The sequence below is a fragment of the Oncorhynchus gorbuscha genome, linkage group LG14 (assembly GCF_021184085.1).
Source record: "Oncorhynchus gorbuscha isolate QuinsamMale2020 ecotype Even-year linkage group LG14, OgorEven_v1.0, whole genome shotgun sequence".
Lineage (NCBI taxonomy): Eukaryota > Metazoa > Chordata > Actinopteri > Salmoniformes > Salmonidae > Oncorhynchus > Oncorhynchus gorbuscha.
In genome coordinates, this window is record NC_060186.1 from 70,138,052 (window position 1) to 70,282,230 (window position 144,179).

At 43.4% G+C, this 144,179-nt stretch overlaps 3 protein-coding genes across 4 annotated transcripts; all 3 read left to right on the forward strand.

Moving 5' to 3' along the window:
- The first annotated feature begins 7,111 nt into the window (after nucleotides 1–7,111).
- On the forward strand, nucleotides 7,112–11,038 carry LOC123995815 (fos-related antigen 2-like). Its single transcript, XM_046299498.1, has 4 exons — nucleotides 7,112–7,701; nucleotides 8,004–8,231; nucleotides 8,944–9,051; nucleotides 9,174–11,038. Exons 1-4 carry the CDS (start codon nucleotides 7,588–7,590, stop codon nucleotides 9,726–9,728), a joined length of 1,005 nt encoding a protein of 334 aa, XP_046155454.1. The 5' UTR covers nucleotides 7,112–7,587; the 3' UTR covers nucleotides 9,729–11,038.
- Nucleotides 11,039–45,170: 34,132 nt separating this feature from the next.
- LOC123995821 (uncharacterized protein C14orf132-like) lies at nucleotides 45,171–82,612 on the forward strand. Of its 2 annotated transcripts, none has more exons than XM_046299503.1 (2): nucleotides 45,171–45,232; nucleotides 80,206–82,612. In XM_046299503.1, exon 2 carries the CDS (start codon nucleotides 80,212–80,214, stop codon nucleotides 80,425–80,427), a length of 216 nt encoding a protein of 71 aa, XP_046155459.1. In that variant the 5' UTR covers nucleotides 45,171–45,232; nucleotides 80,206–80,211; the 3' UTR covers nucleotides 80,428–82,612. The 2 variants fall into 2 exon arrangements, with proteins under 2 accessions (XP_046155459.1, XP_046155458.1); XM_046299502.1 differs by lacking the exon at nucleotides 45,171–45,232 and adding an exon at nucleotides 45,241–45,502.
- Nucleotides 82,613–117,856: 35,244 nt separating this feature from the next.
- si:dkey-63b1.1 (B2 bradykinin receptor) lies at nucleotides 117,857–119,825 on the forward strand. Its single transcript, XM_046299193.1, has 2 exons — nucleotides 117,857–117,942; nucleotides 118,743–119,825. The coding sequence occupies exon 2, from the start codon at nucleotides 118,824–118,826 to the stop codon at nucleotides 119,823–119,825; it is 1,002 nt and encodes a 333-aa protein (XP_046155149.1). The 5' UTR covers nucleotides 117,857–117,942; nucleotides 118,743–118,823.
- The last annotated feature ends 24,354 nt before the right edge of the window (nucleotides 119,826–144,179 follow it).

Sequence of the window (144,179 nt, forward strand, 5' to 3'; positions counted from 1 at the left end):
GATGCAGTGAAATATATGTGAAATAATCTAAAAAAATATTGGAAAAATGACTTGTGTCATGCACAAAGTAGATGTCCTAACCAACTTGCCAAAACTATGGTTTGTTAACAAGAAATGTGTGGAGTGGTTAAAAAACAAGTTTTAATGACTCCAAACTAAGTGTATGTAAACTTCCGACTTCAACTGTATATTACATTTGTGTTGTTCGGTTCCACTGGACCCGAGGGTAATAAAAGTGTGGAAAAGTGTGTGTATAGGTGAAAACAAGTAAAAATGAAACAAAAAGGTTTGCTGTGTGGCCTTCACTCTGTCTTCCTCCTCACCGGGCCTGCTGTTACAACATAGCACCAAGAACCTGTCTGTCTCCCTGCCTGTCTCCCGCTTTTCTCACATTCTTTACCTTTTGTAGTGTGTGAAACTACACAACGTCTACAGGAACCTGCACAAAGTTATTACAAGACATTATTTCGATACATTAGTTTCGATACATAGTAACATATTCAGTATTTTCCCACACTACTCCAGGCAGGTGCATATTGGGGGAGGGACACAACAAAATAAATAACGTTGCAATCAATCAGTATGGCAAGATAATCAAAATAATCTCTGTTCAGAGATTATTTTGCCATACTGATTGATTGTGGTAAGAAAGAGAGAGAAGTTGGTGTGGAAAGAGCATCTTCCACTTTGGAAGATGAAGAATTTTCCAAATAGGAAGAACATGTAAATTCAGAGTCTGACAGTGAGTTTGAAGAAGAGGATGAGATTGACACTCAGCCAGCCCCAAGGCCCAGCCCATCAGCAACCAGCTCATCAGCAGCCTGCAGGAGGAGAAATATGGATGTCAAAAAATTGAATGGTCTTCTTTCCCAAGAAATTAGCCACCCCACATGGCTGCCAATGTAATAAGGATGTAACCAGGGCCGACTCATGTGCGGGTCATAAAGTCTTCATTTCAAACCCCAGACATCATCCAGAAAATGATTCTGCACTGGGTTGCCTGTGATGCTGCTTCATCATATGTCTGGAACTTGCAAGTGTATACAGGGAAGCCAGATGCAGGAGCCCATGTGAAGAACCAAGGGTGCGGGTTGTCCTGGATGTGACACAGGGACTCCGTGGCCACAACATCACATGCAATAACCTTTTTACCTCGCACAGGCTGTGACAGGAGCTCCTCAAGAAGAAGCTGACGATGGTGGGAACAGTACAAAAAAACAAGCCAGAGCTCCGACCTCAGCTGTTGAAAGGAGGACCAAGGCACTCTTCATATAATTGATTAAAATGCCTTTATTAGTATGGCATGTTCAATAGAAACAACGTTTTTCTATTTTTTTTTTTTTTAAACCAACGTGTTTCGGATGCATGGCCTTCGTCAGGGAGTACAAAAAAAGGAATACAAGGTCCTCTTTTTAACAGCTTTTCAATTAGCCCTAATTGGAAGAAGGGGTGGTTACACAATTGATTGGACACAGTCAGTAAGCAATACTATACACATTAAAAGGTGAAATACTGTAGCAATGTTATCATAAAAATACAACTCCAAACTAGAAGTATCAGAACACTAAAAGGTAGTTCTAACCTTAAATATGACTGGGAGAGGTGTCAAGAATAAGAAAGCTATATATTCCATAGTGCACTAGAACACAGCAAAACATGAACAACAGTCTAACCATAGCTGAGGGCAACGCGTTCAAAATCTGGATAGCGTTGAACCTAGATTGGAAAGAGGGAAGCTCCAGAGGAGACAGATCTTTCTCGAAGAGCTGGGCAAGTCATTGGTAAGACCTCAAATCAACATATTTCAAGGACCCCAGCTTCTGCAGCCATCATGAGGAAGATTCAGGAGGAGGATGCTGGTGGCCCATCCGCCCGACCCACAGAACCAACAACTCCAATATCGGAAGTAAGTGTGAGTGATGTTGATGCACGTGGGTGTGTCTGACTCTCCTACCTTGGCCTGCTGTAACTATATATGTGAGTGAGTTGTTAGTAAAATTCCCAAACTAAATGTTTTCGTCATTCCAGATTGCAGCCGGTAGCAACAAGAACAAGCTCTGCGGTGTGGACCCAAGAAGAACAGGAAGACATAGTACACATGAATCAAGTGCAAGAAATATATTTGCAACTCACACACTGTAAAACTATATCCCTCATGTGGTGTGTAGACCGGCCTTAATTTGTGTTCAATGGAGCTCATTTATCATTTCCATAAAATAATGTAGGTAAAATGTGTCCTTCCAATTTGTTCATTCAAAGCAATAAACATCAATAGAGATGAAAACCTTGTTAAATTTATATTTGTTCAAGACAAAATTGATAAATGTGATCTAGCAGAGGAAAATGGCAAATATTAGCCATGTATGTTGTCTATATTGTAACAGCGTTCGTCTGTTGAAGAAAGAGAGTCGGACCGAAATGCAGCGTGTAGGTTATTCATGACTTTAATGAAGGAATCGTGGTACATGAAATAACTGAATCTAAATACAAAAACAACAGAACGGAACGTGAAACTAATTACAGCCTATCTGGTGACTACAACACAGAGACAGGTACAAACACCCACAAAATACAAAGCAAACTCAGGCTACCTAAATACGGTTCCCAATCAGAGACAACGAGAATCACTTGACTCCAATTGAGAACCGCCTCAGGCAGCCAAGCCTAACTAGACACACCCCTAATCATACACAATCCCAATGCTAATAAAACCCCAATACGAACCCAACACATAAACCCATGTCACACCCTGGCCTGACCAAAATATATAACGAGAAACACAAAATACAATGACCAAGGCGTGACATATATTGCTTGTAATTGATATAAGTCGACATCTAATTATGAAGTATTTTTACGTAAATTGTTATGGCTGTATTGTTTTAAAAACCCAATAATGTTGTGGGTCCATCAGACATTGGGTGAATAACAAAAACATGAACATAACACAAGGATTTAAACCATCTGTCTGAAATGGTCTCTTTTCCAACTGTAAAATGATAAATATTCACACGCAACACCATGGGCAAGAAAGGATGAATACATTGGCCATTCTATCAATCTAGCATGACTTCTGACGCATTCAAAACAACTGGAAACTCAGAACTGGGAAATCTCTGACTTAGGTGTGTTCAAGACAACTGGGAACTGAGCTCCGACTGGGAAAATATGTTTTGAACGGTAACTTGGAATTTCAAGTCGGGAACTCTGGCCTCCTAGAGCTCAGACTTTCCGACCTGAAGATGACTGACATTATGATTCGACCTCGTTTTTTCCCAAGTTCCAAGTTGTCTGGGACAGCACCATAAATCCAGAGAATGACAGAATTTGATGACAAAGTTTGCCCACAAGAAGGACCGCCGCGCCACCTTCCTGTTCAAGTGAGCACAGCACAAAAATGGTAAGTCAAAAAATTGGCATAATGTATTGTATGCTACTGCATAAATGATGTAATAGGCCAGGGATATACAGTGCATTCAGAAAGTATTCAGAACCCTTGACTTTTTCCACATTTTGTTACGTTACAACCTTATTCTAAAATGTAATTGTTTTTTTCCTCATCAATCTCCACACAATATTATACAATGAGAAAGCAAAAACAGTACATTTTTCATTTTGGGAAATGTATTGAAAATAAAAACTGAAATATCACATTTACATAAGCATTCAGTCCTTTTACTCAGTACTTTGTTGAAGCACCTTTACCAGCAGTTACAGTCTCGAGTCTTCTTGGGAATGACGCTACAAGCTTGGAACAACTGTTTTTGGGGAGTTTCTTCCATTCTTCTCTACAGACCCTCTCAAGCTCTGTCAGGTTGGATGAGGAGTGTTAATCAATTTTAGAATAAGGCTGTAATGTAACAGAATGTCAAGGGGGAAAGTCAAGGGGTCTGAATACTTTGCGAATGGACTATATAAAGGGCAACTGAAATAATTGTTAAGGGGAATTCAAGTTTAAATCTCATGGATATAATAATTTGTATATGTCCCAGGAGGCTTTGCAGTGCTACATTCCCAACTCCAAATGTTAGTTTTGATTGAAAACAAACATCTTACCTGTTAATGGGTCCAGCTTCAGTCAGTTGATTCTAGCCATCCTTTATGCTTGTTCTAGTCGAGCAGGTTAGTCTCCTATTCAGAGGACCCCCACTTTTGTTAGTGTCTTATTGGTCAAGGTCACACCAAATACTTAGCACTACATCTCATTCAACCTATCAGCAGCCTTGATTCCCGGGACTTCAGTTTCAGTTGGTCTATGACCCCAACATGCTGTGTGGTCAGAAACGTGCTTTCCCAATCTTAATGAGCAAGCACTTCCACAGTTTTCCCTCCTGCTGAACTTTTCCTCTCGTTGACTGAATCCCTGTATGTCTGATGTTTAATTGTGCATGCATCTAAACGACCACATAGTTAATGTCAGTTATTACTGCACATGATTCTCAGATATCTGAACCATGAGTGGTCAAATGTGTATGTGATGTGTGAGTGTGGACATCTTCCATTAAACTCCCCTTAACTTGGACATCTGCCTCATCCTTGTTCTGACCGGACATTCTGTAGTGGTTGCTACCAGCCATAAGCCAGTACCTAAGGTTTCTTATTATATTATATTCATGGTCCTTTGATTCGCTACAACCGTACACTTTTTTTCCTGCTGTGAATACGCATATGGAATTTAAATGTGCTTTCCTAATCACCAAATAATTGTAAATAAAATAATTTAACTACATAATGTAAAAACATATGTCAAATTGATGTTGAATATAAGAGCCAGATGCTCTCTTAATTCTACCTGGATGAGTTTCAGTGGTCTGGTGTGCAGGCTTCGAACTTGTAGCTGATGAGAGTCAAAGTGGTTTAATTCCACCTTCTGGGCAACACTGAAAATATGTCTGCTTTCCTCTGAGAAAAAATCAAATAATTGGCAAGATGGTTATGGAAAACAGCCGAAGTGGAATGAATTTCCAACAATAACAGAACTGTAGTAAAATGCACTTCAATCTAAAAAGCAATTATCACATTCCCTTTTCAAAGCAAAAAACCCAGTCTTCACAGAAGTTTTACTACAAACACTATTAGACACAGTCAAGATTTCATTTATGTAACAACAGCAGATGTGAGATGCATCAATACAAGTTATGTAACCTACCTCAGTTACCTCACACTGTATGCACATGATGTGGGTTCAGCTATGCCTATCTCTCACAGTTCAACCATATATACAGTCCATTCGGAAAGTATTCAGACCCCTTGACATTTTCCACATGTTATTCTAAAATGTATTAAATACTTTTTTCCCCCTCATCAATCTACACACAATACCCCAGGCTTTTAGACATTTTTGCAAATGTATTAAAAGTAAAAAACAGAAACACCTTATTTACATAGGTATTCAGACCCTTTGCTATAACACGAAATTGAGCTCAGGTGCATTCTGTTTTCATTAATCATCCTTGAGATGTTTCAAACAGTTGATTGGAGTCCATCTGTGGTAAATTCAATTGATTGGACATGATTTGGAAAGGCACACACCTGTCTATGTGAGTTCCCGCAGTTGACAGTGCATGTCAGAGCAAAAACCAATCCATGAGGTCAAAGCAATTGTCTGTAGAGCTCTGAGACAGGATCGTGTTGAGGCACAGATCTGGGGAATGATACCAAAAAATGTCTGCATTATTGAAGATCCCCAAGAACACAGTGGCCTCCATCATTCTGAAATGGAAGAAGTTTATAACCACCAAGACTTCATAGAGCTGTCCGCCCGGCCAAGATGAGCAATCGGGGGAGAAGGGTATTGGTCAGGGACGCGAACAAGAACCCAATGGTCACTGACAGAGCTCCAGCGTTCCTTTGTGGAGATGGGAGAATCTTCCAGAAGGACAACCATCTCTGCAGCACTTCACCAATCAGGCCTTTATGGTAGAGTGGCCAGACAGAAGCCACTCAGTAACATTTCAGTTTTTTATTTTTAATACATTTTCCAAAATTTTTTTTTTTTGCTGTTTTTTCTCTCATTATGTGGAGATTGATGAGGACAAAAAAAAACATTTAAATCAATTTTAGAATAAGGCTGTAATGGAACAAAATATGGAAAACGTCAAGGGGTCTGAATACTTTCCAAATGCATTGTATAAATGCAGATGCCAAGTTGGCAGCGAGGGATTTAGGTCTCCACTGATGAAAACATATGTTGTGGCCTATGAATAATGTGAGACACGATGTGCTGTGGACAAGACTCTTGGAACACCATGTTCTCCTTAAATATTTACAGGAACAGCAGCCAGGGTTTAAGACCCTCCATGGATATACCCTGTGCCCTGCCATTGTCCGCTCTGAAAAGAGGAGCATATTAATCACACATAAAGCCCAGAGTTGAGCAGAGGGTCTGGTGAGCTCAGAATGAATGCATACACACACCATCCCAATAGGTGTAATTGTGGTCAGAAAGAGAAAGGCTAAACACCACACACACACACACACACACACACACACACACACACACACACACACACACACACACACACACACACACACACACACACACACACACACACACACACACACACACACACACACACACACACACACACACACACACACACACACACACACACACACACACACACAGGGGAAATCACTCTTCTCCTTTACATAGAAATTCTGACTTTTCTATAGTTTTTATATTCCATTTTTTTTCAACACTCTTCTATCAATCAATATTTAATTAGGTTTCTTATCTACTGTTCCTCTGGACAACACAATGCAGACCATCTCAGTCTGTTGTGAGGGGAGGCTAAATGCCGAAGGGAGAGAACAAAAGACTGCAGTAAATTAAAGCTCATCACACTTTACATAATGAGGGAGATGGACATATAAAAGAAGTCTGCCTTGAGGTCCAGCTGAAAAAGTCCTAGAGAGAATAAATAAAATATGTGTGCTTCAATACAGTAGTTATATGGCAATAACTACATCCAACCTCTGCTTACATCCGCTTGCTTCTGTCCAGATCTTTTACTCTGATTTCACAATTCATTCGCGGTTTCCTGTTTCCTGAGCGACATGTTGTTTTATCTGAAGCCCGAAGAAGCTAAGCCTACATCTCTCATCTCTGCAGCGCCGGACGGAAACACTCTTGTATGTGACGTCAATTAAACCGTGGTAGCTACCCACACACTTCAGCTCTGACGGCAATTGTCCTTTTTTTGGATGCCTGCGTCAGCAAGACCTTTTTAAAAATCACCACATGGCATACATGGAATCAGTTGACCATATTTGCAATTTCCATGATGTGTTAAAGAGTTTTTCAGACATTGTATTATCACCGAGATACCGGATCTAGAATTTATCCCATTTGGCTATAAATAAGTTTCAGTCTTCACAGTCGCAGCTACCTCCGTCTCCGCGTGCGCCTGGATGATGACGTGCTCGTCCAGGCAGAACGATAGATTTCAACAGCATCACTTCATAAAATATAGTCTTTCTATTGACAAATTAACTATTTAATTGGTACTAGTAAACGGCGACTAAATAATTAGAGTTTTGTCCACTGCATTCTGAGTGTTTGTTGGCTCGCGGAACACACGGACCATGCATCTGAACCACTCCGCGGACCACGAGACCACTCTCCGTGGCGGGAAAAGGAGTCAGCTCGAGCTCTCCTCCGACGCCATCAATAGTTGGGCATCCTCAAAATCCCAACAGGTATTCGTATGCCTATTCTACATAAATGTAAATTACACGTTTGCTTCAAATAGCCTACTTTATGAAAAAAATACCCTATATAGGCTATATTAATTGGTTGGTTAATTATGATAAAATGGAAATGAAGTGTAGGCAAGGTAAATAGGTTGAGGCAACAATTTCATTATTGAGTAGTACTACTTGGAAACAAGCTAAGACTGAAGCAGCCATAGCCTACCACCTTATAATGCAAAAGCTCATGTAGCCTACTGTGTTTCAATTGTTATTTTTCTCTCCTTCGCGATTATCCTGTCAAAATACAGCTACCCAGCAGTTCCTTCATCCCCACCATCAATGCCATCACGTCCAGTCAGGAGCTGCAGTGGATGATCCAGCCAGCCATTCTAGCCTCCAAGCCTGGCCACTGCCTACCCTCTCACCCCTACCAGCCCCTGGACATCAGCAGTAGCCTGGGGCCTGGGAGCCATGCAAGGCTCGGGGTAATACGGACAGTGGGCAACACGCATGGAAGGAGCAGGCGTAGTGATCAGGTAACAGTAAGCAAAGACACTGTACAGGAAGGCCGAGAGGCTTTGACTAAGGGATATGGATATGTTGTTAATATTGTGGATATAATAATGATAAAATACTGTTATTGCAATATACAGTTTTTCACAGTAGATCAAAATATCATTGTATTCATACTGCAATATATTTTATTTCTGTAAGTAGCCTATAGCAGTGGTTCCCAACTCAGTACAGCTTTAAACTTTTTTTGGACGTTATAATATTAGAATGTACATGGTGCAATTTCTATATTGGGTAGTACATCATCAGTTCCTCTTGTCATGTCAGTCATTGTGAACTTTAGTAAGCCATTTGTCAGAAATGACCAGATCAACTAGTGCATGTCAGCAAATGTTTTTTTATTTAGGTTTTTAACCCATATATATTGTTGTACATTTTTTTTCACTGAAATATCACATGCATACACATTAGGCATGGCAAAATGTGTAGATTTGCAGGAAATAAGCTTACAACCAGCAAAATTCTCTCCACCAACAAGGAGTGTGAACAGTTTGTGTAATGAACAGTGCTTGTGCCTATAGAAATAAATGCTGGAAGGGGGGCCCCGAATTAAAAGGTTTGGGAACCACTGGTCTATAGTATCTCTCATGTTAGAGTTGACCGTTTTTATTCAAATGAATGACATATCCAGCCGAATGCTGTTTCTCACTGTTTCTCACTGTTTTCCATCAACAGTTGAACTCAGCTGAAGAGGAGAGGAGAAGGTTGAGGAGAGAAAGGAACAAGCTGGCTGCTGCCAAGTGTCGAAACCACAGGAAGGAGCTGACCGACCAACTGCAAGGAGTGAGTCCAAACAGAGAGAATGACCAGTCAGTCAATACTGTAGCTCTACCTACCTACGGTTTTGTAAGTATAGATGGGTGTTGATGGTTATGAACTATGAACTCTGTTGTCTGTCCTATAAGGAGACTGATGAACTGGAGAGAGAGCAGGCCTGCTTGAAGACCCAGGTTGAGAGGCTCCAGGAGGAGAGAGAGAAGCTGGAGCGCATGCTAGTGTCACATGCCCCAGTGTGTCTACTGGGCTGTGATGGCCATCCCCAGGCCCAGCCACTGCCCCCTCCTGCCCCGACCATGTACCCCACAGCCACCTCCCCCCTGGCCAAACCCCTGAGCCCCCCTCCCGTGATAAAGCAGGAACCTCAGGAGGAGATGCTGTTCTCCTTTCACCACCATGAACACTGCACCATCAAACCCACCTATCGCCATGTAGAAGATTACTGTCCCAGTGTCGACAGCTTCACCATCCCATCCATGGTGAGCTGCAGCCCAGCCCGTTTGGTGGATCTATCCTGTCCCATGCTGTCTCACCATCACCCCAGCCTGAGTGGGCAGGATAGGTCATTCCGGGAAGAGAACCTGCCCAACAACTTGCTCTCCAAGCCTCTCCCTGGTAGTGACATGAGTCTTGAGGATGGACTACTGGGACCACGATTCTCCCCCAACTTGTTGACTCTGTAGGGCAATGATTTACAGTAAAGTGGACAAATATAATGTACAGCACTATACTGTACTTTAATCACTATGGCGTGTTCAGATGCTATTCTTTGAAATACTTGACCAGCAACTGATTTGGTCTGCCTGGTACAATGGAACTAATGGAATTGTCCCAAAAGTACAAACTCCATGCTAAGGCCTAGATTCAATCAGATCGAGTGTTAAACTGTGATAGCAGACACACGAATAACGAATGTTTTTGCTGTCAGAGGTGGAACTGCGTTGGAGCCATGAAATCGGTGAGTAGCTGCTCTTGCAATCATTGTCAAGAATCCACATCTGTCCCCACTCGCTTTGGAAGTTCAGAGCGAGAAAGTGTAGCCTATATATAAATAATTACGCTCAAATTGAAAAATAATTAAACTATATAAAGAGGATTTCTATCAACCTAATTGATGTGTAGATTCCATCTCACATTCCAGTGTTCCATCTTGGAACAAGGCAGCATGGGATTTCTGTTAATGTGACTCTGTGAAGCCAATGGCAATATCCGCTTTAGGTATAATGTCTGGAGCCACTTGTGGATTTGACAGCACTAACAGCAGTTCCACCTCTGACACCACCAAAACAACCGCAATGCTGATGTCACTAAAGCGGTTCTGATTGAATAGAGCACTTTCTCAAGCACAGACTAGGCTATAGTATACTGTGAAGTATCTAAAGGTTTTTGACATGTGTATTTTACTGAGCTCTGGAGAGGATTCTTCCCTTGTAAGAGGAAGATAAAGGTTTAACTGGATATTCTTTGTTAATCAGAAATTAACATCACAATTCCTTTACAAGTTTGGCTCTTGTCAATACTTCAATCATATCCATTTTCAAACTGAAAATCGGTTGACTGGTAGTTTGGTTTGTTAGACGCTAGATGGTGCTGCAAGACATTGCCTTGGCACAACTGTAAAGCACTACTGTAAATCACAATGGCAAATATTTATTAACCACTAGTTCTGTTTAGTATTTAATTATTTAATTGCTGTGCCATTTATTAAAGCCAATCTGTATGTAGAAGCCATTTTATGATTTTAAGTTGGAATAATGGGTTGTCATGACAACACTGACACATTTTCTACAGTCAAATGTGATATGAACACAATGCAAACATTACTTACCATACATCTGAGGTAGAAGTGTCAAAGCAATATTGTCATCCACAATTATTTGCTATAATGTTGACCTTTATATTTATCTCATATTGTGTGTTATTCATTCTTGACGGTTTTCATTAGGTTTCAATGTATTATTCGAGGCAGTACAATAAATTAATAGGAAGAGTATTTGTTGTATAGTTTGCTGTGAGAAACATATTTTAAAATATGAATTGCTGGCAGTATGATCATAATATCTAAGACCTCTCTGTAAGAATACAGACTCTGGGGACAAAACGTTATCTACAGTTGAAGTCGGAAGTTTACTTACACCTCAGCCAAATACAGCCAAGTAACAATTCCCTGTTTTAGGTCAGTTGGGATCATTTTAAGAATGTGAAATTTCAGAATAATAGTAGAGAGAATTTTTTATTTCAGCTATTATTTATTTCGTTACATTCCCAGTGAGTCAAACGTTTACATACACTCAATTAGTATTTGATAGTATTGCCTTTAAATTCTTTAACTTGGGTCAAACATTTCAGGTAGCCTTCCACAAGCTTTCCACAATACGTTGGGTGAATTTTTGCCCATTCCGCCTGACAGAGCTGGTGTAACTGAGTCAGGTTTCTAGGCCTCCTTGCTCGCACACACTTTTTCAGTTCTGCACAAATTTTCTGTAGGATTGAGGTCAGGGCTTTGTGATGGCCACTCCAATACCTTGACTTTGTTGTCCAAGTTTTAACTTCCTGACTGATGTCTTGAGATGTTGCTTCAATATATCCACATAATTTTCTTGCCTCATGAAGCCATCTATTTTGTGAAGTGCACCAGTCCCTCCTGCAGCAAATCACCCCCACAAAATGATGCTGCCACCCCCGTGCTTCACAGTTGGGATGGTGTTCTTCAGCTTTCAAGCCTCCTCCTTTTTCCTCCAAACATGACAAGGGTCATTATGACATTACAGTTGAACTTTTGTTTCATCAGACCAGAAGACATTTCTCCAAAAAGTATGGTCTTTGTCCCAATGTCCAGTTGCAAACCGTAGTCTGGCTTTTTTATGGCTGTTTTGGAGCAGTGGCTTGTTCCTTGCTGAGCAACCTTTCAGGTTATGTTGATATAGTGCTCGTTTACTGTGGATATAGATACTTGTGTACCTGTTTCCTCCAGCATCTTCACAAGGTCATTTGATGTTCTGGGATTGATTTGCACTTTTCGCACCAAAGTAGGTTCATATCTAGGAGACAGAACACGTCTTCTTCCTGAGCGGTATGACGGCTGAGTGGTCCCATGGTGTTTATACTTGCGTGCTATTGTTTGTACAGATGAACGTGGTACCTTCAGTCATTTGGAAATTGCTCCCAAGGATGAACTAGACTTGTGGTCTACAATTTTGTTTCTGAGGTCTTGGCTGATTTCGTTAGATTTTCCCATGATGTCAAGTAAAGAGGCACTGAGTTTGAAGGTAGGCCTTGAAATACATCCACAGGTACACCTCCAATTGACTCAAATGATGTCAGTTAGCCTATCAAAAGCTTCTAAAGTCTGTCAGGACCCGGTTACGAACCCGGGTCTCCGGAGTGAGAAACAGTCACTTAACCAACTGAGCCACGAATAGTCGGCAGAGCCCAAGGGATGAGGCAGACACAGCAGTACTTGAGATGGTGTATTTAATGAAGTAAAAAGTGAAGTTCTTCAGGAAAACATGTAAGTCCACAACCTCAAAAGGAATTCCACAAGAACAAAGGTAATCCTCCAAGACAAAAAGGTAAATTCACAAGGTGGAAGGTAAAGCACAAAAAGCCTCAAAAGATACTCAAAAACAAACAAACAAGAACAAAAAAAACAGAATTGCACAAGAGAGTCCACCGGGATCAACAAGAGAGTCCACCGGGATCAACAAGAGTTCACAGAGTACTAGGGCTGGGTGCTAACATACAAACACAGAGCACAGAACTGAGGAAAACAAAGGGTTTAAATACAATCAGGGGAAACGAGGCACAGGTGCAAATAATAATGGGGATCAAGGGAAAACAAAAGGTCAAAAGGCACAATGGGGGCATCTAGTGACCAAAAACCGGAACAACCCTGGCCAAATCCTGACAAAAGTCATGACGTAATTTTCTGGAATTTTCCAAGCAAGCTGTTTAAAGTCACAGTCAACTTAGTGTATGTAAACTTCTGACCCGCTAGAATTGTGATACAGTGAATTATAAGTGAAGTAATCTGTCTGTAAACCATTGTTGGAAAAATGACTTGTGTCATGCACAAAGTAGATGTCCTAGCGGACTTGCCAAAACTAAAATTTGTTAACAAGAAATTTGTGGAGTGGTTGAAAAACAAGTTTTTCAAGTGTATGTAAACTTCCGACTTCAACTGTACATATGATGCAATTGTAACAGCTACATGGAGCATTTTTTAAGCTTTATAATACATTCAACTTGGAAGATGTATGCCACAAATGTACAACTAAACCAGAGGACCAAAAGGCAAAAATAATGTTCATTGTTTGCTTATGAACGTGTTACTTGAATGGTAACATTGAAATCATACAATCAAATCTATATTCCAATCATATGCCATGCGTCTTACTCCGCTGCTACTTTCAGCTGAGGGAAATTAGCAGTTGTCAGTTCTTGGAAGAATTCTGATTGAACTTTAACCTTCAGTATTGTTGACCTCTAGTCCTGTGTACTGATGCAAATCAGTACGTATCACGGTCTATAGACGATCATGCACTCTTCCCCTCTTCTTAATGACATGATATTCATCAAATACTTCCAGTTGATCTTGCATTTCCCAGAAACATTATAGAAATCTATTCTCTGCTTCTAGCTTTTTTTCTCTCCTTCCTTGTAAAGGTACTACAGTGTACTACTGTTATTGTTGCAAAACACTTATGAATTGCTGAGCAATCTGTAGATCTCCTGAGCTGGTTACTAAGCAACATATATATATTATCCTTTTTTTGATGAGTTGGGAATGCCTTGATTCTCCATATGGAGTCAACTTACCATTGGAAGAGTAAGGTCAGTCTCTAGGTCCTGGAGCAATAGACTTTAGGTCCTGGAGCAATTGAAAGAACGCTGCAGTGCCAGAGGACCTTGGAGCCCAAACAACACCCCTGTGGAAGGATTTCTACAGTGCCAGAGGTCCTTGGAGCCCAAACAACACCCCTGTGGAAGGATTTCTACAGTGCCAGAGGTCCTTGGAGCCCAAACAACACCCCTGTGGAAGGATTTCTACAGTGCCAGAGGTCCTTGGAGCCCAAACAACACCCCTGTGGAAGGATTTCTTCCTCTGCCCCAAACTCCTCTTTAGCTGAGGGAAGGGAGTTGTGGTTGCATGCTGACAGAAGTGCTAATGCTAGGACAATTGGACTACACCTTATTCTCTCTTCATATCAGCAGCAAACAAGAGAAGAAAAACGTTGTCATATGACCAACAGGAAGGAAGGCTGGATACTGTGGACTAGAGATCCCTTCACTATTCATCAGCATATCATACTAATCTCAGTGTGTTGTCGAGGTGTGTGTTAATTAAAGGAGAAGACCCCATGAAGACTAGTGGACCTCAGGAAGACCCATGTAGACTCCCGTGGACCCCAAGGAAGACTAGCAGACCTCCGGAAGACCATGTAGACTAATATTGACCCCAAAAAAGACTAGCAGACCTCAGGAAGACCTGTGTAGACTCCTGTGGACCCCAAGGAAGACTAGTGGACCTCAGGAAGACCCCTATAGAATCCTGTGGACTCCAAGGAAGTCTAGTGGACCCCAGGAAGACCCCTATAGAATCCTGTGGACCCCAAGGAAGTCTAGTGGACCCCAGGAAATCTGCAGTGGTCTAAATGTTCCATGCTGTAACGTTTAGGAAGGGAAATAAAGAGAAAAAGCCTAATGAAGCCTGGGAAGTATGCACCTGCATTGTTTTTCTCCTCCATTCACACTTAATTTATCTACTTCTTTCCTCTGGTAACTCCTCCTTTCCTTACCATTCCTAATCTTCTCACCTGTCCTTTAATCGCTTTCCCATCCATCACCTGTGCTCTCATCACCTCCCTTTTAATCCTCCTCTCCTCACCTTCACTCTCATCCTCATTTCATCTACTCACTGAAGGATGAGAGGGGCCTTTGGGTCTGTTGTGGCATCCTTCAGACGCAGACCGCTAGAACACAAACATTTTTCTGATTCTGCATAAGGTCAGTACTGTCGTGACTCTTGTCTCTTAGTGTTAGCGGTATAGTCACGGAACCTTTGCAGAGTTGCAAAAAAAAGCCATCTCTCAGTCTGGCCAATAAAAATAAAAGATTAAGATGGGCAAAAAAGAACTCAGTCACTGGACACAGGAACTCTGCCTAGAAGGCCAGCATCCCGGAGTCGCCTCGTCGCTGATGACATTGAGACTGGTGTTTTGCGGGTACTATTTAATGAAGCTGCCAATTGAGGACTTGTGAGGCATCTGTTTCTCAAACTAGACACTAATGTACTTGTCCTCTTGTTCAGTTGTGCACCAGGGCCTCCCACTCCTCTTTCTCTTTTTTAATCCAGTCAGATAAACACTCCAAACAGCCTACCCGACCACTCGGGGCATCTGCATGGTCCTAAAGCACACAGGTTCCTGGTTTTGTATCACATTCCAATGATAAAACTTGGGGGTGGGGGAAAAATTCAATTTCAGGATGTGTCCCGCCAGTGGAAATTGCGACCCTGTGTTTTACTGTATACCATCTTCTCACGTCAGATAGCGCTGTGTGACGTGTTAGGAATGACGCCGTCTGACGGAAGACAATGACCATGACTAATTGACACAGGGTGCCAAAACATGGACTATAGTCTTGACAGAAAAGGTGGACATGGGGATGATGAACTGGAGAACATGAAAACAACTATTTCATATGGATTCAGGGGATGTTCTATACCTTACATTTACCATGGCATTGTTGAATACTCGTTTCTCATTGGATTGAAGGGCATTATAGATACTCTACGTCTTTCATTATTTTCCATAGAATGCAACGCCTCTTGTTTATTATACCTTACATAATGCATGTGATCATTTTCATCACTGCTTGTCATTTGCAGTTGCACAATTGTTACCACAGCAAATTATGTTACCGGTTTACAATGGCTATTATATAGTATTTACTACAGTTAAGTTATATTTACTCTTCTTGTCTCTAACTTGTATAAAATATTATACAGGTATATTCCTCTTACAGACCTCTCCTAGCTAGGAGCATGAGCATGATGAGGGAACTGTCTTGTTCGAGGTGAGAAAAGACTCCCTGAGTCAGTCATTGTACCCTGCTCCAGGCTGGATGGATGCTCATCCTGTTGATTAGGACCCAAAGAGGCTGCTCTATTGAGTGAATATCCTTTCCGTCTGGAGCTCCAGTACACCACACAGCCACAATGAGGATTTAAACACCTCTCACAGGGTATTTATGGGGATGAACACCACAAAGTGCTCGTCTCCCACTCTCCCATCCTAAATGCTCCACGGTACGCTCCATAGCCAATGAGGTCATAGGGTGAAACTAACCAATTTTTGTTTCTGTTATTAGGAGGAAGAGTGAAATCTCATTCTGCTGCATTCAGATTAGCTCATCAGTAGCCATGTGATGTGCCGAGCTGAACTAAGCTATGCCAAGTTACAGTAAGTTGAAAATAAAATAACAAAACTAGCGCTGTGTGGTTCGGGTCGGCACAATAGTGTGGAAAATATGGTATAAGTTTTCCATAGCTGAGGGGCCACAGAGTGACATGGGCCCCAGACTTTCCGGAACTTACTCTGTGATGAAATAGGTTTGGTTTCAGGTTGAAAACGGCACTATTTTAAGTACTCATTGCCTTTCATTAATGGTTCTCTATTGTTGTATATTCTCTAGAAAATATTTAAAGAAAAATCCCGTGGGTATGTAAACGGTGATAAAACATTGATAAAACATCTATCTGTGAGTACACAGCCCACCATTCTCTACTGCAGCATCAATATTCAACAATGCCTTAGAACAATCACATTTCAAGACGAAAGCTTCTCTTTTATTATAGATACATTGATGTCCCCTTCCTCAATAGTTATTTTGGTGAGCTTCCATTCAGTAATGAAAAGAGAATGCATTTCCTACTGTGTGTGTCTGGTGTCCTGTGGTGATGATGTCAGCATGTCAACCAGGACTAGTATGAATTCCCACCACAAATAAGTCAACCTATAAAGGAAGTCTTTAAAGGAAGTCTTTATGAAATAGATAGAGGGAATATGCCTGCATGGAGTGTAGGCCTGTATCACTAAAGTCAAAATGCATTAATAAGTATATAGAACGTGTAGGGGGTGTACACAGGAACGGAACGATAGAGAGAGGAGAGAGAGGGAGGGGGAGGGAGAGGGATAGAAAAAGGGAACGAACCTAATAAGACCAGCAGGGGGAAACGAACAGAAGGGAAAGCATAATGACAAGACAATATAAGACAAAACATGACAAACACTGTCATCTCAGATTTTTAAAATATGCTTTTCAACCATAACTACACAAGCATTTGTGTAAGAGTATTGATAGCTAGCATAGCATTAAGCCTAGCATTCAGCAGGCAACATTTTCACAAAAACAAGAAAAGCATTCAAATAAAATAATTTACCTTTGAAGAACTTTGGATGTTTTCAATGAGGAGACTCTCAGTTAGATAGCAAATGTTCAGTTTTTCCCAAAATATTATTTGTGTTGGAGAAATCGTTCCGTTTTGTTCATCACGTTTGGCTAAGAAAAAAAAACGAAAATTCAGTCATTACAATGCCAAACTTTTTTCCAAATTAACTCCATAATATCGACAGAAACATGGCAAACGTTGTTTAGAATCAATCCTCAAGGTGTTTTTCCCATATCTATTAGATGATAAGTCATTCGTGGAAGTTGGGTTTCTCCTCTGAAGCAAATGGAAAAATACATGCAGCTGGAGATTAGGCAATAATTGCAACGGAGGACACCAAGCGAGCACCTGGTAAATGTAGTCTCTTATGGTCAATCTTCCAATGATATGCCTACAAATACGTCACAATGCTGCAGACACCTTGAGGAAACGACAGAAAGTGTAGGCTCATTCCTTGCGCAATCACAGCCATATAAGGAGACAGTAGAACACAGCGCCTTCAAAATCTGGGGCATTTCCTGTTTGAAATTTCATCTTGGTTTCGCCTGTAGCATCAGTTCTGTGGCACTCAGAAAAAATATCTTTGCAGTTTTGGAAACGTCAGAGTGTTTTCTTTCCAAGTTTGTCAATTATATGCATAGTCGAGCATCTTTTCTTGACAAAATATCTTGTTTAAAACGGGAATGTTTTTTATCCAAAAATTAAAAGAGCGCCCCCTATATCGAAGAAGTTAAGTAAATGTGATATTTCCATTTTGTATTTTTTTTAATAAATTTGCGAACACAGTGACTAGGGTTCTGATTTCAATGATGGACTCTTTTGTCATAGAGGAACCTATGTTGATAAGGGGAAGAAAAAACATTCCAGGGACCCTCATTGAAACAACTTTGATTCAGCCAGTGTGTGCCCAGTGGCTTGTCACCGTTTTTGCCTAGGGTCGGGATAACGATATTAGACTATACTGAAGTTTATTATGTCTGATTATGTGATTTTAAGGTCATGAGTATGTTGTCATTATTTCAATAGATATGTTCTTGCTCATAGGAATGATAAGATTGGGCTAAAGAGATATTGTGAGATATGGTGCTTGAATGTCCCTGATCTAGAATTCCCTGCCAACTCTTGCGGTTGTCCCATACACATCCCTTGTCTACTTCCCCTCTATACCCTCATCTCAGTGATCAGCAGACAGAAAAAAAACTGAGTTGCTACTCTGCCCACCAGCTCCATGTTTCACAACATTGTCAAAGCTGGTATCTGTCAATCAATAGGTTAATTTTATATGGTCTGGCAATATGTTTTTATGCTCTTTTGTGGATGTTTAGTATGCCGTAGGTGGGTTAATGTGTAAAATATATGCCATAACGAGTTGTGTTGGGTGGTTCCTGGAGTGATTATGCAGGACGGTTAAAAAAGATGTGACATCATGCACGGTAGAGTTAATGAGGCCGTGAAGTGAAGTGAAGTAAGTGGGACGCACCCTGTCCACCTCCTTATCGGATGGCAGTCTGATGAGCCTTGGGGGTCATCGCTCATACAGTTACAGACTGCACTGGATTAATCTGACTGTCATGACAATCTGTGGACTTTCTGGTGGGGAGGGAGGGAGGGAGGGAGGGAGGGAGGGAGGGAGGGAGGGAGGGAGGGAGGGAGGGAGGGAGGGAGAGAAAATGTCAATAGAGTATTCAGCCAATGGAAAGTGTTTTCAGCAGTTCACCTGGTTATCAGTCTGAATATACTGTAATAGAGGAAGGTAGGATAAAGTAATCATTATTTTGTAATCTCAGATTCAGTCTTCATCTTGGGTGACCTTTACTGTATTCCATGCAGTGGCACATTCTATAGGTCACAGATGACATATAGTGTACTTACTATTTGCAGTCATATTGTCAGTGTGTTTTTATAATAATCCTTATGATATCCTAAGGGCAAAAACCTGCTTTGTTGTAGCTCTGTGTAAACTAATATGGCAGTTACTAAGAGAACACTAAATATCCGTACGAATACAGATATTTTCACAGATATAAAGACACATATTACCACAGACGTAAATAAAGACATTAAAATGTTATTCTCTACTCTTAGAAAAAAGGGCGTCCCCATAGGAGAACCACTTTTTTGTTCCAGTTAGAACCCTTTTTTGGTTCCATGTAGAGTCCGTTCTACAGAGGGTTATACATGGAACCCAAAGGGGTTCCTCAAATGGTTCTATGGGGACAGTCGAAGAACCATTTTTGGAACCACTTTTTTTTCCAAGTGTATGGTTATGCAGTCAATCAGCAAACACACTGTACGTGGCTGATGATATAAATAAGGAATATGGTGAAACCCAAAAGGTTCATGTTTGTACCCTTTTATAGCCAACTGTAGTTAGCAGAGTGCATCTGGCCACTGGGCAGGAAATGTAGGTTAGCTCAGGCTTGCATCACATATCCCCCTCGGTAGTGGATGTGACATGCTGTGTTCCTGAGATGGAAACACTAGAAATATAGATGTGTCTGCTGGGAAAGCCTCAGCACATATTTAGTGACTTGTTTCCCTACAAGCAAGAATGCAATAAAGTAGCCTCAAGCCATGCTGTATTATGCTGTAGCCAAGACTACTGTCATTGTCATGCCATGTAATGTAAGAGCTACATGGAACATATGTAACGAGGCTAGCAATACACATGTACTGTCTTCTACACACAGAATGACCTAGAGTAGTAAGTGGACTTTTACTGTCCTTTGTAGGCGTACAACAATCTAATTTCATTTCTTTCTATGGAGCCAACCCAGCAAACCGAAAACATTCCCAGAACATTAGTTAAGTTCTAGTTAGGGTTTAATCTAAAATTAGGGTTATAACATCCTTGATAACAAAATGTTTTCAATTAAATATCCTTGTAATATTCAACAACCATCTTTAATAACTACCACAGAAAATTCAAAAGTTCTCATTAGGTTCCCAGGTAATGAAATAACACAATATACCAGTAATGTTTTCCCAGCAAACCAAAATTGCTTCTGTGAATGTACCCGAGAACATTCATTAAGTTGCAACAAATGTTCTCATTAATGTTAGGGCTGTGATAAGATATTACATTTTGTAAACCAGTTATTGCCATGCAAAAGACTGCCGGTCTCATGGGAATGTACCGTTAACTTCTCTAGGGTAGGGGGCAGCATTGGGAATTTTGGATGAAAACCATGCCCAAATTAAACTGCCTTCTACTCGGGCCCAGAAGATAGGATATGCATATACTCATTATATTTGGATAGGAAACACTCCAAAGTTTCTAAAACTGATCAAATAATGTATGTGAGTATAACAGAACAAAACCTGAGAAAAATCCATTCAGGAAGTAGGACTTTTTTTGTTTCTTGTAGTTTTCTATTCAATGCCATTACAGTATCCATTGACTTAGGACTCAAATTACAGTTCCTATGCCTTCCACTAGATGTCAACAGTCTTTATAAAATGTTTCAGGCTTGTATTCTGAAAAATGAGTGAGTAAGAGCAGTGTGAATGAGTGGACCCTGCCGTGTCACAGAGCTTTTTCATGCGCGCGACCAGAGAGTGCCTTTCTTGTTTACCTTTTATATTGACGACGTTATTGTCCGGTTGAAATATTATAAATAATTTAGGCAAAACCTACCTGAGGATTGAATATAAACATTGTTTGACATGTTTCTATGAACTTTACGGATACAATTTGGATTTTTTTTGTCTGTCTGTTGTGACTGTGATTGAGCCTGTGGATTACTGAAGAAAACGCGAACAAAACCGAGGTTTTTGGATATAAAAGAGACTTTATCGAACAAAAGGAACATTTATTGAATAAATTAATGTCTTCTGAGTGCAAACATATGAAGATCATCAAAGGTAAGGGATTATAATTTTATCTCTATTTCTGACTTGTGTAACTCTTCTACTTGGCTGGTTACTGTTTGTAATGATTTGTCTGCTGGGCTATGTTCTCAAATGATTATAAGCTATACTTTCACCATAAAGCATTTTTTAAATCTGACACTGTGGTTGGATTCACAAGAAGTTCATCTTTAAACCTGTATGTTTAATAGTTGTATCTTTTCTGAATTTTTATAATGAGTATTTCTGTATTTGAATTGGGCGCTCTGCAATCTCACTGGATGTTGGCTAGGTGGGACTCTAGCGTCCCACATACCCTAGAGAGGTTAATTAACATAAACATGTTTAGTATCTCCAGGTCCACGCATACAAGCCACTGATCATGCCTTTAGGGCACCGATAGTGCCCTAAACATCGATAGTAACAGATTTCATTAAACCTCTCTCTCTCTCTCTCTCTCTCTCTCTCTCTCTCTCTCTCTCTCTCTCTCTCTCTCTCTCTCTCTCTCTCTCTCTCTCTCTCTCTCTCTCTCTCTCTCTCTCTCTCTCTCTCTCTCTCTCTCTCTCTCTCTCTCTCTCTCTCTCTCTCTCTCTCTCTCTCTCTCTCTCTCTCTCTCTCTCTCTCTCTCTCTCTCTCTCTCTCTCTCTCTCTCTCTCAACAACACAATCATTATTTAATTCCATTTTTTTTCTGGCTTGGGCTCATATATAGGCCTATGCACATGCATAAGCTCTAATGGGTGTTTTGAAGGTAAAGGGGGATAACTTGTCAGTTGTACAACTGAATGCCTTCAACAGAAATGTGTCTTCCGCATTTAACCCAACCCCTCTGAATCAGAGAGGTGTGGGGGGCTGCCATAATCGACTTCCACGTCTTCGGCGCCTAGAAAACAGCGTGTTAACTGCCTTGATCAGGGGCAGAATTACAGATTTTTACCTGGTCAGCTTGGGTACACAATACATTTTGGCTGTTCTTTAAAGGTTCCCAGAATGTTTCATTAGGTTGTGGGAACAGTGTGGGTACATTACAAGAGACACATTCCCAGTAGCCATGGCAGTATGATCAATCAGGAATTCCATGCTTCCTTTTTAGCCTTCTTAGACATAACTAACCCAGGGATATATTGGTAACTGGGTTATTCACCATCACTATACCCATTCATCCTCTTTACATGCTGCATACTTCTGGGACAATATTTACAAGGTATCCAAGACTCTGAGTGCTGATCTAGGATCACTTTTGATTTTCAGATCATGAACAATAAGCCAGGGGGGACCATATGAAGCGGAGGTAGGAGTTATATCGGGTGCGTTTTTAAAGTTGAATAGTCAATTTTTACACAATGATTGAGAGTTTACAGTTAGTGTAAATTCTGCATTTGTGACTGGATAAAAAACTATTCTAAAGAAACATGGTTAAAGAGTATGTGTGAACCTGCAATCTTCAGTCAGATAATTAACTCTGCGCGACCAGGGAATAGCTTTTGGCATTGTGTTTTCTTTCCAGTCAAATATGGACAATCAGGAAACATACGACAATTTCTGAGTTATTAAAATGTTTCAATCCTCTTCATACTGTACCACTACATTATATTAATTTATTTCTACATCACGTGTTGAAAGTCTTATATGTGATTTTAGTTGGATAAACTTTCCTTTATTAAATAACTTGTATTCTTGTGTATTCATAGACTTCTTAAAAACAGACTCAGAACCTTCAAACTAAATAAGAAAACAATTGGACCTTTTCTCAATTTCAAAATCACATTTCATAAGACTTTCAACACATGATAAAATAGTGTTACAAGTACAAAAAAATGCCAAAGCTATTCTGCCTATTTGGCCCTGTCCGGGGTTATCGTCGGACAGGGGCACAGTGTCTCCCGACCCCTCCTGTCTCAGCCTCCAGTATTTATGCTGCAATAGTTTGTGTCGGGGGGCTAGGGTCAGTCTGTTATATCTGGAGTATTTCTCCTGTCTCTGTGTGAATTTAAGTATGCTACCTCTAATTCTCTCTCTCTCTCTTTTCTCTCTCTTCTCTCAGAGGACCTGAGCCCTAGGAACATGCCTCAGGACTACCTGGCCTGATGACTCCTTGCTGTCCCCAGTCCACCTGGTCATGCTGCTGCTCCAGTTTCAACTGTTCTGCCTGAGGCTATGGAACCCTGACCTGTTCACAGGATGTGCTACCTTGTCCCAGACCTGCTGTTTTAGACTCTCTCTCTAGCGCACCTGCTGTCTCTAACTCTGATTGATCGGCTATGAAAAGCCAACTGACCTTTACTCCTAAGGTGCTGTCCTGTTGCACCCTCTACAACCACTGTGATTATTATTATCTGACCCTGCTGGTCATCTATGAACATTTGAACATCTTGGCCATGTTCTGTTATAATCTCCACCCAGCACAGCCAGAAGAGGACTGGCCACTCCTCAGAGCCTGGTTCCTCTCTAGGTTTCTTCCTAGGTGCTGGTCTTCCTAGGGAGTTTTTCCTAGCCACGTGCTTCTCCATCTGCATTGCTTGCCGTTTTGGGGTTTTAGGCTGGGTCCTTGTACAGCACTTTGTGACATCAGCTGATGTAAAAAGGGCTTTATAAATACATGTAATTGATTGATTGGTGGTACAGAGAATGATTTAGCTAGGGAACCAAACATTGCAGGTTCAAACCCCACATGAGCAGATTGTCAACATAATGGAGTTTAAAAAACATTTTACATTGACATTTTAGTCATTTAGCAGCCGTTCTTATCAAAGCTCCCGGGGGGCGCAGTGGTCTAAGACACTGTATCTCAGTGCAAGAGGTTTCACTGCAGTACCTTGTGATGCAGCCTGGATTCAAACCATCTGGCCGTGAATGGGAGTCCCAAAGGGCAGTGCACAATTGGCCCAGCATTGTCCGGGTTTGGCCGGGTAGGCCGTCATGGTAAATAAGAATTTGTTCTTAACTAGCTTGCCTAGTTAATTTAAATAAAGGTTCAATTTAAAATACATTTAAAAAAGAGCGATTAGAGTTAAATGCCTTGCTCAAGGGCACATATGATTATGTTTATATGATTAAATGTTGTTCAAATGAATTAAATGAAAATGCCCTGTGTCTCTATATCACGTACAATACAGTTCACAAAATGCAAATTGCCATTACATCTGGATTACATCTAGAGAGAAACATAATGGGGATGTATTCCAATCGGCTTTCTTATGCATTAAGTCATTTTTGGTCAAACTTAAGTATCAAATCTTTTAAATGTGGACCTCCAGAAAAAGGTACAAGGTATATTGCGTCAACATCAATGGAATATTATGCTAAAACTATAACAAATATGCTATGGATTCATAAAAACAGACATTTCATTATTGCAACATTAAGGGAATGTCTTTAACTTTAATTAAACATTGTTTGAATGTCATCACAGCGGAGTATATTTTGTGTTGGGAAACAATCTCTTCTAATGTACCAACGCTGTCCCACAACCTAATTAAATGTTCTGGGAACCTTTTAAAATTTCAGAAAGGATGTTCTGTCAACATTCTTGCAACATTAAATTAATGTTGTGTGCTTTTTTTTAAATCTATTTTTAGGGATTTTCTTAAAATTGCATTGTTGGTTAAGGGCTTGTAAGAAAGCATTTCAGTGTAAAGTCTACACCTGTTGTATTCGGTGCATGTGACAAATAACATTAGATTTCATTTCTTTTGAGTTCCAAGCAATCAAAAAATGTCTGTTTCTGTGAATGTTCCCAGAACTGTGAATGTTCCCAGAACATCTTTTAGGTAGCGGCACATGTTCTCATAACACACACATTTTCCAGTCGTGGTGATGATTGTAGAATGTTTGTATAAAACATTCACCTGATTTTGCAAGAACATTTCTAGAACACATTTAATATTTTCTTGAAATGTTCCCAGTGGACTGATTAACTAGCTTTTGTTTTAGTTAGAGTGTGCCACGCGAGAGTTCATGTATGCTGAGTGCTGTGTTGAGTTTCCGAATGCTAGATTAGGCAACAATAAACAATGGGACATTGTGTGTGTACAGTATGCACGGCTTCAGCTGTACGACCCACTCCTCACTGCGCTTGATGTTCTTGTTAGTCAGTTTAATAAGCTTGTCCAGGCTCAGCCTCCGGGACATGACTGTAATACCACGCACACCCAGGTCACCTTAAAGAACTAGTTATAATGAAGTACCACAGATCTACAGTAATACCAAAGACAGTACAGTATGAAGAAAACTGCTTCTCCAATAGAAATCCCTGATCACACTTGCAGGCGATGTCATGGCGACATTGTCTAGCTAAGCTCATGCATAGAAACATGGCATCAGGTCTAACGGTCGTCTTGCACTGAACTGCACATGTGCAGGCCGTCAAATCAAAGGCATGCCTTCAATATAAACCTTTTTTTTAATGAAAATGTTTGTTTGTCACTTTTACGAGGTTGGAGTAATAACATGTTCATATACTTAAGACATTGGCTCGAATCTAGGTTGCGCCATTAGATTTTAAAAAAAATATATATATATATATATGTGTACAATTAAGGAATCATTTTTCACTTCTCTTATTGACTTATCAAACCCCGGCCTGGTGTGTTTGGTCTGTTTCACAAGCGTTCAAGGAAGTCTCGAGACATTGCTCCTCTGGGCTTAGAAACTCTGTGGAATTAACTTTAATGTAGTCCTACTGTGCTATAGAAGATGGCGTGGGATAAGGCCATTGATTATCGGGTCCTTCGACATTGATGTAGAGACAGTGATGTAAAGTGGTTTTTAATTGAGCTAACCCTCGTGTCTGAGAATTTTTCATTATATTATGTACATTCATTTTGATCACTCTATCGGAGTGAACCTGGACTAGAAGAGAACCTGGACTAGAACCTGGACTAGAAGTGAACCTGGACTAGAAGTGAACCTGGATCTGCGAGGACCACCCTATAATCTTTGGTTAAATGTATGGTACACTATATAACGTTGAATGAAAAATGTATCTGCTTTGCTTCATAACAAAGAAACATCAGAAACATCAGAGACAAATAAAACCCCAGTAGGTAATTACTTGACATCAACTGCACACGGTTTCTGGAATGAGAGGAGAGGAAGGATATCAGAAGTGAAAGGTGGTCACACCATCGGTTCCCATCCGTGTAGGGAGCAGGATTGGTCCTGACAGGGGATGCCACAGACCCTTACACCTCCACCTCTCTAGCCACACTGAGCCATATGCACCACGAGCCTGTTCAGATTATTATTCATGAGATGTCCATATTATTTAATAGTTTTTTAAAATAAGAAGTGAAACATTTTTTGTATATATATATGTATATATATATATATATATATATATATATATATACACACGTGTATATATATATATACACGTGTATATATATATATACACAAAAAATGTTTCACTTCTTATTTAGCAGTAGCAGACAGCAGTAAAAGAGGACTCAGTAAAACACTTGCTGTTAGGAAACTATCAAATTATAGTACTTTTGTTTTTAGGTCTGTGCCGGTCCAGTTTTGTTTTGGTCGGTTTGTTTTTATTTTATACATTACTTGAAAAAAGACAGGCGATGAAGACTCTAAAAAGGACCAGAAGGCAAAGAAGAAGGAGAAGAAAGATGAGGATCAACACAGTGATCAGTGAACACAGTATATATATATATACATATATATATATATATATATATATATATATATATATATATATATATTTATATATATATATATATAATATATATAATATATATATATATACATACATACACATACATACACATACATACACATACATACATATACATACACATACATACACATACATACATACATACATACACATACACATACATACACATACATACACATACATACACATACATACACATACATACATACACACATACACACATACATATATATTATATATAATATATATATATATATACATATATAAATATATATATATATATTATATATAATATATATATATATACATATATAAATATATATATTATATATATATATTATAAACAGTAGAAAGCATCTGAAAACTAAATGTGTATTGTATTTCAGTTGCCATGCCAAAAGAATAAGTGACCACACTAAATATCAAACGGCCAAAAAACAATCTATTTCTAGAGATGTTCTGATATATTTTACTTGCTGCATCAAAATGAGAAAGTGAAGACAATGAAAGTATCAGACTAATTGATTTACTCTTAATACATAAGGCTCCATCATTGAATGTCTGGAGGACTTGGCATAAATTAATTTCCTCTCGGTTACACACATCATTGCTCTATCTATCTGCGCTGGTCCAATCATGGCATTCATGTGTGTCTCTTATGCAATATGATATAACACCTCGACATGCATTATCAATGGTTAGCTTCATTTACTGTACATAGAGGGAGAGGTTGTCCTTCATCAAGGTGAATGGGGAAACATGGGGTGATACTGTATTGGTCTTTAGATTGGGAGGAGGGTTCGTCTTTGGAGTCAGTATTTATTGTGCATTGAAGGGGGTCCTCTCCAAAGAGTAATCCATAACAATGCACTGAATATCAACCATGGCGCCGGCAGTGTGTAACAAAGAGGGGAGACAGAGAGCTGGTTTCAAGCGCAGGGCGCAAGCAAGTGTTTATTACAAAGGACCACGGGAGGAGGTAGTTGTAAGTCGCTCTGGATAAGAGCGTCTGCTAAATGACTTAAATGTAATGTAAATGTAGCTGGGTCCAGGGGCAGGCAGAAGGTCATACACAGGAGGAAGCAGGTAGCTGGGTCCAGGGGCAGGCAGAAGGTCATGCACAGGGGGTCCAAAAGGGCAACAGTACAGGCAGGGAAAAGGCTAAGAACGTAGTCCGGGAGATCAGGCAATAGGTACATAACAGGAAATCCGATAGACTAAAGTGGGGGAAGGGAATAGGCAAAAGGCATCGTTAGTGAGGCAGGCAAAAACTATAATACAAGGGAAGAGTAAATTACAGGAAGAAACAACCCTCTGAAAGATGTGTGTCACAAAACAAACAATACCACACAGTGAAGGGGTGCAAAGAACTGAACTAAATAGTGTGTGATAAAGACATACAAGTGTGTGAACAGGTGATTAGAATTAAGGTGATTGGGATCTGGAGAGTGAGCTGCATTCAGGGGATCTATGTGTTTGAGAGTGTGAGCTGGAAAGTGGGCTGGAAAGTGAACTGCGTTCAAGGGATCTACATGTTTGAGGTTGTGAGTTTGAAGCAGACGTTACAGAGATGGTTGCCTTGCTTCGCATTCTTGGGAAACTATACAGTATTTCGTTTTTTTATGTATTCATATATACATTTTTACCTCAGCAAATCTTAAGTCTTATTACATAAACATGGGAAGAACTATTGGATGTAAGCGCAACGTCAACTTACCAACATTACCACCAGGAATATGACTTTCCCGAAGAAGATCCTCTGTTTGGACCACCACCCAGGACAATGGATCTGATCCCAGTAGCCGACCCAAAACAACGAAGCCGCATAAGGGGCAGAAGGAGCGGTATTCTGGTTAGGCGCCATAGACGTGCACATCGCTCACCGCTCCCGAGTATACTACTCGCCAATGTCAAGTCTCCTGACAAGGTAGACAAAATTAGAGCAAGGGTTGTCTTCCAGAGAGACATGAGAGATTGTAACATTCTCTGTTTCACGGAAACATGGCTCTCCCGGATATTTTGTCGGAATCGGTTCAGCCACCGGGCTTCTCCATGCATCACGCCGACAGAGATAAACACCTCTCTGGGAAGAAGAAGGGCGGGGGTTTATGGTTTATGATTAACGACTCATGTTGTAATCATAACAACACACAGGAACTCAAGTCCTTCTGCTCACCTGACCTAGAAGTCCTTCCAATTCCTTACAACCATTTTACCTACCAAGAGAATTCTCGTCAGTTATAGTCACAGCTGTGTACATTCCCCCTCAAGCGAACACCAAGACGGCCCTCAAGGAACTTCACTGGACTCTATGTAAACTGGAAACCACATAGGCTGCATTTATTGTAGCTGGGGATTTTAACAAAGCAAATAAGAGAACATGGCTACCTAAATTATATCAGCAAATTGATTACACAACTCGCAGGGCTAATAGTCTCGATCACTGCTACTCTAACTTCCGCGATGCATACAAAGCCCTCACCCTCCCTCCCTTCGGCAAATCCGACCACGATGCCATCTTGCTCGTTTTGTCTTACAGGCAGAAACTCAAACAGGATAAACCAGTGACGAGAACCATTCAATGCTGGTCTGACCAATCGGAGGCCACGCTTCAAGATTGTTTTGATCACACGGACTGGAATATGTTCCGTTCAGCCTCAGAGATCAACATTGACCTATACGCTGACTCGGTACGTGCGTCTATTAAGAAGTGTATTTGAGATGTTGTACCCACTGTGACTATTAAAACCTACCCAACCAGGAACCGTGGATAGATGGTGTTATTCACGCAAAACTGAAAGCGCGATCCACCGCATTTAACCATGGAAAGAGGTCTGGAAATATGGCTGAATTTAAACAGTGTAGTTATTCCGTACGCAAGGCAATCAAACAAGCGAAATGCTGGTACAAGGACATGGTAGAGTCGCATTTCAATGGCTCAGACACGAGACGTATGTGGCAGGGTCTACAGGAAATCACAGACTACAAAACCAAAAACAGCCACGTCACGGACAACGACATCACGCCTCCAGACAAACTAAACACCTTCTTTGCCCACTTTGAGGATATTACTGTGCCACAGTCGCGGCTCAGTAAACAAAGACTGCGTCCCCCCCTCTCCTTCTTCGTGGCTGACGTGAGTAAATCATTTAAACTTGTTAACCCTCGCAAGGCTGCTGGCCCAGATGGCATCCCTAGCCATGTGCTCAAAGCATGCGCAGTCCAGCTGGCTGGTGTGTTTACGGACATATTCAATCGCTCCCTATCACAGTCTGTTGTCCCCACATGTTTCAAGATGGATACCATTATTCCTGTACCCAAGAAGGCAAAGACAACTGAACTAAATGACTACCGCCCCCCATAGCACTTACTTCTGTCATCACGAAGTGCTTTGAGAGGCTAGTCAAAGATCATATTACTGCCACCTTAACGGCCACCCTAGACCCAATTAAGTTTGCACACCACCCCAACAGGTCCACAGATGATGCAATCACCATCACATGCACCATCCCATCTGGACAAAAATAATACCTATGTCAGAACGCTGTTCATTGACTACAGCTCAGCATTCAACATGACAGTACCCTCCAAGCTCATCATCAAGCTGGAGGCCCTGGGTCTCAACCCCACCCTGTGCAACTGGGTTCTGGCGGGCCGCCCAAAGGTGGTGAAGGTAGGAAACAACATCTCCACTTCGCGCCCCACAAGGGTGTGTGCTCAGCCCTCTCCTGTACTCCCTGTTCACCCACGACTGCATAGCCATGCACGCCTCCGACTCAATCATCAAGTTTGCAGATGACTCAACAGTAGTGGGCTTGATCACCAACAACAACGATACAGCCTACCAGGAGGAGGGGAGGACACTCGGAGTGTGGTGACAGGAAATCAACCTCTCACTCAACGTCAACAAAACAAAGGAGATGATGGTGGACTTCAGAAAACAGCAGAGGGAGCACCCCCTAACCACATCAAAGGGACATCAGTGGAGAAGGTGGAAATTTTAAGTTCCTCGTCGTACACATCACAGACAAACTGAAATGATCCACCCACACAGACAGTGTGGTAAAGAAGGCGCAACAGCACCTCTTCAACCTCTGGAGGATGAAGAAATTTGGCTTGTCACCCAAAACCCTGACAAACTTTTACAGATGCACAATCGAGAGCATCCTTTCGGACTGTATCACAGCCTGGTACTGTCCTCAACAGCACGGCTCTCCAGAGGGTAGTGTGGTCTGCACATCACATCCCCGGAGGCAAACTACCTGCCATCCATGACACCTACAATACCCGATGTCACAGGAAGGCCAAAAAGATCATCAAGGGCAATAACCACCTGAGCCACTGCCTGTTCACACCGCTATCATCCAAAAGGTGAGGTCAGTACAGGTGCATCAAAGCTGGGACCGAGAGATTGAAAAACAGCTTCTATCTCAAGGCCAACAGACTGCTAAACAGCCATCATCTAACTCAAGAGAGGATGCTGCCACCATTTAGACCAATCACTGGACACTAATAAATGGATCACTAGTCACTTTAAACAATTACACTTTAAATAATGCCACTTTAAAATGTTTACATATCTTACATTACTCATATCACATGTATATAGTGTATTTTATACCATCTATTGCATCTTGCCTATGCCACTCGGCCATCGCTCATCCATATACTTATATGTACATATTCTCGTTCACCCCTTTGCATTTGTGTGTATTAGGTAGTTGTTGGGTAATTTTTAGATGACTTGTTAGATATTACTGCACTGCCAGAACTAGAAGCACTCGCATTAACATCCGCTAACCATGTGTGTGTGACCAATACAATTTGATTTATTATTCTGGGTTTCCTTTTTCACATCTCCATTTTGTTTAGCTTCATCATACCAACTACAATAAATCTATGCCATTTTGTTTAGCTTCATCATACCAACTACAATAAATCTATGCCATTTTGTTTAGCTTCATCATAATAACTACAATAAATCTACACCATTTTGTTTAGCTTCATCATACTAACTACAATAAATCTATGACACCCTGTCTCCTCTATGACTACAATTTATAGCATGGAATGTGTATACACACAAATAAAGTGTAAAAAAAAGGTTTCTGGAGTTATTGATTGTGGCGTTGCACAAAAAGCTTTCTTCTTCCTTCAACTAAAGGTCACGTCTGTGAAGCTATCCAATGAGGCTGTTCCTGCCGGTCAGGAAACTAGACCCATCATGCAGAAATAACTCTTGTGGAAATGCTGGAGGTTACTCTGGCCTGTCTCGATCTACAGCTGACTGAAGGTGCAGACATTGGAGTCGCTGCTCTGTTCCACCTGTAAGAAAAGTATTTTGACCTCTATGGAGATTGACTTTTAAAAGAATGTTGTAGTACAGGGACCATCAATTCAGTTGGTTTAAGCGTGCAACCCTCGACTCTTGTCATATCTATCTTAATGGAAAGGAAGATACTGTGCCACAGAAATCCAACTGTAACTTCTTTCCTCTGAGGACAAAGTTGACGTCACACACATGATCCTGGTCTCTGCTATGAATAAAGCTTTCTGTTGTGGGAACCTCTGCTGTGTCTAACATACCATCATGGTGTGGAGTCTGTATTGCTAGAGGCAGTCTCCACACATCCAAAGGGTGTGGGTATTTATTTATGTGTGTGTGGGGGGGGTTCTGGGCCAGCAGCTGAGTTCACAAAGTATAGGTCAGCCACACACATGACAGTGGACCAACCGGAGCAGAAAATCTGAACCCGTGGAGTCCCTCAAAACACACACACAAAACCAGGTATTCCCCCACACTGGCACTGAGCGGTCACCTCTGAACGGTCACCGGAAAAGAAACACATTCTTACTTAGAGTGCCAGTCACCTCCCTGAGACGACCACAGAAATGGGTCTCACTCGGCAAATGGGTTCAGGGAGAGCAGCCAGGGCTGTCTGAAACTGTCTGGAACAAACAGGTGGACAAGACATCAGGACACATCTAATTTACATGTACCATGAGGAGCTCTGATCTCAAACCTCGCCACGAGTTATGGTGTCTGTCACAGGAGATCGCCATGTCCTTGGAGACCACGTCCACAGGTATAAGACCTACCATGTATAGCTGCACATAAAGGAGGGCCCACTTGAATCTGACTATAGTCTCAAGGCTTGAGACAGCGGCTTTCAAAATGATATACTATAGAGTTACCAAGGGATTCCATTTGAATCTGGATGGAACAAACCAACGACGCACAACCCAAGCTGTAAATCAAACGCCATTCTATGGTAATCTCATTCCCAAAGAAAGAACTAGAGTGGCGTTATATAAACCTGGCAAGCTTCCAAACACATTCTCTCTTTCTATGTGTCTCAAAAGAGGGCGAGTCATTCCATGAACCCTTATTTGACAGCTTAGGCCCCCATAACATAGCCTTATAATATTCAAACAAGAAGCCTGAAAGGCTCGAGTCCAATAAAAACAGGAAAAGCTGAAAGAAAATCATGTTTCAGCACAAATAATGCCACAAGCGTGAAAGTGGATATATGGGAACATGAAATGGCAATGCCTCCTCATCCCAACTTCAACCATCAAGCAAGACTCAGCAAAAAGCTCCACTGCCCCATGAGTCAGACCGATCTGTGTGAGGCCGACTCAATCTGATGCATTCTGTGCACCAGAACAACATTTTACTACTAAAACACCATGACACTAAAACAATTACACCATCTACACCACAGTGATCCTGAGATTTAAATAGACACCTGGGATGTCATTTATACCAAACAACGATAGTGGTAAGTCGCTAGGGACCATTGCTCTTATCTTCAGCATCTTAATTCTAAGTGATTGCCCGCTTTGGATGCTCTGAGGCAGTATCTTGTTGCTGAGAGCTTATAGGCAGTGTAATGTACTAGGTACAGTGCCTTGCAAAAGTATTCATCCGCCCTTGGCGTTTTTCCTATTTTGTTGCATTACAACCTGTAATTTAAATACATTTTTATTTGGATTACATGTAATGTACATAAACAAAATAGCCCAAATTGGTGAAGTGAAATTTTAAAAATTACTTGTTAAAAAAATATAATGTTTTTTTTTAATTCTGTGCGTGCAAATGTATTCACTCCGTTTGCCATGATCCCCTAAATACGATCTGGTGCAACCAATTACCTTCAGAAGTCACATAATTAGTTTAATAAAGTCCACCTGTGTGCAATCTAAGTGTCTACACATACTGTATCTACACCTGTTCTGAAAGGCCCCAGAGTCTGCAACACTACTAAGCAAGCGGCGCCATGAAGACCAAGGAGCTCTCCAAACAGGTCAGAGACAAAATTGTGGAGAAGTACAGATCAGGGTTGGGTTATAAAAAAATATCTGAAACTTTGAACATCCCACGGAGCACCATTAAATCCATTATTAAAAAAGTGGAAAGAATATGGCACCATAACAAACCTGCCAAGAGAGGGCCGCTCACCAAAACTCACGGACCAGGCAAGGAGGGCATTAATCAGAGAGGCAACAAAAGAGACCAAAGATAACCCTGAAGGAGCTGCAAAGCTCCACAGCGGAGATTGGAGTATCTGTCCATAGGACCACTTTAAGCCGTACACTCCACAGAGCTGAGCTTTAGAGAAGAGTGGCAAGAAACAAGCCACTGTTAAAGATAAAAATAAGCAAATACGTTTGGTGTTCTCCAAAAGGCATGTGGGAGACTCCCCAAACTTATGGAAGCAGGTACTCTGGTCAGATGAGACTAAAATGTAGCTTTTTGGACATCAGGGAAAACGCTATGTCTGGCGCAAACCCAACACTGGGAATACCATCCCCACAGTGAAGCATGGTGGTGGCTGTGGGGATTTTTTCATCGGCAGAGACTGGGAAGCTGGTCAGAATTGAAGGAATAATGGATGGCACTAAATACAGGCAAATTCTTGAGGGAAACCTGTTCCAGTCTTCTGTAGATTTGAAACTGGGACGAAGGTTCACCTTCCAGCAGGACAATGACCCTAAGCATACCGCTAAAGCAACACTTTAAGGGGAAACATTTAAATGTCTTTGAATGGCCTAGTCAAAGTCCAGAACTCAATCCATTTGAGAATCTGTGGTATGACTTAAATGTTGCTGTACACCAGCGGAACCCATCCAACTGAGCTGGAGCAGTTTTGCCTTGAAGAATGGGCAAAAACACCAGTGGCTAGATGTGCCAAGCTTAGAGAGACGTACCCCAAGAGACTTGGTGGCTCTACAAATTATTGACTTTAGGGGGGGGGGAATAGTTATGCACGCTCAAGTTCTGTTTTTTTGTCTTATTTCTTGATTGTTTCACAATAAAAAATATTTAGCATCTTCACAGTATGTTGTGTAAATCAAATGATACAACCTCCCCAAAAATCTATTTTAATTCCAGGTTGTAAGGCAACAAAATAGGAAAAATGCCAAGGGGGATGAATACTTTTGCAAGCCACTGTATGTCTTATCGGGTTTATGGCCAAAATTAGAGCTGGTATGGAGCATGTCGATATGGCTGTATTGTTTCCCCCAGAACCATGGACATAATGACTTGTAAAGTAGCAGAGTAATTAAATAACCATGTGACCATGGGAGAAGTAATAATATTGTAATAACTGTCGTCATAAAACACAGAATGCAGCTTTTCTGTATAGTCAATATTCTGTACTGTACAGTGCCATTTCAGTGTTTTTGAGGAAAGTACTGTTGGACATGACCTTTGACCAGGCTCAAGGCTGTTACTTGTAAGAAGGTGGAGGGGGTCATGAAATTGACGTATAAAAATAAACAGAAAGACTACAGTCAAGTTGAGTCTGCTTTAAAAAAAAGAGTAAGATAAAAACAATCAAAGTTGCCGTCCATTCTTGGGCATTGCCATCCTTTTCTCTCTTTCTGGTAGACTTTTATAATCTATCTATCCAAACAAGTACCAATTCCCACAGAAAACTTTAGTACTGCCAGCATAGTATTTATTAACAACATTGCAACACTTTACATTTCCCCCCATCAGATGTTTTATTTCTCTATTGTGTACCAGTACTCCAGGACAAATCAAATCTAATTTTATTTGTCACATACACATGGTTAGCAGATGTTAATGCGAGTGTAGTGAAATGCTTGTTCTTCTAGTTCCGACAATGCAGTAATAACCAACAAGTAATCTAACTAACAATTCCTAAACTACTGTTTTATACACAGTGTAAGGGGATAAAGAATATGTACATAAGGATATATGAATGAGTGATGGTACAGAGCAGCATAGGCAAGATACAGTAGATGGTATCGAGTACAGTATATACATATAAGTTGAGTATGTAAACAAAGTGGCATAGTTAAAGTGGCAAGTGATACATGTATTACATAAGGATGCAGTCGATGATATAGAGTACAGTATATACGTATGCATATGAGATGAATAATGTAGGGTAAGTAACATTATATAAGGTAGCATTGTTTAAAGTGGCTAGTGATATATTTACATCATTCCCATCAATTCGCATTATTAAAGTGGCTGGAGTTGAGTCAGTGAGGATTCAGCGTATTCGTCAATGTTGTTATCTGACGCAATACGAAACATATCCCAGTCCACGTGATGGAAGCAGTCTTGGAGTGTGGAGAAAGCTTGGTCGGACCAGCGTTGAACAGACCTCAGCGTGGGAGCCTCTAGTTTTAGTTTCTGTCTGTAGGCAGGGATCAGCAAAATGGAGTCGTGGTCGGCTTTTCCGAAAGGGGGGCGGGGCAGGGCCTTATATGCGTCGCGGAAGTTAGACTAACAATGATCCAAGGTTTTTCCACCCCTGGTTGCGCAATCGATATGCTGATCAAATTTAGGGAGTCTTGTTTTCAGATTAGCCTTGTTAAAATCCCCAGCTACAATGAATGCAGCATCCGGATAAATGGTTTCCAGTTTGCAAAGAGTTAAATAAAGTTAGTTCCGAGCCATCAATGTGTCTGCTTGGGGGGGGATATATACGGCTGTGATTATAATCGAAGAGAATTCTCTTGGTAGATAATGCGGTCTACATTTGATTGTGAGGAATTCTAAATCAGGTGAACAGAAAGATTTGAGTTCCTGTATGTTTCTTTCATCACACCATGTCTCGTTAGCCATAAGGCATACGCCCCCACCCCTCTTCTTACCAGAAAGGTGTTTGTTTCTGTCGGCGCGATGCATGGAGAAACCCGTTGGCTGCACCGCTTCGGATAGCGTCTCTCCAGTGAGCCATGTTTCCGTGAAGCACAGAACGTTACAGTCTCTGATGTCCCTCTGGAATGCTACCCTTGCTTGGATTTCATCAACCTTGTTGTCTAGAGACTGCACGGTGTGCCCGTCTCCGGAGTCTGACCAGAAGACCGCCTCGTTTCCCTCTTTTTTGGAGTCGTTTTTTGGGGTCGCTGCATGCAATCCATTCCGTTGTCCTGTTTGTAAGGCAGAACACAGGATCCGCGTCGCGAAAAACATTCTTGGTCGTACTGATGGTGAGTTGACGCTGATCTTATATTCAGTAGTTCTTCTCGACTGTATGTAATGAAACCTAAGATGACCTGGGGTACAAATGTAAGAAATAACACGTAAAAAAACAAAAAACTGCATAGTTTCCGAGGAACGCGAAGCCAGGCGGCGATCTCTGTCGGCGCTGGAAGTAAAGGAGGATTCAACATGCAAAGTCTAATATATACTAATCTGTTGTGCCCCGTTTCCTACTATTGGCTGATGATTCTATTCATGGGCTCCCTAACACACAGCTGCCAAAGTCTAATGACCTCCAAAAGTTTTTATCCTCAAGATTAACTCGCCCTGACCTTAGGTGTGGCAGATGCTTTGGAACAAACAATGTAGGCCTCCTGGTAACAAGCGGACCTGTTGGGAGCATTCATTGTAATTTCCTTCAGCTAACTTTCTTTCAAGGTGCGCTCCCATTTTGCAGTTTGTTTGGAAGGTAGTTGGTGGCTCAGCAGGTTAGTCTCTCCCCAACCCAAATTATTCCTGAGAGGCTGGGAAAAAGCTGTGGATGAAATATTGATGCGTTTAAGAGATCACATGAAGAATTTCTGTCTGGGTCCCGGAGAAGATACATCAATCAGGGCCAGCCCCAGGCATAAGCGACATAAGCGGAAGCTGGGGGGCCTCTGACCAATTAAATACATGGTTTTTTTAAACAGTCGGGGACTCAATTTACTATTGAGAGTAAGAATACTAGAATAAACCAGGTGCAATTTCTACATTTGGTTGGGAATCAGCAGTTTTTGCTTGCAAAAACTGACAGTCACTCAATTAGCCTTGTCAGCTAACAATTTTCTGATTGGTAGCTAGTCTAGCCTCTTATCTAAACTTGTAGTAATCATCGCCGTATACCGACCGGGCACCCAGGGCATGTGCCCAGTGGCCCTGACCTCCAGGGGACCACAATTGATTTTGATGGTCATTCTCACTTCGATAGCATTAGTCATGTCAAAATGTGTAGAATTGCAAGAGATTAGCTTGAAAATGCAAAGATTTCTCTCAAAATGGGTAGAAGTGCAGGAAATTAACTGTAAAACTGCAAAATAATTATCTCTGCACCATGGCGAAGAGTAGAATTGCATTAAATGTTTTATAAAACAGCTAAAAATTCTCAATGCCCCATGGAAAAATGTGTAGAATTGCAGGAAATGTGTTAGAAAATTGCTTGTTTAGGGCCCCCAAAAGGCTAGGGTTTATAATGTATCTGGTTAAAATGTATAAATAGAATATCATTACGCAATATAGTATGCATTGGGAAAGGATATCAGCTGGAAGACCAGAATGATGTACTGTAATTTGTATTCCATATCATATTGTAATGACCCGACTAGATCATAAAGGAACAATTGTCCAGACAGAGGCTTGAGTTTACGAATTGACGGTTTATTACACCAACTTTACACAGGCTACTGTTTGGGCCGTAGCACACGCCAAATAGATGACACAAGCCAATCGTGACCTTCTCTTGTGAAGCCCAGACGTAAGAGAGAGAGAACAAAAGCTGAACCTGGTCTTAACTTCCAATGCTCCACCCCCCTGCCCAACCCCCCTCCACGCCACTCCACCAACCACCAGGATGCCCGGCATCAGAACATTCCAGGCATTCCCGTGATTGGCAGATAGCAGGTTGATTGACAGGTTGGACCCCGCGAACACCGGGTACTGGTCAGTACAACACAACCACCTCCTAGCCTAACACATAACACACAGCTGTCTGTGCGGGTCGCTACACAGCCCCCCACCACAAAGTCCCTCGTCCCCGAGGAACAAACAAAGTCTCTGAAGCGACCCGGAGGTCTCCTTTGCCTGCGTGGTCGTGATGGTCGCAGAGTGCCCCTCTGGGACCCAGGGGATGAAGGCAGGGATATGGGTGACAAGGAAGCGGGAACGGGTAATACAGTCCGTGGCTCTGGGGAACCACGCGGTGACACAGGGGGAGACAGGGGAGTGGGCTGTCTGGAGCCTTGTCTGCGGCACCTGAGGGTGGGTGCCTGGAGAATGTCATTGCCAGAGAGGGGAATTGTGGGGGTTCCTGGGGTTTGGGGAGAAGAGGCCCCTCTGTATGGGGCTAACCTGTCCCGGTGCAGTGCCACCTTTCTCCCCCTGGGAGGAAGCTGCACCCGGTACACAACCTTCCCTACCCTCTCCAGGACACTGCAGGGTCCCACCCAGTGACTGTCCAACTTGGGGCATCTGCCTTTTTTCCTTAGGGGGCTGTAGACCCAGACCAGCTCCCCAGCCACAAAGTGCCTTCCCCGGGTGTGCACGTCATAGTTCCTTTTCTGCCTCACACCTGCATTCACCAGCTGCTCTCTGGCGAAGGTGTGGGCTGTCTCCAGGCGGTCCTGGAGTCTCCGGGCATACTCCGGCCCCGGAGGAACATGAGGGCTATCCAGGGGCCGACCAAACGCCATCTCCGCAGGGGTGCGGATCTCTCTACCCAGCATGAGGAAGGCAGGCGTGCAGGAAGTGGAGTCTTGGACAGCGGAGCGGCATGCCATGAGGACCATAGGCAGGTGCTTGTCCCAGTCACGCTGGTGTTTGGAAGAGACGATGGCCAGCTGCTGTCCAAGCGTTTTGTTGAAGCGCTCCACAAGGCCATCACTTTGAGGATGGAGAGGAGTAGTGCGGGTCTTGTGCATGCCCAACCTCTCACACATGGTGGCGAACACACGGGACTCAAAGTTTCTGCCTTGGTCGCTGTGGATGGACTCTGCAGCTCCAAACCTGCTGAACATCCCCGCTGTCAGGGCGTCGACGATGGTCTCTGCCTCCTGGTCAGGCAGAGCATAGGCCTCGGGCCATTTTGTGAAATAGTCCATGGCCGTGAGCACCCAGCGGTTTCCACTGTCTGTGGTGGGGAACGGCCCAACTACATCCACTCCCACCCTCTCCATGGGAGCCCCCACTGGGAACTGTTGTAGCTGAGCATGAGAGCGGCCTGGGGGCCCTTTCTCGCTGTGCAGTTGTCACAGCGGCGACAAAAGTCCTCCACATCCCTCTTGTGCTGCCCCCAGTAGAAGCCCTGACGGAGACGGCGCAGTGTTTTTGTGACCCCAAAGTGTCCAGTCCCCACCCCCCATGAGTACTCTGGAGCACAGCCTCCCGCAATGCTTTTGGGACCACCACCTGCCACCTCTCCTCTCCCGTAGCTGACTCCTTCCATGCCCGCTGTAGCACGCCATCAGCCAGCCGCAGTCTCTCAAACTTCGACCACAACCCTTTGGTCGCGAGTGAGAGCGCTGTCACCTCTTCCCATGGTGGCCTCACCTGCGCCTCTACCCACTGTAGCACTGGCTGTAGGTCTGTGTCCCGTCCCTGCTGCTGCCGCCATTCAGCCACGTCGACAGTCTGCAGCTCACAGCAGACAGGCCCGCTCGCCCGACACACTGTGGCACAGACACCCTCCTCTGCCCGCAGCTCTCTCTCCCGTCCCTCTCTCCGTTCACAGTGGCGGCAGCCGTCTGCAGTACAGGGCCGACGGGACATGGCGTCGGCGTTGGAGTGGCATGCCCCTGCCCTGTGCACCACCGTGAAGTCATACGGCTGAAGCTCCTCCAACCAGCGTGCCACCTGCCCCTCTGGCTCTCTGAAAGACATGAGCCACTGGAGAGCAGAGTGGTCAGTCCTTACAGTAAAGGGCAGACCACCCAGGTAGTACTTGAAGTGTTTGACGGAAGCCACAACAGCCAAGAGCTCCCGCCGGGTGACACAGTAGCGGCGCTCATGTTTGTCAAATGTTTTGCTGAAGTACGCCACCACTCTCTCCCCCTCTGGCCCCACCTGGGCCAGCACCCCACCCATGCCCACATTGCTCGCGTCTGTGTCCAGGATAAAGGGCAAGGTGAGGTCAGGGGGCGAGCACGGGGCCTCGATCAGTGCACGTTTGAGGGTGTTGAACGCCTCCTCACACTCCACTGTCCAAGTCAAAGCCTTGTCCTTCGGCAGCAGGCGGTTCAGTGGAGCAGCAACGCTTGAGAAGCCCCGTACAAACCTCCTGTAGTACGAGGCCAGGCCCAGGAAGCTCTTCAGCTGACGCTGGTCGGTGGGGGTGGGCCAGTCTCTGACAGCCCCTACCTTGTCCTCCATGGTGCTGATCCCCTCCTTCCCCACTCGGTGGCCCAAGAAGGACACCTCTCTCCTCATGAAGTGGCACTTCTCGGGGTGGAGCTTCAGACCTGCGGCAGCCACCCTCTCCAGCACACGCCGTAGCGCCCCCAGGGCTGACTGGAAGGAGCTGCCATGGGCCAGGATGTCATCGAGGTATACCAGACACTGCTGTCGGGGATGCCATCCAGCACCCTGTCCATCAAACGCTCAAAAGTAGCTGGAGCGTTGCACAGGCCAAAGCACAGGACCTTGAACTGCCAGTGTCCTCTGTTAGTGGAGAACGCAGTTTTGGCTCTGGCCTCTGGGGAGAGGGGCACCTGCCAGTAGCCACTGCGGAGGTCTAGTGAGGAGAACCAGGAGGACCCCTAACCAGGTCCAGCGACTCATCGATACGTGGTATGGGGTATGAGTCCTTCCTGGTTACCTCATTCAGCCGCCTGTAGTCCGCACAGAACCTCAGCTTGCCCCCTTCTTCGGAACCATGACGACTGGCGCCGCCCAGGGGCTGTCTGAGGGCTCAATGAAGTCTGCCCGCTGCATCTCCAACACAGCCTTGTCTGCCGCCTCCTGGCGTGCCAGCGGGATACGGCGGGGACGCATCTTGATGGGTCGAGCATCACCTGTGTCGATCTCATGCTGCACCAGATGAGTCTGACCCACCTCTTCCTCACTCAACGCAAAGCTGTCTCTGAATTCAAACAGCAACTGCCACAACCGTTCCTGCTGCTCAGGGTCAAGACCAACACAGTTCCTCCCCCATATCTCCCTCACTGCAGACAGTGTCCTCTCCTCTCCCATCTGGGGTAGCTGGGCTGGGGGGATGCGACCCGGGCTCACAGAGGGCTGTGTCATGGAGGTAGCTGGGGGAATGTAACACACCGCTGTAGGTGACAGGGGGACTGGGGAAAAGTCACCCACAGCTGTGGGGGAGGGGGCGCAGCCATGAGTCTCTGCTGCTTTAACTGTTGGAGTAAAGGGTTTGTTGGGTTGAGTGAATGTGACATTAGGGGGCCATGGTGACTTCCGTCCCTCCCTGGAAGCTCAGTGTGCCCCTATTTAGGTCTAACTGGCAGCCTGTGCTCCTAAGAAAGTCCAACCCCAGGATACAAGGGTCCTGCACAGCCGCCACCCACACAGGATGACGCACAGTCCTGCCCCCTACTGTCAGAGTCATTATTCCCTTCCCTTTCATGGGTGCCAGCTCACCTGTGACTGTGCGGAGCTGCACAGTTGTAGGCTCACACTGAGTCCAACCTGGCACAATATCTGGCCTCACCAGGGTTACTGTGGAACCAGTGTCCACCAGGGCGGAGCAGGGCACCCCCTCCACAGTGACAGGGACATGACAAAAGTCCCCAACACAGGTCCGACCCACCACAACAACAGGCTCCATCCGCTTGCCCTCGTCTGCTTCTGGGGAAGTGGAGCCTTGCTTCCCCGTCTGTGCCGGTGGGCTCCTCCAGAAGATGATGGTGGTTGGGATAGAAAGCCAGGGGTCCGCACTACCCGGTCTATGCGGACCCCGAGCCGTTTCCCTGAGCTCTGGGGGACATGGGGCAAACTCGGCGCAGATGGCCTGGCTGGCCACAACCCCAGCAGACCCTGGGACCAGGGCGTGTGTTTCGTTCCGCCTGTAGCGACACAGCACGAATGAGTTTTGTCATTTCGGCCACCCAAGCAGGCTTTTCCGGCTCCGGACTGCTCTGCCCCCAGCTCGCACAGAGGGTGTGTCTCCCTGCACCCCCACCAAAGCCCCAGCTGAAGCCCCAGCCCACACCAGCTCCCTCTCCAAAGCCATCTCCAAGGCTGTCTGCAATGACTCAGGATGAGCCAGCTGGGTCTGTATGCGCAGCTCCGTAGGAGAGCGCCTGTATGAACTGGTCCCGTGCTAGCTCGCTCTGCACGGAGGGGGCATGTGAGCATATGCCCGCCGAGAGAGGCTCTCAATGTCATTAGCTAGCACCCGTAGAGGCTCTCCAGGCTGCCTGCGTCTATTACTCAGTTCGGAGCGCAGTAGCCCGGGCTGTACACACTGACCATAGCGCCTCCTCAGTGCTCCCACTAAAGCCCCATAATCATGCCTGTCCTCAGGGCTAATCAATATCAAACAGGCCAGAGCTTCATCCGTGAGGCATAAAGCCAACTGCAGTGCCCTTTCTTCATCCGACCACCCCTAAAATGAGCTAACAGTTCAAACTGAGCATGAAAAGCTTCCCAATCCGCCTTACCGGAATACTTCGGGGTCTTAACAGATACGGACGCAGCCGGGAACTGGGCGCCGCCATGTTTGTTTACATCCTGAGCCCCAGATTCCTCATCACGCCGCGTCGACGTCACCACCACTTCGGTCCGCCCACCAGAATCCGCGCGAAATACATTCGACGAAGCACTCATGCCCGCTTCAGCCGCCATCGCTCTAACGTCCTCCCTCAAGCGGCCTCTGCGCTCCGACGCCCTGGCGATCTCCTCAGACAGAGCCCCCGACGTCCATTCACATGCAGCTCCTTGGCCATAATCGTCCCCTACCTCCACCTTCACTTTCGGATTCCCTCGAAGCATTTTCCATCCCCGTTCTCACCTACGGTAGCTAGCCACATAAGTCAGCTAGCTAGCTGGCTAACTTGTATCAACGTTTTTACTTCTGACACCAATGTAATGACCCGACTAGATCATAAAGGAACAATTGTCCAGACAGAGGCTTGAGTTTACGAATTGACGGTTTATTACACCAACTTTACACAGGCTACTGTTTGGGCCGTAGCACACGCCAAATAGATGACACAAGCCAATCGTGACCTTCTCTTGTGAAGCCCAGACGTAAGAGAGAGAGAACAAAAGCTGAACCTGGTCTTAACTTCCAATGCTCCACCCCCCTGCCCAACCCCCCTCCACGCCACTCCACCAACCACCAGGATGCCCGGCATCAGAACATTCCAGGCATTCCCGTGATTGGCAGATAGCAGGTTGATTGACAGGTTGGACCCCGCGAACACCGGGTACTGGTCAGTACAACACAACCACCTCCTAGCCTAACACATAACACACAGCTGTCTGTGCGGGTCGCTACAATATTAAGAAGTGGTGGAATAGTCGAGTGGACAGTAATAGGGTAATGGCCAAGATGGAAGCTAGGATACTTTGTTTAAATGGCTAGAAATAAACCATTGGAGTAGCAGTTATAGCTCTGATGTAGGTGATTACCCTGACTGAATGTCATTTGCATACACATAAAATCTTGGCTACTACACTACACTAGACAGTTCATTACCTGTGTTTAGGCAAAACATTGTATGATCTTCGCTCTCAAAGCTATCGTAAACTTTGAATTGACTATGTCATCACTTTTAGACATTGCATTTCCTTCTTCCAAACTCCCAATGAGCTTTGAGTTAAATAGTGTTGTATCTTGTTGTATCTCAACATTAACTGATGAAAGTGCGACGAGTAGGCGAAACAACCCAGTTGGACTCCGTCATCACTAGGAAAACACGGCGTGAAAAGCCGTTAGGGTTCATGTCACTGTAAGCTATTCAAAAAGAGGGCGAAAGGTGCGACATCAGGATCTTGTGGTTCTCTTGATAATAAAGGTTCTCTCTCTCTCTCTTTCTCTCTCGGCTGTTGCGCTCTTTCCCTCTCTCTGTAAATGCTATCGTCTGTTCAAATTCCATAGTCGCCTAGCCGGCTGCACTTACTTTCATACGCTATAAACGTTTGCTGGGTCTGAAAATGCAATGTTGATGGGAAGAACGTTCTAATGTCCTTCTGGGGAATACAAGGGCGACACGACACTGTTTCAAGATAGACAGAGGTGTCCTCACACGCGTATCACAATGGATCTCTCATTTATGGCTGCGCAGGTAAGTCCTAGATACATTTTTGTTATTATTAATCAATAGAAGTTGTGGGGTTTCCATGCAATTGTCGGAGAATAATTATTTGAACGAATATTTTGAAAAGCCTACTAATGTGCATAAGGTAGTAGACTAAAACCCCACATTTATTCTGTATGGCGTCTGTCTGTTTATGTGGTCAATTATAGCCTGCCAACAAGGAGTAGGGATACGCACGAAGTTTCTCTCTCGGTGAACTTGATTTTGTCATCAACAAGCTGAAATAAATGTTATCGGTTCCCACCGTAAACCTTGAGATCAATATAATATTTTATTAGGTTAACCAACTTGTTGATTTATTCAAAACGGTATTTTTGGTCAGTAGCCGATAGGAAATTACACGATCTTAAATATTATAGTGAACAAAAATATGGACGCAACATGCACCAATTTCAATTATTTTACCGAGTTACAGTTCATATCATGAAATCAGTCATTTAAAAGCAATAAGTTAGGCCCTGACCTATGAATTTCACATGACTAGGCAGGGTTGCACCGACTGGGAAGACAGGCCCAGCCAATCAGATTTCGTTTTTCCCCACAAAAGGGCTTTAATATAGACATAAATACTCCCCAGCAGCCTGTCAGACGATCCCACGGGTGAAAAAGACAGATGTTGTGGTCATGGGGTGGCGAGGTCTGTGATTGTGAGGCCGGTTGGAAGTACTGCCAAATTCTCTAAAACGATGTTGGAGGCAGCATATGGTAGAGAAATTAACATTCAGTTCTCTGGCATCACCTCTGGTGGACAATCCTGCAGTCAGCATGCCAATTGCAAATCTTGAGACATCTGTGGCATTGTGTTCTGTGACAAAACAGCACATTTTAAAGTGTACTTTTACATCCCCACTGTAGCACAAGGTGCACCTGTGTAATGATCATGCTGCTTAATCAGCTTCTTGATATGCCACTCCTGTCAGGTAGACAGATTATTTTGGCAAAGGAGAAATGCTTACTAACATGGGTAGAAAACAATTTTGTGCACAAAATTTGGTAGACAGATTATTTTGGCAAGAGGACTTACAAAATGCTTACAGTAACATGGCATCTAAAACTTAGGGGGGTAGAAAACAATTTTGTGCACAAAATTTGACCATTGAGAAATAAGCTTTTTGTTCTTATGGAAAATGTTTTAGGTGCATTCACCTTATGGGGGACAGTCACTTAACAATAGTGAGGGGGGGTAGATTTTATTTTTCAACTCATGAAACATGAGACCAAGACTTTACATGTTGCATTTATATTTTTGTTCAGTTTAGATAAGGCCAGTGGAAAACTCATAAACATGAGACCAAGACTTTACATGTTGCATTTATATTTTTGTTCAGTTTAGATAAGGCTAAATATAATTTTAATTCATGAAATGTAATGTGATGAAATATGTAGCTTAATAATAGAATATTAAAAAATCTATGCATGGATGTTTTTAACCATGTTCCATTATTTTACTCATCCTGATTTTCAATGCAGTTGTTATATCTGACTGAAATGTTATCAGACAACTTTGTAATCAACAGGATATTTAAAGTAATCAAATTGAATCAGCCCAGATGAGATCTATATTATGCAATTACAAAAGACTCGTTGATCAATATCCATTAAGATAGCATAATGGCAGACTACCGTGTCATAGTACCAATATGTGATTCACAATGCAATATTACATTTTAGGAATTTAGCAGATACTCATACAGAGAAAATTACAGTAGTGAGTGCACATATTTTTGTGCTGGTCCTCTGTGGGAATCAAACCCACAACACTGGTGTTGCAAGCACCATGCTTTACCAACTGAGCCATACGGGACCACCACTACCTTGAACATGTAACTCCACATAAAGACTCTAATAAATTAAACTTGTCCATGGACAAATGTTGGACAAATGTTTATGACTCACCTTGATTTTTATTGCTAGCCCACTTTAATTTATCTGATTATGAGTGTGATGCCCTCAGGGCTGGTCATGCATATAAATGAAGGTGGCAAGCTATGTCTTTTAGAAAACATGGCTGTCATTAGGGTGGGCAAGGGGAGAGAAGACAATTTGACCCGTTTCCTACTTACCTAAATGCTACTTAGCCCCCATCCTACATACATGTATTCTACTTACCATATCCTACTTACCTGGATCCTACTTATCTTCATCCTACGTACCTGTATCCTACCTCTGCTCTTGTCAAGATAGTGTTCAGACCACATGGTGTGTATAGACCACATGATGCTTTATCACCCAGTTGTGGTCTATAAGATCGGGATGTGCCTTCAGCTTGTGAGGTACATCAGTTTGGTGTAGCCTCTGAGCTGGTCTTAGAGAGAGATGACCTCGGCCTTCAGCTTGTGAGGTACATCACTTTGGTGTAGCCTCTGAGCTGGTCTTAGAGAGAGATGACCTCGGCCTTCAGCTTGTGAGGTACATCAGTTTGGTGTAGCCTCTGAGCTGGTCTTAGAGAGAGATGACCTCGGCCTTCAGCTTGTGAGGTACATCACTTTGGTGTAGCCTCTGAGCTGGTCTTAGAGAGAGATGACCTCAGTTTTAGTGTTTGATACAAAACCACATCCTCCTTGTAATTCCTTTGCCACTTGCTAGTCCTATCCAAGATCTTTGACTGTTGCTTGGGTGTTAGCCATGGGTGTGTGACTAATATAATAATAATAAAATATATCAATTAGCAGAGGCTTTTATCTCAAGTAATTTACAGTCAAACGTCTACACATTTCCATATGGGTGGCTCCAGCGGGAATCAAACCCATAATCCTGGCATTTGCAAGCGCCCTGCTCAACCAACTGAGCCATGTAGAGCGGTATCAGCTGAAGTCCCTTGTATTTACAGGCTTTCTGATATAGAGATAAGTTTTCAAAGCTGTGAAGTGATGGCCGATGGGAGGACTCCATCGGTCAGACAGAGGGGTTGACACAGCTCTGCCTGCCACCTTGAGCGAGCACTCCATTAGTCTCTGTCAGAGGCGCCATGTCTCTCTGCCTGGCCTCTCTACCATGCTCCCTGCTCTGCCCAGTGTCATCTCGCCCTCGATGCCCTAGCTGACAGGCAGGAGGTAGTCACTTTAATATTCATGCTGGAGATGCTGGAGAGCCTGCCTAGTTACCAAGTTCTGTCATAGCAGGCCTGTGTTGGAGCAATGTGTCAGAAGAGGTTTTCCAAGAGCTTGCGATTAGGCACTCAGAGCCTCAGTTTCTAACTTCCCACTCACTCTTGTTTCATTACTTCCATTCTCACTCCATTGTTATTATTCCATTGTTATTATTCCATTGTTATTATTCAATTTCTTTCTTCCATCTCCTTATGACATATGTTCATTGGAAACTAGAGAGCGAGAGAGAACAATCATCAGTTTTGCATCTAACTGTATTACACTGTTGGTCAGGGGTGGACTGGGACCAGAAATTGGCGCTGGCATTTCAAACACACCGGCCCACTTATTTCCTTGAGGCCCCCACACCGGCCCATTTCTTTCCTTGAGTTAGATAATGATAATTTTTGCTCAAAAAACACAATTTAGACAGGCCCTAGAGGCTGAAATGGATAAGATGTTCTGATGACACATTTCTCTTGCTCTGCTAGCTTTGATCTGAAAGAGGAGCCAACTTGTAATGAGCCAAATAACTTTCCCTTTATTCGTACCCGTCATTTTGTGCCCTTGATGAAAATTTATCGTGGGCTATATTCCTTTTGACAGATGATGAAGAATGCTTGAAGTTTGCACGTTTTTTTTCTCATAATGACCATGATTGTAATCAAGATTTCCCCTTATTGCTCTCTAGGCTTTTCCGTTTATCTCTTGCCAGTGATACTGACACCTTTTCCAACTTAAATTGAATTTTCTACTCGGCCACTGCTTTTGACAATGTCATGTTTCTACCCTAAACTAAAAAGTAACATTTCTGCTGCTTCTACAAGACTCATGCTGTGTATGTAATTTGTCACATATACTGATCTTGGCATCAATCCACCACGTTAGTATTTTGTAATTCATGCTCTCATGCTATTCTATACATGCTTGGTTTAATTCATGCTGTTTGTTGCTACATTAACATACAACGCACGTCAACTGTCAGTAAGCGAGATGCTTGTGAGTGTCTTCCATCGGTTTGTAGAGGGTGGGTAGGCTACAACTGTTCCTGAACCTAAACCTTCTGTCTGAATGGAACTGATAGTCAGTCAGTCAGCCAGCTCAGCATAGCCAGTCAGCCTATCAGCCAGCTCAACAAAGCCAGTCAGCCAGCTCAGCATAGCCAGTCAGCCAGCTCAGCATAGCCAGTCAGCCTATCAGCCAGCTCAACAAAGCCAGTCAGCCAGCTCAGCATAGCCAGTCAGCCAGCTCAGCATAGCCAGTCAGCCAGCTCAGCATAGCCAGTCAGCCAGCCAGCTCAGCATAGCCAGTCAGCCAGCCAGCTCAGCATAGCCAGTCAGCTCAGCTTGTCAGCCAGTCAGCCAGCTCAGCATAGCCAGTCAGCCAGCTCAGCATAGCCAGCTCAGCATAGCCAGTCAGCCAGCTCAACATAGCCAGTCAGCAAGCTCAACATAGCCAGTCAGCAAGCTCAACATAGCTCGTCAGTGATGGTCATAGACGTACTGTAAGTGCTGGATCTGCTGCAGCTATACACGCTATATGGATGTGGGTACAGTAGGATCAGGAAGTGCGCTGTCACTTCTTGACTCGCTCGACTGCCACCAGATCGAAGTGCTCTAAGACCTTGACACCATCCTTCTGATCATCTCCCCAACCAAGGTCTTGTTTTCGGGACTTACCAACAGGCGGCAAATAGGCTTAATTATTTCACGAGAGCTGATTTTCCTCGGCTTAGCCCAGGGTGTGTCAGAGTGCATGTACTGTAATTAGCAGGGAGATAACGATGGCTTCTGGCTACCAGCTCTCCCGTAGTAATTTGTCATGCTTGAGCTAGCTGGCCTTCTCTGAATGAAGGAACTTTCAGACGAGGTTGAAACATTGTGGGCTGGCAACAGTGTGTGTGTGTTTGTGTGTGTGGAACAGAAACACAGAGAAGATTAAGCAGTTGTGAGAAGTTTCTTGGATTACCACTTCTCAGGAGACCTCTGACACAGTGCATGAAATCGGATCTAGCAGTAGATATCTGAATCAGGGTGACTAGAGCTGTGGCAACAAAAAGAGATAAGCACATTCTGTGGAGAGGGTGATTATGTCTCACGATGTGTGAGAATAAATGATGATGTACACCCATGATACTCATGGGTTGTTTACCCTGTAGACAAAGGAAATTGGAGTGCAAATGAAAATGGCAGGGCATTGAGGGGGAGGCCACAGAGGTAGTGAGTCAATAACTGTAGCCAGAGGGTGCCTTTCTCTCTGAGCTGCCTGCACAAGGAAGCAGCCCAAGCAGAGCACCCTGTTTCCAAACTTAATGGATTTCAAATGTCTTTAAAGAGGTTTTGACCCCTAGTCCAGCCATTGTCAAGTGAACAAATGAGATTGTGGTCATAAATGACATCATCTTGTTTACTCATCCCTGCTCCAGAGGTTTCTTCTTCTCTCTATTAACAGAGATACATTGTGAAAAAACAAGCTTGTCTACGAGTTACAATATTTAACCTTCCAGACAAAAAGGGAAAACCTAGTCATTTGCTCAACTGAATGCATTCAACTTAAATATTTCTTCTGAATATAATGGATTGTGTGTGGGGCTGCCTTAATCAACATCAGGGGAGCAGATGTTGTTGGGGTTAACTGCCTCGCTCAAAGGTAGAATGGCAGATTTTTTCACCTTGCTGACTTGGGGATTCAAACCAGCAAGCTTTCGGTGACTAGCCCAACACTCTTAACCACTAGGCTACCTGCATCCCATACCTATACCTGACTTGGATAGCAAAGCATCAGACAATTTTTCTAAGTTTATTTTATTTTTCATTATCTTCATGTCTGATGTTTTTAATTGAATGGGAAAAAAATCATGATTCTGTATTTAGAGATACAGAGACATTTTAACGTGTTATTGACATTCAGGCCTAATGGAGTAGAAGAGAAGTTAATCTTTGTTTAAAGACAACTTATTTTAATCAGTTTTTGTAAGTACTGAACCATTATATTGTGTTCACCCTAGGTTACCGTAGATCTTACTCTCCATGATAATGATATGGTCTATGTTCTCAAATAGTTGACTGAATACACAATCTCATACAAACAACTGTACAGTGCCATAGCTACTTACTGCCCCTACAAAGATTTTGCACGTTGAAGGCTATATCTGAGCTGGTGTCTTGCAGGAGCCCGAGGTCCCCTTTCTACCCTGGTTATGTCACATTACAGTAGACTCCACGCTTTGACGCAACTGACCTGGGGTCAGTACTTCCACATCCTGTGTAACTCATCATCAGTAAAGGGTGGGGGAGGGACAAACCCATACAGTAGTCCTGCTCCTGGCCTGTAAACTGGTCATGGATTTCAAGTCAGACTTACTGGAGGGCATCTATCAGCCCAGTGACTCATCCTGAACAGTATAATAAAATGGGGCCAACGGTAGGAGTGTACAATAAGGATCACCCCTATACAGATGTAGGATCTTCATTTGAGCCAGTTTGCTACAGCAGGAAAATAATCCTACAGCAAAAGGAAATGTGAATTATTATGTGGATTATAATTCATGGACATTGTTGTTGGGGTTAATACATTTTTCGTTAGGGCAAATCAAGTCTGAAATTTCAAAGTGGAAATTTCAAACATTAACAACCTTTTCAATAATCAAATACACTACACGTTTGCATCTCCTGTAGTGTAGGAAAATTCTCAGCAACAAAAGAGAGCAAATTAAGATCCTACATCTGTAGCCCTCTGCACTGTGGAGCACATGTAGATTTACATTTGACTTCCGGCGCCGACTGAGATGGCCGCCTCGCTTCGCTTCGCGTTCCTAGGAAACTATGCAGTTTTTTGTTTTTTTTACGTGTTATTTCTTACATTAGTACCCCAGGTCATCTTAGGTTTCATTACATACAGTTGAGAAGAACTACTGAATATAAGATCAGCGTCAACTCACCATCAGTACGACCAAGAATATGTTTTCCGCGACGCGGATCCTGTGTTCTGCCTTACAAACAGGACAACGGAATGGATCGCATGCAACGACCCAAAGAAACGACTCCGAAAAAGAGGGAAACGAGGCGGTGTTCTGGTCAGACTCCGAAAAAGGGCACATCGCGCACCACTTCCCAGCATTCTTCTTGCCAATGTCCAGTCTCTTGACAACAAGGTTGACGAAATCCGAGCAAGGGTGGCATTCCAGAGGGACATCAGAGACTGCAACGTTCTCTGCTTCACGGAAACATGGCTTACTGGGAAGACGCTATCCGATGCGGTGCAGCCAACGGGTTTCTCCACGCATCGCGCCGACAGAAACAAACATCTCTCTGGTAAGAAGAGTGGCGGGGGCATATGCCTCATGACTAACGGGACATGGTGTGATGAAGGAAACATACAGGAACTCAAATCCTTCTGTTCACCTGATTTAGAATTCCTCACAATCAAATGTAGACCGCATTATCTTCCAAGAGAATTCTCTTCGATTATAATCACAGCCGTATATATCCCCCCCCTAAGCAGACACATCGATGGCTCTGAACGAACTTTATTTAACTCTTTGCAAACTGGAAACCATTTATCCGGAGGCTGCATTCATTGTAGCTGGGGATTTTAACAAAGCTAATCTGAAAACAAGACTCCCTAAATTTTATCAGCATATCGATTGCGCAACCAGGGGTGGTAAAACCTTGGATCATTGTTACTCTAACTTCCGCGACGCATATAAGGCCCTGCCCCGCCCCCCTTTCGGGAAAGCTGACCACGACTCCATTTTGCTGATCCCTGCCTACAGGCAGAAGCTAAAACAAGAGGCTCCCACGCTGAGGTCTGTCCAACGCTGGTCAGACCAAGCTGACTCTACACTCCAAGACTGCTTCCATCATGTGGACTGGGGCATGTTTCGTATTGCGTCAGATGAAAATATTGACGAATACGCTGATTCGGTGTGCGAGTTCATTAGAACGTGCGTCGAAGATGTCGTTCCCATAGCAACGATAAAAACATTCCCAAACCAGAAACCGTGGATTGATGGCAGCATTCGCGTGAAACTGAAAGCGCGAACCACTGCTTTTAATCAGGGCAAGGTGTCTGGTAACATGTCTGAATATAAACACTGCAGCTATTCCCTCCGCAAGGCTATTAAACAAGCTAAGCGTCAGTACAGAGACAAAGTGGAATCTCAATTCAATGGCTCAGACACAAGAGGCATGTGGCAGGGTCTACAGTCAATCACGGACTACAAGAAGAAACCCAGCCCAGTCACGGACCAGGATGTCTTGCTCCCAGGCAGACTAAATAACTTTTTTGCCCGCTTTGAGGACAATACAGTGCCACTAACACGGCCTGCAACGAAAACATGCGGTCTCTCCTTCACTGCAGCCGAGGTGAGTAAGACATTTAAACGTGTTAACCCTCGCAAGGCTGCAGGCCCAGACGGCATCCCCAGCCGCGCCCTCAGAGCATGCGCAGACCAGCTGGCCGGTGTGTTTACGGACATATTCAATCAATCCCTATACCAGTGTGCTGTTCCCACATGCTTCAAGAGGGCCACCATTGTTCCTGTTCCCAAGAAAGTTAAGGTAACCGAGCTGAACGACTACCGCCCCGTAGCACTCACTCCCGTCATCATGAAGTGCTTTGAGAGCCTAGTCAAGGACCATATCACCTCCACCCTACCTGACACCCTAGACCCACTCCAATTTGCTTACCGCCCAAATAGGTCCACAGACGATGCAATCTCAACCACACTGCACACTGCCCTAACCCACCTGGACAAGAGGAATACCTATGTGAGAATGCTGTTCATCGACTACAGCTCGGCATTCAACACCATAGTACCCTCCAAGCTCGTCATCAAGCTCGAGACCCTGGGTCTCGACCCCGCCCTGTGCAACTGGGTACTGGACTTCCTGACGGGCCGCCCCCAGGTGGTGAGGGTGGTGAGGGTAGGCAACAACATCTCCTCCCTGTGGCCAGGTGTCTCCCAGGATAAATAGACCTCTTCAACATTCATGGAGGAGACTCTCTCCATGCAGACACCCGTTGTAGATTGTGTTGTGGTTCTTGGTGGCCTTTTGTTTGTTTGCTTTGGCACCTTTCAACACCCTGCATTATCACATTCATGCAAAACACTCACTTACACTACTGATTACTGATTACACACACCATTGGATATTTTCCTTAGTTGCTTTAGTTAATAAATATATATTTTGCTACTCCTTATCGCCACGTTGCCTCCCTTTGTTACGGGCTTTGAGCCGGTTCGTGACAAGTTTCTCTGAAGAAACTCTATAGAACCGCTGACGAATGGGGTCAGCACCTCCAATGTCAATATCATGTTCTATTAAGTTTGTACGTGTAGGTGTATCAGAAAATAAACCTGGAAATCTCTGAATCAGACCAACCATCTCTTTCCGCTCATCAACAGGTAGGTGAGTGAGAAGACTGTCTAAAATATCCAGTGTTTCTGAATTTTTCAATCTACCCTGCAATATACAATCGTCAGGACCAGGAACATCTTCCTCCTCATGCACAGATCTAGCACGACAAGAACCCAAGGAAACAACGGTATCAGCCAAAAGAACAGGTTTACCGTCCTCTGTAGAATCCCACTGTTCAGTCTCAGAGGAACGTGCATAATAGGGTTTTAACAGATTTACATGGCACAGCTGGTGTGCTTTCCTCCGTTCTGGAGTGGCAACTAGATAATTTTGCTCAGTGTACTGGCGCACCACTGTATATGGACCTTGAAATTTGGCTTGAAAAGGAGAACCAACAATTGGCAGCAGAGCAAGAACCTGGTCACCTGGACTAAAGTGACGAGGCTCAGTTCGGCGATCAAATATGCCCTTCATCCTCTCCTGTGAAGATGATAACTTCTCTTTAGCCATTTCACCAGCGGCATACAGCCGTCGCCGGAAATCACACACATACGAACACAGGGACTGAGGAGGCTCGGGAGACTTCCAGTCATCCTGGAGAACAGATAAAAGTCCACGCACCCTATGTCCAAACACAAGGTCATTTGGACTGAAACCTGTGCTCTCCTGTGAAACTTCCCTAGCGGCTAACAGTAACCAAGGCAACCCCTCCTCCCAATCCTTATCCATCTCAGTACAATAAGCTCTCAACAAAGACTTAAGTGTTTGATGGAAACGTTCCAGTGCTCCTTGACTTTGCGCGTGATAGGCGCTAGACACATTGTGTTTAATATGGAGCTGTTGAAGAACCTGACCAAACAGATTAGAGGTAAAATTAGATCCTTGATCACTCTGAATGACCTTAGGGATTCCAAACAATGAGAGAAACTGAGTCAAAGCTTTTAACACCGATTTAGTCGTGATAGATCGGAGAGGATAGGCAGCAGGAAACCTAGTGGTCTGACACATCACAGTGAACAGGTAACTGCTACCCTTTTTAGAACGAGGCAGAGGACCCACACAGTCAATAATCAGATACTCAAAAGGTTGGCTGAGTACAGGAATAGGAAACAATGGTACTGGTTTAATAGCTTGATTAGGCTTACCAGTTAATTGACAGGTGTGACAAGTTTTGATAAAATCAGAAACATCCCTCTTTAATCTAGGCCAAAAGAAATGTCTTAATATGCGATTGTAGGTTTTCCTCACCCCCATATGTCCAGCAACGTCGCTGTGAGAAGTTTCCAACACCAACTCACGAAGCTTAACTGGTACAACAACTTGACTAATTGCCTCCCCCAGAAAAACACTATCATGAGACACCCACTTTCTCATCAGGACATCCTCTTGGAGAAAATAGCCATGGGCGACATCTCCCAACTGTTCTATAGGCACAATTTGATCACGCAACTCTTCCAACGTGGGGTCATCCCGTTGAGCATTGATTAGATCTGAGCGGGTTACAGATAACGGGATAACAGGGAAAACAGTGACATACTTTGTATTATTATCATTAGTCGGCGCAGTAACTAGTTCGCCACGGCTCATAGAACGTGTCACTGCACACGCAGAGAACACCTCTGGGAAACTCTGTACACTCTCATCAGGAATCCCAACAAATGACGGCTTAGTGGAAACCACTAGAGATGGAAACACGACTGGCCATACACGCTCACCTGCCAAGTTATTCCCAAGGATAACGTTGATACCCTCAATAGGCAACGAAGGACGCACCCCCACAACAACTTCACCCTTCACCAGCCCACAATCCAACATCAGTTTATGCAATGGAACTGACAGAGTGTTCAAACCTATTCCCCTAATTAGTCTCAGCAGAAAAGGGTAACACAGACTCCAACACAAATGATTCAGAGGCACCTGTGTCTCTCAGGATCTTCACTGGCACTAGGTCTTTACTTCCTAACATAGACACAAAACCTTCTGTAATGAAAGGTAAATAGTCTGGATCAATATGGACTTTCACATTCTCCTGGGCCTGAGGAAATGAGTCAAGAATGAACTGATGTGGAACAGGTGCAGCTAACGCAGCAGGCTTAGATTTAGCGTAAGCACCCTTTGACCTGAGAAGTGGGCATTCGTTTTTCCAATGACCTGAACCTTGACAGTAGTGACACTCCTGCCCAAAGTCAGCCTTACCATGGGAGTCAGGTTCAACCCTAGTTGAATAGAACCAACCGGCTTTGAGCCGGTTCGTGACAAGTGGGGGCAACGTGGAGATAAGGAGTAGCAAAATATATATTTATTAACTAAAGCAACTAAGGAAAATATCCAATGGTGTGTGTAATCAGTAATCAGTAGTGTAAGTGAGTGTTTTGCATGAATGTGATAATGCAGGGTGTTGAAAGGTGCCAAAGCAAACAAACAAAAGGCCACCAAGAACCACAACACAATCTACAACGGGTGTCTGCATGGAGAGAGTCTCCTCCATGAATGTTGAAGAGGTCTATTTATCCTGGGAGACACCTGGCCCAGGTGTTTCCCATGTAGCTGACGACCCTCTCAACTCCGCCCACCGGCATCCTAATAAGGAAACAAGAACAAAGACAGAATACGGCAGACAGAGTGGGAGGGTCGTCACATCCCCACTGATCCTCAACACGTGGGCCCCACAAGGGTGCGTTCTGAGCCCTCTCCTGTACTCCCTGTTCACCCACGACTGCGTGGCCACGCACGCCTCCAACTCAATCATCAAGTTTGCGGACGACACAACAGTGGTAGGCTTGATTACCAACAACGACGAGACGGCCTACAGGGAGGAGGTGAGGGCCCTCGGAGTGTGGTGTCAGGAAAATAACCTCACACTCAACGTCAACAAAACTAAGGAGATGATTGTGGACTTCAGGAAACAGCAGAGGGAACACCCCCCTATCCACATCGATGGAACAGTAGTGGAGAGGGTAGCAAGTTTTAAGTTCCTCGGCATACACATCACAGACAAACTGAATTGGTCCACTCACACTGACAGCGTCGTGAAGAAGGCGCAGCAGCGCCTCTTCAATCTCGGGAGGCTGAAGAAATTCGGCTTGTCACCAAAAACACTCACAAACTTCTACAGATGCACAATCGAGAGCATCCTGGCGGGCTGTATCACCGCCTGGTACGGCAACTGCTCCGCCCTCAACCGTAAGGCTCTCCAGAGGGTAGTGAGGACTGCACAACGCATCACCGGGGGCAAACTACCTGCCCTCCAGGACACCTACACCACCCGATGTTACAGGAAGGCCATAAAGATCATCAAGGACATCAACCACCCGAACCACTGCCTGTTCACCCCGCTATCATCCAGAAGGCAAGATCAGTACAGGTGCATCAAAGCTGGGACCGAGAGACTGAAAAACAGCTTCTATCTCAAGGCCATCAGACTGTTAAACAGCCACCACTAACATTGAGTGGCTGCTGCCAACACACTGTCATTGACACTGACCCAACTCCAGCCACTTTAATAATGGGAATTGATGGGAAATGATGTAAATATATCACTAGCCACTTTAAACAATGCTACCTTATATAATGTTACTTACCCTACATTATTCATCTCATATGCATATGTATATACTGTACTCTACATCATCGACTGCATCCTAATGTAATACATGTATCACTAGCCACTTTAACTATGCCACTTTGTTTACTTTGTCTACACACTCATCTCATATGTATATACTGTACTTGATACCATCTACTGTATGCTGCTCTGTACCATCACTCATTCATATATCCTTATGTACATATTCCTTATCCCCTTACACTGTGTATAAGACAGTAGTTTTGGAATTGTTAGTTAGATTACTTGTTGGTTATCACTGCATTGTCGGAACTAGAAGCACAAGCATTTCGCTACACACGCATTAACATCTGCTAACCATGTGTATGTGACAAATATAATTTGATTTGATTTGATTTGTATTGTATTGCCCCTTTTCATGACGGTGCTAACAACTACGTGAGTGAGTGAGCTAGCTACTGACCGACAAGACCAACAACACAAATAAATTGACTATACAGATACAAGTAGTGAGTGGAGTTGCACATGGACTATACTAAACAAGTTAAATGTCTTACCTAGATTAAGTGTTTCCCCTTATAGACCTATAGCTACGTGTTGCCTACATTTCCCACTCTCCCATTCTGAATAGCCTGAAGCCACAGGGCTGTTCTAGCAGGCTCTATTCCCTATGTGGGAGCATTGTGAACTGTAGGTTGGGCTTTTTGACCTGGTTACATTTACATTGCGCTACACAGCACCTAAAAATCAACCACAAAGTTGGCTCTTTTACGCTTGGGGTCTATGGGAAAGAATGTTTGTTTTCCCCAATTTGTGGGCATGTTCAAGGGGAATTCCTTATTATTACGTGAATATCGACTCGGAGTATAGCATTATTCAAATATTCCCCATGTAATGTTAATGGGGTGATAACATGGCTGCCATATGATTGGGAAGTGTCATGTAAACACATCATAATTCTCATTCCAGACATATTCCCCATATAATGTTAATGGGGTGATAACATGACACTTCCCAATCCTATGGCAGCCATGTAAACACATCATAATTCTCATTCCAGACATATTCCCCATATAATGTTAATGGGGTGATAACATGACACTTCCCAATCCTATGGCAGCCATGTAAACACATAATTCTCATTCCAGACATATTCCCCATGTAATGTTAATGGGGTGATAACATGACACTTCCCAATCCTATGGCAGCCATGTAAACACATCATAATTCTCATTCCAGACATATTCCCCATGTAATGTTAATGGGGTGATAACATGGCTGCCATAGGATTGGGAAGTGTCATGTAAACACATAATTCTCATTCCAGACATATTCCCCATGTAATGTTAATGGGGTGATAACATGGCTGCCATAGGATTGGGAAGTGTCATGTAAACGCATCATAATTCTCATTCCAGACATATTCCCCATAGATGCAGTAATTAGAGGTCAACAGAACTCCACCACAACAATGGAATTGCCAGGGAAACGGGCTGTGGGGGAAGCTAGCCTACTTTACAAATACAAAACAGGTTATTGTTTTCGGAGAAAAACATTGTTTTATCTTACATGGGCTAATCAATGTGGCTTGTCAACTGTAGCCTATCCAATAGACCTAAAGTTACAACTTTCAAAATGAGCAATTAGGCTATGTTTAGATAGATACATTGTTTTTCGGTTGATATTTCAGACAGGGGATATTTTCCTTTGCTCAGATCTCAATTTGCAAATGTTTCCAAGACATTATCATTGTTTGTTTAGTATCATTAATAATTGACATTTAGTACACCCCAACGAGGACCAGAAGAATATTGTAGATTTTAATGTACAACATTATCCCATCATAGTTAAGATAATTCACTATAGACATACGCAAGATGAGAATGTTTATAAAGCCAATGGACAGAAAAATGTATCTACATTTAGTTTATTATTTACATGTGAATTTCACATTATGTTGAGGTAAAAATCAGAGTATAATGCTTGTATGGATGTGAACCCCAACACATCTTTACCAATCAACTACATTACTGTTAAAAATGACTTTGACTACCATCAACGACTTCTGTATGCTAGCTATGCTGACCAGTTTATATGAACAGGATTTAGCATTTAGCAGTCACTTCTTCTAAACCTAAAAGGGACAACTTAAACATGTTATGCAGCGAAAACATACATAGAACATATCCAAATTGGACTTAAGTAAGCACATTGTGGGCCTGTTTCAATACATCAATCGTGACGGATTTGAGGAATATCCACTTAGTTAGATCAGATTTGTTGAATGTGAGCCAATCTGGTCAATGGAACGTCTGTGTTCCATTGACCCCTTCACTGTATCTACTGTATGTAATGATAATGGGGCACTAACATGGCTGCCATATAATGTTGTAGTGTCATGTAAATGCATCATAATGCAGAAACCTCAGTGTCCCAACTCTATAAATACATGGTTCTGTAATCAAATCAAATCACATTTTAATTTGGCACATGCAGATGTGTAGACCTTACAGTGAAATGCTTACTTACAAGGCCTTAACCAACAATGCAGTTGTAAGAAAATACAAAAAAAGTAAGAATTAAAAGTAACAAATAATTAAAGAGCAGCAGTAAAATAACAATGAGCGTGGCAATATACAGGGGTACCGGTACAGAGGCAATGTGCGGGGGGCACCGGTGTCGAGGTAATAAGGGTAATATGCACATTCCTGGATGGGAGACCAGATGCTGCTGGAAGTGGTGTTGGGGGGGCAGTAGGAGGCACCCTTTCCTCTGGTCTAATCTCCCAATGCTCCAGGGCAGTGATTGGGGACACTGTCCTGTGTAGGGTGTCGTCTTTCGGATGGGATGTTAAACGGGTGTCCTGACTCTTTGAGGTCATTAAAGATCCCATGGCACTTATTGTAAGAGTAGGGGTGTTAACCCCGGTGTCCTGGCTAAATACCCAATCTGGCCCTCAAACCATCATGGTCACCTAATAATCCCCAGTTTACAATTGGCTCATTAATCCCCTCCTCTCCCCTGTAACTATTCCCCAGGTCGTTGCTGCAAGTGAGAACTTGTTCTCAGTCAACTTCCCTGGTAAGTTGGGGGCAATGCAAATAGTCTGGGTAGCCATTTGATTAAATGTTCAGGAGTCTTATGGCTTTGGGGTAGAAGCTGTTTAGAAGCATCTTGGACCTAGACTTGGCGCTCCAGTATCGCTTGTTGTGTGGTAGCAGAGAGAACATTCTATGACTAGTCTTTGAGTCTTTGACAATTTTTATGGCCTTCCTCTAACACCTCCTGGTATAGAGGTCCTGGTAGTCATTTAGGCAGGTTACCTTAGTGTTCTTGGGCACAGGGACTACGGTGGTCTGCTTGAAACATGTTGGTATTACAGACTCAGACAGGGAGAAGTTTAAAATATCAGTGAAGACACTTGCCAGTTGGTCAGTGCATGCTCACAGTACACATCCAGGTAATCCGTCTGGCCCTGCGGCCTCGTGAATGTTGACCTGTTTAAAGGTCTTACTCACATCGGCTGCGGAGAGCGTGATCACACAGTCGTCCGAAACAGCTGATGTTCTAATGCGTGTTTCAGTGTTACTTGACGCAAAGCGAGTATAGAAGTTATTTAGCTCGTCTGGTAGGCTCGTGTCACTGGGCAGCTCTCAGCTGTGCTTCCCTTTGTAGTCTGTAATAGTTTGCAAGCCCTGCCACATCCGACGAGCGTTGGAGCCGGTGTAGTACAATTCGAACTTTGTCCTGTATTGATGATTTGCCTGTTTGATGGTTTGTTGGAGGGCATAAGCAGGATGTTTTATAAGCTTCTGGGTTAGTGTCCCACTCCTTGAAAGCGGCAGCTCTACCATTTATCTCAGTGCAAATGTTGCCTGTACTCCATGGTTTTTGGTTGTGGTATGTACGTACAGTCACTGTGGGGACGATGTCATCGATGCACTTATTGATGAAGCCAGTGACTGATGTGGTATACTCCTCAATGCCATCTGAAGAATCCCAGAACATATTCCAGTCTGTGATAGCAAAACAGCCCTGTAGTTTAGCATCTGCTTCATCTGACCACTTTTTCATAGACCGAGTCACTGGTGCTTCCGGCTTTATCTCGGTGAACCATGTGATATTACAGTTTTTAATGTCCCGTTGGTAGGATATACGTGCTTTTAGTTTGTCCCATTTATTTTTCAGCAATTGAACATTGGCTATCAGTACGGATGGCAAAGGAAGATTAGCCACTCGTTGCCTGATCCTCACAAGGCACCCCGATCTCCTTGCGTGAAATCTCAGTTTCTTTCTCCTGCGAATGACGGGGATGAAGGCCTGTTAGGGTGTTGTTGTATATCCTTTTAGTCAGTCTCATTAAAGAAAAATATCTGTTGAATTTGAGGTGAGTAATCGCTGTTCTGATGTGCAAAAGCTATTTTTGGACATAAGAGACAGTAGCAGCAACATTATGTAGAAAATAAGTTACAAACAATGTGAAAAAACAAACAAAATAGCACGGTTGGTTAAGAGCCAATAAAACAGCAGCCATCCTCTCCTGCGCCATTCAACCCAGAGGCCCGGTTTCTTATCGCGGTGGCAAAGTTCACTCCTAGTTCACTCCTGTATGTATTCTCTGTGGATATTTCTTGACTGTGGTGCCTGTAATTGAACTTGGGGGCTGTGGTGTGAAACGTCTGAAATACCTTTATTACAACCAAGCAAATAGGTCGCCTCTGTGGCTTTTATCTGGCCTACAGGCTGTCTACGGTGCATACAGGAAAACTCGGTATGACATTGTTTATTTCTTCACAAACACAAGCATTGTACAATCCATAAGTTGTAGTATCATACCAGACTCAATGGGAGACGTTTTCTCAGTAAGGTACATAATGAAACCTACTATTCTTCATTAGCTTGGCAAGGCTGTTGATATACACTCTTTATGTGATAATTTTTCAGAGGAAACATGCCTTTGTGTGTGGGTGTTTGTTGCTCCCTCCTTTCATTGTGTGTGTGTGTGTGTGTGTGTGTCTGCGCATGTGTGTGCGTGCGTAAGAGCATTTTGTTGTTCCCTCCTGACATTGTGTGTGTGAGTGTGTGTGTGTGTGTGTCTGCGCATGTGTGTGCGTGCGTAAGAGCATTTTGTTGTTCCCTCCTGACATTGTTAGCCTGAGAAGGAACAGATGAGTGTCCTCACACTAAGCAGCCTCATGCCTGTGATGCAGCCCAGTGGATAACGTTACATCACATGGAGCCCAGCCCCAGAGCAGCGCTAACACTCCGGGATCCCATTCACCTCTGTGTGCTTTACGGTCTGCTAGGTTAGCAACGCCCGGCTGCATACTACCACAGCACCTCTGTGTGCTTTACGGTCTGCTAGGTTAGCAACGCCCGGCTGCATACTACCACAGCACCTCTGTGTGCTTTACGGTCTGCTAGGTTAGCAACGCCCGGCTGCATACTACCACAGCACCTCTGTGTGCTTTACGGTCTGCTAGTTGGCCGGCTGCATTCTACCACAGCACCTCTGTGTGCTTTACGGTCTGCTAGGTGGGTATCACCCGGCTGCATACTACCAGAGTAAAGACTCACCCAGGCGGTGAGCCAGCAGGAGGGGAATGATCACAGCGTGGGGAATATCCCGTGTCCTTATTGTCGAGGTTGGGTGATGGACGTCTTGCTCAGCGCTGCCAATGTTATAGAGATGTGGTTAGCCCCACTCTGAGCCCAGACACAAACTTTTAGGGGAAATTAGTAGTGGTGGGCACTAATATAAAATTGATAATTCAATATAATTTTGTTACTGGCCGATATATTGTGGTGCATCACTGTAGTATGCCATATAGCAATAATATTGTGGCATTCTTCTTCATTTATCAACACTTAAAATAGCAGTTCACATGTTCTGTTTGTCACGCCCTGATCTGTTTCACCTGTTTTTGTGATTGTCTCCACACCCTCCAGGTGTCGCTTATTTTCCCTGGTCTATTTATCCCTGTGTTTCCTGTCTCTCTATGCCAGTTCATCTTGTTTGTTCAAGTCAACCAGTGTGTTTTTCCCATGATCCTGTTTTCTTTTTCTAGTCTTCCTGGTTTTGACCCTTGCCTGTTTTTTCTGGACTCTATACCCGCCTGCCTGACCCTTCTGCCTCTTGGACTCAGGACCTGGTTTTGACCTTTTGCCTGTCCACGACCATTCTCTTGCATACTCCCTTTGGATTAAATAAACAACAAAGACTCTAACCATTTGCCTCCTGTGTCTGCATCTGGGTCTCGCCTTGTGCCCTTATAATGTTCCTTTATACTCATAAAACGCTCGCTGGGCAGATAGAAAATAGCTGGATGACTGTGCTGGGTCAAGGATGCTCCATCTTCAGTAGTATAACTGGGCTCAATCAGACTTGGGAAATGGTGCCTCGCTATGAAAATTCCATGACAATGGATTGTGGAGGCAGAAATCCAATAATTGTAACACATTTTCCTAATCAATTGGTTGGTTATGAACTATGCCAAATAGTGATATCCTTTAAGTATGCTTGATTTGAATAGAATATATTACCATAGTGATGGAAGGATGGAGTCATCACCGAGGGACATGGAATGAGCTTGTTTCCACAAATCTACATAGGTCAGGATATATAACAGGTTTAAATGTCTGGTCCGTAATAGCACATAGAATAACAATGTCTGAATTGAAAAATGGCAGTACAGCTCAGAGTTTTATTGTGATGTGAACCAGGGGTTTATAGGTATTGGACTCCATATTCAAGTTCGTAAACAAAGCCAATGAGTATGTGGGCCAAACTTGCCATATTTGTGCATCCATGAAAGCATTTTACTTTATGTTTTGTTAGATGTCATATTGGTTTCTCAAGTTTTGCACCTTTTGATTGTTGGGTCCTTTTCTGTTTGGTGAGGGAGGAAGTAGTAGCTATGAGAGACGTAGACGTGGCTGATGCTGTATGGAGTAGAGCTGTGATGGTCATGACATTTTGAATAACGGTATTGGTCAGCCAAATGACCACGGTCACCATTATAATTGTTTGAATAGCAAAATGTGTCGCTGCACAGCTGTTTTCAGGTCTTTCCAGTAATGTTTGAATTCGCATATAAATTTATTAAAAATCCTACAATGTGATTTTCTGGATTTTTTTTTCTCATTTTGTCTGTCATAGTTGAAGTGTACCTATGATGAAAATTAAGTGATGAAATTTAAGTGGTAGAACTTGCACAATTGTGGCTGACGAAATACTTTTTTTCCCCACTGTATGTAAATAAGGTATTTCAGTTTTTTTTATGTTAAACAAAGTTGCAAAATTTTCTAAAAACCTGTTTTTGCTTTGTCATTATTGGGTATTGTGTGCAGATTGCTGAGGATTTTTTATTTATTTAATCCATTTTAGAATAAGGCTGTAACGTATCAAAATGTGTCAGAGCCGTGTGTATAGGTGGCAGGGAAGTCAGGCGCAAGAGAGTCAAACGGAGTGTAAAATGGAGTCCTTTAATGAATGTCCACGTAACATGCTCCATAACACTAATAAGAATAGAATATAAACATACATGGGCACCTATACAATAAACACAACACTGACAAATAACAATCTCTGACAAAGTCCAAAATGTATGTTTATAAAGGCACTTTCAGGTCAAAAGTAACCACCCTTTTTTTCTTTATTTTACTTATTTTCTACATTAGCCAAAACTTGAAATGAATCAGCTTTGCACACTTTGCTTGATGACATTTGCTCTCAACCAGCTTCACCTGTAATACTTTTCCAACAGTCTTGAAGAGTTCCCACATATGCTGAGCACTTATTGTCTGCTTTTTCTTTAGTCTGCGGGCCAACTCATCCCAAACCATCTCAATTGGTTTGAGGTTTGGTGATTGTGGAGGCCAGGTCATCTGATGCTGCACTCTATAACTCTCCTTCTTGGTCAAATAACCCTTACACAGCCTAGAGGTGTGTTGGGTCATTGATCGTCCCACTAAACACAAATCAGATGAGATGACGTCTCGCTGCAGAATTGTGGTAGCCATGCTGGTTAAGTGTGCCTTGACTTCACCATTCACCTACTCTGTGTCTCACAAAGACACGGTGGTTGGAACTAAAATTCTCAAGTTTGGACTCACCGGACCAAAGGACAGATTTCCACCAGTCTAATGTCCATTGCTCATGATTCTTGGCCTAAGCCAAGAATTATTGGTGTCCTTTAGTGGTGGTTTCCTTAAAGCAATTCGACCATGATGGTCTTGATTCACGCAGTCTCCTCTGAACAGTTGATGTTGAGATGTATCTGTTACTTGAACTCTGTGGAGAACTTATTTGGCCTGCAATGTCTGAGGATGGTAACTCTAATGAACTCATCCTCTGCAGCAGAGGTAACTCTGGGGTTTCCTTTCCTGTGGAGCTCCTCACGAGAGCCAGTTTCATCATAGCGCTTGATGGTTGGACTGAACTTGAAGAAACTTTCAAAGTTCTTGAAATTTTCTGACCACCATGTCTTAAAGTAATGATGGACTCTAGTTTCTCTTTGCTTACTTGAGCTGTTCTTGCCATAATTTGGACTTAAATCAAATCAAATGTATTTATATAGCCCTTCTTACATCAGCTGATATTTCAAAGTGCTGTATAGAAACCCAGCAACAAAAAAAAACAGCAAGCAATTCAAATGTAGAAGCACGGTGGCTAGGAAAAACTCCCTAGAAAGGCCAGAACCAAGGAAGAAACCTAGAGAGGAACCAGGCTATGTGGGGTGGCCAGTCCTCTTCTGGATGTGCCGGGTGGAGATTATAACAGAACATGGCCAAGATGTTCAAATGTTCATAAATGACCAGCATGGTCAAATAATAATAATCACAGTAGTTGTCGAGGCTGCAGTAAGTCAGCACCTCAGGAGTAAATGTCAGTTGACTTTTCATAGCCGATCATTAAGAGTATCTCTCTACCGCTCCTCTACCGCTCCTGCTATCTCTAGATAGTCCACAGCCAGGTGGACTGGGGACAGCAAGGAGTCATCATGCCAGGTAGTCCTGAGGCATGGTCCTAGGGCTCAGGTCCTCCGAGAGAGAGAAAGAAAGAGAGAATTAGTGAGAGCATACTTGAATTCACACAGGACGCCGGATAAGACAGGAGAAGTACTCCAGATATAACAGACTGACCCTAGCCCCCCGACACATAAACTACTGCAACAGAAATACTGAAGCCTGAGACAGGAGGGGTCAGGAGACACTGTGGCCCCATCCGAAGATACCCCCGGACAGGGCCAAACAGGCAGGATATAACCCCACCCACTTTGCCAAAGCACAGCCCCCACACCACTATAGGGATATCTTCAACCACCAACTTACCATCCTGAGACAAGGCCGAGTATAGCCCACAAAGATCTCCACCACGGCACAACCTAAGGGGGCGCCAACCCAGACAGGAAGATCACGTCAGAGACTCAACCCACTCAAGTGGCACACCCCTCCTAGGGACGGCATGGAAGAGCACCAGTAAGCCAGTGACTCAGCCCCTGTAATAGGGTTAGAGGCAGAGAATCCCAGTGGAAAGAGCTGAACCGGCCAGGCAGAGAGAGCAAGGGCCGTTCGTTGCTCTAGAACCTTTGCGTTCACCTTCACACTCCTGGGCCAGACTACACTCAATCATATGACCCACTGAAGCGATGAGTCTTCAGTAAAGACTTAAATGTTGAGACCGAGTCTGTGTCTCTCACATGGGTAGGCAGACCATTCCATAAAAATGGAGCTCTATAGGAGAAAGCCCTGCCTCCAGTTGTTTGCTTAGAAATTCTAGGGACAATTAGGAGGCCTGCGTCTTGTGACCGTAGCGTATGTGTAGGTATGTACGGCAGGACCAAATTGGAAAGATAGGTAGGAGCAAGTCCATGTAATGCTTTGGAGGTTAGCAGTAAAACCTTGAAAACAGCCCTTGCCTTAACAGGAAGCCAGTGTAGGGAGGCTAGCACTGGACTAATATGATCCATTTCTTTGGTTCTAGTCAGGATTCTAGCAGCCGTATTTAGCACTAACTGAAGTATATTTAGTGCTTTATCCGGGTAGCCGGAAAGTAGAGCATTGCAGTGGTCTAACCTAGAAGTAACAAAAGCATGGATATATTTTTATGCATCATTTTTGGACTGAAAGTTTCAGATTTATGCAATGTAACGTAGATGGAAAAAAGCTGTCCTTGAAACAGTCTTGATATGTTCGTCAAAAGAGAGATCAGGGTCCAGAGTAATCTGATTAATTGTCAGATTCAACAAAATATCTCTTTGTTTCTTGGGACCAAGAACAAGCATCTCTGTTTTGTCCGAGTTTAAAAGTAGAAAGTTTGCAGCCATCCACTTCCTTATGTCTGAAACACAGGCTTCTAGCGAGGGCAATTTTGGGGCTTCACCATGTTTCATTGAAATGTACAACTGTGTGTCATCCGCATAGCAGTGAAAGTTAACATTATGTTTTCGAATGACATCCCCAAGAGGTAAAATACATAGTGAAAACAATAGTGGTCCTAAAACAGAACCTTGAAGAACACCGAAATTTACAGTTGATTTGTCAGAGGACAAACCATTCACAGAGAAAAACTGATATCTTTCCGACAGATAAGATCTAAACCAGGCCAGAACTTGTCCATGTAGACCAATTTGGGTTTCCAATCTTCCAAAAGAATGTGGTGATCGATGGTATCAAAAGCAGCACTAAGGTCTAGGAGCACGAGGACAGATGCAGAGCCTCGGTCTGACGCCATTAAAAGGTAATTTACCACCTTCACAAGTGCAGTCTCAATGCTATGATGGGGTCTAAAACCAGACTGAAGCATTTCCTATACATTGTTTGTCTTCAGGAATGCAGTGAGTTTCTGCGCAACAGCTTTTTCTACATTTTTTGAGAGGAATGGAAGATTCGATATAGGCCGATAGTTTTTATATTTTCTGGGTCAAGGTTTGACTTTTTCAAGAGAGGCTTTATTACTGCCACTTATAGTGAGTTTGGTACATATCCGGTGGATAGAGAGACGTTTATTATGTTCAACATAGGAGGGCCAAGCACAGGAAGCAGCTCTTTCAGTACTTTAGTTGGAATAGGGTCCAGTATGCAGCTTGAAGGTTTAAGAGGCCATGATTATTTTCATCATTGTGTCAAGAGATATAGTACTAAAACAGTTGAGTGTCTCTCTTGATCCTAGGTCCTGACAGAGTTGTGCAGACTCAGGACAACTGAGCTTTGGAGGAATACGCAGATTTAAATAGGAGTCCGTAATTTGTTTTCTAATGATCATGATCTTTTCCTCAAAGGAGTTCATGAATTTATCACTGCTGAAGTGAAAGCCATCCTCTCTTGGGGAATGCTACTTTTTAGTTAGCTAGCGACAGTATCAAAAATACATTTCGGATTGTTCTTATTTTCCTCAATTAAGTTGGAAAAATAGGATGATCGAGCAGCAGTGAGGGCTCTTCGATACTGCACGGTGCTGTCTTTCCAAGCTAGTCGGAAGACTTCCAGTTTGGTGTGGCGCCATTTCCGTTCCAATTTTCTGGAAGCTTGCTTCAGAGCTCAGGTATCTTCTGTATACCAGGGAGCTAGTTTCTTATGGCAAATGTTTTTAGTTTTTAAGGGTGCAACTGCATCTAGGGTATTGCACAAGGTTAAATTGAGTTCCTCAGTTCGGTGGTTAACTGATTTTTGTCCTCTGACGTCCTTGGGTAGGCAGAGATAATCTGGAAGGGCATCAATTAATTTTTGGGTTGTCTGAGAATTTATTGCACAATTTTTGATGCTCCTTGGTTGGTGTCTGAGCAGATTATTTGTTGCGATGGCAAACGTAATAAAATGGTGGTCCGATAGTCTAGGATTATGAGGAAAAATATTAAGATCCACAACATTTATTCCATGGGACAAAACTAGGTCCAGAGTATGACTGTGACAGTGAGTAGGTCCAGAGACATGTTGGACAAAACCCACTGAGTCAATGATGGCTCCGAAAGCCTTTTGGAGTGGGTCTGTGGACTTTTCCATGTGAATATTAAAATCACCAAAAATGTGAATATTATTTGCTATGACTACAAGGTCTGATAGGAATTCAGGGAACTCAGTGAGGAACGCTGTATATGGCCCAGGAGGCCTGTAAACAGTTCCTATAAAAAAGTGATTGAGTAGGCTGCATAGATTTCATGACTAGAAGCTCAAAAGACGAAAACGTCATTTTTTGTTGTTGTAAATTAGCTTTATTTGGTAAAGACCATCTTTTGTATACCAACCCTACCTTGTCACAACACAACTGATTTGCTCAAACGCATTAAGGAAAGAAATTCCACAAAATAACTTTTAACAAGGCACACATGTTAATTGAAATGCATTCCAGGGTCCTACCTCATGAAGCTGGTTGAGAGGAGAACGCCAATAGTGTGCAAAGCTGTCATCAAGGCATGGGGTGGCAGGGTAGCCTAGTGGTTAAAGTGTTGGACTAGTAACTGAAAGGTTGCAAGTTCATATCCCGAGCTGACAAGGTCTGTTGTTCTGCCCCTGAACAGGCAGTTAACCCACTGTTCTAAAAAAAGGCAAAGAAAGGGTGGCTACTTTGAAGAATCTCAAATATAGAATAGTTTTTCATGTGTTTAACAATTTTTGGTTACTACATGATTCCATATGTGGTATTTCATAGTTTTGATGTCTTCACCATTATTCTACAATGTAGAAAATAGTACAAATAAAGATAAACCATTGAGTAGGTGTGTCCAAACTTTTGACTGGTACTGTGTATTTAACGGTTATGACAGTGATTTTATCTTCATGTCGGTCTTGATCCATAATCATTGGTTACACAACTATACAGTAATTGTTCCAGCCCTACAGTATGTGGACATTTCAAAGGCATGTAGTGCCCTCAATAATTAGACAGTTACAGCCTTATTAAATGGGTGACACTCGCTTTGGGGCATTTTCTGTAGACTCATGTGCTTTCCCTGCTTGGTTTGTATGAATGAAAGCATGATAATGGCTTGGAACAAGCTGTCAGTTCTTAGTAAACCGTTGGGAAAAATGGTGTTTGACAAAATACAATGCTATTTCCTTGTAAACAAATTGACAACAGACTTTCAGCATGCTTATAGAGAAGGGCACTCAACATGTACTGAACTGACACAAATGACTGATAATTGGTTGAAATAAATTGTTAATAAGAAGATGTATTTATTTTTACCAATGACTTTTAAACAAAGTGCGTGTGTCCATGTATGCTGATGATTCAACCATATATCAGCAACCACAGCTAATGAAGTCACTGAAACCCTTAACAAAGAGTTGCAGTCTGTTTTGGAAAGGGTGAACAGAAATACACTGGTCCTGATCATCTCTGAAACTAAGAACATTGTTTTTGGTACAAATCAATCCCTAAGTTCTAGACCTCAGCTTAATCTAGTAATGAATGGTGTGCCTGTTGAACAAGTTGAGGAGACTAACTGACTTTGCGTTACCTCTGATTGTAAACTGTAATGGTCAAGACATATAGAATTAATAGTTGTATAGATGAGGAGAGGTCTGTCCATAATAAATAGATGCTCTGTTTCTGTGACACCACACTCCAAAAAGCAAGTTCTATAGGCTCTAGTTTAGTCTAATCTTGATTATTGTCCAGTCACGTGGTCCAGTGCTGCAAGGAAAGAACTAGTTAAGCTGCAGCTGGCCCAGAACAGAGTGGCACATATTGCTCTTCATTGTAATCAGAGGGCTGATATAAATGCTATGCATACTCGTCTCTCTTGGCTAAGAGTTGAGGAGAGACTGATTGTATCACTTCTTTTTTTAAAGAAACAATGTGTTGAAAATCCTAAATTGTTCGCATAGTCAACTTACACACAGCTCTGATACACACAGCTCTGACACACACACACACCCCACCAGACATGCCACCAGGGGTCCTTTCACAGTCCCCAAATTCTGAACAAATTCAAGAAAGCATACAGTCTTATATAGAGCCATTATTGCATGGAATTCCGTTCCATCTCATATTGCTCAAATAAACAGCAAACCAGGTTTCAAAAAACAGATAATGCAACTCTTCACGGCACAGCGCCTCTCCCCTATTTGACCTAGATAGTTTGTGTGTATGTATTGATATGAAAGCTACGTGTGCCTTGAAAAAAGATATGTAGTTTTGTCTTTGGGTTGTTCTTGTCTATTAATGTTCTGTATTATGTCATGTTTCATGTTTTATGTTTCATGTTTTGTGTTGGACCCCAGGAAGAGTAGCTGCTGCTTTTGCAACAGCTAATGGGGATCCTAATACAATACCAAATACCAAACATTTGAATGAGTGTACACAGTAGCCTGTAGTTAATGGATGATATTTTCAGTGTGTTTAGGAGAAGAGAGGAGAATGTCAGAGTTGAAACCCATTGTCTCAATAATCCATTTGTACAAGAGACTGATTTTTAAAATAAGAGTGAGTGCTCTTCACAGGTGAGTAATGTACAGCTGATGGACGTGCTCAGTGTCTTTACTATGTTTTCAGTTCAAAGTGGACATGTGAGCGCTCATCATATGTTTCCACTGAGCAAACGGGAGCTTTGGGCTATTGATTCTGCACTTGCGATTGAACACGTTACATCCTTTTCCTTCCTGCTGAATCCTCTGGCTATTCATGGGTTGCACATTTCCTCACAATATTGTTTTGAACATTCATTTTGGACTGATACCCGAATGAGCATTCTACTCAATGCATTGTTAATGAGCGCTGATGAAGATTTAATCAGAAGTGCATTACAGTGGCTTGGAAATACAATGATCTTTCAAAGGGAGGTAAATAATTAGTAGGAAAAACTTTTGTCATCGTTTTAATGTCACCATGTTGACTTTACATGCAGTATAACTTTAGCTAGCTAGCTAAGATTGAGGGGATTTTAGCTAGCTAACTTTAGCATTGTTTTACATTTTTGACAACCTTTGATAGCTAATGACAACATTGTCATCTGTCTAAAGAAAATTTGACAAGATGATGATGGCAAAGTTGTTTTCTACTAAATATTTGTCTACTTTAGAAATGTCATCCTATTTCCAGGACACTATAGTGTAAATGAGACAAAAAGTTGTTAGCCTCCTTCCAGATTGACTGGACTTAACACCATTTTTGGGCACCGAGTAATGGAGGTGCAACCGGTGAATAGGACAGAAGATCATTTGAGGGCCATTTACATTACTAACATAAGTCTAGTGAGATCTATCACTCTTCAACATCAGATTTTCTCATTTTCTCTTTACAATAACCTTGGCTGTGGTGTGGCCTGCTTCATGTGTGAGTGTAGCTATTAGCATACCGTAAATACCATAGTATATAGATAAACAAAATAGGGATAGCAATTCAAACTATGCAGATGCTTCTCAGCTAAGACATATTGCACACAATTTGCACACTTGATTAATGCAATGATTCACAAATGTGTGGATATTTTAAAAGCATTCCATTTTCAATTTGGTTAACAGCAAAAATGCTGTTTTTTGGTATTAATGTAAATAAGGTAATTATTGACAGGACATGTGGTGTGGGAGAGCCTATGTGCACTGTACCACTCAGATGGGGTATTTGGTGTAGATGTCTACCTCTGGAGGTTGTGTGGGAGACATCTCTTAAAGAGAGATTTGAATCTAGATCCATCTCTTTACACACTCTCTTGGACCTAGTTTGTATCATCAGAGTAGTGTATTGTAAAGAAGACCCAGTGAACTGAAAGCAAAGTGCCATGACTAACAACAGGCGGAAGGCTTATTTGAGGAACTGCCCACAGAAACGTAAAGAAACAGTGACTGCTTCTGACAGATGCATTGTAAAGAAGAATCCTAAAGTGCTCTCTAACAAATATGCTCCAGTCCAGGCTGTAGGGTTGACAGCCACTGACATACAGGAACTATCCTGACACTCATACCAGGATGTGGTTGGTTTTCTGTTGATGTTACATTTACATTTTAGTCATTTAGCAGACGCTCTTATCCAGAGCGATGTACAGTTGACTTACAGTCATCTTCAGATAGTTAGGTGAGACAGCCACATATCACAGTTGTAGCAAGTACATTTTTCCTGAATACAGAAGTGATCAGAAAAGTCAGTGTTAGTAGGAAAAGACAAGTGCAAGGGGGAACAAGACTGAGATACTCTTTGAAGAGGTAAGATTTCAGACGTTTTCGGGACTCCGCTGTCCTAGCATCAGGGCGAAGCTGTTTCCACCATTGGGTTATAAGAACAGAGAAGAGATTTGACTGCACTGAGCAGGAGCTGACCTCCCATAAGGGTGGGAGGGCCAAGAGACCAGAGGTGGATGTTCACTCCTATGGGAGCTCTGTTGAAATGCATTGTTTTCTCTCCTGATTAAAAAATGGACAGAAGTATGGTGTTCTATGGATGTGCTAGCGTAATTTACTGTATACTACAGTAAGTGGTCATATTTAACACAAGCGATATTGTGAATGATGCATCTTACACTTCTTTTCACATGTATTATGTAAAGGATCAGCGGGTATCCTAACAAAATATATACGAGCACCAGAGCAAGACAATAAATTGTGAGGCGGAGAAAGCACAATGAATAAAAAGACCAACTGTACACTTGGAGATTTACGTAGAATGTGATTGTGACAGTGATGAAAAGCGAGCATCGAAAATCGACTGAATTGAGTTCATAAATCTAGGTCGTCTAGCCAGGGGAGTACCAAGGCTCCAGACCTAGCATCTTGTCAATGTCTCTTAACTATTGTCTCAGTTGTGAGTTAGCACGGTCTACACTGGGAAGCCAATATATATGCCAAAAAGGCGTTATGGCTGTGACAGACACCTCTATTACCCTGAACGTAGCACTTTAATGGTTAGTTGGAGCTGAACTTGCGTAATCCAATGTTAACGAATAAGCAAGTGTTGGCTCCATCTCTCATTCGGACAGAATGGTTTGTCTTCAAAGGCACACAGGCTTTGAGGGTAGGTCTCTGGGGCAGTCGGGTTGTGTGTGTGTGTGTGTGTGTGTGTGTGTGTGTGTGTGTGTGTGTGTGTGTGTGTGTGTGTGTGTGTGTGTGTGTGTGTGTGTGTGTGTGTGTGTGTGTGTGTGTGTGTGTGTGTGTGTGTGTGTGTGTGTGTGTGTGTGTGTGTGTGTGACAGTGATGTTAAGAAGATGAAATAAGGAACAGTGATGGAAACAATACTTTTATGTCATTGCAGTTTTTCTTAGTCAACCTTGTAAGGAATTTATTGAATTTCAAATATCAAGCAGTCGTTAGTTAACAGGGTACTTAGCTTTAAAAATATATATATTTCAAAACCATTTACTTGGTCCTTTGTTCACATTTTCCAGTTCTGTTACAAGTGGTTTGAATCTTCTCTTCAATTGAATGGTTTGAATCTGCCCTTTACTGCTATAGCACAGAGAAATGCGTTAAATGACTCATTCATGAATGACAAAAAAGACAGTCAAAAACTAAATATTAAGAAACAAGATTTTAAGTGTTTGTCCTTTTTCTACGAGATACAAGAACATTTTTTTACACATATCTATATATTTATTTTTTTACACATCTATATATTTTACACATATCTATATATTTTACACATATCTATATATTTTTTACACAAATTTAGACACATTTTTGGGTAGGCACAAAACCTTCATACACCATTATTATTTTTTACCAGTACCGGTTACATATAGAGGAGTCCCGTGACACTTGTGGGGGTCGTATAATGAAAGGGAGAACACCATCGGGTTCAGGAGTCTCCCCTTTCCATGATTTGTAGGTCGAACTGTTTGGATGCTACATACAGTGCCTTCGGGAAAGTATTCAGACCCATTGACATGTTCTACATTTTTTTACGTTACAATGTATTAAATAAACATTTTCCTCAGCAATCTACACACAACACCCTATTATGACAAATTGAAAAAAATATTTTTAGAATTTTTCAAACATGTATTTTTGTTTTGAGACAAGAAATTGAGCTCAGGTGAGTGCTCAGCACTCCACCAATCAGCCCTTTACGGTAGAGTGGCCAGATGGAAGCCACTCCTCAGTAAAAGGCACATGATAGCCCGCTTGGAGTTTGCCAAAAAGCACCTAAAGGACACTCAGACCATGAGAAACAAGATTCTCTGGTCTGATGAAACCAAGATGGAACTCTTTGGCCTGAATGCCAAGCTTCACGTCTGGAGGAAACCTGGCACCATGCCTACGGTGAAGCAAGGTGGTGGTAGCATCATCCTGTGGGGATGTTTTTCAGCAGCAGGGACTGGGAAACTAGTCAGGATTAAGGGAAAGATGAACGAAGAAAAGTACAGAGAAATTCTTGATGAAAACTCTGCTCCAGAGCACTCAGTGACTTCAGACTGGGGTGAAGGTTCACCTTCCAACAGGACAACGAGCCTAAGCTCACAGCAAAGACAATGCAATAGTGGCTTCGGGACATGTCTCTGAATGTCCTTGAGGGGCCCAGACAGACCCGGACTTGGACCCAATCTAACATCTCTGGAGAGACCTGAAAATAGCTGTGCAGCAACGCTCCCCATTCAACATGACAGAGCTTGACAGGATCTGCAGAGAAGAATGGAAGAAATTCCCCAAATACAGATGTGCCAAGCTTGTGACGTCATACCCAAGAATACTCAATGCTGTAATCGCTACCAAAGGTGCTTCAACAAAGTACTGAGTAAAGGGTCTGAATATTTATGTAAATGTTATATTTACATTTTTTAAATAAATTAGCTAAATGTCTAGAAACCTGTTTTTATAAATCATTATGGGTAATTGTGTGTAGATTGATGAGGACCTTTTTTGTGTTTAATCCATTTGAGAATAAGGCTGTAACGGAACAAAATGTGGAAAAGTCAAGGGGTCTGAATACTTTCCGAAGGCACTTTCCGCTTTATAATGACAAGACCGATTTTCCTGATGTCTCATGGTCTGACAAACACCTCTCTAGCTCTGCCACCGTAGATGCAGAATTTAATGGGTAAGCCTAATAACCAACATATCGGTAACGCAGTGCCTTCTTCCGGGTAGCCTGATTATTTTACACCTTTTCAACCAGAAAACCAGTTTTCAACCATGACATTACATCCTTAAGATGTAATACTCCATAGCTTTCCCACTGGGCATGAGATGAAATACATTTGACATGTGGGTGAGCTGTCTCTTTAATTCCTCTCTATTGATTCTCATTGAGGTGTGAATAGCTGGAGCAGTCAGGTGGAAAACAGACACATCTACGGAAAAGTCATTACAGCCCTTTCTTTGATCAGGGCCCTCATCCACAAAGCAACTCACAATAGGGCTGATGTAGGATACGTTTGGCCTTTCTGATTATAATTAATACGATTATTTGAACAGGTGGAGTCTCCGGTTATCACGGAGACGACCTGATTCACTGAATGTCTTCTTAAAGAGATCACTTTTATTTTGGGATATTGCAAAATATGACTTTTACATTCATGACAGGAGAAACAAATTGATTCAGAAGATAATTTTAGTTACTCATCTTGTTTCTATTAATTTCTAGCATGTCAAGCTAACTAGGTAGCTAGCTTTGTAGCCATGGATATATGAAATCAATTTTTACTTGTCACATTCACCGAAAACAACAGGTAGACCTTACGATGAAATGCTTACTTACAAGCCCTTAAGAAGCCTTTTTGACCTAGATTTGGCACTCCGGTACTGCTTGCCGTGCGGTAGTAAAGAGAACAGTCTATGACTAGGGTGGCTGGAGTCTTTGACAATTCTTAGGTCCTTCCTCTGACACCGCCTGGTGTACCAGGCAGTAAAACAACCAGTGCTCTCAATGGTGCAGCTGTAGAACATTTATGAGGATCTGAGGACTCTTGCCAAATTTTTACTGTCTCCTGAGGGGGAATAGGCTTTGTTGTGCCCTCTTCACAACTATCTTGGTGTGTTTGTACCATGATAGTTTGATGGTGATGTGGACACCAAGGAACTTGAAGCTCTCAACCTGCTCCACTACAGCCCAGTCGATGAGAATGGTGCCATGCTCGGTCCTCCTTTTCCTGTAGTTCACAATCTTCTCTTTTGTCTTGATCACGTTGAAGGAGAGGTTGTTGTTCTTCCACCACATGGCCAGATCTCTGACCTCCTCCCTATAGGCTGTTTCATCGTTGTTGGTGATCAGGCCATCCACTGTTGTGTCATCTGCAAAATGAATGATGGTGTTGGAGTCGTGCCTTGGCCATGCAGTCATGAGTGAACAGATAGTGCAACTTCCATGGTTTAGCCAAGTACTTAGCTAGCTGGTGGATGTTTTCCTTTTGAAACCAGGACAGAGGAAAGCAACATTCACCTCCATAAGTGCTGTTTACATTGGCATCTAGAGTATACTGAATGAAGCACTTAAGGGACCTCATGGGCACCCTTAACTTGGGGAAATTCACCTTAAAAATGGTTTGTGTAACTGACTTAAAGTTAAAGAAACTTTACGGGAAAAGATATGGGAAAATGTACTTCAGATGTTTTGTGAAACTGGACCCTGATCCTTGATCAGCACTGCTACCCTGAGACTCTTTGTGGATACGGGCGCAGGTCTCTAGGAACTTCAATCTGTCACTCTGGCTGTACCATGAATGTACCCCTACTGCACAAACTCCCTTTCTTATCAATTTGCTATAAATGAGCAAACAGTCAATCCCTAAAGAAATCACAGAAAACAAGGCACTCATGAAGGATCTGGTACTCCATGCCCCCTTTCTCATTTAGCATTTTCTTTCAGACAATGTTCACAAAATACATATTTTCCTCTACTGAAAATGACCTTAACATGTGACAGACTAATCACCACAGAAGAGGTTCACAGAAACAGGTAGTATCCTCGTCAATCACATAATTTACCATACGCTCTTATCCAGAGAAACAGCATCTATTTCCAATCGGCTTCCCTGTGGGAATCAAACCCACAGCCCTGATGTTGCACGCGCCAAGCTCTACCAACTGTCTCCATCAACCTGTCTCCATCAACCTCTAATAAGAGGGGACCTCAGTGACAGATTTGTCATTTTCTGGTATGGGTGTTGTATAGGCTACACACTGTGTGAAGGAGAACACTTCTCTTATCCCTCTATCGTATTTTGGGGGTTTGGTTACCCGAGTACAGCTGTGTATTATTTTCTAAGAATAGTGGATTCTGTCATGCCATCCTCCTCCCTACTGTCGGTAGTATTGAGATACTGTGAGTATGTTCTGAAAGTGTAGGTGTAGGAATCTATAGGTTCCATACTAACACTTGAGAAAGCATAACATTGACATTCCAGTAGCTTATTGTAGATAGCTTTCAATGAAAACGTTTTAATGTATTACAAATAATCTTAATATACAGTATATGCTCCATTGGCCCATTTGAAATAGCTTCACCTTTCTAGATAAGGGTTCTGAATTCGCAATGAATCAGAGCCATAGCATCAAGGTTTTCAGACTATTTACTTTCTCAAGTCCAAGATAACGTTGGAAAGGAGACAAATGAACTGAATAGTTAATGAATATCGAAAGGGAGAAGAAGATTAGGCCTCTGGACTATATTGATAGGGAAGCAGTGCTTCCAGTTATACATGAAATGAGTGTAATTCTTAGTCTAAAGCACTGCAAAACTCTGATATTTGTCCCTCTGAGTTGAATGCGCTTTGTTTTCTCTTTCAGTCGGTCATGGCGGGGGCCTTCATGGACTCGCCCAATGATGACGACAGCACGGACCACTCACTTTTCAACTCCTCGGCCAGCGTCCACGCCGCCTCTATGGCGGCCCATGACCAGCCGGAGCGGGAGCCCATGTCCCGCGACGCCATCTGGCTTTGGATTGCAATCACCGCCACCATAGGGAACATTGTGGTCGTGGGAGTGGTGTACGCTTTCACTTTCTGAGTGGTGGAAGCCATGATGGAGACATGCCAGCAGGAGGAAGCTTCTGGACAAGACATTTGGACATGAGCTAGGAACACCACAGCAGCCAACGGCCACTCTCAAAGGCTACACTGTTACAGAACAGTGAATGATTCTTGCATTGGCATCTTGTCCAATCATTTGAAAGACAAGGCATTGTTCACAATTACAGAAATTAATGTGTAATAAGTTGGTCATGTTACTGCAGCCAAAGGTCAAAATATGGAATATTGTATACATTAGTGCTGTTGACTATACATTAAGATGTGAACATTTCTGATGAAGCTTTCTGATGAAGCTTTAAATAGTGAACAGTGATGTACTCTGAATACCCTCAGATGTCATTGGTCAATTCTTTAATCATTGGACGTAAAATATTCAGATAATAAAACCTTAGTAACGTGCTGTTTGGAGCATTTAGAGATCATTGTATGGAAAGTAACACTGGTAAGTTTTAGCATGTCTTTAACATCACAGTCGTTACTGTATTCTACATCTGCCCGAAATATGGAGTTTATGACAAACATACTAGACACAAAATGTCTAAAGATCTTTACTGTCTGCATGACAATATAGTTCACCTGACAGTATCCGTTTTGGATTAAGTTAATCTAGTTCTCCGCTTTTCTCCTCTTTTTTGCCTCAGTGAGCCTTGAGTGCTGAATAGACAATCTTTTCCCAGCATATTTATATCTAAGATGGTATGGGTAACCTAAATCTATTTCTCTTAAACACCCCTATCAGACCTCAAACCCATATGAGCAGGAACTACAATTTATAGGAATGGATGTTCACCTTGAACACTTTTCACAGATGTTTACATGTGGAAACAACATTCCTCACACTGAGAAGTCACTTGGATTCAAGTCTAGTGTACATACATCTTGATGTGACTGCAGTAACCATTTCAATGTCGGTCTTGATGTATATTTTGATCGAGTATTATCTTTCTTCCTCTTTATAGTCTCAAAACACATTGTAACCCAAACTGCCTTCCAAGCCAAATAGTTTTAATGAGCCCTGGATGTGACAATAGCCAGTTGCCATAGCGATGCATCTCTGTCGCTATGTGCCTCAAGGATACCATGTCTCTCGTTCCCAGTGCAGCACACCTGTTTATCTCTCTCTAAACTCCCTAGCACATCTACCCAACATACTCTCTCTCACACACACACACACACACACACACACACACACACACACACACACACACACACACACACACACACACACACACACACACACACACACACACACACACACACACACACACACACACACACACACAGGCTCTTTACATGTGGACATCGATCACATCATACATTAGCTGATAATGTTATAGACCAAGAGTCAACTTAGATACCATAGGTTGAATGATACTCTACACATATGAGCTTTAGAGCTTAAATAGTTTTATACTGCTGGTTGCCCTTAGATATCATGAGCATTTCATATTGTAGAGCAGGGTTCTCCAACCCTGTTCCTGGAGAGCTACCCTCTAGGTGTTCTCTCCAACCCTGTTCCTGGAGAGCTACCCTCCTGTAAGTGTTCTCTCCAACCTTGTTCCAGGAGAGCTACCCTCATCTAGGTGTTCTCTCCAACCCTGTTCCAGGAGAGCTACCCTCCTGTAGGTGTTCTCTCCAAACCTGTTCCTGGAGAGCTACCCTCCTGTAAGTGTTCTCTCCAACCTTGTTCCAGGAGAGCTACCCTCATCTAAGTGTTCTCTCCACCACTGTTCCTGGAGAGCTACCCTCCTGTAGGTGTTCTCTCCAACCTTGTACCAGGAGAGCTACCCTCATCTAGGTGTTCTCTCCACCCCTGTTCCTGGAGAGCTACCCTCCTGTAAGTGTTCTCTCCAACCTTGTTCCAGGAGAGCTACCCTCATCTAGGTGTTCTCTCCAACCCTGTTCCAGGAGAGCTACCCTCCTGTAGGTGTTCTCTCCAACCCTGTTCCTGGAGAGCTACCCTCTAGGTGTTCTCTCCAACCCTGTTCCTGGAGAGCTACCCTCCTGTAAGTGTTCTCTCCAACCTTGTTCCAGGAGAGCTACCCTCATCTAAGTGTTCTCTCCACCACTGTTCCTGGAGAGCTACCCTCCTGTAGGTGTTCTCTCCAACCCTGTTCCAGGAGAGCTACCCTCATCTAGGTGTTCTCTCCAACCCTGTTCAAGGAGAGCTACCCTCCTGTAGGTGTTCTCTCCACCCCTGTTCCTGGAGAGCTACCCTCCTGTAAGTGTTCTCTCCAACCTTGTTCCAGGAGAGCTATCCTCATCTAGGTGTTCTCTCCACCCCTGTTCCTGGAGAGCTAACCTCCTGTAGGTGTTCTCTCCAACCCTGTTCCAGGAGAGCTACCCTCATCTAGGTGTTCTCTCCACCCCTGTTCCTGTAGGGCTACCCTCCTGTAGGTGTTCTCTCCAACCCTGTTCCAGGAGAGCTACCCTCATCTAGGTGTTCTCTCCACCCCTGTTCCTGTAGGGCTACCCTCCTGTAGGTGTTCTCTCCAACCCTGTTCCAGGAGAGCTACCCTCCTGTAGGTGTTCTCTCCAACCCTGTTCCTGGAGAGCGACCCTCCTGTAGGTGTTCTCTCCAAACCTGTTCCTGGAGAGCTACCCTCCTGTAAGTGTTCTCTCCAACCTTGTTCCAGGAGAGCTACCCTCATCTAAGTGTTCTCTCCACCACTGTTCCTGGAGAGCTACCCTCCTGTAGGTGTTTTCTCCAACCTTGTACCAGGAGAGCTACCCTCATCTAGGTGTTCTCTCCACCCCTGTTCATGGAGAGCTACTCTCCTGTAGGTGTTCTCTCCAACCCTGTTCCAGGAGAGCTACCCTCATCTAGGTGTTCTCTCCAACCCTGTTCCAGGAGAGCTACCCTCCTGTAGGTGTTCTCTCCACCCCTGTTCCTGGAGAGCTACCCTCCTGTAAGTGTTCTCTCCAACCTTGTTCCCTTGAGAGCTATCCTCATCTAGGTGTTCTCTCCACCCCTGTTCCTGGAGAGCTAACCTCCTGTAGGTGTTCTCTCCAACCCTGTTCCAGGAGAGCTACCCTCATCTAGGTGTTCTCTCCACCCCTGTTCCTGTAGGGCTACCCTCCTGTAGGTGTTCTCTCCAACCCTGTTCCAGGAGAGCTACCCTCATCTAGGTGTTCTCTCCACCCCTGTTCCTGTAGGGCTACCCTCCTGTAGGTGTTCTCTCCAACCCTGTTCCAGGAGAGCTACCCTCCTGTAGGTGTTCTCTCCAACCCTGTTCCTGGAGAGCGACCCTCCTGTAGGTGTTCTCTCCAACCTTGTTCCTGGAGAGCTACCCTCCAGTAGTTTTGCTGCAACCCCAGCTCTAACTAGCCAGATTCAGCTCATCAACCAGCTAATTATTAGAATCAGGAGTGCTATATTAGGGTTGGAATGAAAACCTAGAGGAGGATAGCTCTCAAGGGAACAAGGTTTGAGAGAACACCTACAGGAGGGTAGCTCTCCAGGAACAAGGTTGTAGAGAACACCTACAGGAGGGTAGCTCTCCAGGAACAGGGTTGGAGAGAACACCTAGAGGAGGATAGCTCTCCAGGAATAGGGTGGGAGAGAACATCTACAGGAGGGTAGCTCTCCAGGAACAAGGTTGGAGAGAACACCTACAGGAGGATAGCTCTCCAGGAATAGGGTTGGAGAGAACACCTAGATGAGGGTAGCTCTCCTGGAACAGGGTTGGAGAGAACACCTACAGGAGGGTAGCTCTCCGGGAATAGGGTTGGAGAGAACACCTACAGGAGGGTAGCTCTCCAGGAACAGGATTGGAGAGATCTGCTCTGCACATATTGTGTTTACCCCGGAGAGCCAGAATAGTTGTCTACTGCTTTTACTGTGCGCCCTTGGTGCACACTGGTGTCAGCGGTGGGATTCAGAGACAGAGGGCATCCACACTTCCAAACCCCAAAGTCACTCTCTAAATTGCAGCAGCCAGAAACTAAGCTCCCCTTTAAGTGTAGCGTTGAGACTGGGAGGCTAAATCTCTGATGTGTCTGCCTCACCATAGAGCAGACCCCAGGTCAAACAAACAACATTAATACAGTCATAGTTTGTGAATAGTCAATGTCTGCTTTTCAAATGGCACCCTATTCCCCAAGTAACACACTGTGGGCCCTGGTCAAAAGTAGTGCACTATGTAGGGAATAGGGCGCCATTTATGATGCTGACATTGGTTTGACTGTGACGGCAGGGACGGTCACCGCGTGATGTAGTCCTGGGATAGGGGATACAATGTCCTTTTGATTATAATGGATGAGACCTTCGATGCATATGGTTTGGTGTGATAAGTTGGTCCATTATTAACCTTGATTATTAACCTTGATTAATCAATCATTAACGGAGAGATGGATGACTTGTTGAAGCGTTCTTAGTGATTTGCTGATTAAGAAATCTCTCTTTCTTTTTCTGGAGAAGTACGATTTTTTTAAATGAGATTAAGCTCAATTAAAATATATATATATTTAATTTAGGCGTAGATGGATTTAATCTGAAATCAGATATTAACCCCATTCTAGATTACCCATATAAAATCGTCCAAACAGCAAACTATTTCAAGACAATAACTCAGAAGACTTATACATGGATGTTTGAGTACGCTCTGCATACTCTGAGCAGTTGATTATGACATTGTTCCAGTTCATTAACGAAGTATTCAACGTTTTACTGAAAATACCATTTGTAAAGATAGATGGTGTGATAATCCACATTGTTCTTCACTTGCACTGTAACTATGGTCTTTTGTATCAGTTATTAAGTATGTACTATTAAAATGTAGTTTGGTAAATGTCATGTGGCTGGGTGTGATCATTCACAGAAACACAGAATCATACTTGAGGAAAATGGTATTTTATCTATTGTTATTAAAGTTGTCTTAAAATAATTCAAGTATATGTTACAGGAGTCATTTAGCATGTTCTCATGTTATTCTGTCATTGTCAATATTATCCTCATGCAATTATTATTATGTTCAGAGATAATAATCTGAATGGCATTTACCAATGGAGATGATTGATGAGTGTTTCAATATCCAAGCAGTTTCCTAACTTCAGTCGATCACAGAAATTCTGCATTATGTTTCATAAGAAGCTCTACTGGTTGGTATTTTAAACTCTGATGTTACAGATTACTTTTCGATTATAGACTGGTTACTTTTATCATGCCAGTGGTCTACAGAATGCCGGTGGCCTACAGAATGCCGGTTGCCTACAGAATGCCGGTGGCCTACATAATGCCGGTGGCCTACAAAATGCTGGTTGCCTACATAATGGCCGAGGACTACAGAATGCCGGTTGCCTACAGAATGCTGGTTGCCTGCAGAATGCCCATGGTCTACAGAAAGCCGGTGGCCTACAGATTGCCGCTTGCCTACAGAATGCCGATTGCCTACAGAATGCCGGTTGCTTACAGAATGCCGGTGGCCTACAGAAATGCCAGTTGCCTACAGAATGCCCGTGGTCTATAGAATGCCGGTGGCCTACAGAATGCTGGTTGCCTACAGGTATGCCAGTGGCCTACAGAATGCCGGTTGCCAACAGAATGCCGGTGGCCTACAGAATGCCGGTGGCCTACAGAATGCCGGTGGCCTACAGAATGCCGGTGGCCTACAAAATGCCGGTTGCCTACATAATGGCCGAGGACTACAGAATGCCGGTGGCCTACAGAATGCCGGTGGCCTACAGAATGCCGGTTGTCTACAGAATGCCTGTGGTCTACAGAATGCCGGTTGCCTACAGAATGCTGGTGGCCTACAGAATGCCGGTTGTCTACAGAATGCTACAGAATGCCTGTGGCCTAAAGAATGCTGGAGGCCTACATAATGCCGGTGGCCTACAAAATGCCGGTTGCCTACATAATGGCAGAGGAGTACAGAATGACGGTGGCCTACAGAATGCCCGTGGCCTACAGAATGCCCGTGTCCTTCAGAATGCCAGTGGCCTACAGAATGCCGGTGGCCTGCAGAATGCCGGTGGCCTGTAGAATGCCGGTGGTCTACAGAATGACGGTGGCCTACAGAATGCCGGTTGCCTACAGAATGCCGGTTGCCTACAGAATGCCGGTTGCCTACAGAATGCTGGTTGCCTACAGAATGCCAGTTGCCTGCAGAAGGCCCATGGTCTACAGAAAGCCGGTGGCCTACAGATTGCCGGTTGCCTACAGAATGCCGGTGGCCTAAAGAATGCCGGTTGCCTACAGGTATGCCAGTGGCATAAAGAATGCCGGTTGCCTACAGAATGCCGGTTGCCTACAGAATGCTGGTTGCCTACAGGATGCCAGTTGCCTGCAGAAGGCCCATGGTCTATAGAAAGCCGGTGGCCTACAGATTGCCGGTTGCCTACAGAATGCCAGTGGCCTAAAGAATGCCGGTTGCCTACAGAATGCCGGTTGCATACAGAATGCCAGTGGCCTACAGAATGCCATTTGCCTACAGAATGCCCGTGGTCTATAGAATGCCGGTGGCCTACAGAATGCCGGTGGCCTACAGAATGCCGGTTGCCTACAGAATGCCCGTGGTCTATAGAATGCCGGTGGCCTAAAGAATGCCGGTTGCCTACAGAATGCCGGTTGCATACAGAATGCCGGTGGCCTACAGAATGCCAGTGGCCTACAGAATGCCATTTGCCTACAGAATGCCCGTGGTCTATAGAATGCCGGTGGCCTACAGAATGCCGGTTGCCTACAGAATGCCCGTGGTCTATAGAATGCCGGTGGCCTACAGAATGCCGGTTGCCTACAGGTATGCCAGTGGCATAAAGAATGCCGGTTGCCTACAGAATGCCGGTTGCCTACAGAATGCCCGTGGCCTAAAGAATGCCGGTTGCCTACAGAATGCCGGTGGCCTACAGAATGCCGGTGGTCCTACAAAATGCCGGTTGTCTACATAATGGCAGAGGACTACAGAATGCCGATTGCCTACAGAATGCCGGTGGTCCTGCAGAATGCCGGTTGCCTACAGAATGCCCGTGGCCTACAGAATGTCGGTGGCCTACAGAATGCCTGTGGCCTACAGGATGCCCGTGGCCTACAGAATGCTCGTAGCCTACAGAATGCCGGTGGCCTACAGAATGCCGGTGGCCTACAGAATGCCGGTGGCCTACAGAACGCCGGTTGCCTACAGAACGCCGGTTGCCTACAGAACGCCGGTTGCCTACAGAATGCCTGTGGCCTACTGTAGGCCCATGGCCTACAGAATGCCGGTGGCCTACAGAATGCCGGTGGCCTACAGATTGCAGGTTACCTACAGAATGCCGGTGGCCTTCAGAAATTGCTCCTCAGCTATGGAGAAATGCTCAGAGTAATTTGGTGACATTGATTTAAAATGCTGCATTCAACCCAAGAAGTCAGATAATCATATAGTGATAATGATGCAGACAACTTGCCACCTCACTCCACTTTAACATTATTAGCCAATCATGACACAAAGAGCCAGAAACCCAATATGTCACAAAATCTCTAAATGAGCCCAGGTTCAATCCATTGCTAATCATAAAATTCGATCAGAATGAAAAAGTACTACCTAGTAACTTCTCATTTCAGTGGAATAAGGTACAGCTCTTTTCCCAGTCTGTGAGAGCGGGAGAAACAGGGGCCGCTGTGTGTAACCACTCATTATGCTGAGATAAACTCTCAGCCAAGCTGGACGTCTCAACAATACGGACCGCCTTCTTGAGCAGACACACCATCTCTGCTCCACTCCTCTGGGACAGCTGCTGCCTCCTGAGAATTCACATCACACAGTGCCCTGCTGTGCCGCACTTAGCACAGCCCTCACGTCCAACACCGACCCACTGCACACAACACTCTTCACTGGGGCTGCAAAGCAAGCCGTGACCAGTCAACCATCTCCTGATCCCAGCGCTGAAACCAGGTTGCACAAAGGGCAGTCAGTAAAAGCACAGCAGAGGGTCGATTTGAATGTCTTCATTGAAGCTTGCAATAGTGACACACTATATTTATTCCGCCATGCAGGTGTCAAGGTAGCTAGAATGTTTAAGTTTTGCTAATATGGATTGTATTTATCTGTTTGTGTGGACGACAAATCCATGCCTGGCTTTAGTCAGTGAGTCATTTCCCGGAGCTTTTCCACTATTTTTTATTGTCCTCTTAGTCATAACATTTCTGCGTGTGAGGTAACCTTAGAAACACCTCAGTGGTCATGTTCACACTCAACGCAACATGCCAGAATCCATTACTAGATACACGTCGCTTTCCTGTCTTTATTGGATCAATGAAAGTGCATTCAAATTTCATTAAGCCATTTACTGGGCAACACCTCCACTTACAAAAAAACATATTCCTGTATGTATAGCAGAAAGCAATCTAGACTTCCTATGTCAGTAATGTTACACTGGATGGGATTTTTGATTTGCCATAGCTTTACTATGGTAGAAATTCCATGTCCAATCATGTAACTCAACTCACCCCTAGACTATAAAATGATGACTGTATATTGAAAGTGCATTCTCCCACAGAAAAACAAATCCAAAAGTAAAACCCAAAATGACTGTTTTTTAACAAATAATCCCTGACCTTTTTGTCATAGAGCACAAATTTGACTTGGAGGTAAACCTGTTTGATGGATGTCAGGAAGATCCCCTTATAAGCATGATAGATACTGTTTTTTCCCCTTCTAATTAAGATTAAGCTAGGCTTAAAGCGGATTGGCCATTGAACTGGAAGTCAACAGAAGGTAGCTACCAATTGAAACACAACACCAAAGCACTGCATTTTGATAATTTACATGAGTGTCATGCCCGAATTTTCACCTTTGCTCATTCATGAAATTTCAAGTTTATTCCATAATAGCAACTCTTTCTCAGAGGAATCTGATAGAGCCATATGGTTTCCATCGTGTTACCAATATCACATCCATACATAACATCATTCGATTCACCTTGATGGATTTTTCCATAGCCTAAAATGTGTGACAATAGAAGCTAAATTAGCACTTGTCTATAACTGTGACAATAGTATAAAACATGTATAAACAAAGCCTTCTCATTCAGAACATAATCATTCAGGTGAAGGAGAGGTTCCCTGTAGCAGCTGCTTGGCTTTGGCTCTTCCTCTGATTAACCTATCAATCCCCTGTTAAACCTACTGACGAGATTGATGGCCCAGACCTCTGTGTATTAGTTGTTCTTGACACGGTAGATGAGGCTTGGCTGTGTCCTCCATGACGGCTCTTTGGCAGATTGATTGAGACCAGTGGAACCTGTTTGACATCAGAGTCAGGTAAACACATTTTCCACCCTTAGACATCTAGGAGGAGATGGGGTCGGTCTTGCTGTAATTTGGCTGTTGCTGTGAGCCTGATGTGGATGAGAATGAGAGACAACATCAAACTGAATTATTTCAAAATGTCAGGTTTGAACAGGTTTGTTTCTGATAAATCAGTTAATATGGATTGGATGCCAGCAAAACTATTCATCATTTCTGGACTTTACTGTCTTTGGTCCAGTTTCTCGGATATGCTACAGTAGCTACTGTATCACGCCAGAAGGTGGCAGTGCTTTGTCATTCAGTGTAAGACAAAAAAATGTAATGATTTCATTTTCAAATAAAAGATTTCATTCCACAAATAAATTGTCTCACGAGGATATCAGTCTTTATCCTCCTATACTTCATTGGGAAAATGGTACACATTTTGTGGAATAAAAATGTTACTATATTATCTCAAGCTGCAGGCTGTAGAAAGACCTGACAGCTTTACATTATCCTAATGTATTATGTTCCTCTTTACTCCGTGTAAGGCAGTGTCTCATGTGAATACTCCTACACATTTTTATCAAAATGGATTCATAAATAACATCAATGGAACTTGTATATGCTGAACACATCCAAATGCTGTAGTCTGGCATCATGCACCCCCAAAATCTGAGGGGGCACAAAGTATGTGAGGACGGCTGTGGGGTGATCCAGAAGGGATCTAGGCCCCGTGAACATAAGTTGGAGAATTTAGCATTTTTCAAACACCTCTAACAGATTTTTCTTGAAACCTAGAGCCATAATCATTATGCTTAAACCTACGTAAAAACAGTAAAAAAAAAAACTGATTATCTAAATCAAATCAAATTGTATTGGTCACATACCGATGTTAAGCAGACGTTATTGTGGGTGTAGTGAAATGCTTGTGTTTCTAGCTCCAACAGGGCAGCAATATCTAACAATTCACAACAACACACACAATACAAACAACCTCAAATTAGAAGAATGGAATTATGGAATATACACTACAGCTCAAAAGTTTTAAAACACCTACTCATTCAAGGAGTATTCTTTATTTTTACTATTTTCTACATTGTAGAACAATAGTGAAGACATCAAAACTGAAATAACACATGGAATCATGTATTAACCAAAAAAGTGTTAAACAAATGAAGATATATTTTTAGATTTGAGATTCTTCAAAGAACTACCCTTTGACTTGAAGACAGATTTGCACACTTTTTGCATTCTCTCAACCAGCTTCACCCGGAATGCTTCTCCAAAAGTCTTGAAGGAGTTCCCACATATGCTGAGCACTTGTTGGCTGCTTTTCCTTCTCTCTGCGGTCCGACTCATCCCAAACCATCTCAATTTGGTTGAGTTTGTGGGATTGTGGAGATCAGGTCATCTGATGCCGCATTCCATCACTCTCCTTCTTGGTCAAATAGCCCTTACTCAGCCTGGAGGTGTTTTGGGTAATTGTCCTGTTGAAAAATAACTAAGCCCAAACCAGATGGCATGGCGTATCACTGCGTTCCTTAAATTCTAAATTAATCTCAGACAGTGTCACCAGCAAAGCACCCCCACACATAACACCTCCACCTCCATGCTTTACGGTGGGAAATACACATGCAGAGATCAATCCGTTCACCCACACCACATCTCACAAAGATATGACGGCAGGGACTAAAATCTCAAATTTGGACTCCAGACCAAAGGACAAATTTCCACCAGTCTAATGTTCATTGCTTGTGTTTCTTGGCCCAAGCAAGTCTCTTATTATTTATTTATTATTGGTGTACTTTAGAAGTGATTTCTTTGCAGCAATTCGACCATGAAGGCCTGATTACCACAGTCTCCTCTGAACAGTTGATGTTGGGATGTGTCTGTTACTTGAACTCTGTGAAGCATTTATTTGGGCTGCAATTTCTGAGGCTTGTAAATCTAATGAACATATCCTCTGCAGCAGAGGTAACTCTGGGTCTCCCATTCCTGTGGCGGTCCTCATTTAGAGCCAGTTTCATCATTCGCTTCATTGTTTTTGCGACTGCATTTGAAGAAACGTTCAAAATTCTTGAAATGTTCCATATTGACTGACCTTCATGTCTTAAAGTAATGATAGACCGTCGTTTCTCTTTGCTTATTTGAGCTGTTCTTGTCATAATATGGACTTTTACCAAATAGGTCTATCTTCTGTATACCCCACTACCTTGTCACAACACAACTGATTGGCTTAAACACATTAACCTTTATGGCGCAGGCGTTCTGCTAGCAACCCACCTTGACAACATCCGGTGAAATTGCAGAGGACAGCGCCCCGCATACAAAAGCATGAAAAACAATTTTCAACCAGGCAGGTGTGCCACGAAAGTCAGAAATAGTGATAAAATAAATGCCTTACCTGAAGATCTTCTTCTGTTGGCACTCCAAAAGGTCCCAGCTACATCACAAATGGTCCTTTTGTTCGATAAAGTCCTGCTTTATATCCCCAAAAACTCAGTTTAGCTGGCACGCTTCATTCAATAATCCACCGGTTTCCCTCCTTCAAAACGCATACAAAATGAATCCCAAACATTACCAATAAACTTCTCCAAACAAGTCAAACAACATTTATAATCAAATCTCAGGGACACTAATACATAAATAAACAATCAAATTTAATATGGAGAATCGTTATTGTATTTACCAGAGATAAACAACAAAGAAGGCGCTCTCATCCACACGCATGAAAACACTATAGCCAAAATGGGAGCCACGTAGAAAAACTACAAATTCCAGCTCATTTTTCCAAAACCAAGCCTGAAACTCTTTATAAAGACGGTTGGCATCTAGTGGAAGCCCTAGGATTTGCAATCTGGGAGGTTTTTGCCTCATAATAAACATGACAGCCATTGGACACATGGTTGTCCTCGGGTTTCGCCTGCCATATCAGTTCTGTTATGAAACTTTAGAGTGTTTTCTATCCAAATCCAATTATATGCATATCCTAGCTTCTGGGCCTGACTAACAGGCAGTTTACTTTGGGAATGCTTTTCATCCAGGCATCACAATTCTGCCCCCTAGCCCAAAGAGGAAAAAAATTCCACAAATTAACTTTTAAGGTGGCACACCTGTTAATTGAAATGCATTCCAGGTGACTACCTCATGAATCTGGTTGAGAGAATGCCAAGACTTTGCAAAGCTGTCATCAAGGCAGAGGGTAGCTATTTGAAGAATCTCACATTCTAAATATATTGTAATTTGTTTAACACTTTTTTGGTTACTACATGAGTCCATATGTGTTATTTTATAGTTTTGATGTCTAGTATTCTACAATGTATAAAATAGTAAAATAAAGAAGAACCCTTGAATGAGTCGGTGTTCTAAAACTTTTGACCACTCCACAAATTTCAAGTGAACAAAATATAGTTTTGGCAAGTCGGCTAGGATATCTACTTTGTGCATGACACAAGTCATTTTTCCAACAATTGTTAACAGACAGATTATTTCACATATAATTCACTGTATGACAATTCCAGTGAGTCAGAAGTTTACATACACTATGTTGACTGTGCCTTTAAACAGTTTGGAAAATTCCAGAAAATGATGTCGTGGCTTTGGAAGCTTCTGATGGGCTAATTGACATAATTTGAGTCAATTGGGGGTGTACCTGTGGATGTATTTCAAGGCCTACCTTCAAACTCAGTGCCTCTTTGCTTGACATTATTGGAAAATCAAAAGAAATCAGCCAAGACCTCAGAAACATAATTGTAGACCTCCACAAGTCCAGTTAATCCTTGGGATCAATTTCCAAACGCCTGAAGGTACCACGTTCATCTGTACAAACAATAGTGTACAAGTATAAACACCATGGGTCCACGCAGCCATCATACCACTCAAGAAGTAGACGTGTTCTGTCTCCTAGAGATGAACGTACTTTGGTGCGAAAAGTGCAAATCAATCCCAGAACAACAGCAAAGGACCTTGTGAAGATACTGGAGGAAACAGGTACAAAAGTATATACATCCACAGTAAAATGAGTCCTATATCAACATAACCTGAAAGGTCGCTCAGCAAGGAAGAAGCCATTGCTCCAAAACCGCCATAAAAAAACAGACTAAGGTATGCAACTGCAATGGGGACAAAGATTCTACTTTTTGGAGAAATGTCCGTTGGATCTGATAAAACAAAAATAGAACTGTTTGGCCATAATGACCATCGTTGTGTTTGGAGGAAAAAGGGGGAGGCTTGTAAGCCAAAGAACACCATCCCAACCGTGAAGAACGGGGGTGGCAGCATCATGTTGTGGGGGTGCTTTGTTGCAGGAGGGACTGGTCCACTTCACAAAATAAATGGCATCATGAGGAGGAAAATTATGTGGATATATTGAAGCAACATCTCAAGACATCGGTCAGGAAGTTAAAGCTTGGTCGCTAATGGGTCTTCCAAATGGACAATGACCCCAAGCATACTTCCAAAGTTGTGGTAAAATGGCTTAAGGACAACAAAGTCAACGTATTGGAGTGGCCATCACAAAGCCCTGACCTCAATCATATAGAGCATTTGTGGGCAGAACTGAAAAAGTGTGCGCGAGCAAGGAGGCCTGCAAACCTGGCTCAGTTATACCAGCTCTGTCAGGAGGAATGGGTCAAAATTCACCCAACTTATTGTGGGAAGCTTGTGGAAGGCTACCCAAAATGTTTGACCCAAGTTCAACAATGTTAAAGGCAATGCTACCAAATACTAATTGAGTGTATGTAAACTTCTGACCCATTGGGAATGTGATGAAATAAATAAATGCTGAAATAAATACTTTTCTCTGCTATTATTCTAACATTTTACATTATTAAAATAAAGTGGTGATCCTAACTGACCTAAGACAGGAACTGTTTACTAGTTTTAAATGTAGTTTAAATGTATTTGGCTAAGGTGTATGTAAACTTCTTATTTCAACTGTACATATGAGTAAAGTAAAAATATGTAAACATTATTAGAGTGACTACTGTTCCATTATTCAAGTGGCCAGTGATTTCAAGTCTATGTATATTGGGCCAGCAGCCTCTAAGGTGCAGGGTTATGTAACTGGTTGGAAGCCACCTAGTGATGGCTATTTAACAGTCTGATGGCCTTGAGATAGAAGCTGTTTTTCATCAGTCACTTGGTCCCTGCTTTGATGCACCTGTACCGATCTCACCTTCTGGACGGTAAGCAGGGTGAACAGACAGTGGCTCGGGTGGTTGTTGTCCTTGATGATCATTTTGGCCGTCCTGTGACTTCGGGTGGTTGTTGTCCTTGATGACCATTTTGGCCGTCCTGTGACTTCGGTTGGTTGTTGTCCTTGATAATCATTTTGGCCGTCCTGTGACTTCGGTTGGTTGTTGTCCTTGATGATCATTTTGGCCGTCCTGTGACTTCGGGTGGTTGTTGTCCTTGATGATCATTTTGGCCGTCCTGTGACTTCGGTTGGTTGTTGTCCTTGATGATCATTTTGGCCGTCCTGTGACTTCGGGTGCTATTGGTGCCCTGGAGGGCAGGTAGTTTGCCCCCGGTGATGTGTTGCCCCTGGATATCTAAGCAAACCTCTTGAGCTGTCTGTATCCTCCTGACTTGTGGTTCTTTTGTTAAAGAAACGTAATATGCTTTTCCACAACTCTGCTAAAATCTGGGAAAAGATTTAAAGTCATTTGTGTGTCTTATTCAGTACATTTGTATGTGTTGAACTGCTTAGCTTTTTCTTGGCCAGGTCGCAGATGTAAATGAGAACTTGTTCTCAACTACCCTGCCTGGTTTAATAAAGGTGAAATAAATCAAATAAAAATGTAGTTATTGCTTGCTTTTCTAAAGTGTACCAACCTCGCCAGCAGGTATGCCAACTAAGATACAATAGTTAGACAAGCTAGCTAATACAACTTGATTGATAGCCTGAAATGGCTTTTTGGTACTTACTGTAGTTATGAGGTTGGGAGATTGGGAACCTACAGTATCTGGGCTACCCAAAGCCAATTTCATAAAATTGCTAGGTGGCTAGTGTCACGAACCGGATCGAAGCCCATAACAGAAAGGGAGACAACATGGAGATAGAGAATAACAACATATATTGAATAACTGAGGTAACCTATATACAGTTAGCAGTGGTGTGTGTAGTCATTAGTGTAAGTGAGTGGTTGCATGTATAGATGTGATAACGAGGAGTGTTGAAAGATGCCAAAGCAAGCAAACAAACAAAAGCAGCCACAAACATGCCACAACCAAAATCAAACAGTGGGTCTGCATGGAGTGAGTCTCCTCAATGAATGGGGAAGAGGTGTAGTTATCCCGGGTCACACCCGGGCCCAGGTGTGTCCCAATTTGGGCAGCAGGTAGCCTAGTGGTTAAGAATGTTGGACTAGTAACCGAAAGGTTGCAAGATCAAGTCCCTGAGCTGACAAGGTAAAAATCAGTCGTTCTACCCTGAACAAGGCAGTTAACCCACTGTTCCCCGGGCTTCATTGAAAATAAGAATTTGTTCTTAACTGACTTGCCTAATAAAAAATAACAATTTCATTGACAACCCTTCTGGCTCTGCCCACCAACATCCTAATAAAAAAAACAAGTGCAAAGAGAAAGAATTTGGCAGACAGAGTTGGAAAGTCATCACACTAGTAGTATTAAAAAATATATATATTTTAAAAAGGACAAATCTGAGGGGGCATGTACCCCTATGCCCCATATGGACATGATGCCTCTGACTGCTTATGAAGTGTCTTGTATCTTCAGCTTTGTTATTAAACTTCAAGCCAAGTGACACAACATAGCACTTGACTGCTCCAGGCACCAGGCTCCAGGCTGTTGTGTTTATCCTCTTCTAAAGCACTTGTCACCATAGTCCTTGTCAGTTTGATGCTAATCTCGATTACGCAGAAGTAAAATTCTCTTGCGAAAGTTTATAATGTCCTGTTTGACTTCTGGCGGAAATGGCATTAACAACTGTGATTACCTTTGTGCAAATGAGGGAAGCGAAACGGAAAGTCTCAGCCAAACCCTTTACTTCTGATAGTTTCACTCCTGTTTATCATGACCAAAAAATACATTGTTGTTTTCATACATTTTTACAATATGGACAATTCTGTGGAAAACATTCATCATCTGCACACGGGGTTGAAAATCACCAGTTTAAGCACCGCCTTCGCCCAATCCTCATTCGTCCAATTAATCGGCGATGAAAAACCAGGAACTGCTGCTGCTTGCAATCACATACTGTAATTGTACATGAGCCTTGACAGATTTTTGCCGTTTCATCTGTCCACAAGAATCTGTCCACGATAGATTTGTTTGATGCTCACCCAACCTGACGTTAGTGAATCACTTTCTCTGAAACAGAAAGGGGGAATCATCCGTGTGATTCTAGTTCCCGTAGCCCTGTTCCCATGGTGACTTCAGACAGGAAATCTATTACCATCTTGTCCTCTCCTTGACTTGATCTTCTGGATCCCAAGGATGCTGGAACCTTTCACAGACTTTCCCAGGTATATGTGGTCCACCTCCTGTCACCTCACAGATATCTGTTTGAGCTGTATTGTAAACTCCTATGTATAGCCAACTATAGAGCACAAACAGCTCTGGGGCTAGACTACTTGTGGACTAGAGGCTCTTGATATTGAATTAGAGAGTCTGCCTCTCCACCAACACCTCATCTATAGCCAACTCAACAATATATGCTTTCATCCACCTCAACCTCCAGGTCACTAGGCAACACACTGAGACTGGGTAGCTGCTACAACAATAGAACTAAACCACCTCTTGTTACTGGAAATAAACACAGACATCAACAGAACACTAAGAATAAAGCTGAACAAGATAACAGGGAGGCGGGTCATACAATTATTTATGTTAATGGAGAGAATAATTGTCGGTGGTTGTCTGTGTTCCGTGTGGGCCAGATTAAAAGGATGTGCATCGTCTCCTCTGAAACATCCCAGCCTTGGTCTTGACAGGAGGAAGGACTCTTATGATCAGGGAGAATGTGTCTGTGTAAACAGCCGCCTGAGGCCTGTGATGCAACAGCCCCAGACACAGGAGGAGGAGGAGGTAGGAAATGAACTGGTGAACTGGCTCTGCTGCCTCTCGCTCTGCTTCTGTTATAGCAGTTGGCTCAGAGTTGAAATCGCAGGCTGTTAACAAAACAATCTGTCATAATATCTGTCGCAGGAAAAAAACAACAACAGCAAGTGAAAGGCCAAATAGAGACGATAAGAGGCCATTCTCTGCCAGGCACTGATGATAGCATATCATACACTGGCAGGCTGTTGGTACCGGCTGCTCCTCAAAATGCTAAGCAAAGAGCCAATAACAGTATTCAACACTAATAATTGAAGGAAACAATGACTTCCACATTGTGATTGTTGACCAGACTTGACGAAACTATCACAATCTGTCAGATTATTTAATGAAAAGTCTTCTGCATCATTCTTTCTAACCAATTATCTTCTGGGGGATGTAATGGCATTCCTGTGTGGTCAACATACCTGCATGTTATGCTTCCCTCTGGAGGAGGAGGAGGAGAGTATAGTGGAGGACAGAAGGATGAGAGGAAGGAGGAAGAGGAGAGGAAAGAGGAGGAGGAGGATGAGACACAGGAGGAAAAGAGAAAGGAGGAGGAGAGAAAGAAGGAGAGGAAGAGAGGCCTGGATGAGTCAGTAGAGGCTCATTGTGCCCCAGTTATTGGTTGACTCTGGGGGTTTCAGAGAAACATCCCACTGGTAGTGCAGTCACATCCCACTGGGACAACTGGTTGAATCAACATTGTTTCCATGTCATTTCAACCAAAAAATGTAATGTGATAAAGTTGAATCAACATAGAAAACAATGTCATCATCGTGAGGGAATTTCTTTCTTCTTTTGTTACCCAACATTTAAACTTAATCTAGTGACGGGGAAGACATTTTTGGTTGATTACACGTTGAATTCACGTTAGTTGACAACTCAACCAAATGTAACTCAAAACTACACTGTAAAACCGGAGAAGTTCTGGCTACTCAAACATTTTGAGGAAAACGATTACTTTAAAAATAGTATGTTAAGAAATATAAATAGCTGAAGTGAGCAGTACTACTGTACCTTCATATGAGTAATACATATTCATTTTTTTTCATTAAATAAGGTATACTTAAATGTAACGCCCCAACTAAGCCATGCCTCCAATAATTTCCCAGTATGCCTTGCCTTTTCAATTGCATTGTAGTTACCACCCATAACTGTATTCGTTAGTGACAGAGACATGCTTGTTGAATTAATTCATTGTCAATCCTGTGGCCTTCACCAAGTGAGTTCCAAGGCAAATATAATTATAATGTATAATATCAGTGACCTGAAACTCCTAGTTTACAGGCCACATCAGGCCTACAAGTAGGGTTGTGAAATTCCACAAACTTTCCCCAAAAAAATTCCAGTAATCTTCCTACCAGGATTTTCTAAAAAAATTGGGGAAATTTACCAGAATTTGCAACCCTAACTGTAAATCCCATTATGCTGGCTTGCAAAGTGATATGTATTTTCTATTGGAATCTAGCCAGCGTTAGACTATCCAACTGTTGAAATTTGTATTCACCTGCAACCTGCATTCATAATGACTGCCAGGGTTAAGAACAGTGCGAAGTAACTACCTCAGCCATTTAAACTGGAACAACCATTTCTAGGCTCTATCACATCCGGCCGTGATTGGGAGTACCATAGGGCGACGCGCAATTGGCCCAGCGTCATCTGGGTTTGGCCGGGGTAGGCTGTCATTGTAAATAATCATTTGTTCTTATTTGACTTGCCTGGTTAAATAAAGGTTAAATGAAGAAAATAAAAAAATCAGTAACAGGTGAAAAACACAATGATTGGATGAGTATAGAAAACATTTATCTTTGTGTACCATAACAGTTAATCAATCAATGACTCAACATACATTCAAAAACACAGAAATGAAGAAAAAAAACGATTTAAAAAAAATATCTATCTGCAGTAGAGCATGCTGGGAAAAATGACTTCTCATTTAGTTCTGAGTCAGTACCACAAATATTTTAAGTAATAATGACTTTGAGACTTTGAGTACAACTTGCCTTGGGGTTTATAGTGAAGAGATTGATCTGACATCTGTGTCCAGTGGTATTCCTCTCATGATTAGAGCCATTAGGCAGAGACACACGGCACTGCAGTTATGGTCAGCGTATACTACTCCCACTCCCTAGAGTCTTCACCATTAGCCAAAAGGAAAGCAAAAGAACAAGCACAATTTATCTTTCCATTTGTAGGCAGTTGGGAAATTATATTAATCAGGTTTTGATGAAATATAAGGCCAGGGCCTGGTTTCCCAAAATGATCTTAAATTCATTTTTAGAACTTCCGTAGAAGCACTAAGTCTCTCATATGTATTAGCGTTGCACTTGAAACGTCTCGTAATCTAATGCCTGCCTCAGACTACTCGTAGAACAGCTAAGTGAATTGTTAGATGCTTTTTCCCCCCTCCCATTATACACAGAAGTTATCCGCTAAACATGTAGTCACAATGTTTATCCATCTCTCTGTGACCACCGACTACAAATATAATGTTGCCAATGTCTTTGCAAATGTTACAAACAAGCGAAGGATAAAAAGATGCTTCACAAAACTGAGATGACTGCATGAGAAGATAAGTAGAATACCTACAGCATCGGCTATAAGAATATACACAGAGTGTACAAAACATTAGGAACACCTGCTCTTTCCATGACATAGACTGACCAGGTGAAACCAAATGAAAGTTATGATCCCTTATTGATGTCACCTGTTAAATTCACTTCAATCAGTGTAGATGAAGGGGAGGATACAAGTTAAAAGAATGATTTTGAAGCCTTGAGACATGGATTGTGAATGTGAGACATTTAGAGGGCGATTGGGCAAGACACTCCCTTCCCCCCTGGGCTGGATCCTAGGGACACCATATGGCCATGGCTCGCCTGCCTGGCAAAAGGGGATCCTATTTCTGTGTTAAATAACCTTTGAAACATGTTTTATGAATGCTAATGATTTTACCTTTGAGCTGGAGAATGAGAGTCAATGGAGAGGAATGCCTGAACACGAGGACTGCTCTGCTCATCAGGGCACCAAAGGTAGCTGCAGTATAGATCCTCTGGGACTGGAAGAGTTGTCGAACACTACTTTCACAAAAGGAAATGACTATGGGGTTAGAATCTAACTACCCAGCCAGCACTTGGCCATTTTGAGAACCATATTATTCTTAGTGCTTGGTGACAGCGTGCTTGTCCTATGGTTATGGTGCAGGATATCCAGCTAACACATAACGTTCTGAGAACCATGTTTCTTAGGTAGGAGTTTCAGTACTTCAGTTTAACGTTTTCAACAGGTTTCCTCATGGTTCCATTTAAAGTCCTCAGAACACTTTCCATAAAAACCACAATTAAATATTAGTAACGTTCTAAGAATGTTGTTTAAAAACATAAACATTCCGTTCTGAGCGTCAACAAAACTCTCTCTATCCTCTATCTTTTTTTAAGTGTGTTCAGGTGTGTTGGCCGTGCCCACTAATTGGCCACACCTGATCTTTATGAGTGCTTTTTCCCTTTGAAATGGGGTCCGTTTGAATAGCCTAAAATGAAAAGCTTTGCATGAGTAAAAAAACATGGCACGCTAGCTCCATCCTGGTGGTGCACTAGACTCATTCCATGGATAGAGAACAGAAGATCATTGGTTTGAATCTCACTGATGCTGAGCACCAATAAAATAAAATAAATGTGTTTGCATGATTAATGACTAATCAGATGAATTTCCATGTGTCCTATCTGTGCTTGGAGTTCAAGCCAGTTAACCCGAACTAAGTTAGCGTTGTAATTCAAATTCTTATTGAAACATGTTTTCAGAACGTTATTTAATTACCGTCAAATAACCTATAATTTCCATCCTCAGAAGAATGTTAATAAAACCTCCCAGGAAAACCTTCAGGGAACCATATTAAAACATTATCAGAACCTCCCTGCAACCTAAAATGTACATTCCCAGAACAGGTGAAATGTTCACTTCCATTCTCAGAACATTTCAAAAACGTATGGCTTCATTCCCAGAACCAATGGGAAACTAAAAACATACATTCCCATATCTTCCAATGAACCAAATGTGCTAGCTGGGTTTACAGACAACCCTGATATATATATATATATATATATATATATATATATATATATATAGTATATCACAAAAGTGAGTACACCCCTCACATTTGTGTAAATATTTGAGTATATCTTTTCATGTGACAACACTGAAGAAATGACACTTTGCTACAATGTAAAGTAGTGAGTGTACAGCTTGTATAACAGTGTAAATTTGCTGTCCCCTCAAAGTAACTCAACACCCAGCCATCAATGTCTAAACCGCTGGCAACAAAAGTGAGTACACCCCTAAGTGAAAATGTCCAAATTGAGCCCAAAGTGTCAATATTTTGTGTGGCCACCATCATTTTCCAGCACTGCCTTAACGCTCTTGGGCATGGAGTTCACCGGAGCTTCACAGGTTGCCACTGGAGTCCACTTCCACACCTCCATGGCGACATCACGGAGCTGGTGGATGTTAGAGACCTTGCACTCCTCCACCTTCCGTTTGAGGATGCCCCACAGATGCTCAATAGGGTTTAGGTCTGGAGACATGCTTGGCCAGTACATCACCTTTACCATCCTCAGTTTTCTCCTATCACAGCCAAAAACTATGTAACTGTTTTAAATCAGCATTGGCCGGTGACTTTTCATTATAAATTAATTTGTAAACATTTCTAAAAACATTTCTAAAAACAAAATTCCAGTGAGACATTATGAGGTATTGTGTGTAGATCAGTGACATAATTTCAATTTATTTCATTTTTTAATTCAGGCTGTAACACAACAATGTTGTGTTGCTACCATGCTGTGTTGTCATATGTTGCTGCCATGCTATGTTGTTGTCTTAGGTCTCTCTTTATGTAGTGGTGTGTTGTCTCTCTTGTGATATGTGTTTTGTTCTATATTTTTATTTAATTTGTTTATATTTTTAATACTAGCCCCCCGTACCCACAGGAGGGCTTTTGCCTTTTAGTCAGCCATCATGCTAAATAAGAAATAGTTCTTAACTGACTTGCCTAGTTAAATAAAGGTTAAATAAAATACATTTTAAAAAGTGATTGTTCTTGTAGATCAATCTGCCATTAGCATCCTTCACCGTACCTGCCTAATCAATCGGCAATAGCCCATGGAACTGTAACCTATTCCATCTCTCTTCATGTTCTTACCAACACACCACTACGGTAGCCCATACCAACACCAGCAAACCAACCTATACAGTCCTTTCAGCCTACCAGTTCTTACATTCTGAATAGGATGATACCGGATTATAAAATGAAAGGGTCACACCCACCACCACCGACCTTCAATCATTTGTCGGGCTGATTGATTTAGCTATTTCAGCCTCCGACAAAGTGTCCAATCGATAGCTCTCACACACAAAAAAATGAAGTGCAGGTAAGTAACATTTCATTAAGCCTGTTTTTGTGCAAGAGAGATTTTCTTTGAACTGCCTGAGCAGGCTGGAGAGTCAAATGATAGGAATTCCAAAACAAGAGGACTGCTCTGCTGCTCATCATTCTCTAGGAGGATGTAGAGATGTGTAACAATACCGTCACCGCAGGAAAGGACTGTGGAGTAAGTCCAACTAGACCATTACTGCACATTCATTTGAAAGAAATATGAACTCATCATGTTGATCACCTCTTCACTGTTCAGTCATTTGGCAAGGTACACCAGCAAACACTTGTGCGTTCTGACTCATTTTCACGCTGAACAGTTAGTAATTCTGTCACGACTCCGACCGAAAATGGCTCCCCTTCCCATTCGGGTGGCACTCGGCGGTCGTCGTCGCTGGCCTACTAGCTGCCACTGATTCTTTCCTCCCCCTCCTTATGTGTTTATTGAGTACACCTGTTTTGAGTTGGGTATAATTAGTGAGGCTTTATTAGTCAGCCGGCCCGCCTGGTTCTTTGTGCGGGATTAATTATTGTGACCTTCAGTTTTGTGTAACTTGTGTGCACGTCTATGGGTTACGTGTTTCCCATTTTGTGGGTTTTGCTGGACAGTTTAAGTCCCCGTGTTTGGGGTGTTTGTTTTGTTATACGCCCGGTGTTTTCGTGGGGTTGGCTTATGTTCGCCATTTTGTGCATTAAATTAGCATTACCCTGAACTCTGCTTCCTGCGCCTGACTTTACACCCAGAACGTTATAAATTCCGGGGGAAATTATGTAAATGAGAAGCATACGACGGTCCAAGTTACATTCCCCAGTGTCATGACTGTCCACCAGAATCCAAATAGGTCAGATCAGGTTTGCAATGAATAAATTCAGACCCCCTCATACCCTAGAGGGGGAAGGAAAAAACATATGCTCTCAAGATTCACCAAAGGAATGTCTTTGTTTCAACAGACTTTTTTCCAGCTGAAACTCTAACATGTTCATAAGCAAATACTGAAACAATATTTCTAACATAGAACATGGGGAATGGTCAGAGGTGATCTACAGAACACTAATGTCATTTTGATATTATTTTGTGATGTCATTAAATGTATTGTAACTTGGAAAGTTTACCCAATACATGCATGAAGTTTCCATACTCTTTGTTGTGCATGTAATATGAAAAATAATTAAAGTGTTTTTGTTAATTAAGAGAGTGATGTGATTTGAGAAGCTATACAAGATAATTGTTTTACCTAACTTTGTACACTTTGTTACTGCCTTGAGTGAGGTCAGGGAACGTGTCAGCCTGCCAGAACCGCCCCTTTCGAGCGAACTGTATAAATTATGGGTTAAGAAAAAAACACATTAGACCAGAAAGACGTGAAGCTGCACGTTTAAAGTGGTTTGAATTTCAACATGAGGTGGAGACGATAAACTCACCTCCCGGACAATCACTGGTACCGCTGATTAGCTGACCTAAGTAAAGTATCTTCGAAAGTGACTTTAAGTAGAACCATCCTGTTACTCTGCTTAAACCATCGATACGGCTGGCTAGCCTATCTTCAAAGAAGCATGTTTAAGAGGGAATGGAAGGAAAGTCAACTCTGTAGTTCTGTTCAGGACTACATGACAAATCACCAGATACCGGACAACTACAAAGAAGGACAACAATAGAAGACTTGTTGGAATCATTTCAGACAATCAGAGCCTTGCAAGTGTGCGGTGAAAAGGCCCAGCCCCCTATCCAAGGCTTCCCTGTTCATGTTCACCAAGAGACCCCCAGCGAACTCAGGCATTTCACGTGAATACATTCATGATTTCTTACTCAAAACGGGTGACGGTTCGTGAGCAAAGATTATGGTTACTGTAGGTGAGAGCAGTTTCTGAATGTACCAATGTTAATTGTCTCTGTCCCTCTCTCTCCCTCTTCATCTCTTATTTAACAAGCATCAATGTCATTGTCATTCCACCAGGGACTTGTTTTCAGCGTATTACGTCTCCAGTCAATAACCGGTGCAGAGTGTGTACGTTTAACCTGTGTTCCCATTTAATTGGTAAATAAATTATTAAAACAATTTGTGTAGTACTGAATCATAAATAAGGCTCCGGTTTTTGCAGATGCTAGGAGGTTACAACTGTTCAGAATGATGATATGCTATGAGGTTACGATTAATAAGTTGGCTGTTTATAGATGTGATAGGTAAAGACCATTTAGAGTTTAATTCGGGTGATGGTAACTCTTTAAAGAAGCACTCTAGTGGTGCTGAGTCCAACCGCTGTGTCTTTGTGAGACAGAGTAGGTGAACAGATGATATCCACATGTGTGGTTCCTACCATGAAGCATGGAGGAGGATGTGTTATGGTGTGGGGGTGCTTTGCTGGTGACACCGTCTGATTTATTTAGAATTCAAGGCACACTTAACCAGCATAGATACCACAGCATTCTGCAGCGATATGCCATCCCATCTGGTTTGCGCTTAGTGGGGCTATCATTTGTTTTTCAACAGGACAATTACCCAAGACACCTCCAGGCTGTGTACGGGCTATCAGGCCAAGAAGGAGAGAGATAGAGTGCTGCATCAGATAACCTGGCTTCCACAATCACCAAACCTCAACCGAATTGAGATGGTTTGGGATGAGTTGGACCACAGAGTGAAGAGAAAGCAGCCAACAAGTGCTCAGCATATGTGGGAACTCCTTCAAGACTGCTGGAAAAGCATTCCCCGTGAAGCTGGTTGAGTACGACCCTGCCTCACACAGGAAGCGGCGCAGGTCCTAATCCAGGCACTTGTCATCTCCCGTCTGGATTACTGCAACTCGCTGTTGGCTGGGCTCCCTGCCTGTGCCATTAAACCCCTACAACTCATCCAGAACGCCGCAGCCCGTCTGGTGTTCAACCTTCCCAAGTTCTCTCACGTCACCCCGCTCCTCCGCTCTCTCCACTGGCTTCCAGTTGAAGCTCGCATCCGCTACAAGACCATGGTGCTTGCCTACGGAGCTGTGAGGGGAACGGCACCTCAGTACCTCCAGGCTCTGATCAGGCCCTACACCCAAACAAGGGCACTGCGTTCATCCACCTCTGGCCTACTCGCCTCCCTACCACTGAGGAAGTACAGTTCCCGCTCAGCCCAGTCAAAACTGTTCGCTGCTCTGGCCCCCCAATGGTGGAACAAACTCCCTCACGACGCCAGGACAGCGGAGTCAATCACCACCTTCCGGAGACACCTGAAACCCCACCTCTTTAAGGAATACCTAGGATAGGATAAGTAATCCTTCTCACCCCCCCCCTTTAAGATTTAGATGCACTATTGTAAAGTGACTGTTCCACTGGATGTCATAAGGTTCGCTCTGGATAAGAGCGTCTGCTAAATGACTTAAATGTAAATGTAAATGTAAGCAGTAACAGCATGGAGGACATATCATTGTCCCAGTCTGAGGGCAAGCAGTAACAGCAGGGAGGACATATCATTGTCCCAGTCTGAGGATAAGCAGTAACAGCAGGGAGGACATATCATTGTCCCAGTCTGAGGATAAGCAGTAACAGCAGGGAGGACATATCATTGTCCCAGTCTGAGGATAAGCAGTAACAGCATGGAGGACATATCATTGTCCCAGTCTGAGGGCAAGCATTAACAGCAGGGAGGACATATCATTGTCCCAGTCTGAGGGTAAGCAGTAACAGCAGGGAGGACATATCATTGTCCCAGTCTGAGGATAAGCAGTAACAGCAGGGAGGACATATCATTGTCCCAGTCTGAGGGCAAGCAGTAACAGCATGGAGGACATATCATTGTCCCAATCTGAGGATAAGCAGTAACAGCAGGGAGGACATATCATTGTCCCAGTCTGAGGATAAGCAGTAACAGCAGGGAGGACATATCATTGTCCCCGTCTGAGGATAAGCAGTAACAGCATGGAGGACATATCATTGTCCCAGTCTGAGGATAAGCAGTAACAGCATGGAGGACATATCATTGTCCCAGTCTGAGGATAAGCAGTAACAGCATGGAGGACATATCATTGTCCCAATCTGAGGATAAGCAGTAACAGCAGGGAGGACATATCATTGTCCCAGTCTGAGGATAAGCAGTAACAGCAGGGAGGACATATCATTGTCCCAGTCTGAGGATAAGCAGTAACAGCATGGAGGACATATCATTGTCCCAGTCTGAGGATAGGCAGTAACAGCATGGAGGACATATCATTGTCCCAGTCTGAGGATAAGCAGTAACAGCATGGAGGACATATCATTGTCCCAGTCTGAGGGCAAGCAGTAACAGCATGGAGGACATATTATTGTCCCAGTCTGAGGGCAAGCAGTAACAGCAGGGAGGACATATTATTGTCCCAGTCTGAGGGCAAGCATTAACAGCAGGGAGGACATATCATTGTCCCAGTCTGAGGATAAGCAGTAACAGCATGGAGGACATATCATTGTCCCAATCTGAGGGTAAGCAGTAACAGCAGGGAGGACATATCATTGTCCCAGTCTGAGGATAAGCATTAACAGCAGGGAGGACATATCATTGTCCCAGTCTGAGGGCAGGCAGTAACAGCAGGGAGGACATATCATTGTCACAGTCTGAGGATAAGCAGTAACAGCATGGAGGTCATATCATTGTTCCAGTCTGAGGGCAAGCAGTAACAGCATGGAGGACATATCATTGTCCCAGTCTGAGGGCAAGCATTAACAGCAGGGAGGACATATCATCGTCCCAGTCTGTGGGCAAGCAGTAACAGCAGGGAGGACATATCATTGTCCCAGTCTGAGGGCAAGCAGTAACAGCAGGGAGGACATATCATTGTCCCAGTCTGAGGATAAGCATTAACAGCAGGGAGGACATATCATTGTACCAGTCTGTGGGCAAGCAGTAACAGCAGGGAGGACATATCATTGTCCCAGTCTGAGGGCAAGCAGTAACAGCAGGGAGGACATATCATTGTCCCAGTCTGAGGATAAGCAGTAACAGCAGGGAGGACATATCATTGTCCCAGTCTGAGGGCAAGCAGTAACAGCAGGGAGGACATATCATTGTCCCAGTCTGAGGGCAAGCAGTAACAGCAGGGAGGACATATCATTGTCCCAGTCTGAGGGCAAGCAGTAACAGCATGGAGGACATATCATTGTCCCAGTCTGAGGGCAAGCAGTAACAGCAGGGAGGACATATCAGTGTCCCAGTCTGAGGGCAAGCAGTAACAGCAGGGAGGACATATCATTGTCCCAGTCTGATGGCAAGCAGTAACAGCAGGGAGGACATATCATTGTCCAAGTCTGAGGGCAAGCAGTAACAGCAGGGATGACACATCATTGTCCCAGTCTGAGGATAAGCAGTAACAGCAGGGAGGACATATCATTGTCCCAATCTGAGGATAAGCAGTAACAGCAGGGAGGACATATCATTGTCCCAGTCTGAGGGCAAGCAGTAACAGCAGGAAGGACATATCATTGTCCCAGTCTGAGGATAAGCAGTAACAGCAGGGAGGACATATCATTGTCCCAATCTGAGGATAAGCAGTAACAGCAGGGAGGACATATCATTGTCCCAGTCTGAGGGCAAGCAGTAACAGCAGGGAGGACATATCATTGTCCCAGTCTGAGGATAAGCAGTAACAGCAGGGAGGACATATCATTGTCCCAGTCTGAGGATAAGCAGTAACAGCAGGGAGGACATATCATTGTCCCAGTCTGAGGATAAGCAGTAACAGCAGGGAGGACATATCATTGTCCCAGTCTGAGGATGAGCAGTAACAGCATGGAGGACATATCAGTGTCCCAGTCTGAGGATAAGCAGTAACAGCAGGGAGGACATATCAGTGTCCCAGTCTGAGGGCAAGCAGTAACAGCAGGGAGGACATATCATTGTCCCAGTCTGAGGATGAGCAGTAACAGCATGGAGGACATATCAGTGTCCCAGTCTGAGGATAAGCAGTAACAGCAGGGAGGACATATCATTGTCCCAGTCTGAGGATAAGCAGTAACAGCAGGGAGGACATATCATTGTCCCAGTCTGAGGATAAGCAGTAACAGCAGGGAGGACATATCATTGTCCCAGTCTGAGGATAACCAGTAACCCAGCAGGATAACCAGTAACAGACATATCAGTGTCCCAGTCTGAGGATGAGCAGTAACAGCATGGAGGACATATCAGTGTCCCAGTCTGAGGATAAGCAGTAACAGCAGGGAGGACATATCAGTGTCCCAGTCTGAGGATAAGCAGTAACAGCATGGAGGACATATCATTGTCCCAGTCTGAGGATAAGCAGTAACAGCATGGAGGACATATCAGTGTCCCAGTCTGAGGATGAGCAGTAACAGCATGGAGGACATATCAGTGTCCCAGTCTGAGGATAAGCAGTAACAGCAGGGAGGACATATCAGTGTCCCAGTCTGAGGATAAGCAGTAACAGCATGGAGGACATATCAGTGTCCCAGTCTGAGGATAAGCAGTAACAGCAGGGAGGACATATCAGTGTCCCAGTCTGAGGGCAGGAAAAGGCAAACATCACATAAAACGATATACAGTGGCAAGAAAAAGTATGTGAACCCTTTGGAATTCCCTGGATTTCTGCACACATTTTCCATCAAATTTGATCTGATCTTCATCTCAGTCACAACACTAGACAAACACAGTGTGCTTAAACTAATAACACACAAATAATTTTATTTTTCTTGTCTATATTGAATACATAATTTAAAATTTCACAGTGTAGTTTGGAAAAAGTATGTGATCCCCAAGGCTAATGACTTTTCCACAAGCTAATTGGAGTCAGGAGTCAATTAACCAGGAGTCTAATCAATTAGACGAGATTGGAGATGTTGGTTAGAGCTGCCCTGCCCCTCAAAAAACACTCACAAAATGTGAGTTTGCTATTCACAAGAAGCATTGCCTTATGTGGGGCGGCAGGTAGCCTAGTGGTTAGTGTTGAGCCAGTAACTGAACGTTTGCTGAATCGAATCCCTGAGCTGACAAGGAAAAAAATCTGTCATTCTGCCCATGAACAAGGCATTTAACCCACTGTTCCCCGGTAGCCCGTCATTGTAAATAAGAATTTGTTCTTAACTGACTTGACTAGTTAAATAAAGGTTACATGTAAACCATTTCTCGAAAAAAAGAGATCTCAAAGACCTAAGATTAAGAATTGTTTCCTTGCATAAAGCTGGAAAGGGTTACACAAGTATCTCTAAAAGTCGGTCCACGATAAGACAAATGGTCTAGAAATAGAGACATTTCAGCACTGTTGCTACTCTCCCTGTGAGTGGCCGTCCTGCAAAGATGACTGAATGTTCAATGAGGTTAAGATGAATCCTAGAGTGTCAGCTAAAGACTTACAGAAATCTCTGGAAGATGCTAACATCCCTGATTTTATTTTTATTTATTTATTTATTTCACCTTTATTTAACCAGGTAGGCAATTTGAGAACAAGTTCTCATTTACAATTGCGAACTGGCCAAGATAAAGCAAAGCAGTTCGACACATACAACGACACAGAGTTACTCATGGAGTAAAACAAACATATAGTCAATAATACAGTAGAAACAAGTCTATATACGATGTGAGCAAATGAGGTGAGAAGGGAGGTAAAGGCAAAAAAGGACATGGTGGCAAAGTAAATACAATATAACAAGTAAAACACTGGAATGGTAGATTTGCAATGGAAGAATGTGAAGTAGAAATACAAATAATGGGGTGCAAAGGAGCAAAATAAATAAATAAAATAAAATAAATACAGTAGGGAAGGAGGTAGTTGTTTGGGCTAAATTATAGATGGGCTATGTACAGGTGCAGTAATCTGTGAGCTGCTCTGACAGCTGGTGCTTAATATAATAATAATAATATATGCCATTTAGCAGACGCTTTTATCCAAAGCGACTTACAGTCATGTGTGCATACATTCTACGTATGGGCTTAAAGCTAGTGAGGGAGATACGTGTTTCCAGTTTCAGAGATTTTTGTAGTTCGTTCCAGTCATCGGCAGCAGAGAACTGCAGGAGAGGCGGCCAAAGAAATTATTGTTTTTAGGGGTGACCAGAGAGATATATGATATATATACGATATATACGATATAGATTAACGTGATAGGGTTGTCCTCTGTCATTTAGATTAACATGTCTATGATGTGTGCTTGCTGTTAATCACAGATCAAACATTGTATTCAAGCCACTACGGCTTGAAATGTATTGGCCACTTTCTTTCCTATAGATTTGGGAATTAATTTTTCCGTTGATAGTAAGCTGTCCAAGCCCTGAGGCAGCAAAGCAGCCCCAAACATGATGCTCCCTCCACCGTAGTTTACAGTTGGGATGAGGTGTTTATGTTTGTGTGCTGTGCCTTTTTTTCTATTTTTTCCTCCTTTCAAACAACCCAACTTTAGTTTCATCTGTCCACAGAATATTTTGGAACATCCAGGTGCACTTTTGCAAACTTCAGATGTGCAGCATTGTTTTTTTGACAGCAGTGGCTTCTTCCATGGTATCCTCCCATGAACACCATTCTTTTTTAGTGTTTTACGTATGGTAGACTCATCATTTAATTTTGCTCCTTTGCACCCCAGTATCTCTACCTGCACATTCATCTTCTGCCGATCTACCATTCCAGTGTTTAATTGCTATATTGTAATTACTTCGCCACCATGGCCTATTTATTTCCTTAACTTACCTCATTTGCACTCAAGGTATATAGACTTTTTGTTTTATTTTGTTCTATTGTATTATTGACTGTATGTTTTGTTTATTCCATGTGTAACTCTGTGTTGTTGTATGTGTCGAATTGCTACGCTTTATCTTGGCCAGGTCGCAGTTGCAAATGAGAACTTGTTCTCAACTAGCCTACCTGGTTAAATAAAGGTGAAATAATAAATAAATAAAAATAAATAAAAGGTAGATGTCAATTATTCGTGGCTAGCTAGCTAGCTAACAGCAGTTACTAGCCAGATCGCCCTATTGACTTACTATGGGCTTGCAATGTACACATACTACAGTGGGTATTGTAGGCTTTTAAACATGCCAGAATTAACACGGAAAGTATTTAACGTTTTTAAGATCAAATATTGTAGTCTCGCAACATGACAAGTGAACATTTCATTCCAAAGTCGGAGCTTATTTTATCTCTCTTCAGATCAAATAATACCTGCCATTGATTTCAAGAAATGTTGCATTGGTTTTTATGTGGTTTCTTCATATTTCTGTCCATACTTTTCATTTAAGCTTGCATCGATGCATGCTTCGAAATGTGTACAAGCGGAGTACGCAACAGAGAAGTGCCCTCCGTGCTCCGTTTTGAATGATTTCATTTGGACTCATGCTCTAAATGACAGAGGACAACCCTATCAACCCTACTTACCCTATCTAAATCCCTGCTGCAGTGTGTGCAAACCTGGTCAAGAACTACAGGAAACGTATGATCTCTGTAATTGCAAACAAAGGTTTCTGTACCAAATATTAAGTTCTGCTTTTCTGATGTATCAAATACTTATGTCATGCAATAGAATGCAAATGAATGACTTAAAAATCATACAATGTGATTTTCTGGATTTTTGTTTTACATTCCGTCTCTCACAGTTGAAGTGTACCTATGATAAAAATTACAGACCTCTACATGCTTTGTAAGTAGGAAAACATGCAAAATCGGCAGTGTATCAAATACTTGTTCTCCCCACTGTAGCAAGCTAGCTATCAAACCATTTTTGACCAGACAAAACATTCTTAGTTATATGCATTTTGAAGAACACATTTTTAGATATTAGACATGTTGTTACCTTCACTTCCTGACTAGCATTATGCTGCCCCAAACGAGGCTCAAATTGATCAGACTAGGTCACAGCCCAATTAATACCATGCACCTGCTGCACCACCAATGTTAGTTGGCCTCGTGAACTCAACATGCACATGGTTGAAATCACCTAAAGGTACAGCCTAACTCTGATCCTTTTGGATTTCGATTTATTTTCTCAAATGTAATAGTTTACTAATTTTAGCAAACTAATGAAGGTGAAACAAAGTTCCCACTAACATTTAGCTAGATAGCGAAGTCATCTAGCGCTAATGTTAACTAACCATGTTAGCTAGCTAGCAATCTTCAAAATCTAATCTTATCAGATGTAGCTATATCTACAAACAAAGATCTCGACAATTCACTTAGCCGATATAACAAGTTTGTCCATCAGCTAACTTGTTAAAAATGAACATATTACTTACCTTTCACTGCTGCCAATACAGCTGCCCTTGCACCATCGGCAATTAGATGAAAATTAAGTTTCAAGTTAAACCTGGAAGCTCAATCAACACTGCTAAGTGCCACTGCCCTACCTCTATACAGTAACTCTCACCTGGGAGTTATATTAGCACAGATGGTGTAAAAACAACTCAACACCTCTTAACACTAACAATGTAACACCTAGAAAATGAAAACATGTTAAAACTTATTATGGCTGCAGAAGCAGTATTGAGTATCTTGGATGAAAGGTGCCCAGAGGTACCCAGAGTAATCAGCCTGCTCCTCAGTCTCAGTTGCTAATATATGCATATTATTATTATTAGTATTGGATAGAAAACACTCTGAAGTTTCTAAAACTGTTTGAATGATGTCTGTGAGTATAACATAACTCATATGGCAGGGAAAAACCTGAGAAGAAATCCAAACAGGAAGTGAGAAATCTGAGGTTGGTCGATTCATCCCAGGCCATATTGAATTCACAGTGGGATATGAATGAAGTTGCACTTCCTGGGGCTTCCACTAGATGTCAACCGTCTTTAAAAACTTGAATGAGGCTTCTACTGTGTTGTGGGACTGAATACGAGCTGAATGAGTCAGGTTACTGGCAGAGAGCCATTTCCTGGTAATGCGCGTTCCACATGATATCGCCCTGTGTATCATTGCTCCTCTAGACACAAAGGATTTCTCCGGTTGGAACTTTATTGAAGATGTATGATAAAAACATCCCAATGATTGATTCTATACTTAGTTTGAAATGTTTCATCGACCTGTAATATAACTTTTTGAAGTTTTTGTCCGAAGTAATGCCCAAGCATTTGGATATGTGTACCTAACGCGCTAACAAAAGTAGCTACTTTGACATAAATAACGGACATTATCGAACAAATCAAGCATTTATTGTGGAACTGCGATTCCTGGGAGTGCATTCTGATGAAGATCATCAAAGGTAAGGGAATATTTATAATTTGATTTCTGGTTTCTGTTGACTCCAACATGGCGGATAATTTGATTATTTTTCTGAGCGCCATCTCAGATTATTGCATGGTTTGCTTTAAAGTGTTTTTGAAATCTGACACAACAGTTGCATTAACTTTTTATGGCTGCAGGGGCAGTATTGAGTAGCTTGGATGAAAAGGTGCCCATTATAAATGGCCAGCTCCTCAGTCTCAGTTGGTAATATATGCATATTATTATTAGTATTGGATAGAAAACACTCTAAAGTTTCCAAAACTGTCAAAATATTGTCTGTGAGTATAACAGAACTGATATTGCAGGCGAAACCCTGAGGAAAATCAAAACAGGAAACTCCATGTTCCATAGCCTCCCTTTGCTGGATTTAAAGGGATATGAACCAGATTCCTTTCCGATCGCTTCCTCAAGGTGTCTTCAGACATATTTTCAGGCTTTTATTTTGAAAAATAAAGAACGATAACATCGCGTCAAGTGGTCACATGAGATTTGCTCGAGCAACAGAATTTGGACAGCCATTGTTTTCCCGACTCTTACTGTGAAAGACAATTGCAATTGATATATTATCGATTATATATTTTAAAAACAACCTGAGGATTGATTATAAAAAAACGTTTGACATGTTTCTGTGGACATTATGGAAACTATTTGGAATTTTTGTCTGCGTTGTCGTGACCGCTCTTTCCTGTGGATTTCTGAACATAACGCGACAAACAAACGGAGGTATTTTGGACCTAAAAATAATCTTTATGGAACAGAAGGAACATTTGTTGTTTAACTGGGAGTCTCGTGAGTGAAAACATCCGAAGATCATCAAATGTAAACGATTCATTTGATTGCTTTTCTGATTTTCGTGACCGAGCTACCTGATGCTAAGTGTACTTAATGTTTATCGTGAGATCGATAAACTTAAACAAACGCTTGGAATTCTTTCGCTGTAAAGCATAATTTCAAAATCTGACATGACAGGTGGATTAACAAAAGGCTAAACTGTGTTTTCCTATATTGCACTTGTGATTTCATGAATATAAATATTTATAGTAATGTTTATTGTATGTAGCGCTATGCTATTCAGCAGTTGTTGATGACATTTATCCCGATATCGGGATTGCAGCCATAACAAATTAAGGAGAGCTATATATATAATTCCATGTGTATAACTTGTATTATCAACTACATTTATGATGAGTATTTCTGTTGAATCGATGTGGCTATGCAAAATCACTGGATGTTTTTGGAACTAGTGAATGTAACACGCCAATGTTAACTCAGATTTTTTTTAAACATAAATATGAAGTTTATCAAAGAAAACATACATGTATTGTGTAACATGAAGTCCTATGAGTGTCATCTGATGAAGATCATCAAAGGTTAGTGATTCATTTTATCTCTATTTGTGCTTTTTGTGACTCCTCTCTTTGGCTGGAAAAATGGCTGAGTTTTTCTTTGGCTTGGTGGTGACCTAACATAATCATTTGTGGTGCTTTTGCTGTAAAGCCTATTTGAAATCAGACACTGTGGTGGGATTAACAACAAGATTACATTTAAAACGGTATAAAATACATGTATGTTTGAGGAATTTGAATTATGAGATTTCTGTTGTTTTGAATTTGGCTCCCTGCACTTTCACCGGCTGTTGTCATATCATCCTGTTAACGGGATTGCAGCCCTAAGAAGTTTTAACACTGGCCAATTTGCTGTGTACTGGAAATGTAATATAGAGAAAGGAGGGTAATTCTCATATGTATTTTACTCTACTTTCTGTATTGCAGAACAATGATCTAGAAGCTAAAAAGCTAAGCTGTCACAGAAATGATGGAACGTAATCTCCCTGGAGTGACCCTTCACCAAGATCTAAGTAAACATGCAGGCCAAGGTCATAACATAAACACCTTAAGGACGATGACGGGCTTTATAATTATGTTCCCCAAATCTAATAGCATTTCTGTACGAACATGATAAACAAATTACATCAGGGGTTTGCTGGCTGTACTTTACAAGATTACGGTGAAATAGCCCAGAGTCTCAGGGGATTCAAAGGTCAGTGTTCCCGCTGGTCCATAAAGATTTGGATGACTGGTTGCTTTAGTGCAATACAGTAGTCCTATAGCCTAGCCATGGCTGTTTTCTGTGGAAACTGTTTAATTTCTGATGTTGGGAAGATAGTCTGAAATTTCAACTGAATTTCCAATGAACATGACAGAAAGTGTCATACTTTACACAGTGTGTTTCAACTGTATATTTCATGTTCAGTTTACCCTGTAAAATGTATCTGGCATGAGTGGTGAAAAGAGACCTGAGACAAGCTCCACAGCCAATTGAAAAACTCTATCCTGGGATTTAATCAACTAATACGGGACAATGTTAAACTCTGAATAAATGTATTCTAAACATGTTATCCTCTCTAATGGACTTGCCCACACTTGTATGGCTCTAGCGCACTGCAGTTTACTTGCAAAACATTACTACTGTAAATGTGTCTCTTATTAAATATCTCCAAGGGAAAGTAAGTGGGTCGTGGTTTAAATTACAAATATACTGAACAAAAATACAAAACGCAACATTGTAAAGTGTTGGACCCATGTTTCATTAGCTGAAATAAAAGATCCCAGAAACGTTCCTCACGCACAAATTCTATTGAATCTTTGCCAAGATAATTGATCCACCTGACAGTTGTGGCATATCCAGAAGCTGATTAAACAGCATGATCATTACACAGGTGCACCTTGTGCTGCGAACAATAAAATAACATTTTATCCATGGCCATTTGAATGCACAGAGATACCGTGATGAGAACCTGAGGCCCATTGTCGTGCTACTCATCCGCCGCCATCACCTCATGTTTCAGCATGATAACGCACAGCCCCATGTCGCAAGGATCTGTACACAATTCCAAGAAGCTGAAAATGTCCCAGTTCTTCCATGGCCTGTCTACTCACCAGACATGTCACCCATTGAGCATGTTTGGGTTGCTCTGGATTGATGTGTACGACAGCATGTTCCAGTTCCCGACAATAACAAGCAACTGCACACAGCCATTGAAGAGGAGTGGGACAACATTTCACACGCCACAATCAACAGACTGATCAACTCTATGTGAAGGAGATGTTCCACACTGCATGATGTAAATGGTGGTCACATCAAATACTGACTGGTTTTATGATCCACGGCCCTACCTTTTTATTAAGGTATCTGTGACCAACAGATGCTTATCTGTATTCCCAGTCATGTGAAATCCATCAATTTCCCTCTGCTGGTCTTAGGTTCTTTCCCTCTTTCTATCCCTCTCTCTCCCCTCCTCCCTCTCTCACTCTCTCGCCTAATGAATTTATTTCAATTTGCTGATTTCCTAATATGAACTGTAACTCAGTAAAATCTTTGAAATAGTTTCATGTTGTGTTTATATTTTTGTTCATTGAGCCAGAAAGAACTAGGTTTACATAGAGAAAAAAATGGTCTCTGTTTGAGGGCAGAGTGACGACATTGTAATGATCTGTGTTCGGCTCAAATAAGAGTGTTCATCCTCTCAGAACACTCTTCAGTTGAGGAGAGATGCTCATGGTGATGATACGTGGGGAATGAACACAGAGGACGTGTACATCAGGAAGGAGACCACAGAGCTCTGGAGATAAGGTGAGTTAACATTAAAGCCAATTGGCATCTTCATGGAATTAAAAAGATGAAAGGGGAAAGATAATTCATAATGATTAACAATGTTTTATGTTCGGAAAGTGTATTAGATGAGGCGCCTACAAATTGTTGGCCAAATGAAAACAAGTTATTCTAAGAATGTGAGAAGGAGAGATTATTTGAAGTGGCTGAATTGTAACAGATCCAAGTTAGAAATAGCTCAAATGTGGATACACACCTCAACATATAATGTCTTGGCCATTTTTATGGTCAGGAAAATGAGTATTGTATGAACATGGAGCACACAGAAGCTAAGCAGAGGTCTGAGCTTATTTGAACAGTTTTTTAATGTGCTATTGTTTCAGTTATGTAATGGACTAACTTACAAGTCATGGCAGTACTGTGTTTGTCTTGTCAGAATGAATCCAGGTTTACTTCATGTTAGCAGACTTGCAGGGTTCCTGAGCGACAGTGAAAAATTATGCCGGTGTCTGTTTCTCATTATTCATCTCCAGTATTTCACTCTTCCGCTGTTAAAAGTAATAGGTATGACCAGAGAGAGCAGGAAACACTCCTTATGTGGGATCCAGAGGCTGGTGGGAGGAGCTATAGGAGGATGGGCTCATTGTAATCGCCGGAATGTAATTAATGGAACGGTATCAAACACATCAAACATATGGAAACCACACGTTTGACTCTGATCCATTAACTCCATTCCAGTCATTACAATGAGCCCCTCTTCCTATAGCTCCTCCCACCAATCTCCACTGGTGAATTCTCATGTGTTGTCTCTTTTTTCTAAGGATGTTGCAGTTCAATGATTGTTCCAACGTGAAAAAACATTGAGAAAATACGTAGATAAAACATTTTCGTCCAGTTTCCCAATGTTCCTGAACACAACCGAGGGTCTCTTCCCCACTGAGGGCCCAGACTCAAAGCTGGACTGGACCGAGTTGGACCCCTATAACTGCACCAACTACACAGCAGCCTGGGACTGGCTTTCCTCCTACCAGCCGGTCTTCATGGTTCTCCTCAGCGTGGTGGGCGTAGTGGCCAACGGTCTGGTCCTCTGTGTCTTCTGTTTGCAGAGGAAGCCATGCACCGTGGCTGATGTCTACCTGGGCAACTTGGCGGCTGCAGACCTGGTCATGGTGTCCTGTTTACCCTTCTGGGCCGCCACCATTGCTAACAACTACCACTGGGAGTTCGGCGAGCCCATATGCAAGCTGGTCAATGTGGCCATCTCCATGAACTATTACTGTAGTGTTTTCTTCCTGGTGCTGGTTAGCGTCGATCGCTACCTGGCTCTGGTCCGGCCCATGTTCCAAAGCCGACTGCGGAGAGCCGCCTGGGCCAAACGCATCTGCCTGGGGATATGGATCGTAGGGTTCCTGCTGAGTCTGCCCATCCTGGTCTTCCGCAGGGTGAAATACGTGGCCAAGGCTGGGGTGATGGCCTGCGTCCTGGCCTACCCCCATCCGGACTGGGAGATCCAGCGCAACATTACCAATAACGTGGTTGGGTTCCTACTTCCGGTGATAGTGGTGTCTTACTGCAGCCGCCACATCGTGACCAGTCTGAAAGACGGTCAGATCAGAAAAACTCCCGGGGTGAAGTCAGAGAGGAAGGCCACACAACTGGTCCTGACTGTCCTCACGGTCTTCCTCATCTGCTGGACGCCCTACCAGGTAGTGCGCTTCCTGGACACACTGGATTACTTCCAAGTCACGCCAGGATGCCTCTGGGGTCACATTCTGGACATTACCATACAGCTGTCCACCTACCTGGCATACGCCCACAGCACCATCAACCCCTTCCTGTACGTCATTGTGGGGAGACAATTCAGGAAGAGGGCAAAAGAAGTGTTCGGGACAATGTTAAAGTGAATGTTGTCGGATACTCACACAACTTGTGAAGCAAACTGTGACGTGACAAGAGTCTGTCTGGATATCCGTCTGTCCTCTGAAAGAACTGATCAGACTGAAACATTTCATCTTCAGCTGGTTTTGCTTATTGTAAATATGTTCTGTCTTGAAACTGAATGGATCTCTGCCAGTTATTGCTGAGAAATCAAATGAGGTGAAAAAGTGACCGGGGATATAGGGCTGACTTCTGTCTTCGTTTAACTTGTAATTACCGGCAGACATCTGTTCCCAATCATCAGGAGGGTTATTTCTGCAAATAGGCAGTTTGGCTGTCTACAACATTCCTTAGTTTTATCTAACTCCTGTTGTAATTAATTTGTTGATTTATGTAGAGTTATTATGAATAGCTACAGACTCCATTCGGGTTCACGATCCTAAAGATTATTTATGTGGTAATGAAGGCGCTAAATAATGACAGTCTGGTGTAGAAGATGAATCTAAATGTGATCTAGGAAGTATTTGATTGTCATAGAACCCCTTTTAACTTTCATAGAGCGTGCTATTATGTTAAATTATTATCCTAGAGAAGGACTATGAATGGGACATGCTGACTAATTGAAATGTAAAAGGTAATATTGTCTTTTGAAAAGCTCATGTTCATTTTTCTTCTTGAACACTAAATTAAAATAGATTATGGTTTAACCTTCCATATTTCTTAACAATTCTGCTGAAAATATGTATGTATTGCATAAAAATGACTTTTGTATGTATCAAAAATCTGTACACTATAATGTGTTGATATAAATTAACCCATGGCGTGTTTGAGTAAAGAGAGCTCTTTTTCTCAGTCGTCTACGTGCACTGTTGACACAGACAAGTATTTAGTCCTTTGTCGTCCTGCAGACAGGCTTGCTACTGCATACCCTCGTTAGCTCCCAGATAGATGGAGAGCTTCTGCACCGGATTTGTCGGGCACCTGTAAAATGGGCACATTGGCCCTGTCAGGCCCCTATAAAATGGGCACACTGGCCCTGTCAGGCCCCTGTAAAATGGGCACACTGGCCCTGTCAGGCCCCTATAAAATGGGCACACTGGCCCTGTCAGGCCCCTGTAAAATGGGCACACTGGCTCTGTCAGGCCCCTGTAAAATAGGCACACTGGCTCTGTCAGGCCCCTGTAAAATAGGCACACTGGCTCTGTCAGGCCCCTGTAAAATGGGCACACTGGCTCTGTCAGGCTCCTGTAAAATGGGCACACTGGCTCTGTCAGGCCCCTGTAAAATAGGCACACTGGCTCTGTCAGGCCCCTGTAAAATAGGCACACTGGCTCTGTCAGGCCCCTGTAAAATAGGCACACTGGCTCTGTCAGGCCCCTGTAAAATAGGCACACTGGCTCTGCCAATGGCAGCCATTAAACATGGCTTATAGAAGTCTAACAGAAACTGGCACAGATTACCATGCATGTTTGGGCATGCATAACATTTTGAGGGATAACCATGCCATTTAAACCACCTCTAATCAGGGCGGAACAATGTTGAACTCAAATGTATTTACATTAAAGAAGCACAACACCCCATAGACATATAATGGCGTCCACTGCTCTGGTGTTCATTGTATGACAATGTACTGAGCTACTCAGATAAGGAAACTTCCACAGTGTTCAATGTTACAATAATGGTGAGGAGGCGGATCTGTCCATCAATATGCCTTGGATTAGGTTCTTATGTTCTTCACATGCTAAACAGGAAGATACTATCCTCCTATGCTCCCTTAGGGCGACACACTGGCCATTAACATACTTTATTATAATGTACAAATAATGATGTTGGAAAAATCTGCCATGATGCTGTCATTAGAGATACAGGCCTGTAAATAATAACCACATTATTGGGGCTCGCTGTGCTTCACAGCTATGGGTTTATCAATTAGACTGTTATGGAAGGAACTCATTAATAAAATGAGCTCCCTCAGGGCATCTAGTATTGTATTGGCTTATAAACTGGGTTCTGTTCAGTAGTGTCAGGACCCGGTTGCGAACCCAGGCCTCCGGTGTGAGAAACAGTCACTTAGCAAACTGAGCCACGAATAGTGGGCAGAACCCAGAAGATGAGGCAGACACAGCAGTACTTGAGACGGTGTTTTAATAAAGTAAAAGGAAACTTCTTCAGGCAAAAATTAAATACACAACATCAAAAGTAATTCCAAGAGAACAAAGGTAATCCTCCAAGTCAAAGAGGTAAATCCACAAGGTGGTAGGTACAGCAGAAAAAAAGCCTCAAAAGATAATCAAAAAATAAATAAACAAGAACAAAAACAGAGTACCACAAGAGAGTCCAACTGGAGCAACAAGAGTCCAACTGGAGCAACAAGAGTCCAACTGGAGCAACAAGAGTCCAACTGGAGCAACAAGAGTCCAACTGGAGCAACAAGAGTCCAACTGGAGCAACAAGAGTCCAACTGGAGCAACAAGAGTCCAACTGGAGCAACAAGAGTCCAACTGGAGCAACAAGAGTCCAACTGGAGCAACAAGAGTCCAACTGGAGCAACAAGAGTCCAACTGGAGCAACAAGAGTCCAACTGGAGCAACAAATGTCCAACTGGAGCAACAAGAGTCCAACTGGAGCAACAAGAGTCCAACTGGAGCAACAAGAGTCCAACTGGAGCAACAAGAGTCCAACTGGAGCAACAAATGTCCAACTGGAGCAACAAATGTCCAACTGGAGCAACAAGAGTCCAACTGGAGCAACAAGAGTCCAACTGGAGCAACAAGAGTCCAACTGGAGCAACAAGAGTCCAACTGGAGCAACAAGAGTCCAACTGGAGCAACAAATGTCCAACTGGAGCAACAAGAGTCCAACTGGAGCAACAAGAGTCCAACTGGAGCAACAAGAGTCCAACTGGAGCAACAAATGTCCAACTGGAGCAACAAATGTCCAACTGGAGCAACAAATGTCCAACTGGAGCAACAAGAGTCCAACTGGAGCAACAAGAGTCCAACTGGAGCAACAAGAGTCCAACTGGAGCAACAAGAGTCCAACTGGAGCAACAAATGTCCAACTGGAGCAACAAATGTCCAACTGGAGCAACAAATGTCCAACTGGAGCAACAAGAGTCCAACTGGAGCAACAAGAGTCCAACTGGAGCAACAAGAGTCCAACTGGAGCAACAAGAGTCCAACTGGAGCAACAAGAGTCCAACTGGAGCAACAAGAGTCCAACTGGAGCAACAAGAGTCCAACTGGAGCAACAAGAGTCCAACTGGAGCAACAAGAGTCCAACTGGAGCAAAAAATGTCCAACTGGAGCAACAAATGTTCACAGCATCACTGGGGCTGGGTGCCAACATTCAAACACAGATCAAATAACTGAGGAAAACTAAGGGTTTAAATACAATCAAGGGAAACGAGGCACAGGTGCAAATAATAACTGGGAACAAGGGAAAACAAAAGGGTCAAAAAGCACAATGGGGGCATCTAGTGGCCAAAACCGGAACAACCCTGGCCAAATCCTGACAAGTAGTTTCAAAAAAACTTGTTGAAGTAGAGTGAAACGGAGCTACCTGAAAGTGTCCAATAAGAATGCAGATATTTGTCATGTGTTTCTACGGTATGCGCCATTAAGCATGACCCTGATGTCAACCCAGAGTGCATATATTCTTAATTCCATTCCTTTACTTTAGATTTGTGTGTATTGTTATGAAATGGTTAAATAATACTTGTTAGATATTACTGCACTGTTGGAGCTAGAAACACAAGCATTTCGCTGCAACTGCAATAAACACGTGTATGTGACCAATACAATTTGATTTGATGAGTGGAGATGGACTTGGATCTGACAGCAGTTCTGAAGGTCGCCACCAGAGATGAGTGTGTTACCACAGACTGCACTAATAACTACATTGAAATGCATTCATGAAATGAACTAAATAAAATCTGTGGTAACATACAAATCTGTAACTATGCTATAACGGATCATATTCAGACTAAGCGTTTACATGTTAATTGCACAAAGGAAAACAAGGTGGTGTTCCTTATTGGAATTTTAAAGGTCAAAACACACATAGGGACTCACTACATAAATTTACAAAATATGTCTGTTTACATATATCATATAGCATATCAACTCATATCGCACATTTTCATAACTACTTTCATAGCTTTTGCATGTATCAAAATGCTGTCCAATATACTGTGAGGATATAAATAAATCCATGCCGTGTTAGAATAAACAGAGCTATTTTTCTCAGTAGTCTATGTGTACTGTTGACACAGACTAGTATTTATTATGGCAGCTCCTAACGGTGATATATGGAGCACTTTGCTTGCACCAACAATGAGCTTGTTTCAGACCACACTGCTCGCAATATTTCTGGCTACAGTATTCCCCTCTATGAACCCAACCAAAACATTGTCCTTATTTGATCAAATGCACACACAACTCAAAGTCATAACCACACATTTATCAGCCTAAATCCTCTCAAATGTTTCCCCTTCAAAGTGAATGTTATTCTAAAAATGAGAACTTGTATGAGCATAAACAGCAAACCTTTGGGACTCACTCTCTGATGCAATCCGTGAAACCTTCAGAAACATCTCAGTGTCCTCTGAGTTGTCTGGAAGCTGTTTAAAGGATGTCACAGAGTAATTACCAGAAAGTTCTTTCTCCTTTATCGTCCTGCGGGCAGGTTTACTACTGCATGCCCTCGTTGGCTCCCAGACAGATGGACAAGTTCTGCAAAGGGTCAGTCGGGCCCCTGTAAAATGGGCACTCTGGCCCTGCCAATGGCAGCCATTAAACATGGCCTTAAAGAAGTCTAATAGAAATTGGCACAGATTGCCATGCATGCTTGGACCTACGTATAATATTGAGGGATAACCAAGCCATTCAAACCACTTCTAATTAGGGCGGAATACTGTTTATCTCAAACAAATGTATTTACATTAAAGAAGCACGACATCCCATAGACATGAGCTACTCGGATAAGCAAACTTCCACAGTCCATCAATATGCCTATGATTAGGTTCTTCACATGCTAACCAGGAAGATACTATCCTCCTATGCTCCCTTGGGGCTGTATTATAATGTACAAATAATGATGTTGAAAGAGTCTGCCATGATGCTGTCTTTAGAGATGCAAGCCTGGAAATAATAATAACCACATTATTGGGGGGGAAGCAGGGAAGCTGGTGAAACCCTATTGTATTTGCTGGTGTTCATTATTATTATACAGGAAAATAAAATAACATGCAAATTATCGTGAGATGATAAGCCCTAGACCACCCCAACTTGGCATGATGGTCAAGGTCCATGGGCCACACCCTCTCATGCAATACCATGCCAATTGGCTACATGGTGGAGCTATAACAAGTGACTGAAAATGCTAACTTTGAAAGTTCATGCCACTCATCCCTTTTGAGCTAGAGTTCTGTTTTAGTATGTAGGTCCCTCTCCTCACAAGGACAACATTAAGTCCACTATGATGCATTTTCCGCCATTTAGAATTTTGTGAAAAACACTTAAAACGCTACTCCTCTGGCAATGAATTACCGATCTGCACAAAACTTGATATCTGGCATCTATGGACCAAGGTCTCTCAACACACTGTTGTTCAGGCTAGTATGTCAAACAACATGGCCGCTAGTCACCAATAAACATTCATATGGGCGTGATCTCGCACAGAAATGCCTATACATCCGTCACAGATATTTGTATTGTAATAAAACTTAGTACACATGTTGCAAACAATGGCAATACTCAACATATGCAAGAACATTCAAATCGACCACACGGTGGCGCTATATCAGGCACATTTTTATATCTCTTGATCTGTGAAATTTGGGACACACGTTCAAGGATTTAAGTCTAGTTCAACTCTAAAGTATGGTTAAGTTTGGTCACATTGTGGCGCTGGAAAAAACATGAATGCGAGCTCAATGGCTCATAGTGGCCATATTGTTTCAGCTAGTCTTGGAGTCTTGGAAAATGCGAATGAAGATGTGCATACGTGTATGCTATATACCAACATGTGGTGCCAAGCCGGTCTAGCGGTTCAGGAGAAGACGACGAGCCGGTCCAGCAGTTCAGGAGACGACAACAAGCCGGGCCAGCGGTTCAGGAGAAGACGACAAGCCAGTCCAGCGGTTCAGGAGAAGACGACAAGCCAGTCCAGCGGTTCAGGAGAAGACGACGAGCCGGTCCAGCGGTTCAGGAGAAGACGACGAGTCGGTCCAGCAGTTCCGGAGAAGACGACGAGCCAGTCCAGCGGTTCAGGAGAAGAAGACGAGCCGGTCTAGTGGTTCAGGAGAAGAAGACGAGACGGTCTAGTGGTTCAGGAGAAGAAGACGAGTCGGTCCAGCGGTTCCGGAGAAGACGACGAGCCGGTCTAGCGGTTCAGGAGAAGATGAGGAGCCGGTCTAGCGGTTCAGGAGAAGAAGACGAGTCGGTCCAGCGGTTCCGGAGAAGACGACGAGCCGGTCTAGCGGTTCAGTAGAAGAAGAGGAGCCGGTCTAGCGGTTCCGGAGAAGAAGACGAGCCGGTCTAGTGGTTCAGGAGAAGACGACGAGCCAGTCCAGCGGTTCAGGAGAAGAAGACAAGCCGGTCTAGTGGTTCAGGAGAAGACGACGAGCCGGTCTAGCGGTTCCGGAGAAGACGACGAGCCAGTCCAGCGGTTCAGGAGACGACGACGAGCCGGTCCAGTGGTTCAGGAGCAGACAACAAGCCGGGCCACCGGTTCAGGAGAAGACGACAAGCCAGTCCAGCGGTTCAGGAGAAGACGACAAGCCAGTCCAGCGGTTCAGGAGAAGACGACGAGCCGGTCCAGCGGTTCAGGAGAAGACGACGAGCCAGTCCAGCGGTTCAGGAGAAGAAGACAAGCCGGTCTAGCGGTTCAGGAGAAGACGACGAGCCAGTCCAGCCGTTCAGGAGAAGACAACGAGCCGGGCCAGCGGTTCCGGAGAAGACATCGAGCCGGTCCAGCGGTTCAGGAGAAGACCACATTTAAAGTAGTCAACATCATTGAAAATGGTCCAAAACACCTCAAAGCATATTATATTGAATGATCAGTTTGATTTTGAGTTCTGATTTGGCAAGCGTGATAAACAGTGCAGAAGTAGCTCATCCTAGAGCGATGCAGAGCTGACAACTCACGCATTCGCAGTGAGACATGCATTTGACTCTCTTCTCACGGAGCACCTCTTATATCTCACGTATTGAAAAGTACTGCTGTTATGTTTCTAATTAGTCCATTCCATAGTCAGTGTGTTAACTTTTCAACTGTGGTCCAATTTTTTTTTAAATCGGACCATCTGCACCTGAAGCGGAACCTCTATCATTGTCCTGTCTTGCCACAGCACCGAAAACCATGGCACGCTGAAGCATTTGATTGGTCTAGTTATGTAAGGGATCAAGGAGATTGGATACATGTTTTAAATAAACACCCCTCAATATTAGAGAGGAACTTAATGGCAAGAGAGAATGTTCTCTGTTGAGTTTAGAAAAACTTGAAAAAGAGCAGCACGGTAGCGTTGTTTTATGTACAATGTTGTCAACAAAATGACATTGCTGTCCCTATTGCAGAATGCAGCCTTTTGACAGCATGTACTAGAGTTGATTTATTCTACACTTATTAGTCCCCTCGTTTGGTGATTTGTGTTTATGCTGTGACTATGATAAGGCAGCAAACAGGCCTAGAGTATGTTTTAGCAGGGAAGTTTGGTGATTTGTGTTTATGCTGTGACAATGACAAGGCAGCAAACAGGCCTAGAGTATGTTTTAGTTTGGTGATTTGTGTTTATGCTGTGACAATGACAAGGCAGCAAACAGGCCTAGAGTATGTTTTAGTAGGGAAGTTTGGTGATTTGTGTTTATGCTGTGACAATGACAAGGCAGCAAACAGGCCTAGAGTATGTTTTAGCAGGGAAGTTTGGTGATTTGTGTTTATGCTGTGACAATGACAAGGCAGCAAACAGGCCTAGAGTATGTTTTAGTAGGGAAGTTTGGTGATTTGTGTTTATGCTGTGACAATGACAAGGCAGCAAACAGGCCTAGAGTATGTTTTAGCAGGGAAGTTTGGTGATTTGACTTCATTTTGTCAAACAGATTGTGAACCCAAAAGTGTAAGTTTGATTCCTGGAGGGGGGACAATAAATAGAAACATAATTGTGTTATGGTGTAGGGGAAGATTTATGTCATCTTGTCTTCAGGAGATTTGATTATTTAGTTACTTTATTTCGTCTGATCAGTGGAACAGTTCTCATTCTTAACAACGGGCTAATATATACGGTAATTACTGTGCTTGTCAGCAGGAGCACTACTGTTATTCTCCACACTTATTTTAGCTTTAAAACTACAATTCTGTATAGGGGTTGTGCCAGGGGGCAATGAAATTCACATAAAAAATCTCAGTCCAAGCTATCTTCAAAAGTTGGCAGCCCTGGTAATGTGTCCAATGTGTCCTGATGGTGGCACCATGGTAATGTGTCTAGTGTGTCCTGATGGTGGCACCATGGTAATGTGTCCAGTGTGTCCTGATGGTGGCACCATGGTAATGTGTCCAGTGTGTCCTGATGGTGGCACCATGGTAATGTGTCCAGTGTGTCCTGATGGTGGCACCATGGTAATGTGTCCAGTGTGTCCTGATGGTGGCACCATGGTAATGTGTCCAGTGTGTCCTGATGGTGGCACCATGGTAATGTGTCCAATGTGTCCTGATGGTGGCACCATGGTAATGTGCCCAATGTGTCCTGATGATGGCACCATGGTAATGTGTCTAGTGTGTCCTGATGGTGGCACCATGGTAATGTGTCCAATGTGTCCTGAGATGGTGGCACCATGGTAATGTGTCCAATGTGTCCTGATGGTGGCACCATGGTAATGTGTCCAATGTGTCCTGATGGTGGCACCATGGTAATGTGTCCAGTGTGTCCTGATGGTGGCACCATGGTAATGTGTCCAATGTGTCCTGATGGTGGCACCATGGTAATGTGTCCAGTGTGTCCTGATGGTGGCACCATGGTAATGTGTCCAATGTGTCCTGATGGTGGCACCATGGTAATGTGTCTAGTGTGTCCTGATGGTGGCACCATGGTAATGTGTCCAATGTGTCCTGATGGTGGCACCATGGTAATGTGTCTAGTGTGTCCTGATGGTGGCACCATGGTAATGTGTCCAATGTGTCCTGATGGTGGCACCATGGTAATGTGTCCAGTGTGTCCTGATGGTGGCACCATGGTAATGTGTCCCTGATGGTGCCACCATGGTAATGTGTCCAGTGTGTCCTGATGGTGGCACCATGGTAATGTGTCCAGTGTGTCCTGATGGTGGCACCATGGTAATGTGTCCAATGTGTCCTGATGGTGGCACCATGGTAATGTGTCCAATGTGTCCTGATGGTGGCACCATGGTAATGTGTCCAATGTGTCCTGATGGTGGCACCATGGTAATGTGTCCAGTGTGTCCTGATGGTGGCACCATGGTAATGTGTCCAATGTGTCCTGATGGTGGCACCATGGTAATGTGTCCAGTGTGTCCTGATGGTGGCACCATGGTAATGTGTCCAAAATGTGTCCTGATGGTGGCACCATGGTAATGTGTCCAGTGTGTCCTGATGGTGGCACCATGGTAATGTGTCCAATGTGTCCTGATGGTGGCACCATGGTAATGGGTCTAGTGTGTCCTGATGGTGGCACCATGGTAATGTGTCCAATGTGTCCTGATGGTGGCACCATGGTAATGTGTCCAGTGTGTCCTGATGGTGGCACCATGGTAATGTGTCCAATGTGTCCACCATGTGTGTCCAGTGTGTCCTGATGGTGGCACCATGGTAATGTGTCTAGTGTGTCCTGATGGTGGCACCATGGTAATGTGTCCAATGTGTCCTGATGGTGGCACCATGGTAATGTGTCCAGTGTGTCCTGATGGTGGCACCATGGTAATGTGTCCAGTGTGTCCTGATGGTGGCACCATGGTAATGTGTCCAGTGTGTCCTGATGGTGCCACCATGGTAATGTGTCTAGTGTGTCCTGATGGTGGCACCATGGGAACACTGCTTGCAGCTTTAATTCAGACTGTTATGGATATAAGACATGACTAATATGAGCCACCTCAGGGTGTGTAGGTATATTGGGTTATAAACTGGGTTGTGTTCAGGTAAAAAGTGTTTTAAAATGGAGTGAAATGAGGTGGTACTGCCTGAACTCTACGGGGTGCCCCACTGGGCATGACCTTGATGTGGGGATTGACTTTTTATTTTATTTTACCATTATTTTACCAGGTTTGTTTTATTGAGATTTTTAAACTATTTTGCGAGAGTGACCTGGCCACAAAAATATAAAAACATAAAAACACAAAGCATGACAGTTCAAAAACATCCCATTGACACATTGAACAGGCACATTGGATTTGGGAGTAGTTCAGTCGGCAGCAGTTCAGAAGGCAGCCACCAGAGGTCCGTTGTTACCAGAGATTGAATCTCATGAAAGAAGCAAAATAGAAATCGGTCAATAAAATAACAACCATGTAATAAAGGCTTGTATTCAGACTACTTACCATTTACACATGACTGAAGTTGCACAGAGGAAAACAAGGTTATATTCCATATTGGCATTTGAATGGCCAATACACATAGGAACGGTTTAAATTCCAACTCATATCACAAAAAAATCATAACTAATGTCATTCATTTTCAAAACTGCTTTTCACTAAGGACAGCAAAATGGTAGATATGCATTGGGGTCAATGGTGTGATCATGAACAGGTATTTAAATAACTTGAAATAGACTTCTACAGGACCTCTGTATTCGCTTGCATTCATAGCTCTGATGTCACATCAGGGCAGTCTGGCCAATCAGGCTTTGGCACATTTTTTTTAAATGTTTTATTTATTTCACCTTTATTTAACCAGGTAGGCTAGTTGAGAACAGGTTCTCATTTGCAACTGCGACCTGGCCAAGATAAAGCATAGCAGTGTGAACAGACAACACAGAGTTACACATGGAGTAAACAATTAACAAGTCAATAACACAGAGAAAAAAAGGGGGAGTCTATATACAATGTGTGCAAAAGGCATGAGGAGGTAGGCGAATAATTACAATATTGCAGATTAACACTGGAGTGATAAATGATCAGATGATCATGTACAGGTAGAGATATTGGTGTGCAAAAGAGCAGAAAAGTAAATAAATAAAAACTGTGGGGATGAGGTAGGTGAAAATGGGTGTGCTATTTACCAATAGATTATGTACAGCTGCAGCGATCGGTTAGCTGCTCAGCTAGCTGATGTTTGAAGTTGGTGAGGGAGATAAAAGTCTCCAACATCTGGAGTTATATATACTGTTCATCTCCATAGTAAACTTCTCCATTATTTAGATAGTATATGCTGCCCCCTAGTGCTTACAGAGTACCACAGAGTACCATAGCACAGGCTATAATGAAATAGATCTCGATACCACTCATGTATTGATTTGTATGTATTAAACCCTTACTTTACCAGGTAAATTGAGTATACAAAACATTAGGAACTCTTTCCATGACAGACTGACCAGGTGAAAGCTATGATCCCTTATTGATGTCACCTGTTAAATCCACTTCAATCAGTGTTGATGAAAGGGAGGAGACAGGTTTAAAAAAGTATTTTTAAGCTGAGAGGAGGAATGGGCAAGACAAAATATTTAAGTGCCTTTGAAATGGGTATGGTAGTAGGTGACAGGCGCACTGGCTTGTGTGAAGACCTTTCACTCTGCTGGGTTTTTCATATTCAACCGTTTCCGATGTATAACAAGAATGGTCCACTACTTAAAGGACATCCAGCCAACTTGACACAACTGTGGGAAGCATTGGAGTCGACATGGGCCAGCATCCCTGTGGAACACGTTTGACACCTTGTAAAGTCCATGACCGGACAAATTGAAAGTGTTCTGATGGCAAAAGGGGGTGCAACTCAATATTAGAAAAGTGTTCTTAATGTTTTGTACACTCAGTGTATTTACATACTTACATATAGACTTTTCTTTTAGACATATACACATAATCTATGGTTGGACTCATAAGACACCATTCAAGTATTTCCAATGCAAATTCTGCATCTAGTGGACTAGCACTCTTGAGCTTCAGTTGCACAGGATTTCAACAGGTTTGCTGAGGAGCTTGTGTCTATCTGACCACCATCATTCTGTGGAGGCAGTGAGCTGCTGGACACAGATATCGCCACAAAAACACTATGATTGGCAGACGACCAGGCTCCAGTTGCCTTGGTAACAATATGCAGATGTCTGGCAGATCATCACAAACAGATTTTTAGAGCTGTGATAGTTGTTGCAGCTTGTTGTCTCTGGCTCTGCCACCTTGGGTGTCCATCTTCCCTCAGTGTAGCGGAATTGTCATGTTTGTCATTTATTATCATGTCTTGTCCCTGTGCTCCCCATGCTATTCGTTTCCCTCTGCTGGTCTTATTTGGTTCTTTCCCTCCTTCTATCCCTCTCTCTCCCCCTCCCTCTCTCACTCTCTCGCTCTCTCTTCTCTCTATCGTTCCGTTCCTGCTCCCAGCTGTTCCTATTCCCCTAATCATCATTTAGTCTTCCCACACCTGTTCCCGATCCTTTCCCCTGATTAGAGTCCCTATTTATTCCTTTGTGATCCGTTCCTGTCCCGTCGGTTCCTTGTATTGTATTCACCATGCTGTGATTGCGTTTCGCCCTGTCCTGTCGTGTTTTTGCCATGATTGTGTATCGCCCTGTCCTGTCGTGTTTTTTGCCTTCATCAGATGCTGCGTGTGAGCAGGTGTCTCTGTCGACTACGGCCTGCGCCTACCCGAAGCGACCTGCAGTCTGTGGCCGCTTCTCCAGTTGTTTCCCCTCTACAAGTCTAGAGGATTTCTGTTATTCCGTTTTGGACTTAAATAAACTCTGTTTCTGTTAAGTCGCTTTTGGGTCCTCTTTCACCTGCATGACAGAAGGAACCGACCAAGGAATGGACCCAGCGACTTCAGACGCTCGTTACACTGCCGTCGAGATCCAAGGAGCCATGCTCGGCAGACACGAGCAGGAATTGTCCGCTGCTCGCCATGCCGTGGAGAACCTGGCCGCTCAGGTTTCCGACCTCTCTGGACAGTTCCAGAGTCTACGTCTCGTGCCACCTGTTACTTCCTGGCCTGCCGAGCCTCCAGAACCTAGGGTTAATAACCCACCTTGCTACTCCGGGCAGCCCACTGAGTGCCGCTCCTTTCTCACGCAGTGTGAGATTGTGTTCTCTCTCCAACCCCACACATACTCTAGAGAGAGAGCTCGGGTTGCTTACGTCATTTCACTCCTTACTGGCCGGGCTCGAGAATGGGGCACAGCTATCTGGGAGGCAAGGGCTGATTGCTCTAACAAATTCCAGAACTTTAAAGAGGAGATGATTCGGGTTTTTGACCGTTCAGTTTTTGGTGGGGAGGCTTCTAGGGCCCTGGCTTCCTTATGCCAAGGTGAACGGTCCATAACGGATTATTCCATTGAGTTTCGCACTCTTGCTGCCTCTAGTGAGTGGAACGAGCCGGCGCTGCTCGCTCGTTTTCTGGAGGGACTCCACGCAGTGGTTAAGGATGAGATTCTCTCCCGGGAGGTTCCTTCAGATGTGGACTCTTTGATTGCTCTCGCCATCCGCATAGAACGACGGGTAGATCTTCGTCACCGGGCTCGTGGAAGAGAGCTCGCATCAACGGTGTTTCCCTGCTCCGCATCGCAACCATCTCCCTCCTCTGGCTTTGAGACTGAGCCCATGCAGCTGGGAGGGATTCGCATCTCGAATAAGGAGAGGGAACGGAGGATCACCAACCGCCTGTGCCTCTATTGCGGAGTTGCTGGACATTTTGTTAATTCATGTCCAGTAAAAGCCAGAGCTCATCTGTAAGCGGAGGGCTACAGGTGAGCGCAACTACTCAAGTCTCTCCATCAAGGTCCTGTACTACTTTGTCGGTCCACCTACGCTGGACCGGTTCGGGTGCTACATGTAGTGCCTTGATAGACTCTGGGGCTGAGGGTTGTTTCATGGACGAAGCATGGGTTCGGAAACATGACATTCCTTTCAGAGAGTTAGATAAGCCTACGCCCATGTTCGCCTTAGATGGTAGTCATCTTCCCAGTATCAGATTTGAGACACTACCTTTAACCCTCACAGTATCTGGTAACCACAGTGAGACTATTTCTTTTTTGATTTTCCGTTCACCGTTTACACCTGTTGTTTTGGGTCATCCCTGGCTAGTATGTCATAATCCTTCTATTAATTGGTCTAGTAATTCTATCCTATCCTGGAACGTTTCTTGTCATGTGAAGTGTTTAATGTCTGCCATCCCTCCCGTTTCTTCTGTCCCTACTTCTCAGAAGGAACCTGGCGATTTGACAGGAGTGCCGGAGGAATATCATGATCTGCGCACGGTCTTCAGTCGGTCCCGAGCCAACTCCCTTCCTCCTCACCGGTCGTATGATTGTAGTATTGATCTCCTTCCGGGGACCACTCCTCCTCGAGGTAGACTATACTCTCTGTCGGCTCCCGAACGTAAGGCTCTCGAGGATTATTTGTCTGTGTCTCTTGACGCCGGTACCATAGTGCCTTCTTCTTCTCCGGCCGGGCGGGGTTCTTTTTGTTAAGAAGAAGGACGGTACTCTGCGCCCCTGCGTGGATTATCGAGGGCTGAATGACATAACGGTTAAGAATCGTTATCCGCTTCCCCTTATGTCATCAGCCTTCGAGATTCTGCAGGGAGCCAGGTGCTTTACTAAGTTGGACCTTCGTAACGCTTACCATCTCGTGCGCATCAGAGAGGGGGACGAGTGGAGAACGGCGTTTAACACTCCGTTAGGGCATTTTGAGTACCGGGTTCTGCCGTTCGGTCTCGCCAATGCGCCAGCTGTTTTTCAGGCATTAGTTAATGATGTTCTGAGAGACATGCTGAACATTTTTGTTTTTGTCTATCTTGACGATATCCTGATTTTTCTCCGTCACTCGAGATTCATGTTCAGCACGTTCGACGTGTTCTACAGCGCCTTTTAGAGAATTGTCTCTACGTAAAGGCTGAGAAGTGCTCTTTTCATGTCTCCTCCGTTACTTTTCTCGGTTCCGTTATTTCCGCTGAAGGCATTCAGATGGATTCCGCTAAGGTCCAAGCTGTCAGTGATTGGCCCGTTCCAAGGTCACGTGTCGAGTTGCAGCGCTTTTTAGGTTTCGCTAATTTCTATCGGCGTTTCATTCGTAATTTCGGTCAAGTTGCTGCCCCTCTCACAGCTCTTACTTCTGTCAAGACGTGTTTTAAGTGGTCCGGTTCCGCCCAGGGAGCTTTTGATCTTCTTAAAGAACGTTTTACGTCCGCTCCTATCCTCGTTACTCCTGACGTCACTAGACAATTCATTGTCGAGGTTGACGCCAGAGGTAGGCGTGGGAGCCATTCTATCCCAGCGCTTCCAGTCTGACGATAAGGTTCATCCTTGCGCTTATTTTTCTCATCGCCTGTCGCCATCTGAGCGCAACTATGATGTGGGTAACCGTGAACTGCTCGCCATCCGCTTAGCCCTAGGCGAATGGCGACAGTGGTTGGAGGGGGCGACCGTTCCTTTTGTCGTTTGGACAGACCATAAGAACCTTGAGTACATCCGTTCTGCCAAACGACTTAATGCCCGTCAAGCTCGTTGGGCGTTGTTTTTCGCTCGTTTCGAGTTTGTGATTTCTTACCGTCCGGGTAGCAAGAACACCAAGCCTGATGCCTTATCCCGTCTGTTTAGTTCTTCTGTGGCTTCTACTGATCCCGAGGGGATTCTTCCTTATGGGCGTGTTGTCGGGTTAACAGTCTGGGGAATTGAAAGACAGGTTAAGCAAGCACTCACGCACACTGCGTCGCCGCGCGCTTGTCCTAGTAACCTCCTTTTCGTTCCTGTTTCCACTCGTCTGGCTGTTCTTCAGTGGGCTCACTCTGCCAAGTTAGCTGGTCATCCCGGTGTTCGAGGCACTCTTGCGTCTATTCGCCAGCGCTTTTGGTGGCCGACTCAGGAGCGTGACACGCGCCGTTTCGTGGCTGCTTGTTCGGACTGCGCGCAGACTAAGTCGGGTAACTCTCCTCCTGCCGGTCGTCTCAGACCGCTCCCCATTCCTTCTCGACCATGGTCTCACATTGCCTTAGACTTCATTACCGGTCTGCCTTTGTCTGCGGGGAAGACTGTGATTCTGACGGTTGTCGATAGGTTCTCTAAGGCGGCACATTTCATTCCCCTCGCTAAACTTCCTTCCGCTAAGGAGACGGCACAAATCATTATTGAGAATGTATTCAGAATTCATGGCCTCCCGTTAGACGCCGTTTCAGACAGAGGCCCGCAATTCACGTCACAGTTTTGGAGGGAGTTCTGTCGTTTGATTGGTGCGTCCGTCAGTCTCTCTTCCGGGTTTCATCCCCAGTCTAACGGTCAAGCAGAGAGGGCCAATCAGACGATTGGTCGCATACTACGCAGCCTTTCTTTCAGAAACCCTGCGTCTTGGGCAGAACAGCTCCCCTGGGCAGAATACGCTCACAGTCGCTTCCTTCGTCTGCTACCGGGTTATCTCCGTTTCAGAGTAGTCTGGGTTACCAGCCTCCTCTGTTCTCATCCCAGCTTGCCGAGTCCAGCGTTCCCTCCGCTCAAGCGTTTGTCCAACGTTGTGAGCGCACCTGGAGGAGGGTGAGGTCTGCACTTTGCCGTTACAGGGCACAGACGGTGAGAGCCGCCAATAAACGCAGGATTAAGAGTCCAAGGTATTGTTGCGGCCAGAGAGTGTGGCTTTCCACTCGCAACCTTCCTCTTACGACAGCTTCTCGTAAGTTGACTCCGCGGTTCATTGGTCCGTTCCGTGTCTCCCAGGTCGTCAATCCTGTCGCTGTGCGACTCTTCTTCCGCGACATCTTCGTCGCGTCCATCCTGTCTTCCATGTCTCCTGTGTTAAGCCCTTTCTTCGCACCCCGTTCGTCTTCCCCCCCCTCCCGTCCTTGTCGAGAGCGCACCTATTTACAAGGTACATAAGATCATGGACATGCGTTCTCGGGGACGGGGTCACCAATACCTAGTGGATTGGGAGGGTTACGGTCCTGAGGAGAGGAGTTGGGTTCCGTCTCGGGACGTGCTGGACCGTTCACTCATCGATGATTTCCTCCGTTGCCGCCAGGATTCCTCCTCGAGTGCGCCAGGAGGCGCTCGGTGAGTGGGGGGTACTGTCATGTTTGTCATTTATTATCATGTCTTGTCCCTGTGCTCCCCATGCTATTCGTTTCCCTCTGCTGGTCTTATTTGGTTCTTTCCCTCCTTCTATCCCTCTCTCTCCCCCTCCCTCTCTCACTCTCTCGCTCTCTCTTCTCTCTATCGTTCCGTTCCTGCTCCCAGCTGTTCCTATTCCCCTAATCATCATTTAGTCTTCCCACACCTGTTCCCGATCCTTTCCCCTGATTAGAGTCCCTATTTATTCCTTTGTGATCCGTTCCTGTCCCGTCGGTTCCTTGTATTGTATTCACCATGCTGTGATTGCGTTTCGCCCTGTCCTGTCGTGTTTTTGCCATGATTGTGTATCGCCCTGTCCTGTCGTGTTTTTTGCCTTCATCAGATGCTGCGTGTGAGCAGGTGTCTCTGTCGACTACGGCCTGCGCCTACCCGAAGCGACCTGCAGTCTGTGGCCGCTTCTCCAGTTGTTTCCCCTCTACAAGTCTAGAGGATTTCTGTTATTCCGTTTTGGACTTAAATAAACTCTGTTTCTGTTAAGTCGCTTTTGGGTCCTCTTTCACCTGCATGACAGGAATAGTAATATACAGTCTAATCCATTTCATATACTATCCCTCTCTTTTCAGATCTTTACTGGGCCTATGAAGTCATTTATAATCCAATGGTGGTTTTGTAATGTACAGGCAAGGTTCAGTTGAGCATGTCTTATTCTGTGGAATAGCTTTTGTGGTTAGTTTGCTTATTGATTATCATCCAAGGGTAGGAGTCTGCTTAGTTAATGGCATCAAACACAAAGTATATATATATATATATATATATATATATATATATATATATATATATATATATATATATATATATATATATATATATATATATATATATACATACAGTATCTGAAGACAAACCCTGAGTCAGGCTATAAATCCACTCTTCCAGTCCCCGTTGCTGTGGGCTCCTGAGTTACTTCTCCTTCATTATTACAGTATAGAATCCCCAGAAAAGCCAGGTCTGAATGGGATGTTGTTATTAAGATGGACAGACTGAGCTGTTTTTAGTCTGTTTTTGTCAACAACCAAGGGAGTGACTCATGATGTGTAAAACCTCCAGCCTAACCCTAGGGTAATACATCCAACCTAACCCCATGGTAATACATCCAGCCTAACCCCAGGGTAATACATCCAACCTAACCCCATGGTAATACATCCAGCCTAACCCTAGGGTAATACATCCAGCCTAACCCCAGGGTAATACATCCAGCCTAACCCTAGGGTAATACATCCAGCCTAACCCCAGGGTAATATATCCAGCCTAACCCCATGGTAATACATCCAGCCTAACCCTAGGGTAATACATCCAGCCTAACTCCAGGGTAATATATCCAGCCTAACCCCATGGTAATACATCCAGCCTAACCCCAGGGTAATACCACCAGCCTAACCCCAGCGTAATACATCCAGCCTAACCCTAGGGTAATACATCCAACCTAACCCCATGGTAATACATCCAGCCTAACCCTAGGGTAATACATCCAACCTAACCCCATGGTAATACATCCAACCTAACCCCAGGGTAATACATCCAACCTAACCCCAGGGTAATACCACCAGCCTAACCCTAGGGTAATACATCCAGCCTAACCCTAGGGTAATACATCCAACCTAACTCCATGGTAATACATCCAGCCTAACCCCAGGGTAATACCACCAGCCTAACCCTAGGGTAATACATCCAGCCTAACCCTAGGGTAATACATCCAACCTAACCCCAGGGTAATACATCCAGCCTAACCCTAGGGTAATACCACCAGCCTAACCCTAGGGTAAAACATCCAGCCTAACCCTAGGGTAATACATCCAGCCTAACCCTAGGGTAATACATCCAGCCTAACCCTAGGGTAATACATCCAACCTAACCCCAGGGTAATACATCCAGCCTAACCCCAGGGTAATACCACCAGCCTAACCCCAGCGTAATACATCTAGCCTAACCCCAGGCAAAGGAGCCTCAGTTGGGAGCAAACATACTTAACAGAAGCCTGTGGATGGGCTTCCCCAGACAGAATCTGGCCTGCGCTTAAAATAGCATTCATTCTCTCTCAGCGTTGAATTAAGCCTGCTTGGAGTACCGAATAAGCAGGATTTGCACTATTGGAACAATTAAATTGGGTTCCATTGTGCCAGGCGAGCTCAATCGAGCACAGATAAAGTGTTTGAAAGAAAACTAATCCTATTTGGACCCAAGTCTGCCACTAATAGTAACCCACACGAGGAGGAGGCTGTCACAAAGCCCACTGCAAACAAAGCCTCCTTATCCTACTGTAATGAAAGACAAGAACAATGGCTCAGGTAGACAATAACCAACCTAATGAAATAGACAGCCCAGCTTCCCAATCTACACTGGAATACAAGCGTAAAATGAATTAGGCATAACCCCAGCGATGTGATGCTTTGGCCTGCTCAGTGCAGCCTGCTGCATATCCCTCCGTAAGGCTATTAAACAAGCTAAGCGTCAGTACAGAGACAAAGTGGAATCTCAATTCAATGGCTCAGACACAAGAGGCATGTGGCAGGGTCTACAGTCAATCACGGACTACAAGATGAAATCCAGCCCAGTCACGGACCAGGATGTCTTGCTCCCAGGCAGACTAAATAACTTTTTTGCCCACTTTGAGGACAATACAGTGCCACTGACACGGCCTGCAACGGAAACATGCAGTCTCTCCTTCACTGCAGCCGAGGTGATTAAGACATTTAAACGTGTTAACCCTCGCAAGGCTGCAGGCCCAGACGGCATCCCCAGCCGCGCCCTCCGAGCATGCGCAGACCAGCTGGCCGGTGTGTTTACGGACATATTCAATCAATCCCTATACCAGTCTGCTGTTCCCACATGCTTCAAGAGGGCCACCATTGTTCCTGTTCCCAAGAAAGCTAAGGTAACTGAGCTAAACGACTACCACCCCGTAGCACTCACTTCCGTCATCATGAAGTGCTTTGAGAGACTAGTCAAGGACCATATCACCTCCACCCTACCTGACACCCTAGACCCACTCCAATTTGCTTACCGCCCAAATAGGTCCACAGACGATGCAATCTCAACCACACTGCACACTGCCCTAACCCACCTGGACAAGAGGAATACCTATGTGAGAATGCTGTTCATCGACTACAGCTCGGCATTCAACACCATAGTACCCTCCAAGCTCGTCATCAAGCTCGAGACCCTGGGTCTCGACCCCGCCCTGTGCAACTGGGTACTGGACTTCCTGACGGGCCGCCCCAGGTGGTGAGGGTAGGCAACAACATCTCCTCCCCGCTGATCCTCAACACGGGGGCCCCACAAGGGTGCGTTCTGAGCCCTCTCCTGTACTCCCTGTTCACCCACGACTGCGTGGCCACGCACGCCTCCAACTCAATCATCAAGTTTGCGGACGACACAACAGTGGTAGGCTTGATTACCAACAACGACGAGACGGCCTACAGGGAGGAGGTGAGGGCCCTTGGAGTGTGGTGTCAGGAAAATAACCTCACACTCAACGTCAACAAAACTAAGGAGATGATTGTGGACTTCAGGAAACAGCAGAGGGAACACCCCCTATCCACATCGATGGAACAGTAGTGGAGAGGGTAGCTAGTTTTAAGTTCCTCGGCATACACATCACAGACAAACTGAATTGGTCCACTCACACTGACAGCGTCGTGAAGAAGGCGCAGCAGCGCCTATTCAACCTCAGGAGGCTGAAGAAATTCGGCTTGTCACCAAAAGCACTCACAAACTTCTACAGATGCACAATCGAGAGCATCCTAGCGGGCTGTATCACCGCCTGGTACGGCAACTGCTCCGCCCTCAACCGTAAGGCTCTCCAGAGGGTAGTGAGGACTGCACAACGCATCACCGGGGGCAAACTACCTGCCCTCCAGGACACCTACACCACCCGTTGTTACAGGAAGGCCATAAAGATCATCAAGGACATCAACCACCCGAACCACTGCCTGTTCACCCCGCTATCATCCAGAAGGCGAGGTCAGTACAGGTGCATCAAAGCTGGGACCGAGAGACTGAAAAACAGCTTCTATCTCAAGGCCATCAGACTGTTAAATAGCCACCACTAACATTGAGTGGCTGCTGCCAACACACTGTCATTGACACTGACCCAACTCCAGCCATTTTAATAATGGGAATTGATGGGAAATGATGTAAATATATCACTAGCCACTTTAAACAATGCTACCTTATATAATGTTACTTACCCTACATTATTAATCTCATATGCATATGTATATACTGTACTCTACAACATCGACTGCATCCTTATGTAACACATGTATCACTAGCCACTTTAACTATGCCACTTTGTTTACTTTGTCTACACACTCATCTCATATGTATATACTGTACTCGATACCATCTACTGTATGCTGCTCTGTACCATCACTCATTCATATATCCTTATGTACATGTTCCTTATCCCCTTACACTGTGTATAAGACAGTAGTTTTGGAATTGTTAGTTAGATTACTTGTTGGTTATCACTGCATTGTCGGAACTAGAAGCACAAGCATTTCGCTACACTCGCATTAACATCTGCTAACCATGTGTATGTGACAAATAAAATTTGATTTGATTTGATTTGATTTGATTTGATATCTTAACCAGGTGGTTGCAGAGAACATGCAGGAGCAAGAGAGGTATTCAGGAAATAGAAACAGCATATTCCTCCACTGGCAGTCGTCTAGAACAGTATTTCCCACCTCCAGTCCTTAAGGACCCTTAACAGTACACATTGTTGTAGCCCCGGACTAACACCTGATTCAACTCATTTAGGGCTTGATTATTAGTTGAAAAGTTTAATCAAGTGTGTTTGTCTGTGGCTTCAATTAAAATGTATACCTTTGGGGGTACTGGAGGACTGGAGTTGGGAAACAAGGTTGGGGGTACTGGAGGACTGGAGTTGGGAAACAAGGTTGGGGGTACTGGAGGACTGGAGTTGGGAAACAAGGTTGGGGGTACTGGAGGACTGGAGTTGGGAAACAAGGTTGGGGGTACTGGAGGACTGGAGTTGGGAAACAAGGTTGGGGGTACTGGAGGACTGGAGTTGGGAAACAAGGTTGGGGGTACTGGAGGACTGGAGTTGGAAAACAAGGTTGGGGGTACTGGAGGACTGGAGTTGGGAAACAAGGTTGGGGGTACTGGAGGACTGGAGTTGGGAAACAAGGTTGGGGGTACTGGAGGACTGGAGTTGGGAAACACTGTTGTGGTACTAGGGGACTGGAGTTGGGAAACACTGTTGTGGTACTAGGGGACTGGAGTTGGGAAACACTGTTGTGGTACTAGGGGAGCAATGTTTCTGAATCCTGGTCCTTGGGCGCCAAAGGGGGGCACATTTGAGTTTTTGCCCTGGCACTACAAAGCGGATTAAAATGGTCACTAATAATTAAAAATCCCACACCCATTTGAGTTCCCAGGACCAGGGTTAGGAAACACAGATCTAGACTAATGCAACATAACGCATCAAGGATGATTATTATCCCAAGCTAATAGATCCAAGTGATTTGTCCTCCTCACTAATTAGATTCTTTATATCAAAGATCAAGCCCGGGCCATGCTGGGCAAGTTTCCAAAAAGCAAAGACCAGGGAGGTCTGATGTGGGAATATTCCACTATAGTCCTCCAATAAACATAATTTATATTGACATGGAGTCTTTTCTGTTCGGTTAAGATTATGAGCATATTTGGAGACTGTTCATTTAATACATAACGTTTGACTTGTTATTCCATTCCAGGTTTGTCACTACCCACTGGGCACAGACGTCAATTCAATTCACACAAACAGGTTTGGGAACAGGGAGGGTAGTGAATGCACAAACAGGTCTGGGACCAGAGAAGTGAATGCACAAACAGGTTGGGGACCAGAGAAGTGAATGCACAAACAGGTTGGGGACCAGAGAAGTGAAAGCACAAACAGGTTTGGGACCAGAGAAGTGAAAACCCAAACAGGTTGGGGACCAGAGAAGTGAAAACACAAACAGGTTGGGGACCAGAGAAGTGAAAGCACAAACAGGTTGGGGACCAGAGAAGTGAAAACCCAAACAGGTTGGGGACCAGAGAAGTGAAAGCACAAACAGGTTGGGGACCAGAGAAGTGAATGAACAAACAGGTCTGGGACCAGACAAGTGAAAGCACAAACAGGTCTGGGACCAGAGAAGTGAATGAACAAACAGGTTGGGGACCAGAGAAGTGAATGAACAAACAGGTCTGGGACCAGAGAAGTGAAAGCACAAACAGGTCTGGAACCAGAGAAGTGAATGAACAAACAGGTTGGGGACCAGAGAAGTGAAAGCAGAAACAGGTTGGGGACCAGAGAAGTGAAAGCACAAACAGGTTGGGGACCAGAGAAGTGAAAGCACAAACAGGTTGGGGACCAGAGAAGTGAAAGCACAAACAGGTTTGGGAACAGGGAGGGTAGTGAATGCACAAACAGGTTGGAGACCAGAGAAGTGAAAGCACAAACAGGTTGGAGACCAGAGAAGTGAAAACACAAACAGGTTGGGGACTAGAGAAGTGAAAGCACAAACAGGTCTGGGACCAGAGAAGTGAATGAACAAACAGGTCTGGGACCAGAGAAGTGAAAGCACAAACAGGTTGGGGACCAGAGAAGTGAATGAACAAACAGGTCTGGGACCAGAGAAGTGAAAGCACAAACAGGTTGGGGACTAGAGAAGTGAAAGCACAAACAGGTCTGGGACCAGAGAAGTGAATGAACAAACAGGTCTGGGACCAGAGAAGTGAAAGCACAAACAGGTTGGGGACTAGAGAAGTGAAAGCACAAACAGGTCTGGGACCAGAGAAGTGAAAGCACAAACAGGTCTGGAACCAGAGAAGTGAATGAACAAACAGGTTGGGGACTAGAGAAGTGAAAGCACAAACAGGTCTAGGACCAGAGAAGTGAATGAACAAACAGGTTGGGGACCAGAGAAGTGAAAGCACAAACAGGTTGGGGACCAGAGAAGTGAAAGCACAAACAGGTTGGAGACCAGAGAAGTGAAAGCACAAACAGGTTGGAGACCAGAGAAGTGAAAGCACAAACAGGTTGGAGACCAGAGAAGTGAAAGCACAAACAGGTTGGAGACCAGAGAAGTGAAAGCACAAACAGGTTGGAGACCAGAGAAGTGAA

Bases quoted from the DNA above. Each gene is read 5' to 3' on its own strand.
- LOC123995821 (XM_046299502.1), top strand. From the start codon at position 45,476: ATGGATCTCTCATTTATGGCTGCGCAG. The intron at 45,503-80,205 runs GTAAGTCCTAGA...TTTCTCTTTCAG, and splicing joins TCTCATTTATGGCTGCGCAG to TCGGTCATGGCGGGGGCCTT.
- si:dkey-63b1.1 (XM_046299193.1), top strand. From the start codon at position 118,824: ATGTTCCTGAACACAACCGAGGGTCTCTTCCCCACTGAGGGCCCAGAC.
- LOC123995815 (XM_046299498.1), top strand. From the start codon at position 7,588: ATGCATCTGAACCACTCCGCGGACCACGAGACCACTCTCCGTGGCGGG. The intron at 7,702-8,003 runs GTATTCGTATGC...GTCAAAATACAG, and splicing joins CATCCTCAAAATCCCAACAG to CTACCCAGCAGTTCCTTCAT. The intron at 9,052-9,173 runs GTGAGTCCAAAC...CTGTCCTATAAG, and splicing joins TGACCGACCAACTGCAAGGA to GAGACTGATGAACTGGAGAG.